Source organism: Macaca thibetana, chromosome 2 (genome assembly GCF_024542745.1).
Source record: "Macaca thibetana thibetana isolate TM-01 chromosome 2, ASM2454274v1, whole genome shotgun sequence".
Classification (NCBI taxonomy): Eukaryota; Metazoa; Chordata; class Mammalia; order Primates; family Cercopithecidae; genus Macaca; species Macaca thibetana.
In genome coordinates, this window is record NC_065579.1 from 161,771,063 (window position 1) to 161,894,823 (window position 123,761).

The 123,761-nt window shown below is 37.8% G+C and overlaps 3 protein-coding genes across 8 annotated transcripts; 2 read left to right on the forward strand and 1 right to left on the reverse strand.

Moving 5' to 3' along the window:
- Window positions 1-310: 310 nt before the first annotated feature.
- CCDC80 (coiled-coil domain containing 80) lies at window positions 311-36,675 on the forward strand. Of its 2 annotated transcripts, none has more exons than XM_050778837.1 (8): window positions 311-1,396; window positions 1,809-3,697; window positions 11,755-11,911; window positions 23,184-23,320; window positions 25,096-25,244; window positions 32,040-32,143; window positions 34,700-34,780; window positions 36,177-36,675. In XM_050778837.1, the coding sequence occupies exons 2-8, from the start codon at window positions 1,820-1,822 to the stop codon at window positions 36,521-36,523; spliced, it is 2,853 nt and encodes a 950-aa protein (XP_050634794.1). In that variant the 5' UTR covers window positions 311-1,396; window positions 1,809-1,819; the 3' UTR covers window positions 36,524-36,675. The 2 variants fall into 2 exon arrangements, with proteins under 2 accessions (XP_050634794.1, XP_050634793.1); XM_050778836.1 differs by having other exon boundaries at window positions 364-804.
- A 19,037-nt stretch (window positions 36,676-55,712) lies between these two features.
- On the reverse strand, window positions 55,713-78,163 carry SLC35A5 (solute carrier family 35 member A5). Of its 5 annotated transcripts, none has more exons than XM_050778845.1 (7): window positions 77,970-78,163; window positions 76,698-76,846; window positions 71,977-72,075; window positions 70,509-70,639; window positions 67,521-67,588; window positions 59,947-60,727; window positions 55,713-58,593 (listed from the first exon to the last, which is right to left on the reverse strand). In XM_050778845.1, the coding sequence occupies exons 2-7, from the start codon at window positions 76,825-76,827 to the stop codon at window positions 58,528-58,530; spliced, it is 1,275 nt and encodes a 424-aa protein (XP_050634802.1). In that variant the 5' UTR covers window positions 76,828-76,846; window positions 77,970-78,163; the 3' UTR covers window positions 55,713-58,527. The 5 variants fall into 5 exon arrangements, with proteins under 5 accessions (XP_050634802.1, XP_050634805.1, XP_050634804.1 ...); XM_050778848.1 differs by having other exon boundaries at window positions 60,567-60,727; window positions 77,970-78,162; XM_050778847.1 differs by having other exon boundaries at window positions 60,567-60,727; window positions 78,004-78,093.
- Window positions 78,164-78,491: 328 nt separating this feature from the next.
- Window positions 78,492-107,238, forward strand: ATG3 (autophagy related 3). Its single transcript, XM_050778849.1, has 12 exons — window positions 78,492-78,784; window positions 81,843-81,884; window positions 86,331-86,380; window positions 89,550-89,620; window positions 91,142-91,249; window positions 95,683-95,732; window positions 97,878-97,959; window positions 101,592-101,626; window positions 101,879-102,034; window positions 103,128-103,255; window positions 105,417-105,485; window positions 106,967-107,238. Exons 1-12 carry the CDS (start codon window positions 78,713-78,715, stop codon window positions 107,046-107,048), a joined length of 945 nt encoding a protein of 314 aa, XP_050634806.1. The 5' UTR covers window positions 78,492-78,712; the 3' UTR covers window positions 107,049-107,238.
- The last annotated feature ends 16,523 nt before the right edge of the window (window positions 107,239-123,761 follow it).

Below are 123,761 nucleotides of genomic sequence, written 5' to 3' on the forward strand. Positions count from 1 at the left end.
ACACACACACACACAAAATCAATGACTCGGGACCTCCAAGGAAGCCCTTAGTCTACCATCTGCAGCCAGGGCTTTGAAGCTAGAGATCATAATGCCCATTCCCTGATGTAATAGTCAACTGCAATCTCGACTCGCAGCCATTGCCTGCATTTCTAACCTTTTACCAGCTTCCTTCCATGCCGAGGAGAAACTAGGACCAAGAACACAGTAATATGATCCCCAATTAGCATAAAATAAAAACAACCTAGTCATGTTTTCCATGGGGTTTTCCAACCTCAAACTAAAAGCACAAAACAGGGAGAAAGATATAAAAATATACACATGGGACTATAAATACATATATACGGTCTGTGTCTGCACAGTCAAGCACCCTGACCCAAATGAGTATCTGTCTCTAAGAAAAGCATGTAGCCTGATGCAGAAATCTGAGAATTTTCTCCTTCCAAAGTGCAGTGTAAGAACAGACTGGAAGAGGAGGTACCCCGATGACTTGGTTTGGAAGGGGTTAAGTCACCAGTCATCCTATTCTAGAGTGATTTATGATGATGTGTGGAGTTTCAAAACTTTCCCCCACCCCAAAGAACAGCCCTCGCCCTCCTCACTGAGTCCACTCCGAACGTGCTGAAATGGGAAGGAGGCGGTGTTTTGCTGATCTGTTAAATTCTTAGTGAAGTTTCCTTGATTTCCAGTGGCTGCTGTTGTTTGAGTTTGGTTTGGAGCAAAACTGAGGTAGTCCTAACATTTCTGGGACTGAATCCAGGCAAGAGAAAGAAGAAAAAGAAGAAGAAAAAGAGGAGGAAAAAGGTAGGGAGAAATAAAGGGAGGAGAGAAGCATAGGGAAAGAAAAAAGTCCTTTTTCGACATCACATTCCTGTGTTTTCCCTCAGCCTGGAAAACATATTAATCCCAGTGCTTTTACGCCCGGAAACAAAGAGACTAAGCCAGACTGTGGGGGAAAGGGAGATAAGAAGGATCCTGGAACTTTAAAGAGGGAAAGAGTGAGATTCAGAAATCGCCGGGACTGGACTTTAAGGGACATCCTGTGTCGGCACAAGGGACTGGCACACACAGACACACAAGACCAAGGAGAAACTGCAGACAAATGGAGATACAAAGACTTATAAGGACAGCTCCTTTCACCTCATCCTACTTGTCCAGAAGGTAAAAAGACACAGCCAGAAAGAAAAGGAACCGGCTCAGCTCTCAGATCAGGACGGGCTGTGGATCTGTGGCGGTACTCTGAAAGCTGGAGCTACAGCACACCCCTTTTGTATTGCTCACCCTCGGAAAAGAGAGAGGGCTGGGACGAAAAGTAGTTCATCTAGGAAACTGTCCTGGGAACCAAACTTCTGATTTCTTTTGCAACCCTCTGCTTTCCATCTCTATGAGCCACCATGTAAGTGTGTAATCCTTTCTGTCTTTGGTGTGTTTATTTGTTTCTTTGTCGCTTATTTTGAAGGAATGAAATGTGAATGTTGTCATAAATTAATATGCCAGTTTGCATTTTCTTTGGAGCATCCAGAGCCTTAGTTGAAACAGTGCAAGCATGCTGACTGGGAAACTGAATTGGATTTCCTGCTTAATGTAACTGTCTGTGTTAAACACTAACAAATTATAGGGGCTTGAAAGTAACAGAATCTCATCCCATTTTCCATCTCCTGACCTCCCTCCTTCTTCTCTAACCACCCTTTTCCCCTCCCCTTGGCTGAAATGCAGAAAAAGAAAATGACCAGCTCTGTTTCCAGTTAAATAATTTTCTTCCTTTTTTCCCCCTCCCCTTTGTCTTATGACCTCGGTGCATCGCAAAGTGGATTACACAATGACATGGAGAATGGGACCCCGTTTCACTATGCTGTTGGCCATGTGGCTCGTGTGTGGATCAGAACCCCACCCCCACGCCACGATCAGAGACAGCCATGGAGGGCGGAAAGTGCCTTTGGTTTCTCCGGACAGCAGTAGGCCAGCTCGGTTTCTGAGGCACACTGGGAGGTCTCGTGGAATTGAGAGATCCACTCTGGAACAACCAAACCTTCAGCCTCTCCAGAGAAGGAGGAGTGTGCCCGTGTTGAGACTAGCTCGCGCAACGGAGCCGCCAGCCCGCGTGGACGTCAATGGGGCCCCCATGAGACCTGAGCAAAGACCAGCGGCCAGGAGCTCTCCGCGGGAGATGATCAGAGATGAGGGGTCCTCAGCTCGGTCAAGAATGTTGCGTTTCCCTTCGGGATCCAGCTCTCCCAACATCCTTGCCAGCTTTGCAGGGAAGAACAGAGTGTGGGTCATCTCAGCCCCTCATGCCTCGGAAGGCTACTACCGCCTCATGATGAGCCTGCTGAAGGACGATGTGTACTGTGAGCTGGCGGAGAGGCATATCCAACAGATTGTGCTCTTCCACCAGGCAGGCGAGGAAGGAGGCAAGGTGAGAAGGATCACCAGTGAGGGCCAGATCCTGGAGCAGCCCCTGGACCCCAGCCTCATCCCTAAGCTGATGAGCTTCCTGAAGCTGGAGAAGGGCAAGTTTGGCATGGTGCTGCTGAAGAAGACGCTGCAGGTGGAGGAGCGCTACCCATACCCCGTTAGGCTGGAAGCCATGTACGAGGTCATCGACCAAGGCCCCATCCGTAGGATCGAGAAGATCAGGCAGAAGGGCTTTGTCCAGAAATGTAAGGCAGCTGGTGTAGAGGGCCAGGTGGTGGAGGAGGGGAATGATGGTGGAGGTGGAGCAGGAAGGCCGAGCCTGGGCAGCGAGAAGAGGAAAGAGGATCCCAGGAGAGCACAAGTCCCACCAACCAGAGAGAGTCGGGTGAAGGTCCTGAGAAAACTGGCCGCCACTACACCAGCTTTGCCCCCACCTCCCTCAACCCCCAGGGCCACCACCCTTCCTCCTGCTCCAGCCACAACAGTTACTCGGTCCATGTCCCGGGCGGTAACAGTTGCTGCAAGACCTATGACCACCACTGCCTTTCCCACCACGCAGAGGCCCTGGACCCCCTCACCCTCCCACAGGCCTCCTACAACCACTGAGGTGACCACTGCCAGGAGACCCTCAGTTTCAGAGAATCTTTACCCTCCATCCCGGAAGGATCAGCACAGGGAGAGGCCACAGACAACCAGGAGACCCAGCAAGGCCACCGGCTTGGAGAGCTTCACAGATGCCCCTCCCACCACCATTTCAGAGCCCAGCACGAGGGCTGCTGGTCCAGGCCGTTTCCGGGACAACCGCATGGACAGGCGGGAACATGGCCATAGAGACCCAAATGTGGTGCCAGGTCCTCCCAAGCCAGCAAAGGAGAAACCTCCCAAAAAGAAGGCCCAGGACAAAATTCTTAGTAATGAGTATGAGGAGAAGTATGACCTCAGCCGGCCTACTGCCTCTCAGCTGGAGGAGGAGCTGCAGGTGGGGAATGTTCCCCTTAAAAAAGCAAAGGAGTCTAAAAAGCATGAAAAGCTTGAGAAACCCGAGAAGGAGAAGAAAAAAAAGATGAAGAATGAGAATGCAGACAAGTTACTTAAGAGTGAAAAGCAAATGAAGAAGTCTGAGAAAAAGAGCAAGCAAGAGAAAGAGAAGAGCAAGAAGAAAAAAGGAGGTAAAACAGAACAGGATGGCTATCAGAAACCCACCAACAAACACTTCACGCAGAGTCCCAAGAAGTCAGTGGCCGACCTGCTGGGGTCCTTTGAAGGCAAACGAAGGCTCCTTGTAAGTAGCCTTCTCCTTGGCGTTGTTCTATGGGCTGAGGCAGGGCATGTTAATGTCTGTCTTATTAGTTATATAAAAATCATATTGCTAGATGCCAGATTGTGGCTGAACCTGTACTGTGTCAAGAAGCTCAGAAGTCTGGCAAAAGAGGGCAGCAGGCCAATAGCTCCTTCTGGTTTAGTGCCCTACGAAGTTCTGCTCACACAACTCATGGCCCTGTAGCACAAAGTCAATGGCTGGGGGACCCTACACATGAGCCCAGGAGAACACCTGTAGTCAGCTTCTTCCAGACCTGTAGGGACCCTTCCCCCATTTCTACCACTCTCTTCCAAGGGATATTTCTGGACAGAGCTCCCTTTTACCAAGTCCCAAGGATGAAAAGAATGATGAAATTCCTAAAAGGAAGTGCATTGACTTCAGTCACATCTTATTAAAAGGGTTTCTGTCTGTCTGACTTAGGAACTAGAATCATGTCTATGGGACAATAGCAGAGGTCCCCTCTTTCCCTAATTAGGTCTATATCAACACTGGAGTGCTCAAAAAAAAGACAGCTTGGGTGGGGAGTGGGGATGACTGGGAGTAGGGAAGGGTCCTTGTTAGTGTGACCCTCATGGATCCTTTTAAAATGAGCTATCAGAAATCTTCTCCCCTTAAAGCCTACCTCTCCCATCGCTGTCCAACTACTAGGAAGAGCCAAAGGGTGGAATGTGAGGAACTGAGTTAATTGCTTCAATTTCCGCTACTCTAGAAATACACCTGAATTTGAAATCTAGATGTCAGTTTCTCCAGGGGCTCTGTAAAATGTGTATGCGTATGTGCATGTGCCTGTGCACCAGTGTGTGAAAAAGGAGACAAGCTGTCCCTACTTGCCCTTGGTCTGTGGTTCTGAGTGCCACTCGTGTTGAGTAAGTCACAGATGCATCTCAGCAACCCTCTCTTTTGGCCATCACTTGCCACCACCAAATGAGGGCTTTGGGCAGGAATGAGCCAAATAAAAGGGCAGATTTTATCAGTGATGTGCAAATGGCTCCTTCTCCTCTTCATGTCTTCTCTTTCCCTCTTACTGCCCCTCCAAAATTTCTACCCCTGGCTCTTAAGGCTAGCTTTTTACTCCAGGCTGTCAAGGAGGAAAAGGATATTGTTGCCATTAATTCTGGGTAAAAGATCAATAAATTGATGTTGGGTAGCGTGAGTCAGGAATGATTTTTTCAGATGCCTGGGTGAGAGAATCAACTCATGCCGTTGAGGGCAGCACCCATCCTCCTGAAGGCACAAGGTGACTGCACACCCTGCATTTCCCCACCAAAAGAAACAGGCTCTCTTTTCTCAAGGCATTTCTTAGAGAATCTTTTAGGTTTTCCAAGCTAGCCTAAATTTTGGTTAATGATCTGGGCAGAGGAACTCTGGTGCCCATTTATCATATGTTGTTTCAGAAAGTTTAAATGTACATTTGAAATATTACTCAGAGCAAAGTTCTTTGTGATGTTTATCACGAGTGGGACATAGCGCAAATTCTCTTAGCTGTTTACATGGATAGTAGGTCTGTGTATGAGAGCAAAACCTAGCTCTGGTTGATTCTAGGGATTTATTTGTATGCCTCTGTGTGTTTTGTTATATATTTTCTGTATATTGGTGCAATATCTAACCAGAGCCTTAACGTGTCTATATAAACTTAGGTTATCAGGTGATAGGCCGCTTGGATATTCTCAGTGTACATATATTTAAATGGGAATGTTCCCATTAGAACAAAAAAGAAATCAGATTTCAGAGTAAAACTCTACCTGACACTTGAATGTCTGTTAGGGAGCCCCTGGGGGCAAACTGCTCTCTTTGGGGCATGGGAAAGCGTTAGTGGTTTGCTCCAATGCTCTCCTCCTGAGTATCTACAACTTTATCCAACCCATTAAAATACATCACCCAACTCTGTTCATTTAGCCAACAGGGCAGGCAAAATGTTCCTCATGGTCAGGTTTAAAAAAAGAAAATCACGGGTAAAATGTCAGGATTGTAATTGTGCACCCGTCTGGCAAATATTTCCCATTGCCGCCAGCTTGTGAGTCAAAAGAAAGGGGTTTTCATAGTGTATTCCTGATATTAGTCATACTTTTCATTTCTCCCTCCTTCTCCCCACTCCTTTAGTAGGGGATCTGAAAGCCCAGCTGGGCCATTCCTGCTTTTAATGGTATCCCTGCTTATAAATTTCTAGCAAATGAAACTCAAATGACAGCTTCTGCTGATGTCATGTGAGGCAAAACAGAAACCAGCTGGAATTGCTCCTGGCAGTGTTGGTTCTTTGGGCTAGTGAGAGAACCAGGTTTGTTATTAGAAAGAAAATACTAACAGAAGGCTTTTCAGACTTTTGATCCTATGTGCGCCCAGCTGATGATCATATCAGAAATGTGTCTTCTGAAGAGCTAATGATGTCTAAAGTAAGAATGGATTAGAAAAGACCAAATGAAATAAAGATGATACCAAAGCAAAAGATGGAGAGAAAAGAAGTTTTCACCAGAGAGGAGACCAATGGGTGAAAAACATTGTTGGTGCGGTTTAGCCTTTTCCACTCACTTTTCCCATCAAACTTGGCTAATGTTACTCAGGAACCTCAGTGATTCAATTACTATTCATTAAGGCTTAGCACTCTCAAGCTATTTAAGTATGGCTGAGAACAGCTACCTCCAACTGGCCTTAACTTAACCCAGTAAACTCAAACTGAAAGCAGGTTGACATTCCATGAAATTTTGTGCAGGACTTTCAGCTCATCTTCTCAGCTTTTCAGTAACCTGGTACTTAACTACCATTTATTGTAAACCCTTAGTGCTTTGTCCTTATTTATACCATCATTCTTTAGATGTGGACATATCACATAACTGCTACTTAACAATTACAGAAACACAAACAGCAATGGTGTAGGTCCCAGGTGGATGGCTTCCTAGAGGCCTTCACAGGAGCTGCAGGTGGAGCCGGGTGTCCTATTTTTAGACTAGTGTTCACTCTTTCAAACCTCCTGCCTCTAAACCTGTTGATGAAGAAGGGCACATCCTGCAAGGTACTTTGCCAAGACTGTGTGGTTTAATTCTCGAAACAATCCCTCAGTGAATGATTTATTAACCCCTTTCTACACATGAGAAAACAGAACCCAAGATATATAGCTAATATGTGGTGAACTCAAAATTAGAACTCAGATCTGTTTGAGTTGAAAGCTCAAATTCAGGCCAATCTCCCTTTCTGATTTCTTTTGAATATGAACTTCCTGTGGGACATGCCATAAAGTGAAGGGGAAACTGAGGAATGATCTTGCCAGTTAATAAATATGAATTTAAAAAGTTAATACATATGAATACAAATAAATTTAAAACTTCATTTTCAACCTTGAGTCACCCAGATAAGTGGTAAAGGATTGCTAAGCACAAATGTGGAGTTTCTGCCTTTAATACACAGCTAGTCCTCTGCACTCAATTCTCTGGCTTTCCAGACAGTCAGTCAAAAACAATAGATTGGATTCCAGTTAACCTAATCCTTCAAACTGCTTGGTGTCAGTTTGAGGTTGAAGATAGTGAGAGTATAGGTAAGCTTATCACCAAAGCATTGCGCTATGGGGAGTATAGCTGACAAGCCATCATTCTGCGCTCTGAGATCTATTCACTTGTCAATGAACAAGGGACCTCAAATGCTGACTTGAATGAATTCAAGTTCAAGTTTAAGAATTCTTTGAGGCCGGGCGCGGTGGCTCAAGCCTGTAATCCCAGCACTTTGGGAGGCCGAGGCGGGCGGATCACGAGGTCAGGAGATCGAGACCATCCTGGCTAACACGGTGAAACCCCGTCTCTACTAAAAATACAAAAAGAAATTAGCCGGGCGAGGTGGCGGGCGCCTGTAGTCCCAGCTACTGTGGAGGCTGAGGCAGGAGAATAGCGTGAACCCGGGAGGCGGAGCTTGCAGTGAGCCGAGATCGCGCCACTGCACTCCAGCCTGGGTGACAGAGCAAGGATCCGTCTCAAAAAAAAAAAAAAAGAATTATTTGGTGACCGAATCTCCTGTAATTCAGGTGGGTTAGTATTTCCAACCTTACTTCAGACATCTGTGTATTGGGACAACAATCAACTTATTTGGTTTAATTTTGAGAAAGGATTTAAGGTTTCCTGCTGTACTAAGGCAGACTATTAGCTTGAAAGTTATTTTTCAGAATCCTGTAAAAACAAAACAAAACAAAACAAAAGACTCTAGTGTTTTGAGCCTAACACAGTATTTTGAATAATCTGAGACTTAAAATACCTTCCCTCTAGCTTTCTTCCATTGCTGTTTGCTCTCTTTACTTATGCAAACAGGCTTCCTTATCCTCTGAGGCTCATTGAGCCAAGACACCAGTTGGAACAGAAGCATGAAAAAGAAATACAACACAGTTTTAAATTCATGATACATGCCCTGATTTATTACCATCAAACTGGAAAGAGGCCAAGTGACAGAAAATAGTGTTTACTGAGGAGCTCTAAGCTGCTCTTTTTAGGAAGAGGGGACTGGAAATGGTTCCCATTTTAAACACTGTCTGAAATACTGCCAAACTAGAAAGTGAATGGGATGGAGATGTCAAAACATAGGGAAAGAGTCCCTGAAATGGGTTCAGATGGTCAGTCTTCCCTAAAAGTTGCAAACTTGAGGAGCAGACTAAACGTAAGAGTGTTTTTACCAACTGGTAAGGTTGTAGCCTGCATCTAGACACTCACAACAACCAGGGGACCCCTTTGTTCCTGAGTCCCTCTCCTCTCCTCTGACTGGGGTGATCTATACAACCTGAGGAGTACTGGCCAGCATTTATGCCCCCACCATCTGCAGGACGGTAATAGAGTCTGAGGAACTTACATTCTGCCTGGGGAGATGCGACCGTTATATAGTGAATTAAGGAAATACTTAAATTCCAAGTGGGCGGGGCAGACAATAAGAGCAGTAATTAAAAGGAAGAAGTGATAGAAAAGACTTTTCTGTGTGCTAGAAAAGACTTTAAGGAGGATAGTACATTGAAAGAAAGAATCAGATTTAGAGAAGGGAGGGGGCAGGTTTCTGAGGTAGGAGGAGTGACACGGGCAAAGACAGAGGAGGGATTGTGAGTGAATTATTCAGAGGCAACATACCTGTGTGTGCTTGGGGAACACATATTTATTTATTAAGAATAAATCAACCTGTAATAAGTTCATGTTATGTACTTATAAAGATATACAGATATATTTACTTTTGCTCAGATCTCACAACCTGATGAGGTTGGCAGGAAAATTGTTTCATTGTAACGACAATGCTGAGCTTCAGAAGATTAAGTGGATTTATTCAGGCTACAAGCTAGCCAGGGGCCGAACTAGGACCGAAATGACAACCCCCTGACTTTGACTGCAGTTATTCTTTCTCTGTGCCTCTCTGCCCAAGATTCCTTTCGTTTCCTAATTTAGACTGGGTCTGGCTCTAGGGGGTAAAGAGGTCAGGTAAGGGAGGTATAGGAGGACATTAGCAAAAGAGAGCCCGGGATCAGAACGTGGAGGGCCGGAAGTTAGGGAATGAGTCCTGCAAAACTAATGTCACCCCCCCGGTGGTTAAAGGCATTCTTGGGCAAAGGGTCTGCAGTGAAAGTAAATATCAGAGGCTCTTATTTATTTAAATGAGATTCCCACAGGGTATCCATGGCCTCTCATTACTACATATAGAGCCATGTGGGAGAATCTACCACATAAGGGAGGATAAGGTTCTGTGTGATTACATACTGTCTGATATTCTTAATATACACAAGGAGGAGAAGACTAGAGGAGGGTTGAGGACTCAAAATCCTGTCATACCATGGTCTGTCCACAGATTGTAAGGGTCTATGGCAAAGTATGGGATGAATGAAACGGAATCTATGTATGAATTTGAAGTTACAGAAACAGGTAATTTTCTGTCATCTAACATCTAAGCAGCTTTGCCCTAGAAACTCCTCTAAATATATTCTAAATATGTGCTTATCCTTAATTTAGAATAGAGAGTCCAAAACCATTAACAGTAAGTCCCTTTCTCTTACCTTTGTTTTTACTGTTTTGTGTTTTTACTTAAACATTCATTTTATTTATTTCAGAATAGTGTGTTTTTGAGCACAAAACAGAAAAAAAGACCTAAAATATACCAACTTAAAATAAAACTTCGGTATCTGAGCTCCCATTGAAATCTGAAGAAATATTTTCAGATGCCATAAAGCTAATTAAAAACAAACCAAGTAACTAAAAATACCATCACCACATCTTTTTGTAGCTGCCTTAAATCTTGTTTTAAAGCTAAGTGTGAATCAATGAATATATCTGGAGAAATTTTGTTTTTCCCCTTGAAAAATTGTTGTTCCTAAAACAAACATTTCCTACCCAGAATATCCATATGAGCAGGCATAGAAACACAGGAAAAATAAACTAAAGCATGTCTATTTAGAATTAATTGTGATTTGAAAAACAAAACAAAACAAAAACTTCATCCCAGAAAACCTTTGTTAATGTTCCATTCAAAGGCGATTGAACACGTTTAATTTCCTTGAGGGAGAGTATTTTGTCATGCGGAGAGAATTCTTAGAAGGGAAAGCCTGCAGGCAGCAATACAGACATCTCTGATAGAGAAAAATAAACAGCAGGATCAAGCTGAGACCAGATTTATTAACCATTTTTGATAAAATATTTGGAAGAGGTACACAGCCTGGTGACTTGCCCTCTGAAAAATGCCAATAGTCATAAACTTCAGAAATATTTTATAAGGTTAGGTGGATAAATAGAAAATTGGTTGATAAATTTGAATTTAGTCAAATGCAAGAAAATTGGCTGATACATTTGTATTTAGTCAAATGCAAAAGTTGTTTACAGAAAAATGATTTATAGAGGCTTGCTTCTGAGCTTAGTGATGACGCAACAAAGGGCAAATAGGCAGCGTTCATTGCAGACATCAGCCTGGTGATCTATTTGGGATCAAAGATCTCAACAAAGACCTGGTCATCATCACAATAAAATTTCACATCCTCTCACCTCCAAGGTGAGCAGCACTATGCCCACTAGCCTGTGGAGTGTGGAACACAGTTCTAGCTTCAGCTCAAGAAGACCTGGTAAAATTGGAGAAGGCTCAGGGAAGGGCAACTAAATTAATCAAGAGAGTGGAGAAGCTTTTGTATTAGGTTAGATAAAAATAGTGAGACATTCTCAGAGAAAAGATTCAAAAGGACCTCTTAAAAATAGGGTTATCCTCACTGTATCCAAAATAAATTACATTTTCTCAGATTCCTGGTGACTAAAGTATTTCTTTTGATTGCTTTGTCTTTCCTCTTTTTTCTTTTCCCCAGGAAACAAGGGTCACAGAATGAGGATGAAAGACAGAGGGGTAGGTGAAAAATACCAGGTCTGAACTAAAGAGAAGGCTAAACTTAGAGTAAAAGACATCCTGTTGGAAAACTGCAATATCAAAAGACAAACACCACCAACTCTGTGCAGGCTGAATGTGACAATGAATACATTCTATGTGACAAAGCGTAGGCCTGAAAGTCATCATAAAACCTTTCTGCAAGGTTTTCTAATAAAAGTTCTAAAGTTTCATAGTGCCCAGGACCTGGCTATGAAACTCTCTTAACCCTGTGAAATGTGAATAATAGTAGTAACCATTGAATTAACCAATATCTAATCAGCCAATAAGAATAATGAAGATCAAAATTAGGGAAGGAAAATAACATTTATTGAACAATTACTGCGTGCCAAGTATTCATGTAATGTTCACAGCAGTCTTGCAAAATAAGTATTCCTTTGCAGAGTTCACAAATGAGAAAACTGAGACACATGGAGAATAGTAATGGAGGTAAATAATGGAAGTGAGTAGAAAACTCTAAGCTGTCTTGGAGACAAGAAGAGGCCTTTTCAAATGGCCCTTTTGGGCCATAATTATGCTAACTGTTCAGCAGAATATCTGTAGCGTAGATGCAGTCACTACCAGCCCTCTCTTCCAAATCATCTCTTTGGGTTTTGCCCCAGTGTGAAACTATCACTATAAATTAGTATTTGTTTGTCTTCACCCACCTCCAGCTGATCACTGCTCCCAAGGCTGAGAACAATATGTATGTGCAACAACGTGATGAATATCTGGAAAGTTTCTGCAAGATGGCCACCAGGAAAATCTCTGTGATCACCATCTTCGGCCCTGTCAACAACAGCACCATGAAAATCGACCACTTTCAGCTAGGTTCTCTTAAACATTTTAATTATATTATTGTTTTTCTCATATCTAAGGTGGGACAAACTTTATGGGCAAGGCACATGGGGGATCCAAAAGAAAATGCGGATGTTCAGAGGGCTCTTTGGTTGTGATAACACAGGTCAGTTTGCCTGCTTATTTAAATAGCCATTCCAGGATGGTTCTGGTTTAAGTTTTCAGCACTGTAAAAAAGGAAAACATGCAAACACTCTGTTGTCTGAAAGTCAGTAAGGTGGAAGAAAATGGGAAAAGTAATACAGTGTGGGAGAGAATCAGAGAGACATTCAGACACTTTTTCTGGGTACTGAGTCTCCTTGCCTGTGCCAGCCCCATCTGATCTTCCTGCAGACTCTGCTGCAGGTGACTCATCACAGATGGGACTTGCCAGACGCTTGGAAGTACTTGACTCTGGCAAGCCTGAGGAAGGAATTAACCAGAACTGAGAGAAGCTGTTAAGATAAATGAAAAGTCACTGAAAATATGGACTGAACTGCACCCAAGTCGTTTGGGAGAGCAGAAGAATTTGGCTGAATTTAGAGTTTTCACAATTTTACATATTAATAGTACATGTGAGACTCATAAGGCGTACAGCCCAGTGTTGGGCAGCTGAGATCTAACTCATTGCAGTTCTCATGGGAATGTTGTAAGATTTACTGTGATTAGTTAAGCCGCATAGTCAGAAGCCCAAAATATGACCCACCCAGTTTATTTTATAATTATTGCATCTCTGGGGCTTTATTTTTTAAAAAGCTTTTTTTCTTATATGTATTTTCTACTGTTTTGTTGTTGTTCATGGTTTAACTACAAAAAAAAATCCCTTAGAGTAATCCTTTGTATTCCATTGTTTGCATATTCTGCATGGTTGCCATAAAATATATTTCATCTAAAAGCACCTGAAAGAATATAAAATATATTTTAGTAATATATAATATTTGTTAGTCAACATTTAACTTCAATACACATAACATTATCGCACAGATTTTTCTGACATGCAATTTTGGTGTAATTGAAGACATATCAGTTATACTATGTCACGATAATGTCAACTTGATTTGAATATGGTCTAGCTTTCTAAGTCATATTTTTTTTATTGTGGTAAGTACACTTAACGTGAAATCTTTCCTCTTAATACATTTTTAAGTGCACAATACAGTACAGATAACTATAGGTACAATATTGTATAGCAGATCTCTAGAGCTGATTCAGGGTTAAGTATCAGTTATGCATTCTTTACTTTAAATAGCCCACCTTCCTCTGAGACGGCTACAAAGGAAAAATAAATAGCATCCTTTCCAATGTTCCACCATAAATGATTGTGGATTGATGATTCATTTTTGGACATTTATCCTGCACCGTATGTATAATTTAGAGGGAGAACAAGCAAAAAAGGAATTCTCTTAACCAAAACAGCAACAATAATGATCATACGAACAAAAGACAAAAAATGAATTCTGGAGACAGACAGATTTAAATCCAGGGTCACAATTTCTTGGGCAAGCTACACCTAAGTCTTAGTTTAGAAGATAGTCATATCTATTTCACAGGATTAAATAAGATAATATACAGAAATGCTGGTCAGGTAACAGGCACTATTATGTGGTCATCCTGTGCATCACCATTTGATCTGGTAGTTATCTGGAGATCAATGAGCTGTCACACTTGTCACTAGAGCACCTATAATGGCAAAACACTTGTTATTGCTTTGTGCTGATTGCAGAATGTTGACACACGAACCCTCACAACAGCTCATCCAGATCAGGCTGCATTATTATTCTTGGTGATAAAACTGACGCCCAAGAGACTACTACTACAAAGCCACATGTTTATTGGCTAACTAGGATTCAACCATTTGTTTCCTGGATTTTTCAAATAATAGCATGAGGGCAGTGAGCTTAATTACACTCCAGATGTCCAGAAAGGAAGTAAGTATTCAATCCAGCCAGAGACTGGTGTTGGCTAGTGATGAAAGCCCTCACAAACCAGGTGTTCCCAATGTCAAATGTGTTACCTACCATCCCTTCCACAAAGTGTTCTCATTCCTCATTTCAGAGAAGTTTGGAAAAACCATTACATCTTCCACCTCAACTTCTATACGGTCCCATTATAAGCATCTGGTACTGCCTTGGCAAATTTTTAGCATAATCCTACTGTTTTCAAGACATCTGGATCGAATATGAACTGTAGAGGGGGCTGCGGGTTTTTTTTTTTTTTTTCTGCCTCATTGGAAATCAGGTATTATGATTTGGGCATTTTCCTCACTGAATGGCAGCCTGGACCTGATTTGGGCAGGGGGATCTTTTACTTTGCTTCTCATCTAATTCCTGGAAGGCCTCTCTCTCCCTGTGTCATGTCCCAGGTTACCCTTATGGGAAAGGCTGTAGCACTTTCAGCCAAGACTGGGAGTCAGCCATGGGAAAATAAGAATTGGCATGAGCCATGGACTCAGTGAACCAAAAAACTCCAGCCTTGACTGACTTTCAGCTGGAAATCCATCAGATGGCCTTACTTTTCCTTACAAATAAATCAAGCTCTGCCTACTATTCCAGACTTTTACTGGGCCTTGAAAGCAGGGGCACACATCCAACTACAGTGTAGGCCGTACTCACCAGCTGGTCCATCTTGCTAAAAGTATTTGGATATCACCGATGAACCTACAAAAGCCAAGAAACTTACCTTAAGATTTTAGGCTTTCATGTAAATAAAGTTATTTATGCTTGAGCGAATTCCAGTGCCTATCTGGTTTTGCCAGCACAGTGTATATTGCATGTAGGATTTACAATGGCCTAACACATAAAGGCATTCTTTCTTGTTAGTGGTATTTAAAATGTCAGTCTAGGATAGGAATGTTGGGTGTGTTTGTTAAGTGAATGGATTACAGACAAATTTTGTCAGATAGGAAAAACTTGCTGGCTAAAGGCACTTCATTGCAGAATGAAAAAAAAAGTAGGGGGGAACGCACAGCAAGTGTGCTTCTTTCTTAGCAATATTTAGAGATGAAAAATATTTTGACATTGGCATTTTATCACCAAATTTTAAGAGCTAGAATGCACAGGACATTTAATAGGGCAAGGGAAGTTTTTTGATAGCTTCCTTCAAAGAAGGGAGAGTTTGAGGGTAATCAAGAGAGGTGGCAAAGTTCATGGAGGTGGAATATGGCAACAAGGAGAGAGAAAATGTTGATTTCTTACTAAGGACTTCATAAGTGAATTTTTAAAATGAGAATGGTAGGCCGGGTGCGCTGGCTCATGCTTGTAATCCCAGTATTTTGGGAGGCCGACATGGGCGGATCACTTGAGGCCAGGAGTTTGGGACCAGCCTGGCCAATATGATGAAATCTCACCTCTACTAAAAATACAAAAATTAGCTGGACGTGGTGGCAGATGCCTGTAATTCTAGCTATCTGAGGGGTTGAGGCAGGAGAATTGATTGAACCTGGGAGGCAGAGGTTGCAATGAGCCAAGATTACACCAGTACACTCTAACCTGGGTGACAAAGTGAGACTCTGTCTCAAAATAAATAGATAAATAAATCAATAAATAAACAAAATGAGAATGATGGTATACAAATCAGTCTAAAATACCCCTTCTGTCTGATCCTGTTGAAGAGAATTGTTCTTTCTGGAGAAGCCTCACAGTCATCAGGATCCATAACAATTCAGAAATGCGCTTTGCCTCTGGGGCAGTCCTGAAAAATTGACCCTCTGCCCCCAACTTCTCCTTTCATCAGTGGTGACAGTGCCTGGCAACTGCCTTCTCTAGACCCTGCAACACTGAGCTGGGAGGAGAGGCTGGATGAGTGCTCAGACTTCCACACAGTGGCCGTGTGTTCCCCTCTGCTTTGATAAGTCTTTACTTATCAATCATTCTGTGCCCTAGAGACTAGAGAGCCTGTCACCTAACCTACTCAGTCTTCTTAGTCCACTGCCGTTGCTGCCTCCAACATCAAGCATATCAGTGTCAAGACCAATCCCTGACATTCCAAGGGGGAAAAGTGCCTGATATGTCAAATGTACAAAACAAGGGTTTGAAGAATGTAGTGGAGGGATTGGCTCTTCCAATTGTAGTCATCAGGTAAGGTATTGAAAATGTCAGAGAATTTTGAAAAGTAGGTTGATTTAATGGAGGGACCTTGAAAAATGAGTAGGTGTTGTTGTTGTTGTTGTTGTTGTTTTTTTGATAGGGTAATGACTTGATCAAGGTATTTTTGTTTTTGTTTAATTTTTCAAAGAAATGATACTTTTTAAAAATTTTTCAAAGTCAAAGCTATATAAAAAGGTGTATACAGACAAGTCTTGTATCCTTCCTGACCCCTTTACCCTGCTACTCCCTGCACCCACAGGTAATCATTTTTGTAATTCCTTATTTATTCATTTAGTGCTTTTTTAGACAAATACAAAGAATACCTATATATTTTTTCTTTTTATACAAAATATAGCATATTATATATACCGTTCCACACCTTGCTTTTTTCACTTAAAATATTTCTAGGAGGCCGGGCGCGGTGGCTCAAGCCTGTAATCCCAGCACTTTGGGAGGCCGAGACGGGTGGATCACGAGGTCAGGCGATTGAGACCATCCTGGCTAACACGGTGAAACCCCGTCTCTAATAAGAAATATAAAAAACTAGCCGGGTGAGGTGGCGGGCGCCTGTAGTCCCAGCTACTCGGGAGGCTGAGGCCGGAGAATGGCGTGAACCCGGAAGGCAGAGCTTGCAGTGAGCTGAGATCCGGCCACTGCACTCCAGCCTGGGCTACAGAGCAAGACTCCGTCTCAAAAAAAAAAAAAAAAAAAAAAAAAAAAAAAATTTCTAGGAAATCTTTCTTTATGAGTATATCGCAATCTTCCCCATTTCTTATCAAAAAATTGTGGGATTCTATCACAGTTTAAACATTTTGTCCATGGACACTTGAACTATTTTCAATATTTTGTTCTTATACATATATCACACATACATAGAGTGATATATGAACAAGGTTACAATTAAATTGTGAAATTGTGTGTACATCTTTCCAATAGAGTCTAAGAAGCAGGATTGTTGGACCAAATAGAAAATGTAGTTTGAGTGGGTACTTTCTGATTTCTCTCCATACAAGTTGAATCATGTTGCAATTCCAACAGTAATGTTTAAAAGTGTCTATTTCCCCAAACCTCTCCAATTAATGTGTGTGATCAAACTTTTGGGTACTTTTGACCAGTGTAATATGTGAAAAATGGTATCAGTATAGGGTAGTGTTGGTTTGCATTTCGCATTTTGTGAGTGTGATTGAACACCTTTTCATGTTTAGGGAGCATTTATATTTCCTTTTTAGTGTTCTTTGCCCATTTTTCTACTGAGTTGTCATCTTTTTCATCTCAATGCATAGGTAGGCTATATAAATTGGAAAAAATTCAGACTCCCACCTCCCCTTTCTACTCCAAGATAAGGACTCATTTGTTTAGGAATGAGGTCCAGGAATCTATAGTTTAAAATGTTGCTCAGGTGATTCTGATTTGCTATTAGGTTTGATCTAGAGCAGAAGGCTGGGTAGAGGATAGGAGAGGAAGACAGGGCTAGAAATGTAGTTTGGTACCTGAAATTAGATTTCTAATACCAAGACAAAGAATTCAAACTTTATGTGTAAACCATATGAAGTCACTAAATATTTCTGAATATATTTTTCAAATATATTCATAACTTTAAGATTGCATGGAGTCAATCTGTAGGACAGCAAATCACTTGGACAGGACACACTTTTTATTAATAAGACAAGTTGTTTTTTCTAGAGAACAAGTGATCGGGAATGGCCAGGGGAGTCCTACCTATCAATTCAATCAGGTCACTCATCTCACAGTGGGGTAGTAGATCGGAAAATGACCCACTCATAGAGTAAAAGAGGAGTAAGCAGATCAATTGCAAAGTAATTTAAACATGTCTATTTCCAATCAAAAGGAAGTAAGTTCCAAGCTGGAGGCCAAGGTTATCCTAACTGAAACAACCTGCCATGGACTGCTCAGCACTCCTGGCAATGTTCTTGAGAATAAAAGCAATTTAGCTTCTGCTGGCATCTACCTCCTGGCTTATCTATAACACAGCCAAGAGAGTTTTGGCCCCTGCTGACTTGTTGAAAAGAATAGTTATATTTTAAATGCCTTACAAATATGTTTTATGTAAAAGACCTAATGCATGCAAAACCAATTTTAGAAAATAAATATATATGAATGTGTTTTCTTAAATTACATTAGACTGTGTTGCGGGTTCACAAGGTCAAAGGAAAATGTGAAGGTTTTATGGCGGGTTTTCTACACAGTCCCAGAATCACTCACCTTATCTATACCTTATTACTGTCTTTTTCATATGATATCCTTCTTATGGGAGCATTCTTATGATTACCAAATCCTTACTGAATGCCAGTTGTATGCTAGGAACTGTGCTAGGCTGAAAGAATATAAAAGGTGACCAAAACTCAGTTCCTATTGTTGAATTATTCATATCTAGGGGGAAGACAGATATGTAAACAACTGATTGCAATGCAAGGTGATTAGCTTGAAGAATACCAAAATGTTAAGTGCACAAGTGAGGTAAAGACAGGTTTCGCAGACAATGAGTACTCATGTGGATAGCATTCCAGGAAGAGAGGACAGGTTTCTAGAGACTGAAAATAGAGGGCTGGAGCATGTGTGGAAGAAGAGTTAATAGATAAGTTAATAATGCCATAAATGATCTTGCATGCTATGACAAGGATTTAGATTTTCTCCTCTGGGACAGTAGCTCTTTGTCTTTAGAGTGCATAACAACTACCCAGGACAAATTTTAAATGCAGATTCCTGGGCTTCACCACCAGTGATTCTGAGTCAATTGATCTGGATCCAAGGATTGTAATTTTAACAAGTACTCCTGGTGATTGTGATGAAGGTGGACAGTGGATCACACTTTTAAAAACTGCTAGAAGAGATTGGGAACTTTGGAAGCAATGTGAGAGGCTAAAGTAGTCCAGGCATTAGTGGAATTACCTGAACTTAGGCAAGAGAGGGTTGGAGGAGGAGAATCCATGGATGTCACAAGGAAAGCAGGTACAGATGGAAGCTTTAAGCATAATGCCTAGCACACATTTGGTGTTTAATGTTATAACTGAAGCTGAATTTTCTGCAATGTCATTGCTGCCTATAATTAGTCATGGAAGGACAAATACATGAAGAAATTTAGTACCACCTGAATTTGACTGCTGATGTTTGGGGTTGGAATTTTTAAAGAATGGCACTCTAGGCAAATGTCCCACTTCTAGGGCCAGACCTTATCGGCACGTAACAGAGTTCACCTTCCCTGGGAATCCCTTACCTCAATAATCTTAGGTCCAAATCCCACAAAATGGGCTTGAATCTATGAAGCATTTCAGCTGGATCAGGTGCACGTAGACAGTTTAGACAATGTTTCCTAAAGATTTTTTTCTTCTGGCTGGGCATGGTAGCTCACACCTATAATCCCAGCACTTTGGAAGGCTGAGATGGGTGAATCACTTGAGGTCAAGAGTGCGAGACCAGCCTGGACAACATGGTGAAACCTCGTCTCTACTATAAATACAAAAAAAGGAAAAAATTAGGTAGGCATGGTGGCACATGCCTGTAATCCCAGCTATTCAGGAGACTGAGGTGGAAGGATCACTTGAACTGCAGATGCAGAGATTGCAGTGAGCCAAGATTGCACCATTGCACTCCAACCTGGGTGACAGAGCAAGACTCCATCTCAAAAATAATAATAATATTGTTTTTAAAAAAAGAATTTTTCCTTCTAAGCCCTGTAATCCGTACAATCATTAGTGAGCTTAAACAGAATTTGGATAAATTTAACAAGAACCTGCCAAGTCTATGTTGCTTTTCCAGACTAAACAGAACATCAACACTGAGCCCTGATTTAGATGGAATGCAGAGCTCAAGAAAGACCTGTGGCAGGAGCAGGAGCTGAGACAGGATGTAGCTTCACAGATACTGGCCTAGAGTGGACTCTGTCCTGCTATAGAGTTGCCACCACCCTAGTCTGATCCAGTGTTGATTAGGACTTTCATTGTTTTGCTTTGGCAGATTCTCTTACTGAGCACAAACAGGTAGATATTCCTGTAATCTGTGAGTGCAAAATATTTTATTTCTAATGTTTGGTTGAAATATTTCAGAAAACATTTTGGTTGAAAGAAAACAGGCTGTGAAATTGGTTTCTTGCCATATACTAGTAAAGCAAAGTTTGGTCCTGGGTCCTCTCTACCCTTGAGTGTGAGGCATTTTGGCATAGCAGAGAGAACACTGGGTGGGAGTGAGGTGATGTCACCTGAGTCCCAACCTCACTCTGTCATTAACCTGCAATGTGAACTTGAGCAAGTCACTCCTCATCTCAGGGTCTGTGACAGATTGGGTTTTCTGAGAAACAGATTCTGAGACTCTGAGTTTTGCCTGCAAGCAGTTAACACAGGAACAATACTTATGAGGGATGAGGGATACAAGACTGGACAGGGTGAATTTGAGCTGCAATAGAGTTGGCTCTTCCGAATTGTCCACTTTGAGACAAAGGGGATAGCTTTCATATCTATCCCCTCTTCTACTACATCAACCATTGAATATGAGCTGTCCCATGGTAGGGGTGTGACTTGGGGAAAGGTGGCTCCCTTCTAAGCAGATCAGTTGTCAGAGATCTAACTGCTTATATTGACAGCACCCTTAGTTCTGAAGGTAGCATCTGGACAGCACAGCACAGTGTCCACTACAGTGTCCTTAGTTTCAACCTTAATAATGTGATGGGGTGGAGCCAGATAATGTCTATACTCAGTTGTCTATTGCCATAATAAGGTGAAGTAACAAAGACCACAAACCTTAGTGGCACATACAGTAAACATCCATTTAGTGACAAGTTTCTAGGGTTCAGCTGATCTGGGCTGGGATTGATTAGGTTTGCTCATGCATCTACAGTCAGCAACAGGGTGGGTAAGAGGTTCTGCTGATCTTGGCTGGGCTTGTACACCTGTTGGGGGTCAATGGGCTGTCAGCTGACCTGGGGTAGCCTTGGTTAGGATGAGAACAGGGTAACTTGGCTTGACTGACCCTCCAGCAAGCTGGTGTGGGCATATTCTCATGGAAATGGTAGAAGCAAGAACAATCCCTAATGCATAAGCCCATTTCTAGCCTCTGTTTGTGTCATTGTGCTAATATCCCATTGACCAAAGCCAGTGATATGGATGAGCTCAGAATCAAGAGGCAGGACAGCTCAACCCATTTCCCATATGAAGAAGCTGCAGTTACTGGGCAAGGGTATAGCTATAGGGAGAGGGAAGAATTGGTGCTATATTAAAAATCTACTACAATCTCCATCTTCCTTCCATCTGAGCCATTCAGTGGTTTTGTGACTTTATCCATTAAGTGGATGCTAATGGTCTAATTCTGGTTCTAATTAGGAGCTTGAACTCTGTCCGAGTTATTGGTTCTAGCACTCAGCACAGAACCAACTCTGGACATTAGTGATAAATATTTCATTGAATGAACAAAAGCAAGAATGAATGTATGTTGGGAATTAAAAATTATAATTTCCAAGTACAAGATAAAATCTGGTTTGTAAAGTCTTAGAATCAGAACATTAGTTGTTAAGAACATTTTTTAAAAACCAGTTTTGGAATGGTTTTCTTTATGATTATTATTATTACTATTCACAAAGTAAAATATGTTCCTTGTTAAAATTTGAATAACGTAGGTATGCAGAATAAACAATAAAAGTTTTCACTTCATCTTTTCCTATGGACTTTTTCCTATGTGTATTTCCAATATTAATGTATCTTCTTTTGTTTTTATTTCCTTATAACCAAGAATAAAGTCATACTATGCATTTTGTTTTGCAACTTGTTTTTATACTCAACAAGATACATTTAAAAATATAAATCTAATAACTGTAAATTAATTTAAATTTTTCTAATAACAAAAATGTACATTTGAAAAATAGTTTATATGCATGAGACCTATCACCTTTTATGTTGCAGACAGTGCTTGGTTCTCATCTAGGCTCTCAGCTCCTTTTCCTTTGGACCACCTCCATGAAGCACTGTTATGACTTTGGGAAGGAATACAGATTGATTCTTTCCCCTCTCATTTTGATTTGCTTTGGAGAAATAAAGTTCCTTGTTTATACACTTTCAACAATCCTAATCAAATAAAAGTAACAGTTAAGTTATAATTATCCCCTTTTTATTAATGAAGAGTAATGTCTGTGGTACTCAAATTATAACATCTCATTTGCAAAATTGTGGTTGTTTTTACTGTGGTATAGTATTGCAGTACAGTACTGTTCACTGGGTAGTGCTGTTGGTAATAAGTGATAGGCTCTCATTGCTAATTTTCCTGTTATCACATATTTGCTGACGTTAATTTTTCACATTTGTTTTTAATATAGGGGATTATTTTGCAGATAAAATCTTAGGTAGGGTTGAGAGATACACTGTGACTTGTTTGAGAGGGAAGAAGTAAATAAAGTTCTTCTGTCCTTGAAAATGTTAAAATGCTTTCCCGACATACAAGTTGCCATGTAAAACCACTGGTATCTTGATTTTCATGCTTCCCATTAATCCAGTGACACCTTCTGGAACCATTCTGAATTATAAGGATTTATTTGAGGGGGTTGATAATTGAAAAAATATATAGTGATTTAAAATTTCCATAAATTGTCACATTTTGTTTGAAACGGTATTCACTTACAAAAGTTGCATTATGAATAGCTTGACTTCTTTTGGAGCCAAAATGAACCTGTGACTAGGTTTCAACAGAAACTCTATTTTTCTCTATAGATATGACATGCTTACTGGGTCCCAAAGTTAATTCTATACCAAAAAAGAGGAACAGACACAGATTTTAGACTCAGAATTACGTTTAATGGAAAGAGAACTTAACAAAAGTGTCTGGTTTGGTCCAGTTCCCCGGTGAGTTGGGGTGAAGACTGACTCCCTGGGTGAGTTGCAGTCTTCTCCTAGGTGTGACTCAACAGTCTCCACTCTCACTTTGTTCCTGTTTGCTACGAACAGGATGGACAGAGATAGAGCCTTGATCATCTATAGAAGAGTAGCTTTCAAAACTTTATTCATGTATTTGTTTCGATATTTATTAATTCACTCTGAAAACTTTTGTTCAAACACAATGTGAGTTGAATATATAAAACTAATGAAGGCTGCTGTGATTAGGCCCAGAGCCTTCACCCATTCACTTCCCAGTGATTTCTGTCTTGCCACACCCATATTCATTCACATTTGATTTCCCTTAAGATAATGAGAAGCCCATGCGAGTGGTGGATGATGAAGACTTGGTAGACCAGCATCTCATCAGCGAGCTGAGGAAAGAGTACGGAATGACCTATAATGACTTCTTCATGGTGCTAACAGATGTGGATCTGAGAGTCAAGGTACAATTGCTTATTTTGAATAATGTAGTGCTATTTTTTAGAATAGCAAATCTGAATTGTTTTGTTAATGAGTCCATTCAATTTATGAGTAAGCATAAATTATTTTATAAGTGGGAAGGTTTTGAAATGAGCCAAATTTTCCATGTTGTCGTATGAATTTGCATCCAGAAATGTGGTATCTGGCAAAGACTGAGTTGGAGTGACTTCCCACAGCGCAGCTAGTTGACTCAGACTAAATTCTTTTCTAACACCAATGTTTTACATTCATAAGAAACTGGTTAAAGAGCTATGATGTGCCAGGTCCTGGAGATAAAAGGTGAAGAGTGGTCTCTGCCTTCAAGAAACCCATATTTAACGTAGGCCTATCTCAGAGGGGTCTAAAAGTGTGCTTCCTGATCCAATGTGGACAAGAGTTTGGGGTTTTACACCTACTTTCTTTCTATGCTTACGGACAAAGGTTCTGAACCATGAAAAACTATGCCATGTAATAATAACAATAACAAAAATAGTCACTTTATCAAGTGCTTTCCTTATGCCTGGCACTTTCTTCAACCCTTTGCAATCCTTATCTTACACGTCTAAGATAAATGCTAGTATTATTTTTGTTTCACAGAGGAAAAAAAACAGAGGCCCAGAATGGTTAAGTAACTAGCCCAAGGTCACCATGCAGTTAATGTTGAACTTCATTCCCACAGAGGCTGGCTCCAGAACCCACTATCTTAACAATTCTGGCATACTGGCACTATATCACTGAAAATACATTTTACTAAAGTTTATCTTAATACCTTTTTAAAGCATTCCCTAAACAATTCTTAAAACAACTTATCAAAATATTCTTTTAAAGTTCCAGGCTTCTGAAACCATGTAAATGGGGAACATAAAAAATATTCATGAAAAAGTCATCCATGTACCACGCTTGTGTGAGAATCTTCAGGGGAAAAAAGGCTGTCTGTGCTATAGAATAGCTGACCCAACATGCAATATGTTTCTGGATCTGGAGAGATGTAGCTAATTCTGAACATGTGTTGTCCCATCTCTAATGAGAGAGATTGGGCCAGATAATCTCTAAGGTCCTTACCAGCTCTCACATTCTGTGATTTACTGAATTCCCACAGAGGGTGGAGCTTCGAGCCATGTCCAGACTGCTTTCCAGCTTACACTGATTATGCTCAGCCAGCCCCTAAATCCATCTAAGGTTGCTTTTGTAAGTCCAGGCAACTGTGATTCAGGAACCTGAATTTCATTGTCTTTAAGTTGGATCCCAACTTATTTCTGAGAATATGTAAAAAGCATGACTTAATATTAAGTGATGCTTACTCAGTAAAACAATCCCTGGGACCACAGAACAGGCCTTGGTGGAAAACTACTCTTATTGCTCAGGTTACACACTTGAACATGTCATTCCATTTAGTTTCCTGTGTTAGGTACAGTGTTTCTCACGTCTTCTCCAGTTGTTAGTCAATAGGAACCTTAGTGCCAAAGGTAGAGAGGTGAACATAGGACTTGTATGGTGAGGAAGGCATGGACCCTTTCCAACAAAAGGAGCGTAGTTAAGAATTCCTTGTAAAAGAGGCAGTTGTTTCATGGAATCTAACCCTCAAAACATCAGCAGAGGGTACTATTGCAGGAAAGCATTTATGAAGCAATATGTCCTCCAGGCTCTGATTTCAAAGATTTCCCCAGAGCTCCTCCAAATTCTCACAGGTTCTCTATCCTCTGAGTAGAGAAAAGAAATGCACTTGTACATTAAATGCATTCTATTCTTTCTTAAACAGCAATACTATGAGGTGCCAATAACAATGAAGTCTGTGTTTGATCTGATCGATACTTTCCAGTCCCGAATCAAAGATATGGAGAAGCAGAAGAAGGAGGGCATTGTTTGCAAAGAGGACAAAAAGCAGTCCCTGGAGAACTTCCTGTCCAGGTACATCACCTTTGGAGTCGTGAAAGAGGAAGGTGCAAATTTGTTCTGAGTGAGCTCATGAAAATGCCAAAGAAACACAGAGCCCACATGTGTTTACAGAGAGTAACCCCCACTGGAGAAAAACCTACCCATCTTTGACCACTGGGCTTTGTCTTGTCCTGTTGAAGTGTCTCTGGCTACAAGGCTGGCTGGGTTCAGCTCCAAGCATCAGTGTTGATTTGGTGGCTCTGGATAGTTCTTTTCTCCTTTTTTTTTTTTTTTTTTTTTTTTGCTCTTTCTTTTTGGTACAGAAAATAGAATCCTGACCTCCCAAGAAGGTTAATTTACTCAGTCAGTAAATCTGGAGATCTCTGCATCTAGCATTTCTGTTTTGCATATTTATTTATTAGGCCCCTTCTGGTTCCAAACAGGATTTGGCACACTGTGCTGGATTTTCCGCTTCCTTCCAACTCTGCAGGAAACAACAAAAGCCCCACTAAGACCTCAAAAGGAGAAATCCTCTTGACCCAGTTTCATGAATTTTTCGACAGTGTCATTTATTGAAGGCCATCTTGTGACAACCCCAGTGTCCATGGGGGAGCAGCATACCCAGAGAAGAGTGTAAAAACAACTCAATCTGTTACAGGACAAGGGTCCCAATCCAGGGTTCTTGGATCTCGTGCAAGAAAGAATTCAGGGCGAATCTACCGTGCAAAGTGAAAGCAAGTTTATTAAGAAAGTAAAGGAATAAAAGGATAGCTACTCCATAGACTGAGCAGCCCGGAGGGCTGCTGGCTGCCCATTTCTGTGGTTATTTTTCGATGATATGCTTAACACGGGATGGATTATACTTGCCTCTCCTTTTTAGACCATATAGGGTAACTTCCCGACATTGCTATGGCATTTGTAAACTGTCATGGTGCTGGGAGTATAGCAGTGAGGATGACCAGAAGTCACTCTCATCGCCATTTTGATCTTGGTGGATTTTGGCTGGCCCCTTTACTGGAAACTGTTTTATCATCAAGTTCTTTATGACCTGTATTTTGTGCTGACTTCCTGTCTCATCCTGTGACTTAGAATGCCTTAATCATCTGGGAATGCAGCCCAGTAGATTTTAGCCTCATTTTACCCAGCTCCTATTTAAGATGGAGTTGCTTTGGTTTAAACGCCTCTGACAAATCCACTTTTCTCCCTTCTCCTTCACTCCCCCGATGTAGGATGAAACTTCTACAGAGACTTTGGGGCCCTAGGAGGTGCAAAGTTGCAGAAAACTATACGCAACAAACTTACAGAGGTCCCAGTATAAACGCCACTCCAGCTATACTGTGTGGTTAAGGGGCTCCAGAAACCAAGCAAGCATGTAATACACATTTAGTGCTTGAGCCTCCAAGCCAAATCTTTACTCATGTCTCTAAAAGCACATTCTCCATATGTGAGACAGAGCTTTAAGAAGGATATGATTAGGAAGTGGATAATCTGAATTTTTACAGATTTGTGAAGCTTGGGTCTTCTAGGATGTAACATCATGATATATAAAGAGTACAGAACTTACCATTCATCCAAGTTTTGAGTCTGCAACTTACTAGCTATGTTGACCCTTTTCAATTAAACTGCCTGAAAAGTCTCTCACCCATAAAATTAAAAACAATAGCAAGCAGCTCTATCTCCATCCATCTCCATTTCACATAGCCATTATACCTGTGACCACTTTTTGTGTGCTAATCTCTGGGCCAAGCACTTCACCTTCATTGCCTAGTTTTACCCTTACAAGAATCCCATTATCTAAACACTGTGACTATTGTCATGTTGCAGGAGAGACAACTGAAGCCAATGGAGGTTAAGTAACTTTCATCACTGAGCTAGTGTCAGCTCTAGGAGTCAGTACCCTGGGACAATTTGACTCCCCAAATCTACCTTCTCATCTTATGCTCCTTTTGAAAATATGACGTGAATTATTATTAGTTCTGAACCTAAAGGCCTAGAATTTGAAGCAAAACGAAGAAACTCTTAAAACCACAGAATTTCAGCTCTGAAAGGAAACCAAGGCTCTTCCTTCATCCAAATTCTCAATGCAGTGCAAGTATCCAAAATGGAAATAGAAGGCATACACCTTCATAAGGATTTAAAATCAACTCAGCCTTAGGGTCAGCCTCCACTGAGAAAGAGCTCTGAGCTTCACTGGACAATGCATTCTCTTTGTCTGGTCTCAGGGGTACTAAAAACCAACTTCTGATCCAAGATCATCACTTTAGGTGACGATAATTGAAATAAATGTATTAAATGTATAATGCCTATGTGAAATGATGAAGTTGTTTAATTACTGGGTTTATAAGCAGGATCAAACATTATTCAAAGCCCTCTTAAAAGTGATGGCAAAAATTTGCTGGGTTATGAATTGGAAAATAACATTTAGAAGACTAATTCAGAAGTTTTTCTTTTCTTTTCTTTTCTTTTGCTCTTAAGGTGCTTTGTTTTTTTCTTTTTAAGGTAGAAATTCTTTAGAAGTTTATTTTTGATTTTAACAGTGTTAAATATATTTCAAGTTATAAATTCAAGACTTCAGTTCCAAAACTTCTGAATTAGGCTTCTAAATTTTATCTCCCAATTTGTAACCCAGCAAACTTTTGCCATCGCTTTTAAGAGGGCTTTGAATAATGTTTGATCTTGCTTATAAACCCAGTAATTAAACAACTTCATCATTTCACATAGGCATTATGCATTTAATACATTTCTTTCAATTATTTGAAATTAAACAAACAAAATCTTTCTGAGTACTTAAAGATCTGTAAGTTTAATAAGTTAATTTTACAAATACAGTGAATCTAACGTTCTCTCAGATATTCCAAAAACTGCATACACTGTAAGATTTCAAGTTAGCCACACGTCTAAACCAATTACTTAATTACACATTCTAATTTGGAGTTTCAAGTTGTCATTTTATTAGGCCAAATTCTCTTAAGCTTCACAATAATATAAATTACATATATATATACACATAATACATATATAACCAGAATTATATATACACAAACATATATATAATTATTACTATGTTACTATAATTTTGATTATTTGGAAACTTTTTCTTCTTAATTCTAAATCTTCCAGGGTTAGTGCTCTATCCCAGTAAATTCAGGTTGCCCACCCTATAAAGCAGACAGTTATCATCCAATTCATTGATGTTACTTAAAACCAGAGATTTGTCATGAGACTGGCAGTTATAGATATCCTCAGAGATTCTTCTTACCATCCCTACGTAGAGTGTCTTTTTATAACCACTGTCATGGGTTTCAACATTTTAAAGGGAAAGCTGACATCGTCTCAGTTTTCTTCATTCACAAAAGCTTGTAATACTCCTGTAGGTTGATTACTTAAATTTTGTATTTTTTTGATTCTTAAGAAATGTACAAATACTATAAAGTCTTTTGAACTAGATAGGGTCCTAAGATGTGTAAATGTATTTTCCACCTAATGTAAGAGTTTTATGGGCTCTTATCTTCATTACTACTATAGGAATATACATCTTTTATGGATATTCAGAGATATATATAATTACAATTTGGATGTCCCATAACGGTACCTGACTTGTGGTCACAACTCATAAAATCATTCTGCTAATAATCCTAATTTATTGGAAGGATTAAAGTGGAATAGTGTACTACTTAAAGGCACGAGCAAGACAAAATGAGTTTGATTCCAGGTTCCTCTATTTACTAGCTGTGTGACCCTGAGCTAATTACTTAACTATTCTGGGCTTCAGTTTTCTCATTTGCAAAATGAAAATTGTAAGTGTATTTTTGTTTAAGACTATTGTGAAGGGTACATTCAATACTAAAGGTAAAGATGGCCCAGGACCTAGTACAAAGCAGGTAGTCAATAAATGCTACTTATTAGTAGTCCTAGGGTCAGTTATTCTGGTCCTATAGAGAACTTTGCCATCAAGGAAGAGTTACCAGAAAGAGATTTAGTAAATACTCCAGAATTGAAACCTAGGCAAACAGAAATGAAAAAAAAAAATTACAGTCCTGCAATTAAACCAGTATCCAAATGGGAATTTTCCTTCAAATTTGCTGAGTGGTTGGTGGGTTTACACAGGCTAGTTTCAGCTGACCAGACTCTGAAGCCAGTCTAGTCTTCAATAGCATTCATTTGGTTCAGGGTATAATCACCTTTCCCTGAGACAGAAGCCCCAAAGAGTGGGCAAATGCATACTAATCTGGGCATGCCAGTTAAGAGAAGCAAACACATTAATAGCTTGTAAAGTTTTTATTTCCTGGGAAGCTAAAGTGACAGAAAAACAATTTGTCTAAAATAAGGGTCTGGGTCAGTTTCACAACTCTTGTTACATCTTTTGGAAGTTTCCTTCTGTGTCATGAGCTGGGACCTTGTATCTTAATGTGAAGGTCTGTGGGAAGCTGAATCATGACTTAGGGGAAATGACCTTCTCTTAGTTGTGTCTGGGACAGGGAGTCTGAGATCCCATCCCTCTCCAATCAGGACTGCATTCAGTGTGCACATAGGTAAACAAACTAAAATAGACCTCACCCAAAATAGCTCCTTCCAAGACACCCTACAGCTCTGTGTGAGGCCAGGAAGGCTGGTCTGGTTTGGATGCTGGCTAGGGGGCCAGTGCTGGTCTGGCATGCCTCCTAAGGAAGCAGGAGAAGTACCTGAGACTGTCATGTTTGTGATCCGACAGCAGTCACTGTTCCCTTCCTAAGAAACATTGGATAGTCTCAGAGGCTCCTCTCTTGTCCTTCGTGCCAAACACATTCAGCTCCCTGTCCTCAGTAGAGATCTTAGTTTTTCTTTCCCTTTAAAAAAAAAAAAAAAAAAAGGCAGAGGAAGTGAATGTAATGTCACAGCAAGCAATACTTGGCGAACCTTGCGACAGGCATCCATTCAGAGGTTGTATTTCATCAAACTATCATTTTCTCTTATTCACCCAAACCACTATTCCCTCAAGAGGCCATTTTCTTTGGGGTTGAAAACTCTCATGTTCACTCCTGATGCTAGAAGGAGCACAGGGATCAAAGCCATGAATAAAATTAACTGGCTGTCAGCTCTATGAGTGCACTAACACCCTGCAGTCACCTGCACTGAAGGCAAAAAGCAAAACTCCAGTGAAGATGGAAGTTGAGACAACTCTATACAGTTGCCCCTTAGATGCATACCCTCTCTCTTTTATACCCTCTTGCAGACCCTGATAGCAGCAGCCAAAATATCATGTCTGAGGGTAGCAGATCAGGGAAACCACTGGACCAGGAATCAGAGAAGTGTCTGTATTTTGGTAATGCTTCTTAGATTTACTAGTTGGGCAAGTTATTCACTTCTCTAAGCCTTGTTTTGTTATCTGCATAATGGGGAAAATAATCTGCAGCCTCAATGAGCTCTAAAGAAGAACCATATTGCATTGGTGAAAGTGAGCTATAAAATGATACACAAACCTAAGGACTGAATAGGTTATTTGATGGTGCTGTGATGGATAATGTCAATGTCTGTTAATGGATTAAGTTCTACATCTAGAAGCCTGCAGATTAAGACATAATCTTCTATATCCATGTCATCATGTGGATAACTTGCATTGATAAGTTTGAGAGCTGAATTCTTGTAACATTCCTGTGAACAACATACTGCTATTTTTTATTTTAAAAATAAGGAAGGCCGGGCACAGTGGCTCACGCCTGTAATCCCAGCACTTTGGAAGGCTGAGGCGGGCGGATCACGAAGTCAGGAGATCGAGACCATCCTGGCTAACACAGTGAAACTCCATTTTTACTAAATATACAAAAAAATTAGCCGGGTGTGGTGGCACGTGCCTGTAGTCCCAGCTACTCGGGAGGCTGAGGCAGGAGAATCACTTGAACCCAGGAGGTGGAGGTTGCAGTGAGCCGAGATCATGCCACCGTACTCCAGCCTTGGCGACAGAGTGAGACTCTGTCTCAGAAAAAAAAAAAAAAAAAAAAAAAAAAAAGGAAAGAAAAGAAAAAGAAATAAGGAAAAACTGAGACTTTGGTGAATTGAGTGATATGTTCAACGACACCCAAAAAGACAAAAGCCTTTTCTACTACTCTACTGTGTTGGAACTGTAAAAACAGAAACTAAGTTTACTATACATTCTAAAATCTTATGGTTCTAGGCTTAATATCATTCCACTTCATAGACGTACTTTGTAAGCATTGGCTCTTATTCATAATAGGGTACATTTTAGAAATTGCATTTGCCTCTGGAAGAACCACTGGCTACTGAGGAAGGTACATAGGGTTTTGTTTTTCCAGGAATCCTCTTTGAACCTTTAAACCACTATTCCATTTTCCTTTTTCCTGTCACTGTAATCTACTTAAAATTCAGTTACCTTTTTCTACTCTATCTCCTATCCATATATTCATTTCTTAACTCCCTCTAAACTCTAGCAGTAACTCTACTAAGACCAGTTCTCTTCGGTTACCTTCTGAGTTTCTCATTTCTGTTGCTACAGTCTAATATACAATTTTGGCCTGTCTTCATTGCATCTGAGAGTTTGTCTCTCCCCAAGTGACCTCATTAGGCATGGTGACCACAGACTCATGCTTAACACGTCATGCTAATGCCAAGGCAGAAAGACTGTGAAGTTACAACAGAAAAACTACAAGAGTGTGGCAATGCAGTTTAATGGCTTTGAGAAGCTATGGGACAGTTCTAAGCATGTGTTTTTTTCTTTTTTTTTTTTTTTTCTGGGCACAGAAAAAAATTGCTAGCCTAAGTCACTCTGGTTTCCTACACTGGTTTCTATTGTTTGAAGCAGTAAAGAATAATGGTGTCCTGCTTTTTTTCCAGGTTCCGGTGGAGGAGGAGGTTGCTGGTGATCTCTGCTCCTAACGATGAAGACTGGGCCTATTCACAGCAGCTCTCTGCCCTCAGTGGTCAGGCATGCAATTTTGGTGAGTGGGAAGCCACCTCATTACTGCTTTCCCATACCACTCTCCTCCCGGTCAATTCTAAAATGGAACATAGAACCTTAGATCATCAAAATGATTCCCAGTTCAGACTGTTCAGGTTTCCAGACACATACTCTATTATATTGAGTATAAAGTTGCTTTTACACTGGAGCTTTAGTCTACTGTGGATTTTTTTTTTCCCCTCAATATTCTCTCCTCTCTAGTTCTTCTTCATTCATGTGTTTGAAAATATCTTCTGATTTACTTTTAATGATCTGTATCATTTGTCTTCAGTTACTTTTTTTAATTGTCTCACTTAGGTATTATCATTCACTTAGGTAATACTTGAATATCTACTTACATACCATCATTGGATACTCCATAGATTAAATGTCTTTTTTTAAAATAGGAGTGGCTCTGGGAATTAATATATTAATTGAAGCAGACTATATTGCCCTTCTCTTAAAAATGATTTTTATCTTCAAAACTCAGAAGACTTAGTGAACAAATTTTATAAAAAAATGATTTTTATAACCGAGCACTAAGAAAGTAGCAAGATCTCTTAAGTAAAACCTTATTTGAAAGACAAGCAAGCCAAAGAAAAACATAGTTTACTGTTTTTTTGTAGTGAATCGCTCAGTATTTTGAAAACGAATATATGCTTTATTTACCAAACATTTTTATTCTAGTGTCCTGAAGGAGCTAATATCATTTTGGATAGGCAGTAAAATGAATAGTATATAGAACTTAGTAAGTTCAATGATAAATCAAGAGGATGACTACAATTTCAAGAGTAGAAGTCATGAGTGAAATCTCATATGAGATATGCCTTTGCAGAAGGAGAATTTTGAGAGATTCACTGGGCAGGGGCAGGGGCAGGGGCAGGGGGAAGTAGCTAAGGGCAACAAATTAAAAAATTCTCCGGTAGAATATAGATGAATCACCATTATTTTGATGCCTCTATTAGGAGGAAGAATCATCTACTAGTTACAGAACTGTGCTTGATTTTTTTTTAAAAGGGAGGAGTGTAAGTTTTGTAAAGCATTAACAGAGCCAAGGTCCTTGTTATGACCTAGTATGTGTAAATTATAAGTACATTTTAATTTTAAGATATGAAATAAAGGAAGGCCAAAACCAAGCTCATAATAGTAAGAACAATAGAAAATTCAGAAATTTTTATTTGTATTCCTATTATCAAGGTTAATAATTTAAGACTTTATATTAACATATAAATTTGATTGTGCCAGTATTCTTAAGCTCACTTTATTCATGGCCACCAATGTTGCCAGTTAAGATAGAAGTTCTTACAGCAGTTAAGAACCTTTACAAAAAAAATATAAAGCCACAGTTTGTTAATTTTCCAAAGATGCTTTTGTAGCAGCTATGTGGTGGTACTTTATTTTTAAATCTCTGCACACAGATCCTATGTCACATTGTGAAAGCAAACCCTTTTGTACTATACCCGAAACGTGAACAAATAATGTTCACATGTATTAATTAACGAATAATGAAATTGATGATCTTCCCTTTTGAAAACATGACTAACCAATATGTAGAACAGAATACTTCACTTCTCTGGGAAAAGAGTAAAGGTGAAAAAAAAATTTCTTGAATAGCATTGTGCCTAGATTTTAGCTTCACCTTAGAAGTGCTCTCCCATGGCAGTGTTCAATTTTCTCTCCTGGACAATAAACAGCACCAACAATCTTATTATTAGTTCCAAGTTATTACCCTGACCTGGTTGGGATTTTATTTAAAACTATGAAAGCTTGATATGATGGCTTGACAGCCCCTTTGTCCTCCTATTTTCTTTCTCCGGAATTCTCTTCATGTGCACTTCATCTTCAAAAGAATTCCAACAAGCTACCAAGGCATGACCTTCCCCCCTGTCCTGAAACTTTAGCAGAGGATATGAAGGCAAGCTGTGCTTGCTTAAATGTTTTGCCTTTGAATCCTCTAAATTAGTGGTTTAAAAAAAAATATATCCTTTAAGCTAACACTGTTTTGTGTGAGAAAGCAGAACAATTTCTTTAACCATCACAATTGATGGAGTCTATAGTCTTTTCTCTGAAAGTTAAGTTAGCCATAAAAGCTGTTATAAATTCAGAATACTAACTAGTTTAGATCAGCTCAGATATTTTAATGTTCCAATGACTTCATCTTTTCTTTCTCTTTCTTTCTTTCTTTCTTTCTTTCTCTTTTTTTCTCTTTTTCTTTCTTTCTTTCTTTCTTTCTTTCTTTCTTTCTTTCTTTCTTTCTTTCTTTCTTTCTCTCTCTCTCTCTCTCTCTCTCTCTTTCTTTCTTTCTTTCTTTCTTTCTTTCTTTCTTTCTTTTTTTGTCATTTAGTAGAATGAGAATCACAGTTGGTCTTCTTCGAGGTTTTGGAAGTATTTGCTTCCTTATGGTAAAAATTTTAAATGGATGATTCTTCTCAATCAGGTTATGCTCTATATTCTTTTTAAATTTAAGAGATTTTTAATTGTCAGATATCAAGGCTTTGTGGAAAATGATGACTTCTAATCCTTTCCTCTAATTCTATGGTTTTCTTTTTTCTCTCAGGTCTGCGCCACATAACCATTCTGAAGCTTTTAGGCGTTGGAGAGGAAGTTGGGGGAGTGTTAGAACTGTTCCCAATTAATGGTAATGTGTTGTTATTTTGAAGCAGTATGAACTAGTGTTAAGTTCAGTTAAATAACATTAAGCTATATGCTAGCAGTGGGTGTATCTCTAAGGTGAACAAAGTTCACTGATTCCTCCTCCCACTTCATGCACTTGTGCATGTGTGCATGTGTGTGCACGGGACATGTAGGGGAAGGGGTGTGGAGTACAGGGACTTATATTATTTCTAATATAAACCATTCAAAGTAACATTAAAACTATCCATTTTTCTTAACTAAAATAATGCTTTTGGGGGGTCCATATAGGCCCTTATGGTTTACAAAGCATTTTCTTCTATTTTACATCATTTAATTCTCACAATAGTTTTGTGAGGCACATAGGTCATATCTTGCTGATTCCCTTTCAACAGATAAGGACATACACTAAAAGGCTCAGAGAAGCTGAAAGATACACACACTAAAAGGCTCAGAGAAGCCAGGCACAGTGGCTCATGCCTGTAATCCCACACTTTGGGAGGCCCAGGAGGGCAGAACACTTGAGGTCAGGAGTTTGAAACCGGCCTGGCCAACATGGTAAAACTCGTCTCTACAAAAAATATAAAACTTAGCCAGGTATGGTGGCATGCACCTGTAATCCCAGCTACTTGGGAGACTGAGGTAGGACAATTGCTTGAACCTCGGAGGTGGAGGTTGCGGTGAGCCGAGAGCACACCACTGCACTCCAGTCTGGGTGACAGAGCAAGACTCCATCTCAAAAACAAAACAAAAAACAAAACAAAACAAAACAAGACTAAAGGTTTCAGAAAGCAAATTCAGTCCTTTCTTCCAAGACCAAGCTCTTTAAATAAAATAATGTGTGTAAAATACTTAGCAGAGTGTCGAAACAGCAGACATGAAAGTATCAGCTCCTTTTCTCCTTCCCCTTTATTCTTATCACTATTCACAATAGTTTAAATATTCATCTAGATCTTAACGGAATTGGTATTTTCACTTTTAACAATGAAATAAGCTTTTTATTATAAAGATATGTCAAAAGGAAAGCTGTAGTTACAGAGAAATAACTAAGCTAATTGGAAATAAACTTAGAAATGTAAACTATATAATCCTTGCTAGTGACAAATTTTAAAGAAATTAATCTTGCCAGGATTAAATTAAGGAATTGGTTTCATACTTTGTAACATTCCTACAAAAGACACATCGTGTGCCCGAAAGTTTGACCCTAATGATGTTGCAGAACAGCAGGGACATTTAATTTCTAGTAGAAAAAGCCCCAGCAAACTTCTTTAATTGGATTTTGAACTAAAGAGAAGAGGCTCATGGGTCCTCCCTATTCGCGCAGTGATTTCCTCACACTTCAATGTTTTCATGGGCTCTGACTGTTTAATGCACTAACAATAACTATTCCAATGTTATTCTAGGGAGCTCCGTTGTTGAGCGAGAAGATGTACCAGCCCATTTGGTGAAAGACATTCGTAACTATTTTCAAGTGAGCCCGGAGTACTTCTCCATGCTTCTAGTTGGAAAAGACGGAAATGTCAAATCCTGGTATCCTTCCCCAATGTGGTCCATGGTGATTGTGTACGATTTAATTGATTCGATGCAACTTCGGAGACAGGAAATGGCAATTCAGCAGTCACTGGGGATGCGCTGCCCAGAAGATGAGTATGCAGGCTACGGTTACCATAGTTACCACCAAGGATACCAGGATGGTTACCAGGATGACTATCGTCATCATGAGAGTTATCACCATGGATACCCTTACTGAACAGAAATATGTAACCTTAGACTCAGCCAGTTTCCTCTGCAGCTGCTAAAACCACATGTGGCCAGCTCCATTCTTCCACACTGCCTACTACATTCCCTGCCTTTTTCTTTCAGTGTTTTCTTAAGATTAAATAAATAGCAAACTTTCACCTATTCATGAGTTATTATTGAAACCTTAAATCATAAAGACATTTAAAAGAATTGTTTTTCTAACTGGAGGAGCTCTAGTGCTAAGTAATGGTACTGAAAATGGATATGATTTTCCTTTACTTATGTAAAGGACCTTATTTGGTATGAAAATTTTATAAAATATGTATTTATAGCTCTTTTTCTTATTTTTGTATTAATTGGTAAGTGAAAACTCTGTTAAAGATCACACCACAAATGTTTTCAGGAAACATCTGAAAAGATAAAACAAAGAACAAGTAACTTTCAATACTTACTGAAATTGACACTTTTTGAAATGTCAGTCTGAAAATAATTAAGATATCTCTGCTTTGTATGAGTTTCTTTTATGAAACTTGATACCACAGGAGTCCAGTGATATTGGTCACAAAAGCCAGAGAAAGTACCAAGCCCAGCTTTGTTATCATAGCCACTTTCTGCCCAGCTTCTGTTATTTTTAGTGTTTTTTCAGATATAAATCGGGGTCCAGGAAATCCTCACCAGAATCTGGCACTGCAGCCAGAGGTGACACTTCCAGAGTTCTAGTAGGCTGCTATGGAATTTCTGGCATGAAAATTCCTGACCCCTCACACTTTACCCCCTGTACAGCACAAGCATACCATGGAGATATTACAGGATCAGTTCCAGACCACCATAATAAAGTGGATATCGCGATAAAGTGAGTCACACAAAATTTTTGGTTTCTCAGTGCATATAAAATTTATGTTTACACTCTTTTGTAGTCTATCAAGTGTATAATAGCTTCATGTCTTAAAAATGTACATATTTTATTTAAAAAATATTTATTGCTAAAAATTGCTAATTATCATAATCTTTTTGCCTTGATGTTGATGGCTGCTGAATGATCAGGGTGGTGGTTACTGAAGGTTGTGGGCGACGGTGGCAATTTCCTAAAATAAGACAGCAATGAAGTTTGCCACTTTGATTGACTTTTTCTTCATGAAAGATTTCTCTGCAGCATGTGATGCGTATGATAGCATTTTACCCATAGTAAAACTTCTTTTGAAATTGGAGCCAATCCTCTCAAACCCTGTTGCTGCTTTATTAATGAAACTTATGTAATATTCTAAATCCTTTGCTCTCATTTCAATAATGTACCTAGCAACTTACACAAGAGTAGATTCTATCTCAAGAAATCACTTTCTTTGTTTATTCATAAGAAGAAGTCTTCATTTATTAAACTTTTGTACCGAGATTGCAGCAATTCAGTCACATCATCAGGCTCCACTTCTAATTCCAGTTCTCTTGCTATTTCCACTGTATCTGTATCAAAGCTTCCTCCAATGAAGACTTGAGGCCCTTAAAATAATCCATGAGGGATGGAATCAGCTTCCAAACTCATTAATCTTCATATTTTGACCTTCTCCCATGAATCACAATGTTCTTAATGGCATCTAGAATGGTGAATCCTTTCCAGAAGGTTTTTAATTTGCTCTGCCCAGATCCAATAGCGGACTCACAATCTGTGATAGCAATAGCCTTACGAAAAGTGCAAACCACTCCTTGATCCATGTGCTGCACAATAGATGTTGTGTTAGCAGGCATGAAAACATTCATCTCCTTGTATATCTCTGTCCAAGTTCTTGGGTGACTAGGTATATTGTCAATGAACAGCTACACACACACACACACACACACACACACACACACATTTTTTCGAGACGGAGTCTCACTCTGTCACCCAGGCTGGGGTGCAATGGTGCGATCTTGGCTCACTGCAACCTCCGCCTCTGGGGTTCAAGTGATTTGCCTGCCTCAGACCCCCGAGTAGCTGGATTTACAGGCACCTACCATTATGCCCAGCTAATTTTTGTATTTTTAGTAGAGATGCAATTTCACCATGTTAGTCAGGGTGGTCTCGAACTCCTGACCGCAGGTGATCCACCCACCTCGGCCTCCCAAAGTGCTGGAATTACAGGCATGAGCCACTGTGCCTGGCCCGAACAGCAATATTTTTAAAAGATTCTTTTTTTCTGAGCAGTAAGACTAAAAAAGTGGGCTTAAGATATCCAGTAAACCATGCTTTCCATAGACATGCTGTCATTCAGGCTTTGTTGTTCCATTTATAGAGCACAGGCAGAGTAGATTTAGCATAATTCTGAAAAGTCATAGGATTTGAGGAAATGGTAAATGAGCATTGATTTCAACTTAAAGTCACCAGCTGCATTAACCTCTAACAAGAGAGTAAGCCTGTCGGGTGAAGCTTTGAAGTGAGGCATTGACTGCTTCTCTGTAGATACGCATGTCTGAGATGGCATCTTCTTCCAATATAAGGCTGTTTCATTTCTTTTGAAAATCTATTGTTTAGTGTAGCCACCTTCATTAATTATCTTAGCTACATCTGCTGGATAACTTGCTGCAGCTTCTAAATCAACATTTGCTGCTTTACTTTGCACTTCTATGGCTGGACAAGGCTTCTTTTCTTAAAACTCACGAACCAGACTCTGCTACCTTCAAACTTTTTTTCTGAAGCTTCCTCACCTCCCTTAGCTTTCATAGAATTGAAGAGACTTAGGGCCTTGTTCTGAATTAGGTTTTGGCTTAAGGGAATGTTGTGGCTGGCTTGATCTTCTATTCAGGTGACTCAAAGTTTCTTCATAACAGCAATAAGGTTGTTTTACTTTCTTATCATTCATGTATTCACAAAGTAGCACTTTTAATTTCCTCCAAGAACTTTTCCTTTGCATTTACAACTTGGTTGTCTGGCATAAGAGGCTTAGCTTTCAGCCTGTCTCAGCTTTTGACACACCTTCCTCATTAAACTCATTCATTTCTAGCTTTTGATTTAAAGTGAAAGATTGCAACTTCCTTTCCCTTTAATACTTAGAGGCTATTTTAGGGTTATTAATTGATCCAATTTCAATATTGTGTCTCGGAGTAAGGAGGCCTGAGAAGAAGGAGAAAGATGGGAGAAAGGTTGGTTGTTGGAGCAATCAGAACATACACAACATTTATTAAGTTTATTGTATTATGTAAGTGTGGTTCGTGGTGCCCCCAGTAATTATAATACTAACATCAAAGATCATTGACTATGGATTTTAATAACAGAGATAATAATGAAACAGTGTGAAATATTGCAAGAATTACCAAAATGTGACACAGAGACATAAAGTGAGACATGCTATTGCAATGATGTCAACAGACTTCCTTGATGCAGGGTTGCCACAAACCTTCAATCTGTAAAAAATGCAGTATCTGAGAAGTATAATAAAATAAGATGTGACTGTACTTACTTGCTAATGGACCTATTACCATACTGACATCTTACCAAAAAAATTACAAGGAAGGAGATTATATCCAGGGATTCTCTTTGTTTTCAAGGCAAAGGTTACCAAGTTACAATGGACCAAAGTAGCTGGAATGCAAAGGAGTATAATCCTTGTCTTTGAAAAAAGAGCATTTGTTTCAATCATATGGCATATCAAAGTAATCTTTCTCCCTTCCTCCCTCCTTTCCTTGCTTCTTCTTCTTTTCTATTTTTTTTTTTTTTTTTTTTTTTTTTTTGGTCTCACTTTGTCACCCAGGCTGCAGTGCAGTAGTGCAATCTTGGCTCACTGCAAACTCTGCTTCCCTCAAACAATCCTCCCACCTCAGCCTCCCAAGTTAGCTGGGACCACAACCATGCTCCACCATGCCCAGCTATCCTCACTTCCTTACTACATTTCTTTTTTCAACAAGTATTTATCAAGTAATATTGTCAAGTAATATTTATGAGCTTCCGCATTTAGCATCATGATGGCACCATCCTCTAACAATAATGGGAAGGCTATTTTCCACTATTATTAATCATTCTCCAAATCATTTTGGTATTATTATTAATTCTAATAAGTATAGAGATTAATAAATGCATTCAAACCACATGTGAATATTTGCTATAGGCTTATCTGTGCCTACTGTATGTTCAGATTTGTCTTTATATCTGAACTGTGTTATAAATAAATGACAGTAAAAATGGAATTTATAGTTCAATGAACTTGACAAATCACTTATTCTGCCATTCATTTTCCATAAAGACCATTCATTCTTCCTTGTTTTACAGGCAACTGAGCTCCAGAAAGCTCAGGTGACTTTAGAACTCAGTTCTTAGTATGTGAATTATGCTCCCATCTCACCCCTCTTCCTTGGTGGAACACTTTCCTCCTCATTTTTTCTTGGACAGTCTGTACAAGCTGCTCGAGGTGTGCAGGAAAGTGTGCCACGTCGAAGTGTACTGCTTTTAAATTTTTGCCAGGATGAAGCAGAGCCCAAAGTTGCCAATAAAAATGGATTTCTTTATCTTTGTTTCTGAAATTGTGTGATGACAATTTCTAAGGGCCCAAATCATCTCAATTTCAGGGAATATAATAATGAGGGAGCCAGGAGCAGTGAGGGGCTCGCACCTGCTAATACCAGCACTTTGGGAGGCCAAGGTGAGAAAATCGCTTGAGCCCAGGACTTCGAGACCAGCCTGGGCAACATGGCGAAACCCTGTCTCTACAAAAAATACAAAAAATTAGCTGAGCACAGTGGGGTGTGTCTGTGGTCCCAGCTATTCAGGAGGCTGAAGTGAGAGAATCACTTGATCCTAGGAGTTCGAGGCTTCAGTGTGCCATGATGGCACCACAGCACTCCATCATCCTGGGTGACAAAGTGAGACCCTGTCCTCCCACCAAAAAAAAAAGGGAGTTTCATCTCTCAAGAAAATGAATTAGATAGGAATAATAGAAAATTTTACTCTCAGAATAATAGGGTTCCAGCTCCTGCAACCAAAAAAAGATAGTACTTTTTTACAACCTGAGATTACTTTTTCAAGCATTTCTCCAGTTTCACTGGCATTGAAGTAAGAGTTAGTAATGCATCTGAGCTTTTCTTCCTCTAACGAGCAGGCAGAGCAGTCACAGATCATCATTTGGAGGACTATAAAATAAGCCATAGCTTAGCAAAAGGACCAAAATACATTCAGAGGAGGATGCTATTGGTAAATGTCCTCAAAGCCTATAATCTGGAAAAATACAAGGGTATATCTCTGAAACTGTGAGGATTAGCAAACTAGCTAACCTGAATCTCTGTCTTCTGGTAAGTATAGACTAGGTAGTTTCAAATCTGAGTAGTTTCTCCATAAAAGCATTTCTTTCCAAACATTTCTTGCCAAACTCCCAAATAAATGAGAAAAATAAAATACAGTTTTATAATTTTTAAGAAAGATTATGGGATTATGGTATTTAGAAAGAAAAGCATTCTGTAGAGTTGGGGAAATCTGGAAGACTCTTGAGGACACAGCTTTGCTGAAGTTGCTCGTTGTCACAAGACTCTTCAAAAACTACTTTCCATCAGACATCTCCCAGGGCTCTGAGGTGAATATTAATTCAGCAGAAAGATCCTTTTCTGCTACACAGGCAGGAGGTCCAGACACAGGGGAGTGGGCACAACCCAGCTGGTCTCATTTTCTGTAATATAGTTAATAATGAAGCTCATACTTTCTCAACTTCTAGAAGCCTGGAGGATGAAAGCAGCCCAAGAGTAGGGTGAATGATGGCCTCAGTTGGCCCTTCTTAATGTATCTCAGTACTGAACATGTGGAGATTCTAGATAAATAGAAGGCCCTTGGAAAGAACCTCTGTCGTTTCTCTGCCACCACGCTCCCTGCTCTCCCTGCCAGATTGCTTTTCTTTCCTTTCTCTTCCTTGGCTGTCCTTCACTTCATGGTGTGGGGTGTGCAGATGGCAGGCTGTGGCTTGGTGAGTGCTCTTCACTTCAGGTCAAGGTGAGGCACAGTTAACACGCTAACTACTTTTCCTCAGTTCTTTCCCAGTTGTGCAAAGCTCCTGATGCCAGACTTCCTCTTAAATTTGCACATTATTAAAGTCCAGAGTTAAGATTTGGTGATGAGGGGCAAAGCGCCAGCTGTAACAGAAATCAATGGGTATCATGAAAAGGCCACTGGACTTGGGAAAACTGGGTGCTTGTCCTTGCCCTGCCATGTACTTACCTGTGTGACTGGAGGTGAGATGTTTTACCTATGGGCCTCAGTTTCTCATTACAAAATGACAGAGAGGACTAGATACCTAAGTTCTAAGTTTGTGACATTTGTGAATTTTTCTTTGCCCTTTTGAGAAGAGTGCTAAATTTAGAGGCTTCCTGTGGTTGAATTGATGTCCAATTCTCAGGGAACCCAGACTTCCCAGTTCAGAACCCAGTTCCAGATTTTTGTGGGAATGGGGAAAGGTATTAAATAACTCCATTGAATTCTTTCCTGCATAATGCATTGCTGTGGTTGAGACTCAATAAGGTCATCACCTCCAACACACAGAACCCCTCATCATCTCCTTACAGCCAGACTGGAACTTCCAAGGACACCAGGTTGGCAAGGATTCTGAGCATCCTAAATATCTAAAGAGTCCCTCTAATAAGGCACATATTTGTTCTTCAACACAGTTTCCTAACTTGAGACCACAAATGCGTAATCTCTCTAATATCCTAAAGCTTGGACAAACTGGGCAGCCCCTGAGCAGACCGCACAGAGCTTAAATGTCAGTGCTTTCCTTCCAGAAAGCAAAAGAATGATCCTACACCTCCCAATCCATGGGTTGATACATGTGCCAAGGGAGCCTGGTGAAGAAGTGGGTGATTTTAAATAGCTAAGACTGCCCATGGGCAAACGTTCTTTGGCTTTTCTCCTCTGCAATAAGCATGCCTTCCTCTCTCCTGGTCCTTTTCTCCTTTCCCAGGCCCCTCTATCAATAATAATTCTGGCTCTTAGATGACTACAACTGATTAGGTGTAACTGATAGGGTAAAGGTGACACCCTTCCCAAGGCTATCTATAATGCAAAAGGATATCCAAGAAAAAGAGAGGTAGGGAACACCTTGGGAAATCATTTCTGGAAGACAGCCAGTCTCTGCTGTAGACAAGCCTCATTTTCCTTCCCCCAAATGTTAAAGAGTAAATTCCTCCTGTAGCCTTATCTCTCTTTTCTATCTTTGGCTTGCTTCTTATCATGAACTATCTTTAGACTGCCAAATTAGAACAGGGTAGGCAGAGGCAGGAATATGCCCAAATTTGGGAAGAACTGGTTGGGAATAGTTGAAAGCCTTGATATGTGCAAAGAACCATTTGATCAACCCAGTTCTTAATACAGGATACTAAAGTTTAGACTCAAGTTATATGATAATTCAAACATTTATTGTATTTATACTATTTTATATGGACCTTTCCAGGAACCAGGAATACAAAACTGATATTTCTCTGTACAGAGGCTCAGACTAGTAGAGAACAGTTAGGTACACTGTTAATTATAAGCTAATATGTATCATCAATTATGGGTTTTTATGGGGCTATGGCAGGTGGAAGGGACCAGGGAGAGATGATGAGTGATGATGGTTATGTAGTCTTTTGGAGGATGGAATTATAACATTGCTCTTCCTTTCAAGCACCACATGATTTAGCAAGTACTTCATATTGGCTCCACCATTAACATGGTCAATGGCTTCTGGATACTCACAGTTCAGGCACAGTTTCTCCTGAAGATTTTTTACTTCTCCCATCTTTAAGAAGTTGTCTGGATGTCCATGAAAGATGCTGACATTTGTATTAATTCATTAAAAAAACACCACACCTTCCCAAAATAAACTACATAAAAAGTAATGAATTCATAGAAGAAAATTTCACCAAGATTGAAACTAGAGAATATCCTTAGACTTGCACTTTGAGCTTTGAGAAATGTGTGTCTATTCACCATTCCAACATGAAGAAACTCTGCAGTAGGAAAAAATAATTAACACACTTATAGTCTACTGCCCATGCAAGGATCAGCTCTGGCTGGGAGGCCAAAGATGGGTGACATCGTTATGCTCTGCCTTTATTTTTTCCTTCTGACCCACTTAGCTTCCTAATTGGAGGAAGGAGGTGTGGTAAAGCTATATGAAGACTATGGTTTAATTAGACCAGAAAACACTGTCATAATCTCTGGGGTCATCAGAATGTCCAGGTTTGTCTCTTGGCCAAGATAAGGGCAGTGGGATTTATGATGTGTTGTTTACAGTCCAAAACTACTCTGGTGATCACCAGGGTCAGTTTCTTTAATGATGGTTTCCAACTAGCCTAACACATTAGTAAGCCTGGCTGGTAACATGACCAGAGAGACATAAAGACCCTGTTGGGAATGACTTTGAGCTCTCAAAGTCAAGATTTCTTACACGAATCTATCAGCTGGAGAAAATGAAGGCAGTGTGGTATATGTGTGCAAATAAGGACATTGTGAAGCTTAAGTATGGAATGTCTCTTGGACCCCTGATGTCATCTGTATTCTCTTTTTCTTCATGTACTATATCCTTTGCCTGTAAATAAAAGGTTTATTTGATTATGCTGTGTGGAGTCTGGTTTTGCAGGGTGGCATATATATATTAACATATATACAAAATATTAAATCTAAAATGTTAAAATATTTTATATTGTATGTTAAGTGTATAAGACATAAATATAAAACATATAAAATATTATATAGTATTTATAAGTATAAAATATAAAAAATTCTAATTACCAATTTCACAACTTTAGAGAAAAGTTGTGTGCTGCTTTCAAGGAACTTCACTTAACCAGATTTCTCACCAAATTAGGGGGCTTAATCTAAAACAAGGGAAGAAACTAAAATTCAACTGATATTTCCTCCTCACAAACAGCAGACAGTAGTGATTGTGTCTGTGTGGAACTGGCTGTCAAAGCAGGAGTTTCAAGCAATGTAGAGGAAAAGCACACACCCACAAAATTCCCTCACTGCAATTTTCTATGGCCCCTGCTTTCCTTCTACATCCTTAAAGTAGCTTCCAGCCCCTTAGAATAAGTTAAAGATAGCATTCAAACATTGTCCAGGAAAAGAGGGATTAGGTAAGGAAGATTCTATCTATGCTATTTTTTTTGGCAAATACTAGGCCCAACTGGAATGTTAAACTCTTTAAAGATGAGTACACAGGAACCTTAAAGAAAGGGCCTATGTAAAAGGCATACAAACACTCAAAAACTGCTTACCTACAAAGAAAATACACAGTCACTTAAAATAGAGCAGGGAAACCTTTAACTTCTTGGTAATTCTACATGAAACAAAAAAGATTAATTTCTGATGGAAAAAAAGGGTGACTCAAATTATTTTCCAGACAAGTTGTCCTTTGTATTAAATGGCTACAGAAAGTAATAAAAAATGCAAAACCTCTTTGAATAATAAGACGAATAGAAAAAGTCTGGAGTTAGTAAATAATTATTAGATGCTGAAGATATATATACCAAACTTCAGGAAATTTATCAGTCAAAACTCTTTCAGAAAAGAAAAATCTATTTTAAGACTGCTTCCAGCTGATAGATGAATTAGCATTAAAAAGTTATGAATGAGGAAGTTATGTCATGAACAAATTAAGTTTAATTACTTGAGATAACTGGGATTAATAAACTAAAAGGCAAACTATTCATTGTTGAAAAAAAACTATATATAGTAAAACATTTTTTAAAAGGAACTTACAAATTAACAAATTATGACAGCATAAATTCCAAGTGGCACCACAATTTTACATCCCACTAAGAAAGTATGCTGCTAACTAAAAACAATGCCTTTTTATTACTTAGAATTTGTATTTTATATTTGTTTAAAGACTGCCTAAAGACTGATTTATCATGTATCACTCTCTAATAACATAAAAGGGAAACAATAAGCTAAATAAATAAAGCTATTCCTAAAACATTTTCCCATTTCAAGCCAGAATCTTTTGAATCACTATTTGATTCATTGCTGTAGATGTCTGAAGTTTTCCACACAGAATAGTTCTCTGCACCATTGAGAGAACTGAGGATGTGCCTAATTTCTTAAGGGAGTTTCTCTGCTGTCTCCAGGATTTTTTTCTAAGCTATTAATATCCATTCTGTATAATTTGAGGCTGTCATGTTCTTGTTCCTAACAGGAGGCATCAAAGGAAGATTTTCAGACAAGTAACACAGTTATTCTCTCCTCAAATGGTCCTTCAGTGGTGTGTCGACTGAAATGTCAAGAAGTTGTACTTATTCAGTCATGCCAAATACCTGCATGCACAGGCAAAGGCAGCCTCATCACTACCATCACAAGGCAGCAGCTATTTTAACATGCTATTGTTTAAAACATTCCAATTTCAGAGATAGTAATATGTTAAAACATGAGTCTTAGAATCGACGCCATAGAGGATAGTAGACCTGGACAAAATACGCACAGCTTATTAAAACAAACTGGGAGTTGGGAGGAAACATATCCTAAGTTCCTCATCTTTCAGTGAAGACAGTAAATTAATAATTTTATTTTTTGAAGTTGATAACATCATAAAGTTCTAAGTTGCTTTTAAAAGTGTAAAGGTAAACACTAGTAACAAAACAGGCTAGGAGTATAGGTATAATAAATTTCAAATATTATAAAAAACTTTCAGATCAGTTCAAAATAGCAAACCAATACTAACTTTCTCAAAAAAATTATTGAGTACCAAAGATAGGCCAAACTACACCTAATAATTCAATTAAAATATGCAAATAACAATTAATAGAACATTAATGATACCAATATTAACATTAGTATCAATATATTAACATTAGCAATATTAATTGCATATATTTACATTATTAAAAAATGCAAACAATACTATCCATAATAATATTGACCAATAAAATTTAATATTAAATAGCATTAGATGGGAAAAAGTGGTAACTTTTAATTATTAAGGACATATATAAATCAGTTAAGATATAACTGGCATGAAGCTTTTTGCACCAAAAAAAACACAATGGTGAATGACACAAAATAAAAATAGTCAGAAACAAAATACTAGGGGAAAATGACAATAACCTTGTAATAAATTTTGTACTAAGAAACAGCATATATTCTGTTTAAATGCTCATGAAACATTCACAAAATTTGTCATAAAGGAAACAGTCATAATTCTATAAAAGGTAGACTATAGATATCAACCCCTAACCAAAGACATAAAAACAAGAAATTAATCATTAACAAAAATTGAGGTTATTGTGTATAAAAGCTTCAAACACACTACCCTTGACTCAAAACAGAATAGTTGGAAAATAATGATAATGATACTACTATATTTCAAAGTCTCTGAAGATTGGCCTAAAGTATATATACTTCAAGCAATGATTCTACTAGTTATAAATATATTAACTAATAAGAAAAAAATGTCTTTCAACTACACATAAAAGATATTAGACCATAAACCCTAGGAAAAAAGAAGATAAACTTTAATAAAGCAAGAATTAATTAAAGAGAGGATTCTAGGAAGATGGCAGAGCAAGAAGCTCTGTCATCCAAACATTGGATATCTGTGCACTGATCACTGATTGCTGCTTCTGATCACACAAAAGCAGACAAAATGGTGGCAGCTAATGGTGTTACACTTCCCCTCATTGTTCTAAGCCACTTTTTGTTGGATTGAAGTGGCTTCTAGGGTATTTAAAAGACTGGGGCCCTTTTCCTTTTCCCCATCCACTTCAATTTTTCTCTTTCCTCCCTTTTGGGAACCTTTCTGGAGCTGAAAGGCACAAAAACTGAAATGAAAAATTCACTAGAGGAACTCAGAGACAGATTGGACCAGGTGGAATAAAGAATCAGGAACACACAACAATGAAAATAACTGAGTCTGAGAACAGAAAGACTAAAGAAAATTGAACAGAGATCAAGGGACCCATGGAACATCTTCAAGCAGACAAACACATTATAAGAGTTCAAAAGGAAAAGAGAAAGGGGCACGTAGAATATTTGAAAAAATAATGACTGAAAACTTTTCAAATCTGATAAAAGCCATGAGTATAAACATCCAAGAAACTCATCCAAGTATCAAGAACTCAAAGAGACCCCATACCAAGATACATTATATCTAAACTGTTGAAAGACAAAGACAAAGAGAGAATTTGGAGAACAGCAAGAAAAAAGCAACTCATTATAAACAGGGATTCCCAATAAGATTATTAGCAGATTTGTCATCAGAAACTTTGGAGACTAGAAGACAGTGGCCTAATATATTTAAAGTGCTATAGGGGAAAAGAAAAAGAAAAAAAAAAAAAAAACCTGCCAACCAAGAATTCTCCATCTGGCAAAACCATCCTTCAAAAGTGGGGGAGAAACAGGCATTCCCAGATGAACAAAAGCTGAGGGTGTTTGTTGCCACTAGATCTGCCCTGTAAGAAGTGCTAAAGGAAGTTCTATAAGTTGAAAAGGAAGGACAGTAGACAAGAGGAAATGAGAAATTTAAATGCTCACTACAATAAAATTAAACACAAAAGAAACATTAATGCAAAAAATGAGAGGAAAACAGCTTTAAGACATACATAAAACAAATAGCAAAATGATAAAAGTAAGTCCCTCTTTATCAGCAATTACTTTAAATGTAATAGGTTAAACTGGAGAGACCCAGGCAAAAGACATACATACGCAGAACGGATTTTTAAAAAAACCACAATCCAACTATCTGCTTTCTTCAAGAGATTTACTTTAGTTCTAAAGGCACAAATAGGTTAAAAGTGAAAGAATGAAAAAGAGTATTCTACGCAAATAATAACCAAAAGAGAGCAGTGGTGGCTATATTAATGTCAGACGACATAAAGTTTAAATCAAAAATGATTATGAGAGACAAAGAAGGACATTATATATTAATAAATGGTTCAATATAGCAAGAATATATAACTATAAACATTTACATATCTAATAACAGATCATCAAAGAATATACTGCAAAAATGGACAGAATTGAAAGGAGAAATAGAAATATCTACAACAATATTTGCAGAATTCAATATCCCACTCTCAATAATGGATAGAATAACTAGACAGAAGGTAAGTAAGGAAATAGAGGGCTTGAACAACACAATAAATTACCTAGATCTAACAGACGTGTACAGAACACGCTATATATCAACAACAGAATACAAATTCTTTAGAAGTGCACATGGGGCATTTTCCAGGATAGAACATACATAGGTCACAAATTATGTCTCAATAGATTTTAAAAGACAGATGTCATACAAAGTATCTTCTTTGACCATAACAGAATAATGTTATAAATCAGTAACAGAAGGAAAACTGAAAAATTCACAAATTTGAGGAAATTAGACAACACTCTTAAATAACCAATGGAGCAAAGAAGAAATTACAAAGGAATTTAAAAATATTTAGAAATGAATGATAATGGAAATACATACCAAACTTATGAGATACAATACAAGGAGTGCTAAGGAGAATATTTATAGCTACAGAAACATTAAAAAAAAAAAAACAAGATTTGAAATGAACAATCTAACTTTACAACTTAAGGAATTAGAAAAAGAACAAAATCACCCAATACTAGCAGAAGAAAGGAGTTGAGCAGAGATGAATGAAATAGAACATATGAAAATAATCCAGAAAAACAACAAAAGTTGTTTCTTTGAAAAGATCAACAAAATTGACAAACCTTTAGGTAGATGGACTAAGAAAAAAAGAGAGAAGCCTCCGATTACTAAAATATACAAATGAAAGTGGGACCATTATTACTGATTCTACAGAAATAAAAAACCACTCAACATAGAAAAGCTATGGACTGGAGGGTTTCATTGGTGAGTTTTACAAACATTTAAAGAACTAACACCAATCCTTCTCAAACGTTTTCAAAAACTTGAAGAGGAGAGAACACTCCCTAACTAATTCGAAGAGGCCAGAATTACCATGATACTAAAGCCAGACAAATAAATTACAAGAAAACAAAACTACAGACCAATATCTCTTATGAACAAAACTACAAGCCAATATCTCTTATGAACGTGTAAAAATACTCACCATCCACAGAGAGCAAGTGTAGATAAACTCAACACGTCTGAGACCTGGTTAATTAATAATACTGACTTCTGGGGAGTTGAAAAGAAGGGACTTCACAGTACAGAGGATCAAAGCTGCCAATGTTGGGAAAGGCAGATTGCTGGGGAAAGAAGTGAGATCTGGACCAAGGTAGCATCCTCTGGAAACTTGTGATGAAGGTAAGAATGAAGAAATTGCTATAAATTACAGGTCCTACTAGAACAAAACAGAATCTCTGAATCAGAAAACACACTATGCCTATGCTCCAAAACATTTACTTTTATTAGAGTAACCGCATGTGCACACGTGCACACACGCATGCAAAGACACACACACACACACACACACACACACACACACACTTCTCAACAAAATAGTAGCAAGCTGAATTCAGCAGCATATTAAAAAGATTATACACCATGACCAAATGGGGTTTATTCCTGGAATGATCAATGCAATACATAACAGTAACAGAATGAAAAAAAAACCATGTGATTATCTCAATTCATGCAGAAAAACATTTGATACTCTTTCATGATAAAAACCCTTAGAAAAGTAGACAAAAACTACAACATCCAATCCATATATATAACAATACATACAATCCATACATAAAAAACACACACCAAATATCATAAGCTGTGTTGAAAGACTGAAAGTTTTTCCTCTATAATCAGGAACAAGGCAAGGATCCTCACTTTTGCCACTTCTATGAAACATAGCACTGGAAGTCTAGCTAGAGCAATTAGGCAGAAAAAAAAATGCAAGGCATCCAAACTGAGTAGAAAGAAGTAAGATTATCTCTGCAGACGATATGATCTTATGTGTAGAAAACCCTAAAGATTCCACAAAACCACCACTAGAACTAATAAATGAATCCAGCAAAGTATCAGGATACAAAGTCAACACAAAAAATCTGTTGCATTTCTACATACTAACAATGAACAATCCAAACAGCAAATTAAGAAAACAATTCCATTTGCAACAGCCAGCAAAAAGAATAAATTACTTGGCTGAGTGCGGTTGCTCATGCCTGTAAACCCAGCACTTGGGGAAGCTAAGGTGGGTGGATCACTTCAGGTCAGGAGTTCAAAATCAGCCTGGCCAACATGGTGAAACCCCATCTCTACTAAAAATTAGCTGGGCATGGTGGTGCATGCCTGTAATCCTAGTTACTCGGGAGGCTGAGGCAGGAGAATCTCTTGAACCTGGGAGGTGAAGGTTGCAGTGAGCCAAGATCACGCCATTGCACTCCAGCCTGGGCAACAGAGTGAGACTCCGTCTCAAAACAAAAACAAAAACAAAAAGAACAGAATAAATTACTTGGAAATTAACTTAACCATTGAGGTAAAAGACCCGCACAACAAAGGCTACAAAACATTTCTGAAAATTAAAGACATAAATAAACAAAAAGATGTACATAAATTGGAAGACAATTTTATTAAGCTGTCAATACTAAAATGATCTACAGATTTAACGCAATCCATATCAAAATCTTAATACTTTTTTTTTTTTTTTGCAGAAATAGAAAAACCCATCGCAAAATTCATATAGAATATCAAGGGACCCTGCATAGCCAAAACAATCTTGAAAATGAAGAATAAAGCCAAGGACTTATACTTCTAGATTTCAAAATTGACTACAAAGCTATAGTAATCAAGAGTATAGTACTGTCATAAAGACAGACATACAGACCAATGGAATAGAACAAAGATTCCAGAAATAAACCCTCACATATGTAGTCAAATGATTATTGACAAGGATAACAAGACCAATTAATGGGGGAACAGACAGTCTTTTCAACAAACAGTGTTGAGAAAATTGGATGGCCACACGCCAAAGAATGAAGCTGGACCCTTACTTAACACCATATACAAAAATAAACTCACATCAACTCAAAATGTATCCAAGACCTAAGTATGAGAGCTAAAACTATAAAACTCAATAGAAAACACAGGGAAAAATTTTCACAACATTTGATTTGGCAATGACACCAAAGGCACAGGCAATAGAAGAAAAAATAGACAATTTGGACTTCATTAAAATTTTAAAATTTTGTACATCAAAACATATTATCAACAGAGTAAAAAGGCAAGACACAGAATTAGGAAAAATATTTGCAAATAATGTATCTGATAGGGGATTAACATCAAGATATATAGAGAACTCCTAAAACTCAACAATGGCAACAAAACAACCAACCAGACTCAAACGTGAGCAAAGGATTTAAATAGGCATTTCTCCAAAGAAGATATACAAATGACCAACAAGCACATAAAAAGATGCTCAACATTACTAATTATTAGCGCAAGGGAAATCAAGTCTACATCATCATACCCATTACAATGGCCACTAAAAAAACAAAAAGAAAAACAGAAAACAACAAGTGTTACTGAGTATATGAGGAACTTGGAACCCTTGTATACTGTTGGTGGGAATGGAAAATGGTAGAGTTTCTAAGGAAAACAGTATGCCAGATCCTCAAAAAATTAAAAATGTACCCTTTAATTTACAAAGAATTACCATATAATCCAGTAATTCCACATCCAGGGGTGGGTGTGTGTGTGTGTGTGTGTGTGTGTGTGTGTATCAGCTATACCCACCAGCATTCCCACCAACAGTATACAAGGGTTCCAAGTTCCCCACATACTAACACTTGTTGTTTTCTGTTGTGTGTGTGTGTTTTAGTGGCCATTGTAATGGGTATGATGTGATATCTCACTGTAGATTTGATTTGCCTTTCCCTAATAATTAGTGATGCTGATCATCTTTCCATGTGCTCGTTGGTCATTTGTATATCTTCTTTGGAGAACTGCCTATTCAAGTCCTTTTCCCACTTTTCATGTATATACACTCAAAAGAATTGAAAGCAAGGTCTCTAAGAGATTATTTGTATGCTTACGTTCATAGCATCATTATTCACAAAAACTAAATTGCTGTAAGCAACCCAGGTGTCCACTGATGGATGAATGGATAAAGAAATGTGGCATATACATAAAATGAAATATTATTCTGTCTTAAAAAGCAAAGAAATTCTGACATACTACAACACTGATGAACCTTGAGGACATCACGCTATGTAAAATAAGCCAGTCACAAAAGGACAAATACTGTATGATTCCACTTATAAATGAGGTATTTAGAATAGTCAAAATCATAAAGACAGGAAGTGGGATGTTGGCTGCCATAGACTGAGGGGAGGGAGGAATGGGGAGTTATTGCTTAATGGGTATAGTTTCAGTTTTGCAACATGAAAAGGGTTCTGGAGGTAGATAGTGGTGATGGTTGCACACTATAAATATACAAATGTGCTTAACAACTACTGAATTGTACACTTAAAATGGTTAAGACAGGAAATTTTATGCTGTGCATTTTACCACGATAAAAATGGAAAAAATAAATAGAAATAGCTTGTTAGAACCTATACTTTTACAAAACAAGAGAAAAAACTTTCAGACACAAAATTAAGAATGAGAAAAACAGAACAACATCAATGGAAAATTCAAAGGATTATGAGAATAAATAATAAATTCCTATGCAAATAAATTCAAAAATCTGTATGAATGGCTTTTTTAAGCAAAACAAATGATCAAGAGTGAACCAAGAAGAGGAAAAGGAAGAGAGAGAATGTTGTGAGAGGGAAAAATAAAGTATCTCAAAAAAGTGCCAAGCCTAGGCAATTTTACTAGTGAGTTCCTTCAGAACTTCAGGGAACACATAAAGCTGATGTTTTAAAAATCTTTCCAGGGCGCTAAGGCCAATGGGAGTTAGTAGCTTGACCCCCACCACATCCGTATGGGATTGTCAGGAACATGGGTTGATAAATCCCCAGCAGGATTAAATGCATGATTTGCAAAGTCAGCAAGTTTCAGTCATCTTGACAGCCACAGGGTGGTACTTGAAGCAACTAAAGCAGCAAGTGAGGGCAGAAGTTCTGCAGGACTGTTGGGGGGTCTGTTATGATTCTATTTGAGCAAAATATCACCTTCTCATTACATTCATATTTGAAATAGACACTTATTGGTTGTAAAGCTTTGTATTTTAATTTGTAAATGTTTTGGTTTTCCTCTAAAAAGTATAAGCAGTTTATACTTTATTATATTATGTTTGTATGTATTTAAATAACAGTAAAGTAGAAAAAAGTCCATGCTGACATTTATGACATTTTTTTTTTCCTTTAAAGGGAAGTTTAAGAAACTCTGCTCTAGGTTTCAGAGAAAAAAATATTACACTTTATTGAGCTTGGCTTTCTCTGCCTCTTCTCCCCACAGGAAAGGCAGACGTTCATGGGAAAAATCAGGAAATCAGGTAAAGGAAAAAGGAGCCAAGGAGGATATGGCCTATTTAATCAAGCCTATTGGGTCTACACAGAAAAGCAAAAAGATTCTCTGCAGATCTACCAAGTCTAGTCCAGCTTACAACTGACAAGGCTTCCACATGAGACTTCAGAGGCAAAAAACGCCTCAGAGTTATAGAGTAATTCTGTCAAGTTATCCCCCCTCTATGTGGATCTTGAAAACTTATGGCAGCAAGATGCAGCTGGACAAGGATTTGAGATATTGAGTCTAAGCCATCTTTCTCTCTATAACCAACAGCCATGTTGCTGCTTTCCCTCAGGATTAGGCACATTCCTGGACAGTTCAGTCCTAGGACCAATGACAGAGTTAGACCAGGTCATTCACCGCAGGCCACACTTGTGGCACAACCAAAGGCTATGCAGAAACTATCAAGGGAACAGATTCAGTGCATTATGTGTAGGTCATAACTGTGCAGAAGAGAATCTAAAAATAGAAAGGAACTTTAGAAATCAGTCCAACTTCTATACTAATGAAGGAATATCTTCTAAAATATCCTGATGACATAATCTCTTCCTAAAAACTTCACTGATAATTTATTACTATTCTCTACTACTCTTCAGGAAGGTTCCTTTAACTGTTGAAAAGTAACCTATTTTTGGGAAAGTCCTCATTATAATAATAATCACTACCGTATAAATCTTACTGTAGTTTGGTTCTCCAGAGCAGAAAAAAAGTCTGCTTCTTTTTTCACATGACAATTGCTCCTCTCCAGGCTACACTATACTGATTTCAGGAGCATGTAGGATATGGTTTCTAGACCTCGGACCTTCTTAAAACAGTGGTGCCCACAAGACCTCCAGTGGATACACATCAGAACTTCGCATCTTAAAAAAAATTACTTTTATTTCAGATTGAGGGGGTACATGTACAGGTTTGTTACATTGTGTATATATAGTATATTGCATAATGGTGAAGTTTGGGCTTCTAGTGGACTCATCACCCAAACAGCGAACATTGTACCCAACAGGTATTTTGTCAACCCTCATGCCCTTCCCATCTCATACGGTTAGGCTTTGTGTCCCCATCAAAATCTCATCTTGAATTGTAATCCCCATAATCCCCAGGTGTTGAGGAAGGAACCAGGTGGAGGTAATTGAATCATGGGGACAGTTTCCCCCATGCTGTTCTCATGATAGTAAGTTCTCATGAGATCTGATGGTTTTATAAGCATCTGGCATTTCCCCTGTTGGCACTCACTCTCTCCTGCTGCCTTGTGAAGAAGATGCCTGCTTCTGTTTCGCCTTCGGCCATGCTTATGAGTTTCCTGAGGCCTCCTCCCCAGCCATGCAGAACTGTGAGTTATTTAAATCTCTTTTCTCTATAAATTACCCAGTCTCGGGTATTTCTTTATAGCAGCGTGAGAATGGACTAATGCACCACCCTTCTCACTTTGGAGTCCTGTGTCCATATGTACCCACTGTTTAGCTCCTACTTACAAGTGAGAATATGTGGTATTTGATTTTCTTTTCTGAATTATTTCAGTTAGGATAATGGCTTCCAGCTGCATCCATGTTTTGTAAAGCACATGGTTTCACTATTTTTTATGGCTGCAAAGTATTCCATGGTGTATATGTACCACATTTTCTTATTCCAGGCACCACTGATGGACATTCAGGTTGAGTCCACGATTTTGTTACTGTGAATACTGCTGTGATAAACATACCAGTGGGATGTCTTTTTGATAAAACGATTTATTTTCCTTTGGGTAGATACCCAATACAGGGATTGCTGGGTCGAATAGAACTTAACATTTTTAGTTCCAGCACATGATCTTGTGCTCTCACTCTTTCTCTCCCTCTCTCAATAAGTGGCAAGTTAACATAAGTAAACTTAACTTTGTGCAAAAAATGCTTTCCAAAGAGGAAGGTGAGGAACAAAAATAATTGTAAATAAGAAAATCAATCTCCATGCACTACTGAAATCTGCTATTTATGTATTCTGCATGTGATACTTTTGTAAAAATAATTTTGTAATTTTTGTTTTATAAGATAAAAATGTTTTGTATGCCACATTTCCTAAAAAGGTCCTGCTGTACCTCATTTCCCTTACCTTTAAAATAAATTGCCGTAATAGATATAATCTTCCTATTTCACATAACTGATTAAAATGCCTTTGTTATTCTTAGAAGTTAAGATCTACTTAAAGAGAAAGTTTTAAAAGTTGTGTGGGTTTTTGTCTCACTCTATTTTTTAAGATTAAAAGTACTCCACATCACACCCTATATGACAGAGTGGCAACACAAGACATAGGTTTAACAACTAATTTAATACAGATTTCCACCAATTCTTGCCAGTCATATTATTGTGGATATCACAAATGAATTTATAACAGTATTACCTCATATTCATCTGCATGAAACTTAGGAGAAAGGAGAGAAGAAATGTATAAGTTTCTGAGAATGACACCATAAAGCTCATATTTACAGTATGGTAGTCTGTAAACATACAGGCCTGCCAGTTAAAGCCCACTCTTCTATCATTACCCACTTTTGTTTGCTCATTTTTAAAATAATCTATCACCTGACTTCTCTATCTACGAGAGTTAACTGGCTGCATGCAAAATACCATGAAAAATACCATGCACTTTTAAGTGTGAAGTAGCACTGTAAAGTGACTTATATATTACTGGTCTTTCTATTTTTAGAGTAATAATATTCATACATCAGTAAAAGTCAACATGTGTTTGCTAAGTGATCCTTTTATAAGGATCCCTTTAAAAGCTCCTAGGCATCAGCTTTACTGACAAGCTGGTATGATTCTGAAGCCAGCGTCTCAACTCTTGGAAAGATATGCAATAGTCACAGCTTGAATTAGTAACCAATAAAATAAAATGCCCTCTTATTCTCCAAAATGTAATAATTCAAGAGTAATGACGTCAAGATTTTTCTCCTCAAACTGAGGCGAAAAATGCCCCACCATGGCTTGTTTAAATGACTTAAAAAACAAGTGGTAACTATGGTGACTAGGGAACCAATGTTTAAAACATCAAAAGATTATTACGAAAATCAAATTTCCCATGAATTTCTAAAAATTAAAATTCTGAGATTTTGTGTCTGAGAAACCGCTTCTTCAGCAAAATATTTAGCACATACTACATCATCCCAAATCTATGGTATGGCCAGGTATTTAGGTCCTTCAACCAACATTTTTAGAAAGGGTCCCATTGCTCTTTACTCGCAAAATGACTATCTCTAGGGCCTCAAAATTCAAGAGACAACCTAGATAATCAAAACGTTAAAAAAGGGAAGACGTTGGCATGTAAACTAGAACTAAATAATTGTGAATATCTGGCAAATTGATCGCTATGTGTATATATGAGCTATAGCTAACATAATTATTACAAGTTTTTTGGAAACTTGAAGGCCAAGGAAAATAATCTGCAAATATAACTTGCTGATTTATCAAGTACTGAGATGTTACTGAATTCTTCATATTGTTACTCCTGTATCAGTTCTTTAGAATTTCATAGCCTTTGGGTACTCTAAGCCTTGGATGGAACCATTTAGGGAGTAGCTAGATATATGCAAAGAATATTAGGATTTAGAAACATTTCTGGTTTATCAAAGTGAAAAGATAAATATTACAAATACTGAAAATGTGAAAATAAGGTTCAAAAGAGCTGCCAACTATGTGGGTACCAGTTAGAAAGTATCTTCATCTGACTCATCACTCTTGGGTTTGGTAAGTCTTTCTAGTTCTTCTCCATCCTAAAAGGAAACATGAAATCAGTAATTAGAACAAAACTGGAAAGGTAGCATTTTTAAAGATTACTAAGGGGAAACCTTACTAACAAGTCATTGGTCGTACCTTATTAGGCTACAGATATAACCTGGTCAAATTAAATAAAAACGTCCTTGGAAAGTTAACTATATAAGTATGAGAGGATAAAAAAGTGAAGGGCACTCAGTACTCAAAATTTCAAAGCTAACATGAGCAAAGTGAGGAGCACCACCTGCTGGTCTTGCAGAAAAATGATTAAAGGTTAGAGAAATAGGCCTTCATAGGCCTTGTTATCTATATATATATTTTCTTTTACTTAAAAATTAGAGCAAATGGCATTATCAGTTGTTGGAAAAGAATACAGGACTTCTGGATATATACCCTGGCTAAGAGCAGGGTATCTGAAACTCAAGATCCTAATTTTTTCATCTTTAGAATCTGTTGAATCACGACAGAGGCATTACACCCAGGGAAGCTCTGCCATGAATGTTATTAAGCAATAGATTATTTTTCCCAAAGAGTGAAATGTTCATTGTATAAAATATTTCATATTTTGTGTTCAAGAAAATTGTAAATCTAAAGCTAGATGTCTACTTCACTTATTTAAACATATATTTAACTCCTTAATTGAATCTTCAAAGAGATCATCAATTTGCCAATAAAATGACTGACAGAGGCTTCCAAAACAATTGCAAGCAACTGGGAGATATTCGGAATAATTGCATAAGCATTTTTCTAGAAAATATTTTCCTCCTACTTGCCTTGCAAGGATCCTTTTGAAAACTACCTTGCTAGTGAAATAAACAAACCCTGCCCTTCTGGCATACTGGCTTATGAATAACTACAGGGAGGATTGAGGAGCCAGGTTTTCTATTCAACAAGACTTACTAATATGAAAGACCAACTTCTCTCACAAATGAGCTTATTTTCCTAACTATGGTGGAAAAGAAAGAGCAAGGGACTTGGAGTCAGACATAGGTATACCAGTTCTTTCATTTATTATCTGTAAACCATTTTGCCTGTTTCTTCACTTGTAAAACTATGGAGACAAGACAAGACAACCTGTGAGGTGCCTTCCAGGTGTATAATTCTATAGTACTCTATGAAATAACACATAAGGTCCTTGAGATTGACTTATACTTTTTCTCTACACCTGACAGCATTGATCATGAGCTCTTGCAAACATCAGGAGTCCAATGAATGTTTGTTGATTCAGTTTTAAAAGTCAGAGATCCAATACATTCTTTGATAAATCAGTACTGATTTTATTTTTTCCCTTGAATTAACTATGCTTTAAATTTGAGAAGAACAAGCAAAAAGGAGCACCCTCACAAACTTACCCCACTGGAACGCTCCCAAAGATTGCCACTTAGATCTCGGATCCTTTCTTGCCTAGGTGCGTATTCTGGACCTTGAGGCTTGCTGGCATTATAAATAAATATAGAGAGAAGGACAGATGGGGCTTCCAAGAGAAATTCCAGGGAGGGCCTGAAGTCAAAGATCAGGACAGACACTGTTGTGATAATGACAGTGGTAACCTGGGCCATCAAGACATGGAACATGTTATCCAGGAACTTCAGAATGAAAGCCACTGAAAGGCCCTGGAATGCAGTTACAAAAATAAGGGCTACTGAAAATGCATTGTGGCCATAAAAAAATCCACAGTTCTTAATCTGATCACGGTTACTCCTCTGAAGGCCCAGAGTCAGCCCATTAAACAGAATGCCAAAGAAATAGAGTTTGCTGTTCTGTATGAAGATGCTTTCAGAGAGCTGGTTCCCTTCCTTCAATATCTTTTCATTATAAATACTAGCCATTGAAGAAATAAAACACTGGACTATAATAAGAACATGGCCCATGCCAAGACGGATGTGACTGAAAACCCTGGCTGTGGCGTTCCATTTAGCTTCAGGAAAAGTCCATTCCTTTGTTGTACAATTGTCTTTTCTGGGACACTCACTTCTGAAAAGAAGGCAGGAATTGGATGGGCTGAAGAAGGCATCGTGATGAAATCCACGTCCTGCCAAGTTGTGCTGTAAAGTTTTAGTCCTGGCAGTCAAGGCCACAATAGACAAAAATAAAATCAGGAGGGAAGCCCACTGGATCCAGTTTAGACGCCTCCTGTTCAAAGATGAAAAACAAGATTTTACTACTGTTTTCCCCCCATATCAACAGTTTCTACTGAAAACTCAGACACTTGAGTATTTGGTTGAATAAACTGGTCCCAGTTTTTGTTAGCATTTCCTACTATTCAAGTTCAGAGAAAACCTGTTGGTGCCTGTCTCTCCAATTTAATGTTTTAATTCATTTTTATAACACCTATCCCTTAAGGTTGCTCAAGTCATTTCCCCTCTGTATAGGTCTTTTTAACCTACAACTTTAACATGGCCTTCTTTCTACCTCTAGAGCTGATCTTGGACCTCTGGCACAATAACTTTTATCACACTATAAAGTTACAGCAGAGATTCTCAACCTGGTTTCCCAGAACCAGAAAGAATGTAGATGAGCTTCAGAAATCTTGTGCGTAGATGAATTTCTCCCTATGCAGGAGATCCTGCAAAGTTTTGTCAAATCTTTAAAGGTGTCCATAACCCAAAAAAGATTTAAAGAAGAAGGTTAGCTCTAGATTCATGGCCTAATCATAGAGCATTAAACAGCAAACTGATGGTTGACAAGGCAAAGAAAAATGTTATTTTGGGCAGTATTTCAGTTTACATAGTCCTAACAATCTTTTATTTATTTTCCTTAGCAACAAACTTGTGATATATAAAGGATATGTACTATTGTTATTCCATTTTGCTGATTCATTCTATTCAACAGATGTTTAATAAGCAGTTACTACGTGCCAGGCAAGCTGGGGAGATAAAGATGATTTATCTCCATGTTCAAGGAATTTATGCTTTAATAGTGAGAAAACAATGAAACTAAATGATCTCAGTATGTGTGAAAAGTGATTAATGGGACAACTGGAGTATACTGAGGAACACTAGAATCTGTAAATAGTCAGGTATTGCTTCAAAGAGGAAATGACACTTGAGCTAAAAGATGAAAAACAAATTGAAGTTTATCATGTGAAAAAGGAGTTGGTGATATATCCAGGCAGAGGGAAGAGTCTATGCAAAGGCAACAAGAATGTACAATGTTGACAAAGAAAAGAGGAATATCTCATTCTCATTGGCGTTGTCAGGAGGCCTCTTGGGGGAACAAAATCTTGATGTTTGAAGATCAGTTAGTTAGGCAAAGAAGGGGAACACCAAGAAAAAAAGAGGAACATAAAAAATGCAGAAGTGTAAAGCAATAGGTGGGAACCAGAAGTTATGAGAATTTGTATAACATTGGAGCATTTATTGAGCACCTACCATGCACTTAGGCATTCCTGCTCTAAGGGAGGAAACAGTTAACCTAACAGATTTCCCTAAGGTCATGTACTTAAAGACTAAGGAAGGAATCGGATCCATGGTTTTATATGTCTTCCTTCTGCATCATCATACCTCCTAAGTATAATTATAAGTTTCCAGGATGCACATATAGGAAGTTGTATGCATATAAAGCTTCATGCTCTGAAACTGCTAAATGCACAGACTAGCCTAGATAGCAGCACACCTGTGCACACTATTATATGCTTTCTCATACGTAAGTAATTTTCAAATAGCCAGATCTAGAGCTTACTGATGGGGTTAGCGCAGTCTTATGTCATCAGGTGAGAAACTGTGAACTAATCACTTAAATTTCTGAAGGTGCAGCTGGTACACATTCAGTAGCAGAAAACAAATAGAATGACCACAGAGATAAAAAAAATGGGTGTCCATTTTACAAAAAAATTCTAAAATTAATTATTGCAAATCACATACAAGTGAGGCAATGATGTAATCTACAGTTCCTTTAAAAGTTTTCTAGCAGCTACACACTTGTCACTAATATTGATATTAAGAAAAAAGAAATCCTTAAGCTAAACAACACCTTCTGTAAACAATTACTCATTCAAGGTAATGCTCTAAGGAATGTAAAATTTATTAAGGATTAAGCTAAAAATTAAAAATGGTAGATTTTTAGGAAAGAAAATAAAGCTTAACAAATTACCCTGTAAAGTCAGCTGACAATCTGAAATGACAACTGAGTCTGCATGACTGAATTCGTTCTTCAGTTTAACTGATACAAAACAGTGGAAGCTCACTCCACTCATCTCTCCACTGCCTCTGTAAAACATAGTAATGAATGCTCAGAGCTGAATGCCTGTGGCTAGCAGGCTACTCTTTTTGAGGGCCTCTGCTCCCAAGTGAATTGTTTGCTCACAGAATCTCTGTTCCTAAACATGTTTTTGCCAGGTGACCTCACTGTTGTCCCTACATAAAGATTACACAAATGAGAAACTATGAGTAAAAGACAAGAAGCTGTGTTTATGGAAACTAAGTTGAACACTTTGGGAAGATTAAGGGAAAGTAAATCATTCAGAAGCTAAAAAGCTGTTTTCTAATAACATACAGGTGAGCTAAGGAACTTCAATCAGTAACATACTCAAAGGAGGCGCTTTAGCTCAGCATTAGAAGAATGATGAATACATGTATATTGACATACTCTAAGTTAAAATAAATTGTTTATTTTCTATATATACTTACGTATATGATTCACAACTATAAGTTTTCCTAGCAACTAAGCAATAGGTTCAAATTGTGTCAGATAAAAGCACTTCTATATTTGGTAAACTAATGCAGGGCATGAAGACAATTAAATGGAAAGACTCACAAAATTGTTTTCTCCAGAAACGTACAAAACACATTTCTTAGTAGCACAGAGAGAGTGACAAGGGGCAGATTTATAATGAGAAATCAAAGAGAAAATTTATCAAGTGAATGAATGATTCTGGAGAAATGCTTGTACTACCACTGAGTGGCACTTTTCTCTGTTCTTTGTACAGCAACTAAACTTTCCCTTTACTTCCTACACATCCACCATGTTTGCAAATGTATTTTTAAATAATTTTTTTCCATACCCTCTCTTTGAGGAAATCAGAGAAACTTATATACATTTTTTAGGTAAAAGTAAGTGCTGGTCTTGGTTATCTTTTGCCTCCAATCTCAATGTTTAGGTTGGTATCATTTCCCAAAGCTAAAGCAAACAAGATTATACAACTTTGCTTAGGTTACAAGCAAACCAGGGAAGCAGGCTACAAGGCATAATGCCTGCTACCAGTTTCTACCATGAACCAGTGGCTCATACTTCAAAGAACAAATCCATACATTCACATTAAGTTTGAATCCTTGGAAAATAACATGCTAATAATCTAATATTGTCTTTTATGAGAATGCCTTTAGGTATTTTATTCTTTTTAGAAAAGACAATAGGACATTTAGATAATATTTTTCTTTTTCCCACTTTCAAATTCCTCCAAGTAATCCTTGCAGTAGTTACCAGACTTACTTTTGCCTGCTTTTGTAGCTTTATATTCTTTTTAAGAATTTTTTAAATTATTTTTTTGTTTTTTTCTTTAAAAAAAAATTTTTTAATTATTTCATTTTATTTTGTAGCCTTGTATTCTTTACCTGTATGGGAAAGGTATTTGATAGGTCTGCTACAATCAAGTATGACAACAGATTTAATATTATAAATGAAAAGTGGCAAACAAAGAATATGTGATAGAACTATTAAGCTGCTACTCCTAGGTCAAAACTTAATCACAAAGGGCAAAAAGACCATCAAATGATTCACAAAGAGTAAATTAAATAGGGAAAACCAATGCAAACCACCAACTCCAAAAAGATCAAAATAGAACAAAGTTAAGTTGACTTCAAAATGTAATAAAAGCATATACATCAATGAGATATTTTTCAGCTTTAAAAAACAGAAGGAAATCCTGTCACATGCTACATGGATGAACCATGAAGACAATATGCTAAGCTAAGTGAAATAAGCCAGTCACAAAAAGAAAAATACTGTATGATTCTATTCATATGAGGAATCTAAAGTAGTCAAATTCATAGAAACAGAGAGTGAAATGGTAGTTATTAGGGGTTAGGGTGAAGCAGGGAAAGGAGAGTTGTTTAATGGACTTAGAGTTTCAAATTCGTAAGGTGAAAAAGTTCAACATCTACTTCACAACATCATGAATATACTTAACACTACTAAACTGTACGCTTAAAAATTGTTAAGATGGGCCAGATGTCGTGGCTCATGCCTGTAATCCCAACACTTCCGGAGGCTGAGGCAGGTGGATCACAAGGTCAGAAGATTGAGACCATCTTGGCCAACATGGTGAAACCCCGTCTCTACTATAATACAAAAAATTAGCTGTGCGTGGTAGCATGTGCCTGTAATACCAGCTACTTGGGAGACTGAGGCAGGGGAATCACTTGAACTCGGGAGGTGGAGGTTGCAGTGAGCTGATATCGCGCCACTGTGCTCCAGCCTGGCAACAGAGCAAGATTCTGTGCCCACCCCCCCAAAAAAATTAAGATGGCAAAAATTTTTTTTTCTTTTTATACCACAATTAGAAAAAAGAGTTAAAAAATGTAGTAAGGCCAGGTGCAGTGGCTCGCACCTGTAATCCCAGCACTTTGGGAGGCCAAGGTGGGTGGATCACCTGAGGTTAGGAGTTTGAGACCAGCCTGGCCAAAATGGTGAAACTCTGTCTCTACTAAAAATACAAAAATTAGCTGGCCGTGGTGGTGTGCGCCTGTAGTCGCAGCTGCTTGGGAGGCTGAGGCACAAGAATTGCTTGAACACGGGAAGAGGAGGTTGCAATGAGCCAAGATGGTGGCATTGCACTCCAGCCCGGGTGACAGAGTGAGACTCTGTCTCAAAAAATTAAAAAAAGTAATAAAACACTTAAAAGACATTCTCATAAAAGACAACATTAGATTATTAGCATGCTGCTTTCCAAGGATTCAAAACAGAGAGATGTCAACAACAAAGCAAATATATGTCTAAGAATCAATATTATTCCTCTGAAAATAAGAAAGTATGTAGAAACGTTTTTGAACTTTAACTCATACCAGAGTTAGTTATTATTAAAATTAGCAAAATGTAATCAATATTATAATTAGTATTAAAAGCAAATATTTAAAATTTAATTTAGATTTAAACTTAGAATGAACTTTCTTAAAACAAATAGTTAAATGCTTAAAAAGTTAACAAGGAATACTTACTATAGGATAGAACTAGAGCTATTGGCCAATTTCAAGTCAGGCAATACATACTTTTAGTCTTTAGTAAATTCAGTTTTAAACTGATGTAATTTTGATATAATATTTTTATATTATACAACTTCAGTATAATACCATCTGTACTCATTAAAAGTAAATGACAAACACTTTGAAAACACATGTTTTTGAGACCTGTACTCCCTTATTAAATAGCGATCCTTTTATCATCTTGGAATATGGAAATGGTCTTGGAACCATTCTATTTATCTTCACAGAAGTGCATCTCTCATCTATCACAGGAATCAATATACAAATATTATTGCTTGTATACATTTTCTCAAAAGTCAACTTTTTTTTTTTTTTTTTTTTTGAGACGGAGTCTCGCTCTGTCGCCCAGGCTGGAGTGCAGTGGCCGGATCTCAGCTCACTGCAAGCTCCGCCTCCCAGGTTTATGCCATTCTCCTGCCTCAGCCTCCAGATTAGCTGGGACTACAGGCGCCCGCCACCTCGCCCAGCTAGTTTTTTGTATTTTTTAGTAGAGATGGGGTTTCACCGTGCTAGCCAGGATGGTCTCGATCTCCTGACCTCGTGATCCGCCTGTCTCGGCCTCCCAAAGTGCTGGGATTACAGGCGTGAGCCACCGCGCCCGGCCAAAAGTCAACTTTTTATACTACAAAGTGAGATTCAAATTGATTTCAAAGACTTCAAAATGTTTTTGGAATATCATTTTTAACTTGCTAAAGAATTATTTTCACAATTCACAAATAAACTGAAAAACAGATATGTAGAACAAACTTCGATGAACGCTAACATTTAAACTGGGCTAAATGTAATGTTCATTTTTTCCTTATCTCTCACATTAGCTATCAAATTAAATGTTTCCTCAGGGTAAAAGAAAATTTATCAGGAATCTTATACAATTTATATAATAAATATATCACGGACTCAACAAATTAAATCTTTGTACCAAGCCAGTCACCCTTTCATATACTCAAATTATGAAAGAACATACTATCAGCACACTGAGAATCAATAAATCAAAAAGATAATGTAAAATTACAAAAAACGCAACAAATTTAATAAGAAATTAATTTTATTTAATCATTATCATTAAGTAAGAAATTAAACTAAAGTATGCAGATCCTGTATCATCTTCCTGCCTTAGGACACTCTGCCTTTTGCTTTGAAGAGAGCTCAATTTACTTAAAAATGTACTATTCAACGGTCTTCTTGGAGATAGTAAAAATTGGTGATAACATTTTTAAAAGTTTAAAAACCTATCCTTCTTAATGGTAATTTTGACTAGATTTTTCACACAAACCCTGTGCTAATTAGTGCATAAATCACGTCCTCATCTCAAATAGTTTAATAAAAAATTGGCCATTATCTATCATCTCCAAACTCCAAATTATAAATATATTAACAATCTTAGGAATCATTTGCTTCCCTATTAGTGCAGAAAGATTTTGCACAAAAAGCTCATTAATTCTTTGTTGAAAATCTGGCACTAAATATGAAAATGCTAATTATAACACAGTTAATTATCTTATTTTTAAGATGCTCAAGACATTTTCATTCATCTGATCACAGAGGATTTAGATGGACTAGCACTGGAGTTGCTTTCTACATGGCTTAAACATGCCCAATACACAAAGCCAATTAGGAACAAAATCCTGGCTTCGGGATTCTGAGGGCTCAGTGTTCTGGGTGTATCATTTGAAATTGGGCTGTGTTATTTTAAAGTATGATATATGTTTTCACAGCAAGTTACTTACTTCAGCACTATCCTGAATAGAAGAGCTGTTGTTATAATGCTAAAATTTGAGAAGATAACAGCCATGGCCTAGAAAGAAACAGAAGATAGAGTTACAACCCAAACAAAGTACTGACCTCAGAAATGTCCTAGCTTGGCAGTTCACCTGACAACAAAAGCTTTTTGGTCAAAAAACAGAGGGGTTATTAAGGTAGCAATTTCACCTGAGGATTAAATTCCAGTTTTGTCGCTTGTCAAATTTATGTAGATGTGATCAAATTATTGTCCAGGCATTGCCTGTGAAAATAATCTTTATATACAGATCTGAAATTACTTGTAAATTCCAAAGGTTTAGGTCTAGAAATGACAGTTACTATGCTTATGAAGCCTACTTTTCAAAGTTCTCAAAGTGCCTTATGGATTTTTAAAACTGTTTCTATGGTCACATAGAAGGCAGGTACTGTTTGGACCATTAATATAGTAAGAAAATTGAAGTATAGATTTTTTTAAGCATCTTTACCATTCTAAGAATTGTTATGTATCGATTTTCCTGGTTGAACTGCAGTAACTCAATACCAAACTCATACTTGACAGTCCTGGGCACTGATTCAAGTTGTTCTAAACACTTAGAAATGTATCAGCCAGATTTTAAAACCATTTGTTTTTACGAATTCAGTCCTATTTCACACATGAGAGTATTAATCTGAACATGTATACATTATGCTCGGAAAGCATGAAATTCCATCATTGCTGCCCATAATCAGATGTGACAACAGTAATAATTTTTTAACGCAAATCTTAGGATGTACTTCACCCTGCCTTCCTGCTTGCTATCACTTTAAGGTGATTAAACCCCAAAAGATATTAATAGTCATATATACCCACTAATTAAAATAAACATGGCTAATATGCAGCTAAATTAAACATAAGAGTAAACTCAATTAAAAATGACAACAACTCCAAGAATATAACATTGTTGTTTTTCTACTGAATTCTTATGGGAACCACCATTTTAAGGTTTTCTCAGTGTACTTCTCTGTAGAAAAATGCCTGTGAACCCATAGTTAGGAGATGAGTAAGAGGAGAAGAGGAAAGTGGCTGCGAAGTGTGGAAATAGTGGCCTTGATCAATCACAGTAAGGGCAACGCAAAAGTGCCTAACCATGCAGCCTGACTGGCTTGATGAATTCTGAAAATTCTGAAAACTCTTTCCATGCAAGAGGATAAAATAAATAAAACATCAGAGCTCTTTGCCCCAAACATTCCAGGCATCTCTATTTAATTCCTTCAATAGGCTCAGGCACAGCAATACACAGAGTATGCAAGTGTTTTATTCTGTAAGATATATGGTTGTACAAAATCAGGAAGGAAGAGCAAAGCAATAAGCTGGAAGAAAAATAAGGAAGTTGCCATTTTGCTTTGGTACTGGGGAACACAGAAAAGAGACACAAGTTTAGAGCAAATCTGTGATAAAATACAATAAAATGTATTTATTGAATTTGCATAATTATGTTGTTGGGGACGGCAATTCTCTAAGAATTTAGGAGAGAACAGATTTAGATGGACTGGACACTTACTAGCAGCATGCATTACAGAGTCGAAGAAAACTTCAGGTCATCAACTGGCCCAGTTCGCTGCCTTTGAACTAATATATTATTATTATTATTATTTGTTTTATAGAGGAGGCAATTGAAACTTTAAGCAGTTGGGCCTGCCTAGTTACACAGCTTCTAAATTGTGGAAAGTCAAACACCTGTTTTCTACTAAAATTCTTGATAGGGTTTGGCTGTGTCCCACCCAAATCTCACCTTGAATTGTAATCCCCACAGGTCAAGGGCCGGGCCAGGTGGAGATAATTGAATCATGGCAGCAGTTTCGCCCATACTGTTCTCGTGGTAGTGAATAAGTCTCATGAGTTCTGATGGTTTTATAAATGGGAGTTCCCCAGCACAAGCTCTCCTGCCTGCTGCCATGTAAGACATGACTTTGCTCCTCTTTTGTGTTCCGCTATGATTGTGAGGTCTCCCCTGCCTTCTGGAGTCTATTAAACCGTGAGTCTATTAAACCTCTTTCCTTTATAAATTACCCAGTCTTGGGTGTATGTATTTATTAGCAGTGTGAGAACAGGCTAATACATTTCTGTATTGAGCCCTCCTTTTCACCCCACTCTAAAACTGATTTGCTTATATTTAAGAAATTTCACAGAGAAGACTGGTAGCAATAGAAATCCTATTTATAATCAAATGCCTAAATTTACTTTTTAAAGAAATTTGAAACACATTTTGGCAATAAAGGCAATAGCAATCTTCATTTTATAAAATATTATGGGGAAATATCCATGTGACCTATTGTGACCCAAACTGAGTAATAGGTGAAAGCAGAAAACCAAACTCCAGTTTGGATTACTAATGGCTTTCTAAACTGACATAAAGGATGCCAAGAAAGATGAGAAGTATTTCCAGCATTATCAATTATAGATGGCATTTCTAGTTGGGAAGACATGATCCCTACCCTCGAAGAACTTGTTGGTTAAATGATAGGACTAACAGAAAAGAAAACCATACAAATAAAATTCATACAAACTACACTAAAACAGGTGTAAGAAAGGTACATTGAGTGTGTAACTTTCTGAGTTAATCAGGGAAGTTCTCTTTGATGAGGTCCTGGATGCTGAGATTAATATTAGAGGTTAGTGGCCACAGGACGTCTCAGAAAATAGGTATACTAATTAGGGTTACATAAAAAGAGGTGGCTTCGGATTCCTTGGCCTAGGGAGAAACTCCCCCATGGTAGTCAGCCCAGTTTAATACAGTAATCTTGACCATTTAAGAGAATCTGGAATGCGTATTGATAATTCAGTACTCTCATAATTCTGGGGAAATCTCAGGAAGGCCAGTGAGGGCAATGAGGAACTAACAATCCCAACAAAAATGATTAAAAAAAAAAAATTAATTCTGGGATTTATTTCTCCATATCTTTTCAATGATAGTTTCTTTGTTATATTTACTTACTGGTTGAAGATAGGACAGGACATAGAAGACAATCAAGTTATCCAGGAAATAAAGAAAGGCAGGAATGGACCACTTCATGAAATTGGAGAATTCCTTCCAGGAAGCATATTTCAAATTTGTACTTTGATGATCTTAGAAAGAAATACAGTGTAAATAAATGACCTTGATGAGAATGCCCACGTTTTTAGAGAAATTCCACTGCACTTGATTACTGATACAATTATTTAAAGGGAGCTTCATAAACGTGCCTCCATAAGAGAATATTAGCTAAAAGTAATCAAAGACAATAGGGAATTTCATTACTGTCTCTCTTCAACCCACCAGCTTCATCACTGACAACCAGCAACAACCTTAGGACTACTGGTTATCCTAATTCCCATTAATTTGAGATAACAGAAGTATTACTTAAGGCAACTCAGGATATATATGTGGTTTCACTTACTGCTGTAAGAGCATAAGGCCAAGAGGGAGATCAACAAGTGAGAATAAGTTAAAAAAAACAAAAACAAAAACAAAAAAGAACAAAAAAAAAAACCCAAGCCTTCATACTGGAATTTTTGCCCCCCAGGGCAAATCAGGAAAGGGGGATACTAAATCGAAATTGATACATATGGAACTAGAGAAAGTTAACTTTTAGTAATCCTAGTCAGTTATTATTCCATCTCTAGGTTTCTAAAAACTTAGGCACTGTAGCAGAGAACGTAAAACAAAAAGAAAACAAAGGTAGTTTAAGGCCCTGCAAATCATGAGTTTTATGAGATTAAGAAAAGTAGTCACTAACTAGAAACTGCAAAGTTTGAAACCCTGGGGTATGAAAAGAGATCTTGCTGGGCAAACACTTTAATGCTCTAAAGTTTATGTTTACCTCGTGTGAAGGTAGATAAAAGAGGCAGAGGGAGCGGAGGTGCAATAATTGGGGAACTAAGGTGAAGAATTAATATACATTAAAGAGCATATACATTCCATGAAGACTATATACTTTACATTTGAGAAATGAATTAGTATCCCTATGTGATAGCTCAGAAAACTGGAGCTCAGAGAAAATAATCTGCCCCAGAACAGTCTCTGATGCCACTGCACTATTCTACTTTCCCTGTAGGAAATGGGAACTATTTTGAAATATGATACATCTCAAGTTAGACAGCACATGATTTAGAAAATCTTTAATTTGAATAAAAACTAACTTACTGCAACAACTATCACAGAACAAGCAACAAGATAGAGTAATAGGAAGGGCATTAGGAAACGTAAGTTGGTGTCCCAGCTCCTCCCCTTCCTATGCAGCTCTGCATAACACTTTCTCTTTGAGCTTGTTTCTCTACCTCTAAAACAAACTTATGTTTGTATCTTAGCTTCCTCATATAAAATTTAATAGACTAAGCTAAATGATATAAAATGTTCCTTTCAGTTCTAACATTTTTTGGTCTTGTGATTTTTAACAAGTATATAGCACCATTTCAAGACTTACCTTTCTTTATAACACAGACTGACACAAGCACACAGAAAACTAGCTTCACCAGTTCTGAGCACACATTCACAGTAGTTGGAAGATAATCATACTTGTTTTCTGAAATGTAACAGAAATGTTTTTTAACTATACATTTTATTCTATATATGTTTATATACAGTATAACTTATAATTGTTTAAAAACTTAAAAGCTGGATTTACTACTGGCTATATTAAGTTTCTTCCAGTTAGCTTTGCTCCTTTGGATTTTTTAATCAATTCACCTAATGTATTGGCTATCCCTATCCCATTTGGCTTTTTATTATCCTTGAATTTGTTAAACATGCCTCTCATGTCTTCATCCAAGTTGCTAATAAATATGTTGAGGAGGCTAGGACTAAGGGCAAAGAATGCTCCGCGGCATGGCATTAGAGACTGCCTACTAAATTGACCATCAGTCAACACCGACTCATCAGTTATAAACTGACCTGCTGAATTATTACTCAGCTCATAATTTTTCTTGTGATTTGTTTGCCTTGCTACAATTGAGGTACATTCTGTCTATGACATTCCCCTAAGAGTCTTCCAATCTGTTTTATATCATCGTACACACGGAAAACATTAATATTTGTCTGGCACTCTGGGATAAATGGAAGAAGGAAACTATCTGAGGCAAGAGGCAACTGGCCTAGGGCTCTGCTACCTTTAGGGCCGAGAGGAAATACTTGGACACATCCAAACCCACTAATGAGTTGGAAAGCTAAGTCCTAAATTGCAAATCAATAGAATTAGGAAGTGAGGTTTGGTTGGTATGACTTCATCTCAACTTTTACCCATCTCTTCTAAATGCTTACAAACAACTTGCTTTACAATTTTGCCAAGGATAAACATAAACTTTATTGGGTACTATTTTCAGGAATGCATTTTCCCCACTTTTGAAAATATTTGCTTGCTTCTCTCAGTCACATTAAACCAAAATTGGCCAAGTGTAGGGGGAAAAAAACCAAGTGGACACTGTCTATCCAGAACACTTTCTTCCTCTCTTCTGTGGTTTCCCTTGACCTTCTCAAACTAATCAGAATCAATACTTCATTCATCTCTGTTCTTATAGCACTACCTCTAAACCTCTATGGCACTACTTGTCACATTGGAAGTGTGCGGAATGAAATGGAATGGAAGATCCTTACAAGAAATGGACCATGTTTGTCACCCTCATATACCTGGCACTTAGTAGGCACTTAATAAATGTTCACCTGAATTTAAATATCTGCCTGTTCAACTTACCCCATCATTCAAAGCACAGTCAAAACATCTCCTTTTTCTCAGTTAAATGCTAGACTTAACTCACACTGTTATCCTCCAATGATACTTCTCATGATCCATCATGATACACATAAGCCAACATGTGTACATAAGAAGGAGGGACTTTGGATTATAACTTTCAAACCCTTGTCACTGTTCTTTAGCTTGTTCTTGCTTTTCAGTGGTTTTCTTGCAGTTCTTTCATGGCCGATCCCAGACCATATGACAACATGGTATGTGACTTCCCTCCACATATCTCCTGCCCACACTAACATACCTTTCTACATGGCATTCATCCTCACTGGTTTCCCTTCAGCCCCAGAGGAAAGGGCCAAGGCCTGGCTATTCATCTAATCTCCCCTTTAAAACCTTCCCTTCAGGCCGGGTATGGTGGCTCATGCCTGTAATCCCAGCACTTTGGGAGGCCAAGGTGGGTGGCTCACTTGAGGTCAGGAGTTTTGAGACCAGCCTGGCCAACATGGTGAAACCACATCTCTACTAAAAATACAAAAAAAAAAATAGCTGAGCATGGCGGCACATGCCTGTAATCTCAGCTACTCGGGAGGCTGAGGCAAGAGAATGCTTGAACTCGGGAGGTGGAGGTTGCAGTGAGCCGAGATCGCGCCAGTGCACTCCAGACAGAGCGAGACTCCATCTCAAAACAAAACAAACAAATCTTCCCTTCTCCTCAGATACTTGGCTCCATTTCCTTTGGCTTCAGTGTATCCTTTTTTTTTTTTTTTTTTTTTTGAGATGGAGTCTTGCTCTGTTGCCCAGGCTGGAGTGCGATGGCCTGATCTCAGCTGACTTCAAGCTCCGCCTCCCAGCTTCACGCCATTCTCCTGCCTCAGCCTGGCTAATTTTTTGTATTTTTAGTAGAGACGGGGTTTCACTGTGCTAGCTAGGATGGTCTTGATCTCCTGACCTCATGATCCACACGCCTTGGCCTCCCAAAGTGCTGGGATTATAGGCGTGAGCCACCACGCCCAGCCTAGTGTATCTTTATCTTCCTCTCTACTAACTGGTTTACTGCCCTTGGCCTACGAACATGCTCAAAACTCTCCCATCTGAAAAACAAAATATAAAATACTACACCCTCTAGCTACCATACCTTCTCCACCTCTCCCTGAAACAGTATCAACATTCTTTATGTGCCCTTTACTCACTTTCCATTCAGGTCTCACCTCCAAGTAATCTGATTTCTGAAACTAACTCCTCTCTGAGATTATCAAACATCTTCTCATTCTTAATTCTAAAGGGTATCCTTTAATCTTTAGCTTATCATGATGTCGCAATTCTTTATCAGTCTTCAAACTCTTTCTTGCCTTTCTATGAGTCATGTGCATTTAGTTATCCCATCTTGCTAACGATTTCTCCTTAATGCTTTTGAGTGTCCTCATGCCACTTAAATGCTGGCATTCCTCGGAATTTGGCCTTCTTTATTTTCTCATTCCCTCTCTCTGTTCCTTAAGTTTTAAGTATCAATTTAACATTAATGTCCCCAAATCTATATTCTAGAACATTTAACTTATTGCCCACTATAAAAATCCAAATGAAAACCTACCTCTTATTAATATAATTGGCATTTCTTTCATGTGCATGATATGCCAGATACTGCAGAAAACTGCAGTAAGGACATAGCTCCTGACCTCTTCAACTACAATCTTTTCAAACTCTGCCCAACCTACTCTTCCTCCTAATAGTCTCCATCTCAGCTGAGAACATCAATCCACTCAGCATTCAAACCAGAAACCCTGGAGCTATACAATGTTATCTCTTTTAATTTTCATATTTAACACATTCTCCAAATCCTGTCTTTTCTATGTTCTGAATACTCCTTATCTATCTTACTACTTCCAAAACAATGTTAGTCTTCATCACCTATGGCTTTAATTTGCAATAACCCCTTAACTGGATATTGAGCTTCCTGTCTTTTCCACTGCCATCCAGTTACCACAATAGGCCCTCATTTTACCTTCCTATTTATAATCCTTCAAGTATCCTTTATCCCTCAGACTGGCCTAGAGACTAAGGTCCTAGCTCCTTACCATGGAATATGAAGTCCTTAATAATCTGAGACTTACCAACCTCTCTCCAGCCAACCACTCCTTCTCTCTCTTCTGAGTCCTTATATTTCTTTTTTTCTTTTTTTTTTTTTTTTTGAGACAGTTTTGCTCTGTTGCCCAGGCTGGAGTGCAGTGGCATGATCTCGGCTCACTGCAACCTCTGCCTCCCGGGTTCATTCTCCTGCTTGTCTCCCGAGTAGCTGGGATTATAGGCATATGCCAACACACCCAGCTAATTTTTTGTATTTCTAGTAGAGATGGGGTTTCACCATGTTGGCCAACCTGGTCTCAAATTCCTGACCTCAAGTGATCTGCCCGCCTAGGCCTCCCAAAGTGCTGGGATGACAGGCATGAGCCACTGCACCTGGCTGCTAGTCCTTAAACTTTTTGCTTGGTAATTTCAAACTACATATCCTGCTTTTTATGCCTCTGTTCCCTTTTACAGGCTGTTGCCTCTGTTTTGAATACTCTTGTTCACCTTGACTTCTAGTGGATCAACTGTCCCCTAATCAGAGAATTGTTCTCTGATCCATTTGAACTCCACATCGTCCCCTACCAAACAGAATATATAGCTTTATCCTCTAGATAATCTCTGCATCTTCAGGATATATCAATTATTGCAGTTATTATAATGGATTTTCATGATGTGTTTACATTTATGTCTCTCCTAATAAACTAAGTCTTGAGGACAAGGTCTATAACTTATGCACTTTGAACCTGCTGCTAATACTTAGACTAGTGCCTGGCAGATAAATGTTAACTGCAGTAGAGACTTAGGTACACATCTGACTCTCCAAGTAGACCATTAAAGGTCATGTCATGATTGTATGTATCCTCACCTCAATAACTAGTAAGAAGTACTCAATACAGTTTTGTGGAATTAAAGTGTTTGCTTAAATCCTTACATAAAAAAAATTTCTTAAACATACTTATCAGAGCTTATAATTTATACTGTTGACACAGTATCATTGCCCAATATAATGCTGACACTTTACCATTGATACAGTAATTACAATAGTAAGTACCTCACAAATGCCAAGTGACCAAACAAATATATCCTTCTACTTCAAAATAAGGTGCAATTACACATTTTGCTATAGGTCCAGAAACATCTGCTGATTGAAGCAATAGTCAAATGTTATGACTGGTTCTTCACTAAAGGGTTTGATTTTTGTATTTGACTCACATTTCATCCAGTATCAAACATTTTTTCTTGTTGAGGAATGCAAGGTTAAATAATCAATTTCAAATATGCTTTATCACTCACATGAAGCAAAAGGCATTATTATCTCCATGTTATATATAAGAAAACCAAAGATGAGAGAGATGTGATTAGATGGAAGTGCTCCATACATATACCCAGTCTTAACTTACCTTCATTGGCAGAATACTTCACCAGTAAGATGCGACTTGAGCTTAAAGCAATGAATACGGCACCTAGCAGGAACGTATACATTGTCGACAAGGAGCATATTATAGGATGACTACAGCACTGTTTTTCCATTCCACTGTTTTTTAATTGCCTTAAAGAGAAAAACACTTTCTTGAACAACCTTGTTGGCAGACCCTAAACGCAAATACCATCGATGGTGAGAACAGAAAAGGAATTTTAAAAAAATGTTTGGCTATGACTATATCAACACCAAGAAAGCTGAGGCGTACAGAAGAAACTATGAGAAAAGGAAAGTGAAAATCTGATAAGAGGAGTACTCTAGAGACAGAAAAGGTAGAACCAGATTAGACGTGCTGACAAAGATAGCAGACGAGCAAATGACACTTTGCAACAGCAGAAAAGAATTCTTCAAAGCAATTTTAGCTTTTATTTTTAAATTTTATTTATGTATTTTGAGACAGAGTCTCGCTCTGTCGCCAAGGCTAGATAGACTGCAACAGCACGGTCGTGGCTCACTGCAACCTCCACCTACAGGGACTCAAGGCGATTCTCCTGCGTCAGCCTCCAGAGTAGCTGGGACTACAGGCGCCCGCCACCACGCCCGGCTCATTTTTGTCTTTTTAGTAGAGACTGGGTTTCACTGTGTTGGCCAGGCTGGTCTCGAACTCCTGCCCTCGTGATCCGCCCGCCTCTGCCTCCCAAAGTGCTGGATTACAGGCGTGAGCCACCGCGCCCGGCCTAGCTTTTACTTTTATTAGTAAATAGTTTTGCTGTAAGACGAGACTTTCAGAATTGTATTTTCCTCCTTTTCCCTCTAAGGAAAAAGCTTATTAGGGCAGACTTCATTACAATAACGACCAAAATGGAAATATCTGAAACACTGCTGTAAAGTTTTACTGAACTAGTGTTTGAAATGGAGGAGATCGTAGGAATCAATGAGTCTAAGGCCCTCTTTTAATAGGTTGAGGACACTAAACCCCAGGTTGGGTAAGTAACTTGCCCAAAGCCTCCCAGCGTACCGTAGGAATAGCGCACAGAGCCTGCGGGGAGGCGGGGACAAATGCCAATACTGACAGCCCAAGTGGGCGCACGCGTACAGGAGACCAATAAGACGCCTCCCCAACAGGAGGCAGCCAGGTTTCCCTTCACAGTCAGGGAATACCCCTCTAGTCACACATGCGCAGTAGGGCTCTTGTCTGGCTCACCCTCCCCTCAGACGCACGCGCAATTCCTTGCCCGCGGGGCGCGGTTACCTCCCTCAGAAGAGCTTTCAGTGGAAGAACGCACATCCTAGAGTTGAGACAGTAACTGCCCGGCCCCGTAGTAGCAGCAGTAGCCTTTCGGGTCCATACGTGGAGAAGCTATAGTAGATATAGGCGAAAGAGCCTCTGCCTCTAAGCTGCCAATTGCGGAACAAAAACACAATTACGTCGGGACTGGGAAAAAGCGCACCCAACACCCATTGCGCAGCCGCGTTCAGTGTTAGGCTTCCGGAAGGAGGGGAGAAGCCGCTTATCCCGCCCCAACCCGGCCTTTCTCACGTCACGTGCCGGGAGAGTCAGTGTCACGTGAGGCCCAGGTGGCGGCGCAGCTACGGCAAGAGAGTGAGAAGGAAGGGGAAGCCGGAAGGGGCGCGAGTGAAGCAAAGCGAGGAAAGGCAGCTTCCGAGAGGGCGAGGGGTGCGCGTGCGGCCGCTTATCGCCTCAGGTCTCCTCTCGGCTTGGCTGCCCTCCCTCGCGGCTGGGTGACAGCTGGGCCCGGTCCGTCGCGGGCTGCCTGGGGCTCAAGGATCGAACACCCTGTCTTCGCGCGTGGTGCCTGCCGCCCCGCCCCCTCGTCCCGCCCGTCCCGTCGCGTCGCGTCCCGTCCCCTCGGGTGCTGCCAGCCGGGTGCTGATGTGAGTCGGTGGCAGCGAGGACATTTTCTGACTCCCCGGCCCCTGACCCGGCTGCACTTTCCATCCCGTCGCGGGGCCGGCCGCTACTCCGGCCCCAGGATGCAGAATGTGATTAATACGGTGAAGGGAAAGGCACTGGAAGTGGCTGAGTACCTGACCCCGGTCCTCAAGGTAAGCCAGGCCGGGCTTGCCAGGGGCTGTCTGGCACTTGCTCGACTCTTCAGGGACCGGTCGCCGCAGGAGTCCCCGCCGGTGTAGGAAGGTGTAGGAAGGCGGTAGGGCTCGGGACCCAGGGAAACGTGCAGCCCTCATCCGTAGTCTTAACTGGCTGTTCGTTAGGGCTTTCTGACTCCCAGGGGTAAACTTGGAGGGACGCTCTGTGCGTGTTCCTGCCTTCGCCCGTCATAACTGCGCGGTCGGGTACGTCGAGTTGGAAGGGTGTTTGGCGGCCGAGTAGATTGAAGATCGTTAAATCCAAAGACTGGAAGTCTTTTAGCCTTTTTAAACAAGGATTTTGCTTCTCTTTTTAAAAAATGAATTCAGTGTTTGACATATGTCACTTTTCCTTTAAGTTTCATAGAAAGTTCGCTGTAGTGGGTAAGTTGTGACTGGGATCTCAACTCGTTTAGATTTCAGAGGAACGAGGTGAAATTGGCAACATTATCTAATTCAGTAACCTTGAACCCATCTAACGAGCAAAACCTTTTTCCCAAGGTTTTCAGATAGCCGTAACTGATTGTTAGTGATAACAAGGCACGGTTTGATCTTCCTGGCTGTGTAATTTTTTAAAATATGTTGGCAGCAGTACAGCATTTTTAAAGTAAAAAATTGTGACACATTAGCTGTTACAGTAGTGACTGTTTTTTTTTTTTTTATTTTCAAAAGTAAATTTCTACAACTGCCTTCAAGCTTTGCTTTTGTAACTCTTTTGGAGTTAAGTGTTTTGTTGTAACTTCATTTTTGCTTTCTGAAAAGTGAGCAATAATAGTAAATTAATGAGAAGTTCTTGCTTAGTTTTTGTTTTTTTTTTCTAGTTGTTTTTAAGCTTTCAGTTAGAATGTACCAATCTCAATGTGGGGGTGAAATACCCTAATATGCTAAGAATAGTGGAGAGTTTTGCTTTTCTCCCTTTCCATGACAAAGGAAAATATTTGGTCTGTACTTTTTTAAATACGTTTTTGTAAAACTCCTTTTAAAAGAATAACTTATTGGCCAAGTAAGAAATAAACCAGCGATTATAAATGAGAATTTCAACCGTTGCTTTGCTTACATTTGTTTACCGTGAAAGTCATTTTAAGATTATTCAGTCAAACTAAGATTGGAAAATAATTTTCACATTTGAATCAAATGCTTTTACATATTATGGTAACTTTTCAGAATATCATATCTACCTAGGTATGCAGTATTTTAATAATACACCATTGTTACAACTTTTTAGTTTCAGGGAGAGAGGAGCAAGAGACTGCCTAAATTAAATATAAAGTTTATGATGTAGAATTAGTTTTCAGGAGTCATCTTACTTGCTCACCAAACTGAAAAGGAGTTGTTAGCATGTCAGTATGTATGATCTGTGTTTTTAGTAAAAAGGAGAGAATTAATGACTGTCTCCTTGATACTCCTGTGCAAACTGTTGGTTTACAGAGAGAATCCTTAGTTTCCTGCTAGATAAGGGAGGGCAAGGAGAAAAAACAGAGTCCTCAGGAAATAAGTAATAGTCTTTTCCTAGCAAGTAAAAATCAAGAAGAATCATGTTTTGTTTGGAGTATGTGCGTGCAGTAAACACTGAAGTTCTTACAGTCATCGCTAAGGTTCTGCTTAATTGGTAGAGGCCCCAGTCTCATCTACTCCATCCCCTGACTGCTCTTGGTTAAGCTAACCTGATCTCCTCTTTATTATTCCGTTAAGCACGCTCTTGGTTCGGGGTTTTGCATGTGCTCTTCCCTCTATCTGAAACGCGCTTCTCACTTACAGCCTTATGGCATGTTCCTTTCCTTGAGGTTTTCAAGTCATTATTCAGTGAAGTCTTTGTTCTCTTACATTTTATTTTAAATGGCCATCTCTCCCCAGCCACCCCACAGATTCCTCTCAGCTTCGTTTTTCTTTATGGCATGTTATTCATTACCATTTGGCTTTTCTTCCTCAACTGGAGTTGAAACTCCTTATGAGGGCAAGAATACATTTGTATTTGTTATTCACACCTACATATCGCCACTGCCTCAAATAGTGTCCGGTACATAGTAAACATTTGTTGAATGAATAATGTTTATAAATGAGTGTTTTCATTTTTGTAGACTCTACCAGAAGATCTTACGTATAACTTAAAGTTTAGAAAAATTTAGTCAATAGCATTCTTGCTTTAGAGGAGAGAATAGTGTGTCAATATCTTGGTGGAGATGAGAATTAGGGGAAGATTCTAAATGATTTCTAGATTTGGTTTCTAACATTATTCAGTGTAAATAAGACTGGCTGAATTGTAAGATGTCTAAACATCTTTAAGACATTTTTGCTGTGCTTTAAAATAAAGATATTTATTCATTTCACAGAATCTCTGTAAGGCTTTATTTTTATTTAAATCTTAGAATGTTTATACATAGATCTTGGCTGGGCGCGGTGGCTCACGCCTGTAATCCCAGCACTTTGGGAGGCCGAGGCGGGCGGATCACCTTAAGTCGGGAGTTCGAGACCAGCCTGACCAACATGGAGAAACCCCGTCTCTACTAAAACACAAAAATTAGCCAGGCGTGGTCGCGCATGCCTGTGATCCCAGCTACTCGGGATGCTGAGGCAGGAGACTCGCTTGAACCCGGGAGGTGGAGGTTACCATGAGCCAAGATAGCGCCATGGCACTCTAGCCTGGGCAACAGGAGCGAAACTCCATCTTAAAAAAAAAAAAAAAAAAAGGAATGTTTCTACATAGAGCTTTATTATAGCTCTGATCCGATAGTATTATAATTATTTTCATGTCTGTTTCCTACATTAGACTTGTATATTCCTGTGGTCATTACCAGTGAGTGAAACAAATAGATAGATATAGATAGATACCAGTGAGGGAGGTAGGTAGGTAGATAGATTAGATAGATAGATTATAGATTAGATAGATTGATTTTTTTTTTTTTTTTTTTTTGCATGTGCTCCATTGCCTGGAAGGGCACCAGGCAAATAATTGCCCCAAAAATATATTTAATTGATAGTGAAACATAATGTTTTTCTTTGCTTTTTTTTTTTTTAGGAATCAAAGTTTAAGGAAACAGGTGTAATTACCCCAGAAGAGGTGAGTGCTGAAGATAATACTGAAGCCCTTTTATTTTACAGTTATATTAAACTAGGTGGCTTTTCTGCTTCATAAGAAAATATCTTGAACTTTAATTTTGATTTGAGTAAAATTAGGTTTTATGACTGTTTGTGATTTATGGGAATTTCTACTTCCCATACAGGAAAAGATGTAACTTCCCTGTCAATTTGCCACTTCTTGTATTTCTCTGTAGTTCCTTTTTATTTAGAAATGAGGGTGAAAGAAGGGATCGAAACGAGTCCTATATCACTTATCCTTCATTTGTATTGGTGTTATATTGAGCTGTGCAGTAAGTTCTGTAGTGTTTGTGGTGTCTTGGTTCTGTCTACATCAAATGTGAGTTTTCATGCTTTTCACTGGAAAACTTTGCTCACTACTTAGATATTGTTTATCTTAAGAGTTCTTTTTTGTTTAGTTTATTTTGTTGTCCCTGGAGAAATAAATACTGGGCTAAAAACCTTTTCAGGCTCCAATTTTATGAATAGTTATGGTTTTATCAGATTTATGTTACTCTTAATAAAAGACTGTTTAAGCTTTTTATTTTATTTTATTTTATTTTTACTGTCAATGAAAACACCACTTATTGGCAATAGAACTTTATTCACTGTTTTGAAACAAACTTTTTAAACCTCATTGTATGATGAGGCTGCTGCTGTTAAGGTCCAGGGTGTCGAGCTAGAGAATTAACTGATCTTTCAGTTTTCAGTTGTAATGGAATCTGTCCAAATCCTTGTGAGTTTTAAGAATGGTTTGGCCAGGCGCAGTGGCTCACTTCTGTAATCCTAGCACTTTGGGAGGCCGAGGCAGGCGGGTCACGAGGTCAGGAGATCCAGACGATCCTGACTAACGCTGTGAAACCCTGTCTACTAAAAATACAAAAAAATGAACTGGGCGTGGTGGCGGGCACCTGTAGTCCCAGCTACTCGGGAGGCTGAGGCAGGAGAATGGCTTGAACCTGGGAGGCGGAGCTTGCAGTGAGCCGAGATCGCGCCACTGCAGTCCAGCCTGGGCGACAGAGCAAGCCTCCGTCTCAGAAAAAAAAAAAAAAAGAATGGTTTGCCTAACTGATCTTTTATCTCAAATTGTCTTTTATTTTAGGTGAAGACACATGGTAGTATGGAAAGAATCTAGGAGACCTGCCTTCTAGACCTATATCTGTAATTTCTCCTAGTGAGGAAATCAGTTATGCTATACCTGCCGAGGCTTCATGTTTCTTCATCTATAAAATAACGGTTGTGGGCTAGACCTTCTGTAAAGATCCTATTCTGCCTTAGGTTTTATACCTCAAATGCCAAATAAAACTAAGTTTTGATTTTAAGGATATCATTAACATTCTTGCCAAGCAGGTGTAATTTGACCGCGGCTCTTTATCTGAAATCAAGAGCGGAGATGAAAGTATGCTGTTCTTGCTCTCTTTGGTTTTATTTCCTCTGTGAAGATGACTAATTGTTGAATAGATAGTTGCAGTTAGAGATGCAAGTCCGTGGTCATTGGATAGAATTAAGCAGTTTCAAAACAGGAATTCATTCTAGAATAAATAACTGTTACACTTAATTACAACATCAATCAATTTATGAACTTTCCTCCCTCTAAAAAAATCCAAGGCCAAATTAGCCCAGCTGGGTGCCCAGCACATAATGCAGCGTTGGGATAGAGCACAGTTACAGGATTGAGCTAGAGTAGAATGAGTCTGGAGAAGGAAATGGGAAGGCATCATTTGCTTTGTGTAAATATTATATACTGAGTTGATTTGTTCATTTGTTTCCTTTTACTGTTTCTGGGTTTCTGCCAGACATCAGCTGTCTTTTTATTTTCATTCAGAGGTGTGACAGTATTGTGCTTAAAAAGAGGAGCAGCTAGTATCTGATACTGTATTGTCAAAAAAAAAAAAAAAGGAAACACTAATGTTGGATGTGTATGATTTGATTAAGTAGAATACTATTAATTGAGGTTAGCTTGAGGAGTGGAATTGCTCACCAAGATGTAAACATTGATTCTTGTTGGAGTTAGTCAGTATTATATACTGATAATAAAGATCACAAGAGAACATTTTTAGTCTCTAAGAGAAAGCTACTGCAAGCAATATTGATCATTTAGAAATTTGAATCTTATAGTATTTGAACACATGAAGCAAGTAATGGTGGCCATTGCTAATGAGGGCAGATGTACACGTGTTTATTATCAGTGCAAGTGTGGTTTTTTGTTGTTGTTGTTGTTGTTGTTTTTTCATTTTTCTTGCCTTCTAGTGTTCTTGTTTTTAAATAGAAGCTGCTATAGGGACTATGAGACAAAATATTTGTCTTGTTACCTCAAGGCAATACAATGAAAAAATTTTTAATTATTTATTTTGCTTTCATTTTGTTAAATTACTACTTTTAATGGTAATAAATTAGTTCCTGATAACCACAGAGCTAAATGTAGCATCTGGTTGCAATGACCTCAAAGTGCTCAAAACTTGGGGAAGAGACTATTGTTTTTATTTTGGTTTTTGTCTTTACTTAAGCTGTTTACTTAAGCTGTTTAAATAATAAGGTTATTTGAAGTAAAAGAACAGAAACAAAGTCAGGAATCCAGTTGCTGTATCTTGTTAATGTTTCATCTTAAAAGAGGTTACTCTTAGAATTATTTGATAGAATTGTATGCTCAAAATAGTATTTTATATAGACATACTTTCTCAGAAAAGTATTAGAGATTAAATATTTTGTAATATTTTGCTGTATAATAAACCCATGAACGATACAAGATTTTAAGCTAGAGCTTTTGCGAAATAGAAGTAATTTGGCAAGTATACACGTGTCACGCGCATCCGTGTGAAGAGACCACCAAACAGACTTTGTGTGAGCAACAAGGCTGTTTGTTTCATGTGGGTGCAGGTGGGCTGAGTCCGAAAAGAGAGCAAAGGGTGCTGGGATTATCAAGAGTTCTTATAGATTTTTGGGATAGGCTGTGGAGTTAGGAGCAATGTTTTTTGCTGGCTAGGGGTGGATCTCACAGAGTACTTTCTCAAGGGTGGGGAGAATTACAAAGAACCTTCTTAAGGGTGGGGAAGATTACAAAGAAGCTTCTTAAGGGTGGGGGAGATTACAAAGTACATTGATCAGTTAGGGTGGGGAAGAAACAAATCACAATGGTGGAATGTCATCAGTTAAGGCTATTTTCACTTCTTTTGTGGATCTTCAGTTGCTTCAGGCCATCTGGATGTACACATTCTTGTCACAGGGGATATGATGGCTTAGCTTGGGCTCTGAGGCCTGACAGTGCGCATTCTGCTTGAGTTGGAACACTGCAGTTATGCTTATGAGCAGGATTTCTGTTAGCCAGTAAGATCAGCTCATGTTCGAGTAAACTGATAATTCTCAAATGGTTAAAGTTTATCTCCCTGAATCTGGTTTTTATTTCTGAAGAAAAACAAAAACTTGTACAATATTTCAGCCCGCTTAGAAAGCCTAAGATTTGTTAGAGGATTCAATTTGTTAATTTTGTAGGTGTTTTCAGAGTGAGACCAAAAAGCTTCCAATTTTTTCCCATTGTTTTGGCACTGCATTTCTCTTTTAGGAGTGCAAAAACACTTTCAAAATTACTTAAATTTTTTTTTTTTTTTTTTTTTTTTTTTTTTTTGAGACGGAGTCTTGCTCTGTCACCCAGGCTGGAGTGCAGTGGCCGGATCTCAGCTCACTGCAAGCTCCGCCTCCCGGGTTTACGCCGTTCTCCTGCCTCAGCCTCCCGAGTAGCTGGGACTACAGGCGCCCGCCACCTCGCCCGGCTAGTTTTTTGTATTTTTTAGTAGAGACGGGGTTTCACCGTGTTAGCCGGGATCGTCTCTCGATATCCTGGCCTCGTGATCTGCCTGTCTCGGCCTCCCAAAGTGCTGGGATTACAGGCTTGAGCCACCGCGCCCGGCCCTCAAAATTACTTAAATTTTTAAAAATAATAAAAGAGGAAGAAGTGTGCCCTGTGATATAATAAAGTAGATTTACATCATAGACTTATATCTATTTAGTAATTTTTTTGGATTTTTATTGTATTTTCAATCTTTGAAAGAATGTGTCTACATTTTTGTATCCTTAAAATGGATTTTGACAATTTAAATCTGATAGCCTTACCTTTATCAATTTCATGATACTGCTTTTGGCATTACTTAATCCAATGATAAAAACTGAATTTTTAAAAAAGAGCACTTGACATTTTTTCTTCCAACATTAGTTTGAATTTTTTTATGGACGTTAGAAAATGTTGCAGTTTAGTCATAATCAAAAATAAATCTTGAGGCTAGTAGAGCAGCTTTGGTGCTGTTTATATTTTAATTGCTTACTGGATTTCAATGTTACCTAGGGCCATCAGTTTGGTATTTTGCCACCTTGCACATTAAGTGATGTTTGATTTTTCTTTTTTCTTTTTTTCATATTACTTCTAAATCCTGAATAGTTTGTGGCAGCTGGAGATCACTTAGTCCACCACTGTCCAACCTGGCAATGGTAAGTAATATTGAGTAAAAAATAGAAAATTAGTAAAAGGCATGGCTTCAGAATTATAGCAATTTGCAAAACAGGTTGATGGATGAAAATTAGAATGACCAGTTTAACTTACTCCCCGCAGATTTTTCTGTTAAACAGTGCCCCCAGTGATACTCAAAGTAAAATAGAGGAAGAACAAGTGGGTGTTGTACCCACGTTATTTTGCTATGTTAGCGCGATAGGTGGACTTATTTGAGAAAAATGCATTTACTTCTTTACTATTATTTCTTTTCTTTATAGTGTTTAGGTCTGACCTTCTGGTTTGTTGAATAATAGTTTAATAAAATTTGATCGGGTTTTTGGCGGGGCACAGTGGCTCATGCCTGAAATCCCAGCACTTTGGGAGGCTGAGGCGAGCAGATCACGAGGTCAGGAGATGGAGACCATCCTGGCTAGCATTGTGAAACCCCATCTCTACTAAAAATACAAAAAATTAGCCGGGTGTGGTGGCGGGTGCCTGTGGTCCCAGCTACTTGGGAGGCTGAGGCAGGAGAATGGCATGAACCCAGGAGGCAGAGCTTGCAGTGAGCCGAGATGGTGCCACTGCACTCCAGCCTGGGTGACAGAGTGAGGCTCAGTCTCAAAAAAAAAAAAATTTGAACAGGCTTTTTTTCTTTTTTTTTTTTTTTTTTTTTTTTTGAGACGGAGTCTTGCTCTGTCACCCAGGCTGGAGTGCAGTGGCCGGATCTCAGCTCATTGCAAGCTCCGCCTCCCGGGTTTTTACGCCATTCTCCTGCCTCAGCCTCCCGAGTAGCTGGGACTACAGGCACCCACCACCTCGCCCGGCTAGTTTTTTGTATTTTTTAGTAGAGACGGGGTTTCACCGTGTTAGCCAGGATGGTCTCGAACTCCTGACGTCGTGATCCGCCTGTCTTGGCCTCCCAAATGCTGGGATTACAGGCTTGAGCCACCGCGCCCGGCCAAACAGGCTTTTTTTCAAATTAACAAAATTTATTGAACATATTTGTGGCATTAATAAATGCAGAGATTTTACAGTTTTATTTTCTTTAAAATATAAGACATAAACATTTTCCATTAGGTTCAAAAGTATGCTCCATCTTTCCATCTTTAGGAAACTAGCTAAAGCTAAAAGAAAGGTTTATGGTACCAATTAAGGCCTTCACTGTAAGTCTGCTTTTAAGAGGCTTTAAGTTTTTGTTTTTTTAATAGCTTTTATTTTAATTACTAAAGTACTTTAAGCAATTTAGCAGTTTTCACAATCTATATTTTAAAATATTCTGAATAATCACAATGTTTTATTACTTTCAAGTACCCATGATAAAGATTCCCTGTTGGTAGCTGAAATATTGGCAGAACTTTTATTTAAACTAGAATTGCTTGGAATTATCACCTTGTTTGGATGTAGGTGCTTCAACTTGTTATATCTTTTTTTTTCTTAAAATTTTTTTTCAATTGTAGTTGAAAAGTATAGTTTTGACTGGAGATAGGAGTTCTATAATTAACAAGTTTCCAATTGATAATGTTTTTCTTAATATCTAAAGACCTTGAAATGCTCTTTCATCTGTGGCCTGTTATTCTCCTGCATTTTAGTACTTACCATGTAGCTGAAACAGTTGTCACTGCTTTTTTCAATTACTCTTTATTTTGTAGGGCATTATTTATGTAACAAAAGACTAAAGTTTCAAGTTTGTTTTCTGTTCCATATTTAAAATTAAATTCATGTCATAGAAGTTCTCTGATTTAATGAAGGTTTTTCTTTTTTCTATATTCCAGGTATTCTGTTAAAACTATATTTAGCTAGGTTCTGGTCTATAATTTATGTGTATTTCAAGTCAAATAGGAACATGATGTTTACAATAATATTCACTTTGTGAAAATAAGTGATTTAGGATTTTTTTCAATATGATAAGCATTGAGATTTCTTTGTTCTACCAGCTTAATTGTTTAAGTAGTGTAGATATTTGATTTATAGCATTGTTGTAGGGGCTTGTATATATGGACAGGATCTCTTTTTTAGCAGGTACTAGTAGTTTTATTCCGTTTTATGAATTACAATGATTTTACTGTAACTTAGAACTCAATTATACCCCACTTTAGTGTCCACACTTTTGGCTAAATTGCTGGGCCAAAGGAAAAATTCATTTTAAATCAGTGCTAGAGACAGGTTATACCTTCATGTGCACAAGTGCTATTATGACCTTATTTTAACTCTTACCTAAGAACTTCGGGTGTTGCCATGACATTGTTGAATTTGACACTTGGGACTAGTCAAAAGAAGCCTAGAAGACTGTCAAATAATTTTAGGGCTTTTCCTGACTTTACCTTGTGCCCAGATCAATGGTTTGAACTTTAGGCTGAAGCTTGAAAAGACAGCAGAACTCCAAATTTATGCTCATATGTTTGTGACAGACACCACATACCATTCCACCTCTCACCATTTTCAGATGACCCACAAATTCTTAAGAAGAGGTGCCAGAGCAGCTCAGAAATGTAGATAGTTGGCTCTGACCCACAGAGGGAGCAGTGTTTAAAAGTAGGAGACCTGAAGTCACTTGGCTTTGATCCTTGCTCTCCCACCTAGTTTTGTGATCATAGGCAACTTGATCTGTTTAATCTTTAGTTTACTTAACTATAAAATGGGATATTTATATTTTCTACTGTTTAGAGTTATGAAGACTAATTGAAAATAACATGTTGGAGACTTAAATTCTATACTTAATAAGCACTCAATGAAAGGGTTTTTTGTTTTCAAGAATTATTAATATTGTCATTTTATGAATCAAAGCATGTTTTGTCTCTTAGTTCTGATTTTAATACAGTGATAGGAACAGGGATTTTGCCAGCCACCTACATTGTTACATAATGTCTTGCAGCTTTTTTTTTTGCCTTGTTCTCAAGATGAGCAGCAGTACTTTAGGATTAAAAATGTGAGAGATTATACAATGGGCTACAACTTACTGAGGAGCAGCATATTTCACTTAGATTATTGTTGCGCTTTTTTCCATGCCCTGACATACTTACTTAATGGAATCCTTCCCAAATCAATTTTAAACCAATTTTCTGAGAAGTATGGATTATGTCATTTTGAGATTTATATGTGATACTTTCTGCTCTATATTTGCCTATTAAAATATATTTTGTATTTTGGTGCTTTTCACTGTTTTTAAAGGGCTACAGGGGAAGAATTGAAAGTGAAGGCATACCTACCAGCAGGCAAACAATTTCTGGTAACCAAAAATGGTAAGAATTATGTTGCATATATTAATAAATTTTGCACAGATGTATATTAAAATGAAGCTCTGGGTTTTTCTGTTGCTTGAAAATTTTTTCCTTGGTTTTATCTCCTCTTTCTGTTATTTCTTTCTGCCAAAAACATATAGTTGTCAAGATATAAAGGAAGAGGGCCCTAAGGAAAGTTAGACTTCTAAGTGGATTTTTTTGAAGTTGGCTTCATAATAATCTTTCTAGGTATTTGATTTTAATCTTCTTTAGACTGCAATTTTGTATGGAAAATGTAATTCATGCTACCTATGATAGCTAAAAGCACAGAGCTGAAGATGTTATTACCCGTTGTGTCATAGAAGGGCACAAAAATGTTTTGAAACAGGTAGTGTTTTTTTTTATTTTTGGTTTTTTTGAGACAGTCTCGCTGTGTTGCCCAGGCTAGAGTGCAGTGGAGCGATTTCGGCTCACGGGTTCAAGCGATTCTCCTGCCTCAGGCTCCCAAGTAGTTGGGATTACAGGCCTGCCACCACACCCTGCTAATTTTTGTATTTTTAGTAGAGACAGGGTTTCGCCATGTTGGTCAGGCTGGCCTTGAACTCCTGGCCTCAGGTGACTTGCCCGCCTTGGCCTCCCAAAGTGTTGGGATTACAGGCGTGAGCCACCGCGCCTGGTGGAAACAGGTAATGTTTTATTTATGAAGTTAAATTTAAAAACAACATCAAAAGGTTGTTAATAGTTCCTAACTAATCACAGAACAGTACATTGATTTCTGTTCCAATTTACTCATTATAGGAAAGGGAAAATAATGTGTACAAAACAGTTTTTTCTTTTCTACAGTATATTCCTTTTTACAAAGGCTGATAATTTATATCCTGATTGTTTAAAAAAAATCAGGAGATTAAAAAGCAATTTGTTGACCTTATACCATAATGCTTTTACCGTGTAATTACCCAATCTTAGGCTTGTGAATAATAATGCCTGTTAATTGACGCATTTACTGTATGAACAACTTACCAGTGTGGTATAAAGAAGTAAAAATCAGAAGGTTGGTGAATTTTAAACTGTTTTATCCTTTGTAAATAACTGGAACTTAAATATGAATTATAAAATTTATATTGAAAGTTACTTTAGCTTTGAAAACAAGAGGTCACCTTTACCACCACTGAATATGACAGCTGGTAGCTCCATGTTCTGAGAGTAAAGCCATTAAAATAAGGTATTATTCATTAGACTGACATTGAACTTCAGCCTGCTGTTCTTCACAGACCATCATGGTAAAGGAATGCATAGAACATTCCCAATAGAGACTTTCTGCTTGTCTTCTGACAAAGCTATTTAGGAAAAGGTAAATGTAGCCAAATAATTTTGTGTCTGTGGGCTGAATGTAACTCTTAATCACCTTTAAAAGTGAAACATAATATTCACTTAGTATTTTGGTGGTATAAACACCCTATTTTATGGACTAAGCTCTTCTTTCTAATGGGTTTATGGTTAGCAGATTATGTGCTAGTAACTGTGTTTACCATTTTTTTATAGTGCCGTGCTATAAGCGGTGCAAACAGATGGAATATTCAGATGAATTGGAAGCTATCATTGAAGAAGATGATGGTGATGGCGGATGGGTAGATACATATCACAACACAGGTAAGAGAAGAATAGAATGACATACATTTAGTTTAAACTCTTTCACAATCTTTTATAATAGCCTAGATTTAAAAAAGAGGATACATAAGGCATAGTTTTGTCCCAGTAGACTTACATGAAAAAAGCAGGAGGACAAATATTAAAAAAGAAGCCTTTAGAGTATGCCAAATTTATTTATTTTTGTTGTTGTTGTTGAGACAGAGTCTCGCTCTGTCGCCAAACTGGAGTGCAAGCAGTGTGATCTTTGCTCACTGCAACCTCCACCTACCGGGTTCAAGCGATTCTCCTGCCTCACCCTCCCGAGTAGCTGGGACTACCGGTGCGCACCCCCATGCCCAGATAATTTTTGCATTTTTAGTAGAGATGGGGTTTCACTTTGTTGGCCATGATGGTCTCCATTTCTTGACCTCGTACTCTGGCTGCCTCGGCCTCCCAGATTACAGGCATGAGCCACTGTGCCTGGCCAGAGTATGCCAAATTTCTATAATACCTGCTACTTCCATTGCAACTTGAAAATACTCAATATTATTTTCTTAGTTCCTAGATAGAGGGGGAAAAAAGTCCATCAGAGATGCTGAATATGCATACTACTTTGCTTTACTGTCTCTTGCTTACATGTCATTGTCATTCCACTGCTGGATTATGTGGTCCTCTATGACAGGAACTATACTGTATTCACATTTACCCAGAGAACTGACATCTATTAAGTATTTAATAATTGTTAAATAACAACTAAAAGAAATTTTTAGTGCTGTAAGCTCCATGAAAGTAAAGATTTGTTGTTGAATTCTCCATATCTATCACAGTGTATGATATAGAAGTTGTTCAGTAAATATTTGTTAAATGAGTTGAATGCAAGGTTTTTATAAGTGTTTCCATGATTTATTTGAAACCCTGAATATACTTTTTTATTCTAAGTCCTAAAACACTGTTTTGCCACTATATTTATATAACTATGTAAATGCATATTAAGTGCTGCTGAAGCTAACTACCATTTATTACTTGTTTTGATGAAGAAAATGTGCTCTAAGTTTAAATCCATGATACTAAAAACAAATTTTTCTCCCTTTGAGTCCTAGAGATTAGGAGGTATATCCTTAGTAGTAGTAATAAAACAGGGTTTCTCAAATTGGCACTGCTCTTTGGAATGGAAAATGTGCTCTAAGTTTAAGTCCTTGATACTAAATACAAGTTTTTCTCCCTTTGAGTCCTAGAGATTAGGAGCTATATCCTTAGTAGTAATAGAACAGGGTTTCTCAACCTTGGCATTGTTTTTTGGAATGGATAATTATTTCCTGTGCATTGTAGAATGCTTAGCAGTATCTCTGGCCTGTACCCACTAGATACCAGTAGCATCCCCCAGTTTTAACAACCAAAAATGCCTCCAGACATTGCTGAATGTTTCATGGGGGAAAAAATTGCTGCCTTCAGTTGAGACTCACTGCAGTAGACAGAGGGCTAAGTATCTGCCCAAGTAAAAGTTTCTTCTTAGGTCAATTTCTCCTCTACTCTTAATAAAGGATGTTGCCTCTTTCCTTACGGAGATATAGGCAAAGATTTAGGACTTGGGTTCCTTGATCTGAAATTTATTGGCTTATTAGTGAGTTGAGTGCTATATCAAAGCCTAAAGGAAATAACAGATTGAAAAACTTTTGAAAGTAATTTCAGAAATCATCCTTCTTTTCCCCCCACTGACTAGTGAAAGTCTATTAACTCTTCTGCTTTGGTTTTTCCATGCCTGGAAGATGTTGGCAAGACATCAGTAGGAAATTCTCTGTTGACTGACTGGAACCATTGATTGTGCGTTGTTTTTAATGTCAAGTTAGTGACTTACGAGGCCAGATACTGGTTCCTTATTCAACTCAGAGTCCCTTGCTTTATCCTTGCTTTTCCTGGGCTTTTTCTTGTATAAGCTTGTGTATTATTCGTGGTTCTCTAGAGAAACAGAACCCATAGGATGTGTACAGAGTAGGTTTTGCTTTCTGTGGTTTCAGTTACTTGTAGTCAACCATGGTCCAAAAATATTAAGTGCAAAATTCCAGAAATAAACAATTCATGGGTTTTAATTTTTGCCCTCACTGTTGGAGTAGCGTGATAAAATCCGTTCTGCCCAAGAGGTGAATCATCCCATTGTCTAGTGTATCCCTGCTGTGTATGCTACCCAGCCATTAGTCACTTAATAGCCAACTCTGTTATCAGGTCAACCGTCATGTACAGCGTAGGTAGGGTTTGGTACTATCTGTGGTTTCAGACACCCTCTGGGGGTCTTGGAATGTCCCCCACAGATAAGTGAGGACTATTGCATAGGTATAGGTATAGATATAGGTAGATAGGTTTGTTTGTTTGTTTGTTTGTTTGTTTGTTTTTAGAGGAATTGGCTCATGTGATTATGTGGGCTGGCAAGTCTGAATTCTGCAGGGCACACCGGCAGACTGGAGATTCAGGGAGTGTTGATATTGCAGCTTTAGTCCTAAGGCGTTCTGGAGGCTGAATATCTTCTTCTGGAGGACCTCAGTCTTTTTCTTAAAAGGCCTTCAACTGATTGGATGATATCCCCCTATCTTGTAGAGGGTAATCTGCTTTATCCAGTCTACTTATTTAAATGTTGATCACATCTCAAAAATACCTTAACAGCTACATCTAGAATGGTGTTTGACCAAACATCTGGGTGCCATAACCTAGCCAAGTTGACATAAAATTATCATAACCCTTGTGAGAATTACTCTCATTAGTCATTCGAGCTTTCTTTTTCTTTGTCAACTATATCCTACTTTTAGAAGTGTTTTAATGGCATACTACTACATTATTATATTTTGGCAAATTAAAGAGATTGATTTTCTTTAAAATCAATCTGAATTGACTTTAAAAACAGTCAATTCAGTATGTTAAAATTTGGGTTTCACTGTTATGAAATAATCATACCTATTATATAGTAATTTCTAGAAAAACTGAAGTAAAAGCTTTGTGCTAGACCTATGGATTTTGACCTATTTTATTTGTGAAAGTGAGCTATTTATTCTTTTGTTTAGGCATGTTGAACAGACATCTCAAATTTTAGAAGATTAGCAAAGGAGCTAAGCACATTCTGTACTCAGGGTTTTTCTTTAGTAAGTTTAGATGCTATTGTCTTACGGTACTTCTTGTTAAACTATTTTGTTAACATTGACAGGTACTTTGAAGTAGAAATGTTATCTAGCTGACAGGTGGTGCTGCCACCTGCTTAATGCTTTCTTTGAGACAAGTAGATTTTGAGGTATTTGCCCAGCAGAGTACAAGAGAATTGAACCAAAAGTTAGCTTGTATGGATTTTAATCCCAATTTCATCATTTAACTGGGTATAACACTCAAGCAGGTCATCTCTCCAGTGACTTCATTTCTTCATACGAATACATTATTACTGTAACTTCCTTATAGGATAGTCATTGTAAGGATTAAATAAGATGTGGAAACAGTAGAGAGCCCCATATAAATGTGATATGATATTACTACCTTTGGGTATCCTACATTTATGAAGCAAATAACAAACAGATTAAGTATCCCTAATCCAAAAATCCAAATGAAATGTTCCAAAATCCAAAACTTTTTGAGCACTGATATGATGCTCAAATAAAATGCGCGTTAGAGCATTCTGAAGTTTTGTGTTAGGGATACTTGACCAGTAAGTATTTATGCAAATATTCCAAAATCTAAAAAAACTGGAAATACTTCTGGTCCCAAGCATTTCAGATAAGGGATAATCAGCCTATATTAAGATAACTAATAGCTTTGAGAAAATTTTGATGCAAGTTTAATTAAAATGTACATACGAGTCCTGTAGTTTCTTAAACTCTTCTCTTTCCTTTTTTTTTTTTTTGCCCCCCTAAGATGGAGTTTCGCTCTTGTCTCCCAGGCTGGATTGCAGTGGTGCAATTTCGGCTCACTGCAACCTCCGCCTCCCGGGTCCAAGCACTTCTCCTGCCTCAGCCTCCAAGTAGCAGGGACTACAGGCACACGCCACCATGCCGAGCTAACTTTTGTATTTTTAGTAGAAACAAGGTTTCACCCTGTTGGCCAGGCTGGTCTCGAACTCCTGACCTCAGATGATCTACCCGCTTCGGCTTCCGAAAGCATTGGGATTACAGGCGTGATCCATCGCACCTGGTCAAACTGTTCTGTTTCTGAGAAAGTGTGATAGAGATTCTAACAAGGAAAGTAAGGAATAATAAGTGAAGAATGGCAGGATAATTCATGGTAAAATATTAATGAGGTTTTCAAAATTTGAGGAGGTGTCATTGTGACTATTCTTATTAGAGTTCATTTGTAAAGATACTATTATTTGCCTCCTTTTTTCAGAGAAATTGTGAGAATTTTCAGCATTTTTATAGTACTTTAATAAGTACATAGGGTGTTTGCAGTTTAATTTTAATTATTCTTTTCTGCTGAATTTTACATAGGTATTACAGGAATAACCGAAGCAGTTAAAGAGATCACATTGGAAAACAAGGTACTGCTTAATTATATTTTTAAATTTAATGACTAGTTATTTGCCTATCTATCTATCTCTCTCTACGCACACATATATAATCACCATATCTGTCTTATAAAAACCCTGGTTATTTATTATCAAGCTCTTTTAAATTCCAGCTTTCTTCCCCATTCATTTTTTTGTCTCAACACACCAAAACGCTACTGCTGCCTAATGCATCTCTTATTTTCCTTAATTTGCAGTATGGTTAAGTAAAACAGCTTTTAGATTGTAGCTTGTGCAAACTACTAATTTTCACTGACTGGAGTGACTTCTAGGCTAGTTTAAAAGAGATGACTTTTGTTTTAAAATGTATTTAGTACCAAATGTCATGTAAGTAGAGAATTTTGGGGTGGAATTAACTACTTGCTTACTAGTAGATGCTAAGGATATATTAACATTTAAATTTTATAGGTTAAATAGTGCCATAAGCAATTTAATCATTCTCTGTATTTTCTTCACCTACTGGTAATTTGGGGTTTATTTGTTTGAATATTTGAAAGCAAACTTTAGCTTGCATCATTCAAATTTGTAACATTTTGAATGAATAGAAGCTTAATCAGTTAAGTTTTATTGCATGACTTATGGGGTAAAACATAATTGGATAGAGTTTTTCTGCTTGGAAATTCTGAGTTATTTTAGGCTGTCGTAGGTATTAGATTAGCTTTTCATTTCTCAGATCAATTGCAGTTGTCTTCATGTTTTTATATACCTGTAGTTGTTTGAAATGATATGAAAATATAATATAAAATGCTCTCACCCTTGTCTTAGTTATTTTTTTATCCGTCATATCACTTAGAGGATAGACTGTTTAGGTGGAATAATTGTGTTGCTAGTCTTACGACACATTTGGTACAACAGTTACTAAAGATATTCTTTATGTGATTTTGTCATTTGGATCTTTCTGGATTTGTAACTGGGGCTTAACAGAAAGTGATAGAAATTAAGACAAGTTTTGTGGGGTTTTTTGGTACAGTTTTATGCTTTAAGATTTAGTTATTTGGCCTGAGAATTCTTCATTTTGAAATTCGACTTTTTGGAGTGTTTGAATGACTTAAGGAGAAATCACACAAATTGCTTTGCTGTTTCAGAAGATCTTTTTTACTCTGACCATTACTATGTATGCTTCAGACTTTGGGAATGATAAATGGCAGAGTAGTGTAGATAGTGATTTTCGTGGATGGGCTTATGGTAATACCTTTAATTTTTTTATAACTTAGAATACTTGCCATCCAAACGCAAGTATTAATCTTGGTTGTCAATTTCTATTGTATTCTACTTTATCAAGTATAAATATCACCAATATGATGAAAATTTTTCTTAATGATTAATTTGTTAGATAATAGCTCATATAATAATTACTGAGACACTGACAGTGGTTTTGTGGTTTCAATTTTGGGTGTAAGAATGATTTAAGTTTTAAACATATAGTGTTAAATAAAACCACCCCTAAGTAAAATGTAACCTAGGTAAAACTAAATGTTCAATTTATCCACTTATTATGTTGACTTCAGATTTTCAGAATATTAATTTTGTGAAAACAATAGCCAGGTGTTAAACCTGTTGGTCAGTATTGTTCTTTCACTCTAGAGCTAATATAGTTAAGAAATTAAACTGATATTTTGTGCGTTTTAATAATTGTAAAGTCTGACAACTTGCCTAATTCAGCTAGGATATTGTTAACAAATTAGAGTGTAATAGTGTTTGATTTATATTTTAGCTTATAATATATTTGATTTATAAATATATGCACTTTTTCCCCTTAAATTATAAGTGCACAAGTTAATATAATATTGACCTGATTTTCTAATACTAATGAATTGATTGACCAAAAATACTGTTTTATTGGAAGTGCAACTGGCGATTATTTTTAAATAGTTAGCTTAGATGACTCTTACTGCTCCCATAATAACCTTTGTTATTTTTCAGTCACAGCACTTAGCACATTACTTTTAATGATTGATGTATGAATTCGTTATCTCCATTGGAGTTTAAGTTTTTTGTGGAGAAGAACTGCCTTATCATTCTTATTTTCACAGTGGTTACCACTGTGCTAGCACATGGGTGTTCAGTGTTTAAATATTGAATATATTTAAGTGAATTTAAATGTAATTAATTTCAAAGGACAATATAAGACTTCAAGATTGCTCAGCACTATGTGAAGAGGAAGAAGAGGAAGATGAAGGAGAAGCTGCAGATATGGAAGGTATCCCTGTTCTAGATTTGCTTCAATTCCACTAGAATATTGATTTAGAATATTTGTAATTTATGCGGATTGAGAATTCTTCATTGAGTTGTAAGTTTAGCATATAGCAGCCTAGGGTATATTTTATATATGTTTAGTTTATGAAAATTTCATTGGTGTAAAACTTACCTTGATCTTGGACTCTTCTATTTTACTCCGAACATAGTCTTGGACAACAACATTTTTATTGGAATAACTATTAGACATAAATATTTAATACTGGGTACAGCTGCAAGATACTAATTCCTAACCAAATTATTTCAGAGCAGAACAAAGTTTGCTTATTATGCATTTTGTATTTTCTTTTCCCCCTTTGATAGCATCTTTCTACTAAAACCTGAAGATAGTGAGTTTCAATGGGGCCTTTTTTTTTTTTCTTTTTTTGAGACGGAGTCTCACTCTTCACCAGGCTGGAGTGCAGTGGCGCAGTCTCGGCTCACTGCAACCTCCGTCTCCTGGGTTCAAGTGATTCTCTTGCCTCAGCCTCCCGAGTAACTGAGACTACAGATGCACGCCACCACACTCAGCTAATTTTTGTATTTTTAGTATAGAGACGGGGTTTCACCATATTGGCCAGGATGGTCTTGATCTCTTTACCTTACGATCCGCTCACCTTGGCCTCCCAAAGTGCTGGGATTACAGGTGTGGGCCACTGTGCCTGGCTAATGGGGCCTTTTGAACTACACAGAATCCCCTCAGTTTCCCAAGATTCTGAGAAGTCCTCCTCCTAGAGTTGCCAGTTGAGAATCACTGCATTAGTGAATCATTGTTACAAGAGAGAGAAATCCACTAAAATCAGAGAAGTATGGGTCTGTTAGCACATGGTTATTCAAAGCTTTGTATTTCATGAGCATGATAATCTTTTTCAATACATTTGAAACCCCAGATATTTAAAAGTAGATGAAAAAATTGCTGTCACCAGGGTGACCTCTTTGTTTAATCCAGTTTATCTTTATTACACTTACTTTTTCTGCATTGATTCTGTTAACCGTATCTTCCTCTTTTTTTTCCTCCTTTGGTTTCTATAACACTGGGTTTTCTTCCTCTTTCCTGGACTCTTTCTTCTAGTAATCTATGATTCTTTTCTTTCCCTCAGCAATTAAATGTTACTGTTTCATGGGTTTCTTTCTTTCTTTTTTTTTTTTCCTTGCTTACTCTTTGTACTGCCAGATTTTTTCTTCTGTAATGGCATTCTGTAGTCTGGCATGAGAATTTCTGCAACAAGAAAGATAGCGTATAAATTACATCCAATACTTTGTGAGAGTTTAAATATGAATATATTTATATATGTAAATAGGGTGCATGTGTAAGAAGTCGGAAAAAGGAAAAGGATATGAAAAAAGGGCAGGCATTGAAGGCTGTAAGGCAGCTGAATCCCAAAAATACATAGACTTTAGAGTGAGATAGATTGTGTTTTGTAGCATGCAGAAGTAGAAGATGGTGCCAGGTAGAGTTGAAACACCATAATGGCAAGTGATGCTTGCTGGACCAAAAAAGTACCTTTCTGTTTGTTTTCAAAATTACTTTCAATTCCCCATGAAACCTAGCTATATCTGTTCCTAAATTTCAGTGAGATTCTTGTCCTTATTTTCATAGTAAACTGCTATTCCTTAAGGAAATCTGAATGAATTACTTGTAACCAGAATTGATCACAGCAGCCTCACATACCATCTGTATGCTAGGGACTTCCATATCGAATCCTCTAGCCTAGATATTCTCAACTTCAGATTTATTTCAGTTTCATTTCCACCTGGATGTCTCATAGTTGTCAGAAACTGAACTCATCACCTTCTTGCACAAATATTATTTCTGAATTTCATCTGTCTCTGAATGGTATAGTTGACCAAGTTGGGTTGGTGGGGTGGCATAGAACCCTTCGATTAAAGCACTGTTTTCAAAGTACAAGCTGTGGGATTGCCTTAAATATCTGATAGTCATTTAGTATGTTTATTATATTTCCCCTAGATAGAGTTAAAGAATTGCTATATATGTAATTTTGCTCAACAATAATGTTGATGGTATCTAATATAAACGTATTTTCATTTATTGAACAAATTATTTATTGGGCAGTACAGTATTTATCAGGTATTGTCCTTAGTTTTGGAGCTAAAGCAGTAGACATGATCTCATGGAGTTTATATTCTAATCAATGGAGACAAAAAATAGATAAGCAAAAGATATACTGTATTAGTTATAATTGTTAGGGAAAAAATAAAGGAGGAAAGGGCTAGAGAATCTTGGGGTGGGAATGAGTGTTGCAATTTTTAAATAAGTTGGTCAAGAAAAACCTAACTGAAGGTACACACCATTAAAATAAAGCCTGGAAGGAAGTGAATGAAACTAGGTATCTGAGGGAAGAGTGCAAAGGTCCTGAGGTGGGAATGTGTGTGGCTTATGTAAAATACTGTAAGGTATGCTTATGTCCAGATAGGAGAGAAGGGAGAGTAGTAAAGGGTGGATTCAGGTAACCAGGGACCAGGTTCTATAAGGTCTTGACATAACTCAGAGTGAGAGAAGCCATTGGAGGGTTTTTTCTTTTCAAGTAGAGGAGCGACATGATTTAACATTTCAACAGAACCACGGTGCAGTGGTAAGAATAGACTGAAGGGAGAAGGGGACAGCAGGGGGCGGTTTTGATAATCTAGGCAAGAAAAGATGGTGGCTTGGGCTAGGGTCATAACATTGGTAGTGGTGAGAAACAGTAGAATTCTGGAATATTTTGAGAGTTGAGCCAAAGAGATTTGCTGCTGGATTGGATGTCATATGTGACAAGCGGAGTAGTCAAGGGTGACTCCAAGGTTTTTGACCTGAGCTTCTAGAAAGATACCATTAACTGAGATGCGGAAAAATCAAGAGTGATTAGCTTTGGAGAGGGAGTCAGGAACTCAGTTTTAGACATGTGATATTTGCAGTGTTCATTAGTTATCTAGTGGAGAAGTGAAATAAACAAATATCCAAGTCTGCAGACAGGGAATAAATTTGAAAGTCATCAATATTTAAAGTCATTGAGTCTGGATGAAATCGTTACAGAAGTAAGTGTGGATAGAGGAGAGGCAAGGTCCAGAAACTGAGCCCTTGGTTACTGCAGTGTTTGATTTTATGGTTCTTTTAAAGTAGAGGTGATGAAGAGGAACCAGCCTAGAAGATAGTGAAGCAACAGTCAGTGATGTGGGAGGAAAGCCACATTTTAAAAGCCAAGGAAAGAAAATGTTCCAAGGAGAAGGGACTAAAAAATGCCACGTGTTCCTGATAGGTCAGTTAAGATGAAAACTGGGAATTTACCACTGGATTCAGCAAAGAGGAGGTCACCGATGACTTTAATGAACATGTTTATGCAGTTATAGAAGTAGCCTTGTATACACTGTGGAGCCACTGAGGACTCTACAGCATTATTATGTCAAGCCTTAAACATGCTGACTTTCTCTGGGCTTTTGCCTTTGGAAGTATCAAATTAGCTCACTTATATCTATTCAATATCTTTGTTAAAAACAACGGCAAAATCCCAGTTTTTGAATGCTACTATGAAGTAATACTTAAATTGGTTTAGGCAATTTTCTTGAACTTGATTAATCTTTTGTTGCTTTTTATAACAGAATATGAAGAGAGTGGATTGTTGGAAACAGATGAGGTTTGTAAATTGAGTTTTCTTTAGTTAATTTTTAATGAATGAACTTGGGGATTCGTGTTCTTATTAATATATTGATCTTTCAAAGAAATTCTAATTTGTTCATATTGATTATAGCATATACAATTTAGCTTTGAGTTCAAGTTCATTTACCCTTAAGAAAACAAAATATAGAATGGAAAAAATAGGTTTTCTAGAATGTCACATTCATACTTATTTAATGGTTGTAAATTTTTCTCTTTTATTATGTGCCAGGCTACCCTAGATACAAGCAAAATAGTAGAAGCTTGTAAAGCCAAAACTGATGCTGGCGGTGAAGATGCTATTTTGCAAACCAGAACTTACGACCTTTACATCACTTATGATAAATATTACCAGACTCCACGATTATGGTTGTTTGGCTATGATGAGGTAAAAATTAGAAGCATTATATTTTAATATCAGTATTTTAAATTGTTGGGTTTAATTTATTCTTCATTAGGTCCATGGGTATTTATTGTAGTGTTTTAAATGTTGGAAATCATTTGTTTTACAGTTTTATGATTAATGTTGAACTTGATTCTTTCTTATTTTGAATGAACTATAAATTATTCAGTGTAGCAACAATAATGCTAAGACATAAACAGAAATAGTCTGTTACATATTCCTTGACCTCTAAGCTTATGCCTTCAAAATGTGAGGGAAATTTAAATTTTGTTTGGGATTACATCAGTTGGGTATGTAGGCATTTAGAGAATGACCATTGTCACATGTGAAGAAAGTGGATTGTTGTATGTATGTATTTTTCCCCTTAAGACAGAAAACTCATCTGCTTAATTGAATTAAAGGATAATTGATATAAGATTAACTTGTTTAATCTGTCATTCTTATGGCTATATATGGGAAACAAGAAAATAAAATCAGTCTAAAAGATGAGTTACAAAGCTATAAAATGTTTTGACAGCCACAAACTTGTCTTTTTGTGAGATTTTTTTTCTGCATTAGGGGGTAGCTGTCACAGAGCTTGGCTATGACTCCTTCCTGTCCTTCCCTTGATATTAATAAATTGTAAAATTTCCCGGAAATCATTCTAAACAGTCTAGAATTCTAAATTGCAAGTGACGTGAGATGGAGAACTAAATATATTAGAAACCTTGAGATTTAGGCTGAAAGTTTCTAAATAGTAAATTTTTTTTTTTTTTTTTTTTGAGATGGAGTCTCACTCTGTCGCCCAGGGTGGAGTGCAGTGGCGCAATCTCAGCTTACTGCAAGCTCCACCTCTGAGGTTCACGCCATTCTCCTGCCTCAGCCTCACAAGTAGCTGGGACCACAGGTCCCCGCCACCACGCCCTGCTAATTTTTTGTATTTTTAGTAGAGACGGGGTTTCACCATGTTGACCAGGATGGTCTTGATCTCCTGACCTCGTGTTCTACCCGCCTCAGCCTCCCAAGTGCTGGGATTACAGGAGTGAGCCACTGCACCTGGCCCTAAATAGTAATTTCACAGCATTTTTTATGCTTTCAGCAACGGCAGCCTTTAACAGTTGAGCACATGTATGAAGACATCAGTCAAGATCATGTGAAGAAAACAGTGACCATTGAAAATCACCCTCATCTGCCACCACCTCCTATGTGTTCAGTTCACCCATGCAGGTATGTATATGTAGAGATAAATATATTTTTTGGTGTGATTGTATATTTCATGGATTTGTTACTTGAGAATCTTGAAACATAGAACCCTAACAGAAAAAAATTTTCTTAATAAACAAGTAAAATTCTCTCTTGTCCTCCTTAGAAATTTTCTTGTGCTTACATATATAAGAAAAAGGAAAAAAACAACTCACCAATTTAAGTTTAATACGTTAAGAATTTTTTTGTTCTCTGTGGTTGTTTGTAGAATAGATGGATCTTTGTGATTTTACTACACTTTTTAGCTCCCAGAACAGTTTGGAAGATTCTGTTTTTGACTCAGAAATAGTCATCATTTAGATATGGTTTGCTGTGTTGTGACTGCTTTTCTGTGAATGTAGACCATAGAGTTAACCTTGTGATTTTTTTAGGTGACCTATTTGCTTTCTTTTATTGATTAGTGAAGGGAGATATATGTATGTATGTTCTTCAGTTGAGAGTTCGTCAGCCTTAGCAAGTCAAGTGCGTTTATAAATTGGGATTTTCTTTGTGTCAGTGGCTTTTCACAGAACCAAATCTGTGAAGCTAAACCTATATACATGATTTGTTCAAAATTTTTCTTTAAAAAAAAAAGTTATTACATGCTAATTTCTTTAGGTTGGTTATTTCTAATAGATAACTTTCGCAGTTGATTGGAAAATACTAGTAAGTTTTTTTCGGTGAATATTGGTTACATACTAGTAACAGTATTTTTCAGTGAAACTCATTCTGTTGACCAATTAGATGAAACATTTCATTTTCTCTTCCCTCTAGTTAAAAACAACCTTTAATATTTTCTTCTGGTATTCTGCAACCTCTTTACTCTCAAACTTTAACCCCATGGGAGACCTTGATCATTTTTTCATTTTTTTAATGTCTGAAACTTTAATTGCTGGCTATGAAAAATAATTTAGGAGCCATTAGCTTTAGTTTTGAATTATGTAATCTAAAAAGTTTTCAGTTTTTAGAATTATTCTCTTGATTCCTCTTATGGTTTAAGGTCTTAGGATGGTGCTTATCAAACTGAAGCATATTTCTTTCTGAGGTGTAAAATTTACTCATTTGGGGGAAAAGTAATTTAACTGGTAATTATGTTAAACATTTTAATAAAATAGATGACTATATTGTGGAATGGGATGCAAATATTTCAAAAAATCTGAGTGCCTGTAAAATAAAACTTCAAGGATATTTTAGACCGTTCTATGGGCTGCCTCAGATTGTGCCTTCAAATCCTCTGGAATGATACATTCCCTCTCATATTCTAAGTTGACTGCCTCTATCGAAGGTTGTAGTCGTAAAAACTGAAGCAGCGTTATTTAAGCCAAGGTATGTTAAAAAGACTTTCTTTAAAAATTGTCTTTTTCTTAGTTTTTGTGCCTAGATACTTTGATACCACGATTTTCTTAGCACAGGAGAGATACCAATTGGCCATGATGTATAGATAGGATAGAAACTTCATATAAATAAATACCTTTCTTTTTATAAGCAAAAATAATTGTTTTTACATAGAATTGGATAAATTTTAGAATACCCATTAGGACAAAGAAACAAATACAAACCTCTTAACTCTGACCAATTAGCTTTTCTTAAACCCTCTCAGTTTTGGCTTGTTCTCAACTAAATCAACAGCCCAGATCACACGATTATAGATACCTCTTTGCTTTTTTGTCCAACTGACACCATGTGCCTTTTTTTTTTTTTTGTAATTTGCGTGATATGACTCTTTTTTGTTTCTTAGAGCAAACAGCTGTCATTCCACATTTTCTCCTGCATGATTTCCCCTTCCCTGGTTTTCTGCCTTCCTTATCTGTCCCAATTATCAGAACACTAACTAATGCCATTGTGCCTGCTGTGACTACCATAGCTTTTTAAGATTACACCCTCCACTGGTAAAACTATTTGCATGGCATAACAATCTATAATCTTGTGTTTTGGAAGTGGAGGGGAGATATTTTATAATTTAACTATTTTAATAAATACTTTATAGTTATTGGGGAATGGTGGGAGAGATAAGTTTGTAATGTAACTATTATATTAAAAATTAATTCACTGACAGTAATACGGTCGATTTCTTTACAAATGAAAATGTGTTTTTCCTCTTTTGGTCTAATCGGTCTACATTAATAATTTTTTTTTTGGCTTCTAGGCATGCTGAGGTGATGAAGAAAATCATTGAGACTGTTGCAGAAGGAGGGGGAGAACTTGGAGTTCATATGTATCCTTCCCTGTGTGTAGGATTAATGGCAAAATGGCTTTAGGATTTTTTTTTTTTTTTTTTGAGAAATTTAGTGTAACCTTAATGACATAGTACCTATAACTTGTTTTAACTTCTCATATCTGAAAATCCTAGTGGAAGTCTTTAATTTATTTAGAAAATGTTTTTTGTGGTAGTTACACCTTGCTTAGTTAATTAGAACATGTCCCCATGTGTAGCAGTAGCTCAGCCTTGTTACAGAGGTAACTACTAATTTAGAGTAATAACATGAGTATCTTTTTCTTAGGTATATTTCCAATTTAACTTGTTACCAAAAATGTACTTTCCCATCAGGTAAAAGTAAAATTATAGGTTGTGTCAATTGGAGGTGTCTCTGAAGCAAATAATTCAACTTAAACAAATAGGTAAATTAAAAAGTAATTAATGTACTACATGAAGTGCTTTAGATATTCTTAAAATATAGTATGTTCATTTTTCTCAAGACAGTAGCACCTTTCTTGTATCTTACTATAGTTTTCTTACTCAGTTTTCTTGGATTGACAAAAGTAATAAATTCAAGTTAATGCCCAAGCAAACTGTTGGATCCTAAAGTACCTGTACGCATAGCATAGATTCATCACACAGTCAAAATCAGTGATTAAGATGCCAGATAGCTTGAATTAGTTTCATGCTAGGTTAATAGTTGACATGGTGGTGGTTTCTGTTACTAAGTATTAGATTAGATATGGAGACTCAGACTGAGGGGCGTTGCTAATAAAGTGTGTCCCTAAGAAGAACTATGAGCTGATTTGATATTGAAACAAACCTAAAACTTCCAGTCCAAACCATATTTACTCCTAAAGTCCTATTATGCCTAACTGGCACATCTCTATGCTGGATACTAGGAAGCAACTGGGAAGACTGTCTATATATAATTCATAATAGTAATTGGTTTCCCCTAATGAAAAGTAAGCTCTTAACGTGTTTAAGTGCAATGAACATAAAAAAATTTCAGAATTTAATTAAAGACAGTCCAGTAAAGCAGTGTGACAAATACATACAGTAACCTAGAATCAGTCTACTATATAGGGTTTTCATTTAAGTTTTTTCTCTTTTGCTACAGTACTTTTATAGTCTATTCTGCCTTATTTTCTGACATAACTCTAGCAAACTTAAAGGGGTCTAGTAAATGAGTACATTTTGTACTCGATTAAACATGTATAGCTTTGTCCCTTTATTTTTATATCAAAGTAATTGTGCTTATATGAACGCCTACTCATTAAGAAGCTTCAAATTCAATATTAGAATGAGTGGTCAGGTAACTTTAAAGAGCCTCATGTTAAATAGACACAAATTTGCATAGTTGAATTCTTTAATAGACTTAATTTAAGGGTTTTTGATTTTTTTTGAGAAATTAATGGCTTAATAAAATGGATAATTACAACATGGGCTTAAAACATAGAACTGTTTACAAATCTTATTTTCCTTAACTAAACCTTTAGGTATCTTCTTATTTTCTTGAAATTTGTACAAGCTGTCATTCCAACAATAGAATATGACTACACAAGGCATTTCACAATGTAGTGAAGAGAGCATAAAATCTATCCTAATTACTGGTTCTGATTTTTAAAGAATTAACCCATAGATGTGACCATTGACCATATTCATCAATATATACAGTTTCTCTAATAAAGGGACTTATATGTTTATGCATTAAATAAAAATATGTTCCGCTACCAGCCTTATTTGTTTAATAAAAATCAGTGTAAAGAGACAGTTTTTCTTGCTTCTTATTAAAAGGTTATGATTTGATTTCCCCTAAATAACAATAAGTGAAGACATCTGTCTCATATAGAATGATGACAGATTATTTTTGGTTCACATTTATGAGGAAGGTATTAAATGTATAAGTCTCAAAACTAGGATTAGAAAACACTGTGTGCTAGACTGTCTTCTTTTCTTTGTTCCTTTTGTTTTACCTTTCCTGTCTGCTGATAGTTAATATTTATGATGCACTTACTGTTTGCCATGAACTCTTAAGTACTATTACTTACATGTTTCCCAATTGTTGTATTAAGTTCATAGCACCAAAATTATTTTTTATTAAGGATTCGGGAATATTTCTTCTATTGTGATTGCCTGGTAGAATACTAGAATTTAAAGGGATAATAAGTTTATTCTGTCATATCAGCTTATAGATCTAGGTATAGGAGTTTAGAAAGGCAAGTATTCTGCTCTAGGATACATACTGAAAGCCAAGGAGGAAAACCTAAGCCCTTTGTTCTCTTTATACCACTACATTCCTCATCTTTGTTCTTTCAGTAGTCTGCACAAAGTGGAATGGCTAATCTTGTCCATAGTTTTGTTTTATTTTCTCCTCATCATTTAAGAATATCCTCCTTGCTTTCTTTCTTTTCCTCCCTTTTCCAATCAATTATTGTATTACAAGAAAATCTCCATAATGAAGTTAATGACTTGGAGGTATTGCGGTGTTTGATATGGTATAATACGGAGATGATAAACATGGACGTCATCCTCATACTTCAAAATATTCTGCTTGCTCATGTAGACAGAAAACTGCTCTCCTTTCTTAAATTGATCTTTTAAACCGATTTTACTGGAATTTTTTTTTTAGTATCTTTCATTTACATGATCTCAAATATTAAATGTTATCACATTGTCAGCATTTTTCTCCCAGTTAAGTTTTATTTGTCAAAAGTATAGGCATCTTCAATCCCTCAATTCTTTTGTTGTTAAGTAGTCATATTTATCTCAGTCACCACTAGGTGGCACAAATACTTTTTTGGTCAAACCTTTTAAATTTCAGGATATTTTTTACAATTGAAATATTTGTATGGTTATCCAGTGTATAAATAAAAGCGCGTGTGTTAATGGTATAAATGTGTTCTTATGAGTTCAGATTTATAGCACTCATTGAAAACAGTGAGTTTTGATGAACAATAGATTTGTTCTGAAAAGCTTGAAATTCAGATTATGGATAATCTTACAAATTTTCACTTCGAGTTTATTTCTAATTTTAGTTTCATAGTATTTTAAAACATTAGATTTACATACATAGCAAATGGTATTAACTTTTTTAACTTTTAATTTTAAAATAATTTTATAAAGATTTATAGAACCGTTCCAAAGGTAGCACAAGAGTCCTGTGTACTCCACTCAGCTTCCTATATGTCAATATTTTACTAAGAAATTAACACTGATACTATCAACTACAGATTTTATTCACATTTCCTCAGTTGTTTGTTCATTGTTTCCTCATTATTAGCCTGAGGTTATGAATTTTGGGGAAGCATACCACAGAAGTTATGTGTCTTTCCCTTTACATTATGTATTTCTCATTGCATTTAGTACTACTAAGTCTATAGTACTTAATTAAGGTGATGTTTGCTAGGTTTCTCTACTCTATATAGTTTAATATTTATTCCTTTCCATTGTTAGAAGTGAATCACTAAGTCTATAGAAGTTTATAGCCACAAGGGAAAAGAATTAATCTTTGCTTTCTGGAGAAACCACCACAGTAGTAATCAGTAAATTTTGGGAGAGATATTTTGAGGTAATAAAAATATCCAGTTTTTAAGTTTCATCTAGTAATTTTAGCATTAATCAATGAATCTTGCCTGAAACAGTTATTACTGTAGTGTTCTACTGGTATGCCTATTTTGCTTATATCACCCCCACACACACACACGGGTTTTTTTTTTTGGTTTTTTTTTTTTTGTCTTTTTTTTTGGAGACAGAATCTTGCTGTCACCCAGGCTGGATTGCAGTGATGCGATCTCGACTCACTGCAACCTCCACCTCCCTGGTTCAAGTGATTCTCATGCCTCAGCCTCACAAGTAACTGGGATTATACAGCATGTGCAACCACGTCAGGCTAATTTTTGTATTTTTAGTAGAGACAGAGTTGCACTATTTTGGCTAGGCTGGTTTCGAACTCCTGGCCTCAAGTGATCTGTCTGCCTCAGCCTCCCAAAGTGTTGGGATTACAGGCATAAGCCAACATGCCTGCCTTTCACTCCACCTTGATTACTGTGGTAAACCTTGAAATAGCATAGTGTGAACCCTTCAACAATTGTTGTGGCTATTCTAGTTTCTTTGCCATTCCATATGAATTTTAGAATCAGCTTGCTGGGATTTTAAGTGCCTTCAATCTGTAGATCAAGTAAGGGAGAATTTACATCTTAACGACATTGAGTCTTCAAATTTATAAATAGAATATATCTCTAGGTTTTTAAAATTCCTTTCATCATGTACATATTTCGTTAGATTTATACCTAAGTACTTTGAGGTTTTTTGGTGCTATTATGTGGCTATAAACTTTCTAGGAAGTCCAGTATAATGTTGAGTAGGAGTGATAACAGGTGACATCTTTGCCTAGTTTTTGATCTTGGAGCAATTGAGTTTTTCACTATTAAGTAGAATGTTAGCTGTAGCTTTTTATGGATGCCTTCTGTTAAGGAAGCTCCCCTCAAATTCTAGTTTGCTGAGAGTTTTTGTCATGAATGTTGAAGTTTTCCAAATTATTTTTCTTTATCTCTTGGGATGATCAATATAGTTTTTAAAATTTAGTTTGTTAATTTGGTGAATTACATTAACTATTGAGACAGCCTTGCATTCCTTGAATGAACTCTGTAGTTTCATTTTTATGTGTTGCTGGATTTGGTTTTGTAAAATTTGGAGTGGGGGGGTGGCTTTTGCATTTGCATTCTTTAGGGATGTTGGACTGTTTTCTTCTAATGTCTTTGTCTGGTTTCAGTTTAGGAATAATGCCTCATAATATGAGTTGAGTAGTATGTGTTCTCTTATTTTCTTGAAGAGGTTGCATAGAAGCTAAATTTGCCAGTAAAACATTGGGGCCTGGATATTTTAAGTTTTAAAATGTAGCATTATTATTATTATTATTATTTTTGTTTTGTTTTTGTTTTTGAGACGGAGTCTCGCTCTGTCGCCCAGGCTGGAGTGCAGTGGCCAGATCTCAGCTCACTGTAAGCTCTGACTCCCGGGTTCACGCCATTCTCCTGCCTCAGCCTCCCGAGTAGCTGGGACTACAGGCACCCGCCACCTCGCCCGGCTAGTTTTTTGTATTTTTTAGTAGAGATGGGGTTTCACCGTATTAGCCAGGATGGTCTCGATCTCCTGACCTCGTGATCCGCCCGTCTCGGCCTCCCAAAGTGCTGGGATTACAGGCTTGAGCCACTCGCCCGGCCGGACAATTTCTTGTGTGAGTTTGATAGTTTGTGTTTTTTTAAGGAATTTTGTTCTATAGTAGATATAGAAGGGAAAGATCCTGGTAGAGTTTCTGTCCCTCGTGCATAGCTAACATTCCCCTCCCCTAGGTCTCCACCACAATGCATAGGTTCTTTTTATTTCTGTGAGTGCCAGGTGGAGTTCCTGGAAGAAGAGCCTGTAAGAGGATGTGGTCTCCTCTCCAGGGGTTTCAGCCTCAGGGCTTTCACCTTATTCTGCACTCGACTTTCACCAGTTTGTCAGCTATTTTAGATGAACTACCCCAAGTGGGCTTGTGTCATCTCTTTCTGTAGAGGAGATTTTGGACCAGTTGTTTTCTCTGAAACCTCAGGTCTCCTGAGAGTTTTCAGAAAGTCTTAAATTTGAAGTTAGTCCTGCCCCTTTTTTACTACAGGGTGAAATCAACACTTCCAACTTTCTACATCCTGAGGCGGAAGTCTCTATGTTGTTTAAAATGCCAATTCAGGATATACTCCTTAAGCTAAATTGTGGAAAAATGGTTCCAACCTCTGCCTATAAATGATTTTACTTGGAAGTGTAATGTGATTGTTCATGGTATACTAAGCATTTAGTATATAACATGTTTACTTTTTTTAGCAGTTTGAAAAATAGTTGGTATATGTTTAAAATGTAATTCTGTGGGAAAAAGAAAGAGATCAGACTGTTACTGTGTCTATGTAGAAAGAAGTAGACATAAGAAACTCCATTTTGTTCTGTACTAAGAAATTCTGCCTTGAGATGCTGTTAATCTATAACCCTAGCCCCAACCCTGGGCCCGCAGACATGTGCTATGTTGATTCAAGGTTTAATGGATTTAGGGCTATGCAGGATGTGCTTTGTTAAAAAGGTGTTTGAAGGCAATATGCTTGGTAAAAGTCATCGCCATTCTCTAACGTGGAGTACCCAGGGACACAATGCACTGTGGAAGGCCGCAGGGTCCTCTGCCTAGGAAAGCCAGGTATTGTCCAAGGTTTCTCCCCATGTAATAGCCTGAGATATGGCCTCATGGGAAGTGAAAGACCTGACCGTCCCCCAGCCCCACACCCGTAAAGGGTCTGTGCTGAGGAGGAGTAGTGAAAGAGGAAAGCCTCTTTGCAGTTGAGATAAGAGGAAGTCATCTGTCTCCTGTTTGTCCCTGGGAATGGAATGTCTCAGTGTAAAACCCGATCATACGTTCTATTTACTGAGATAGGAGAAAACCGCCTTATGGCTGGAGGTGAGACATACTGGCAGCAATACTGCTCTTTACTGCACTAAAATGTTTGTGTAAAGTCAGACATAAATCTGGCCTACGTGCACATCGAGGCACAGCACCTTTCCTTAAACTTACTTATGACACAGAGATCTTTGCTCACCTATTTTCCTGCTGACCCTCTCCTCACCATTACCCTGTAGTCCTGCCGCATCCCCCTCACTGAGATGATAGAGATAGTGATCAATAAATACTGAGGGAACTCAGAGACCAGTGCCAGCGTGGGTTCTCCATATGCTGAGTGCCAGTCCCCTGGGCCCACTGTTCTTTCTGTATACTTTGTGTCTGTGTCTTACTTCTTTTCGCAGTCTCTCATCCCACCTGATGAGAAACACTCACAGGTGTGTAGGGGCTGGCCCCTTTCATAATTCAAATAAATTAGTGATATAAGAACCCCCAAAGCACTCTGCAAAACTTACTCGTCTAAAGAATGCATAGTTCATTTTGTAGGATTTGAGCTTCTATTGCAAAAAAGGAGAGACAACCAAGCAACTTAAGCCCAACGTCTCCTAAAAAATATTAAGTAGAAAGAATAGCAGGCCTGTAGAAAAATATTAAGGAGAAAGAATAGCAGGCCTGTAGAAAAATATTAAGTAGAATAGCAGGCCTGTAGAATAGCAGGCCTAAGCGCATGAACTGCAGTAAGTTGTTTCATAGGTAAATCTTACTACTTGTTAGGCCACAGAATGGAGGATACTTTGTGTTTACAATTTATACTCTTCCTATTTCCAAAGATTTAAGGGAACATATTCTTGCAGTGACAAATCACTGGCAAATTGGTCGAGCTATATTGACTGCTTCTCATCTTACAGACCTTTCCAGAAGGCTGCTTAGTGTCTTTAGGACATGACAGCAGGTTCCTCCCAGAGCAAGTCATCTAAGAGAGTAAGGCAGAAGCTGCAATATCTCTTATGACCTAGTCTCAAAATTCACATGATGTGATTTCCTCAGTATCCTATTGGTAATAGAGGTCAGCCTATTCAGTTGAGAGGGAACTACACAAGTGTGTGAATGTCATGAGATGATGATTGTGAACCATCTTGGAGGCTCACTAGCATAGTCAGGAATCTCAATTAAAAAAAATTTTGAGGCATCAAGATAGCTGACTGAAGGTGCCCAGCACTCACCTCCAAAAAGAAAAGCCAAACAACAAGTAGATAGCCACATGTTGAATAGAGTGTCCAAGGGAGAACACTGGGGATTCAACAGGGAAGTGACAGGGACCCTAAGGCACAGAAACTCAAGATGGCAACAGAGAGGGGAAAGCAAAGCACCCAACTTGGATTGGCTTTTAGCTGAGAAGGATTCCGCATTCTAGGGAAAAGATAAATGGGAGATCCCCAGCAGTCCTCGTTCCCACAACAGATGCTTGCAATCTTACCTACATGAGAGCCCCTTATCCCTCACAGGTCCTGACCCTAGGATAGGGAGCTGCCTGGAGTTCTTGCCAACTATACTGTTTCAGAGAGAGAATTCACACTGGGTCCCACTGACCCCCTGGTACCCAAGCTGCTATAGCACAGTGCCATTTTGAGAGTGGCACTACCACTGTACTACATTGTGCTCAGGTGCCCAGTAGACCCTGCATCTCCACATTCCCTGGGACCCTGTTGACATCCACTCCGAGGGTTGTAGCATCACAACACAAGCTGGACCCCAGCAAAGTCTTGTTCTCGGCACTTGAGCCCAGTCAGCATCCTATACCCTGGGAAAAGGAAGTCCAAAACATCCGGAAGGCTGCTCCCAGAACATAGCCAATATGTGCATTCCCCAGAGCCTGAGACCCACTTGCCCATGTGTGCCACCCATAGTCCAAGGACTGTCTTGCCCAGGGCTTGCTGCCACTGGCACCTATGCATGGTGTCCAGGAACCAAGGACTAATTTGCCTGTAACCCACCATCACGAGCAACCTTGCCCGCTACAGTGGTAAGGCTGCTGCATGCCTGCACCCATTGCCCAGGAGCCCCAAGGACTGGTTGACCTGGTATCTGCAGTCACCATCACCAGTACCCAAGCATGCCCCCTCTGAGAGCTAAGAGCTGGCTTGCCCAGCATTCTTGTCTCCAGCAAAGTCTTGCCATAGCCTCCACAAACAATTGCAGCCTAAAGTGAGTAACTTGCAGACACCACTGATTATTACAGTTTAAGAAAATATGGAGACTACACTATTGTGCCCACCCAGAATGAAAACCAAAGCAACCTACCCAATTGACACTATAGATAAATGTAAGGAAAAACTCTGCTTATGGAAGCTGCTCCATAAAATTGGAAGAAGCAGTGGTTACAATAGATGCACAAATGTCAACACAGGGACACAAACATGAAAAAGTAAGGAAACAGGACACAATAAAGGGGCACAATAATTTTCCCCAGTAACAGATCCCAAAGAAAAGGAAAGCTAATGCCTAAAAAGAAATTCAAAATAAGGAAATTCAGTGAGGAGCAATAGAGCACAAATGGACAATACAAAGGAACCAGGAAAACAGTGTATGATCTAAGTGAGAAATTCAACATGGAATAAAAAAGAAAAAAGAGAAGTCCTGGAATTGAGGAATTCAATGAATGAAATAAAAAATGCAATTGAGAGCTTCAACAATAGACTAGATCAAGCAGAAGAAAGAATTTTGAACTTGAAGACGAGTGTTTTGAGTAACACATTTGTACATGCAGAAAAATATATATAAAAGAATGAAGAATGTCTACATGATACTATCAGGTGAACAAATATTAGCATTTTAGGGATTCGGAAGTGAAAAGAAATGGGGAAAAACATAGACAACCTATTTAATGAAATAATAGCTGAGAACTTCCCAAGTCTTGAGAGAGAAATAGACAAAACTCAACAACTGTGTATAGAAGGAGCACACCTCAACATAATGAAGGCTATATATGATAAGTCCACAGCTAACATACTGACTGGGGAAAAGCTGAAAGGCTTACTTCTAAGAACTGGTACAAGACCAAGATGCCCACATTCACCACTGTTTTTCAACATAGTACTGGAAGTCCTAGCCAGAGCATTTAAGCAAGAGAAAGAGATAAAAGGCCTCCAAGGTGGAAAAGAGGAAGTCAAATTGTTCCTCTTTGTAGATAACATGATATTCTATAATATATAGAAAAATGTAAAGACACCACGCAAAAGCTCTTAGAACTGACAAATGAGTTTAGTAAAGTTACAGGATACAAAACCAAATGCAAAAGTCAATAAGTCAATGGCATTTCTATACACCAATAATGAACTAGCTGAAAAAGAAATCAAGAAAGCAATCCTATTTACAATAGCTACAAAAACAACAACAACAACAAAGGATGAATTTAACCAAAGAGATGAGTGACTACTGCAATGAAAACTATAAAACACTGATGAAAGAAACTGAAGAGGCCAAAAAAAATTGAGACATCCCATGCTCATGGATTGGAAGAATTAATGTTAAAATGGCTATACTACCCAAAGCAATCTACAGATTTAATGCAATCCTTATCAAAATACTAATGTCATTCTTCATAGAAATAGAGAAAACAATTCTAAAATTCACATGGAACCACAAATAGCCAATGGAATCCTGAGCAAAAATAACAAAGTTAGAGGTCTCACACTACCTGACTTCAAAATATACAACAAAGCTACAGTAACCAAAACAGCATGGTACTGGCATGAAAACAAACACATAGAGAAATAGAACAGAGAACCTAAAAATCTACATATTCAAAACCAACTGATTTTTGACAAAGATGCCAAGAATGCTGGGGAAAGAGCCCCCTCTTCAATAAATGATGCTGGGGAAACTGTATATCCATATGCAGAATGATACTAAACCCTTATTTCTCACTGTATACCCAAACCAATCAAAGTAGATTAAAACAAAAACAAAAATAAACAAATGGAATAATACCAAACTAAGAAGCTTGTGCACAGGAAATGAAACAACTGAGTAAAGAGACAACCTGTAGAATTCAAGAAAATATTTACAAACTATTCATGTGACAAGGGACAAATATTCCCAATATACAAAGAACTCAATTCAACAGCAAAAAAAAAAAAATCTGATTTTTAAATGGACAAAGAATCTGAACAGTCATTTCTTAGAAGACACACAAATGACCAAGGATATGAAAAATGCTCCACATCACTAATCATCTGGGAAATGCAAATCAGAACTACAATGAGATATCTCATCTGAGTTAGAATTGGTTATTATCAAAAGACAAAAAATAAATGCTCGAGGATGCAGAGATCTGCTGTTAGTGGGAAGGCAAATTAGCCTTTATGGAAAACATTATGGAGGTTTCCCAAAAAAACTAAAAATAGAATTACCCTAACATCCAGCAATCTCACTAAGGTTATCTGGAGGAAAGGAAATCTATATATCAGAGAGATTCCTGCACCTTCATGTTTATTGAACCACTATTAACAATAGTCAAGATATGAAATGTCCATCAAAAGATGAATGGATAAGGTGGTCTATATACACATGATGGAATTCTATTTGGCCATAAAAAAGAATGAAATCTTCTAATTTGTGGCAACATGGATGAACCTGGAGGACATGTTAACTGAAATAAGATGGCACAGAAAGATAAATACCACCAAAAAAAGAGCTCATAGAGAGTATAATTGTGGTTTTTAAGAGTCTGGGAAGAGTAGTAGGGAGGGAAGAGTAGTGGGGAGGGGAGGATAGGGAGAAGTTCGTTAACAGATGAAATTATAGCTAAAGAGGAGGAATAAGTTCTAGAGTTCTGTAGCACTGTTAGGTAAATATTGTGTATTTTTTTAAAAGCTAGAAGAGAGGATTTTTATTTTGAATATTCACATCATAAATATTTGAGACAATGGATATACTTAATTACCCTGACTTAGTCATTACAAATTGTATACATGTATTGAAAAACTACTGTATATCCCATAAATATGTAGTTATCACATGGCAAAGAAAGAAAAACAATGAAATATTAATAGGCAATTTACAGAAACCCAAAAGTCCAACAAGTGTGTAAAGATCCTCAAACTTATCAGAGAGATACGTATTATTACAGTAAGATACCTCTTTATCTGGTGAAAAATTAGGTTGGATAGTTGTTAGCATTCAAAGAAATGTGAACATAGAGGAACGCTTGTGCACGGCTGATAGGGTATAGACCGGCACAACCATTTTAGGGAGTAACCTGGCAGTATCTAATCCAATTGAGTATACCTCACTCCTGAGTATATACCACAAAAGAATACATGCAGAGGACCTCAAGGAATGATATAGGAGGATGCTGTGTTGCTTGTGGTGGCAGGAGTTGGAAGTAATCTGGCCTCTTATTACTGATAGAGTTACAAGGGATTATGCAGCAATTAGAAAGAGATACACGTGAAACAACATGAATAGATCTTAAATATAGATCTGAATTTTTAAAAGTTATTTGTAGTTAACTCTACCATTTTTATTTGGTTACCTATATGGCAACATAAATATATTATCTAAACCAAAATTCTTGATTTTATATCTGCTGCCAAAAAAGTAACTACCACAACTGAACTAACAATAAAAACCCTTGCTCCTCTAATAATCTTTCTCATCTCAGTGAATGCCACTACTCTCCTCAAAATTTGTCCCGAGCCAAAAATTTTAAGAGCCATCTTTTGTTCCTCTTTCTCTATACCTCACTTGACTAACACATGTCCCAGCTTTCAGGCACAAGCTCTGTCCTCTCTGCATCCAAAATACATCCTGGTGCATAGGATTTTCTGTCCTGAAGTAGCACCTTATGTGATTCCAATGCAGTTGTTTCCTGAATCACACTTTGAGAAACTGAAAACATGCCTTCCTGCTCTGTTGAGGAGTAAGCTTTTCCTCTTTGGTAAATTTTGGGAAGATAATAATTTTTGACTTTTTAGAATAAAGATTGTTGTGATTCCATTGTTAATAATCAGTGAATCAAAAGATCCCAACTAGTAATATCATTTCAGTTTTATCACCAACACAGCTGACAGATTGAAAGTTTAATGAACAGCAAGTAATTAAGACCTAGGCTTTAGAACCAATATTTAATTCCCAGGTGCCTTACTTTTAGTTGTGTAACTTTGGTTTGTTTATTTACCTCTGAACCCCCAGGTTCCGCATCTACAAAATGAGGAGAGCATTATCTAGCCATAGAGTTGTTAGGAGGATTTGGATGTAAAGCACGTGGCACAGTGCTTGACCTTGACAGGGCTGCTGCTACAATGACAATGATGATAATGATGACTATTGCTGTAACTACTACAACCAGTAGACTTCTAGTTTTGAGACCACAAATACTAAGAGCATCCAGCAGAGGGCAATGGAACAGTGCAAGATTCAAGTTAGTATATGTGCCTACTGGAGATGTGTCAGATTTACCAAGCATTATTTCTACTTTTATATTTCTTGTTTTAATGGAAGAAAGAGGTGGATGTTATTGATAGACCTCCTTTATATTTGAGATTCTCACTTCTCCAATTATTGAAGAATGATGGTGCATCTATATCTACACAATCCTCACTTATAACTTGCAATCTCAATCTCCTAATGCATTAGTCTGTTTTCACGCAGCTGATATAGACATACCTGAGACTGGGTAATTTATAAAGAAAAAGAGGTTTAATGGACTCAGTTCCACGTGGGTGGGGAGGCCTATCATCACAGAAGGAGAAAAGGCATGTCTCACATGGCAGCAGACAAGAAAGAAATGAGAGCCGAGCAAAAGGGGAAACTCCTTATAAAATCATTAGAACTTGTGAGACTTAGTCACTATCATAAGGACAGTATGGAAGAAACTGTCCCCATGATTCAATTACCTCCTACCTGGTCCCTCCCACAACATGTGGGAATTATGGGAGCTACGATTCAAGATGAGATTTGGGTGGGGATATAAACCATTTCACCTAACATCTTTTAAATTTTTTAAATTAAAAAAAAAATTTTATAGAGACAGGGTCTTCTATGTTGCCCAGGCTGATCTAGAACTCCTGGGCTCAAATGATCCACTCACCTCGGCCTCCCAAAATGTTGGGATTACAGGTGTGGGCCACTGTGCCTGGCCCTCCTAACAGCTTTGTCCTTTACATCTAAGGCACCTTACCCCAGCATCCCCCTTTCTAAAATGAGAGGAGTGGAATAAATATTTGGTATTTAAGTCCTGTACCCAAGAGTCTTTGGTGCTGTTGAGCTGCATCAGGACTGTCAGAGATAAGTAGGAAGGCTCCACTTCTCTCCCCTCCACTGTCTACCAAAACAACTCAGCATTTATCTGTTTGATATATTGGAGTTTCTCATAAGATTTTATTTTGAAAAAAAAAAAAAAGTTAAAAAATAGATGCTCACAGGTGCCCCTTCTGGCTCTATCCAAAGAATCTAGTTTGCTGGGGCCTTTGTTGTTGTTTTAACAAATAATAGTATATGTTATCTAGCATTTTTTAACATTTGGCCATTTCATCAGTTGCAAAATCAGTTATTGTATCTTTCTTAATATGAAATGATGGAATATAATAAAACAAGTAAAAATATCAACATACATTAGCAAGAAAAAATTTTGTTCTTTGTTCCAGCTATGTCTATCTGTACATGCTGGGTAGGGTGATAAAATTAATTTCATATTGTGGATTGTGACCAAAAATTTGTAAGCCACTGCTATATATATTGATACAGTTTTTGCTTTTATCACTGTATTAATCTGCTAAGGCTGCAATAAGTACCACAGATTGAATAGAATGGCTTAAACAACAGAAATTTGTTTTCTCACAGTTCTTGGGGCTAGAGTATAAGAAGATGTTAGCAGGGTTGAATTCCTCTGAGGCGTCTCTTATTGGCTTTTAGGTGGTTGTTTTCATGTTCACGTGGTGTTCTTCCTCTATGCATATTGTTAAAGAAAAAAAATTATTTTATAATGCTTGTTGATGGGCATTTGGGTTGATTCCATGTCTTTGCTCTTTGTAAATAGTGCTGCAGTGAACACATATGTGCATGTATCTTTATAATTGAATGATTTACATTCCTTTGGGTATATACCCAGTAATGGAATTGCTGGGTCAAATGGTATTTCTGGTTCTATGTCTTTGAGAAATCACCACACTGTCTTCCATAATGGTTGTTCTAATTTACATTCCTTCCAACAGTGTAAAACAGTTCCTATTTCTCCACAGCCTCACCAGCATCTGTTGTTTTCTGACTTTTTAATAATGGCCATTCTGACTGGTATGAGATGGTATCTTATTGTGGTTTTGATTTGGTTTTCTCTAATGATCAGGGATGTTGAGCTTTTTTTTCATATTTTTTTCATATGTTTGTTGGCTGTACTTTTTTTGAGAAGTATCTGTTCATGTCCTTTGCCCACTTTTTAATGGGATTGTTTGTTTATTTTTCCTGTAAATTTGTTTAAGTTCCTTGTACACTCTGGATATTAGACCTTTGTCAGATGGATAGATTGAAAATACGGTACATATACACCATGGGATACTATACAGCCATAAAAAGGAACAAGATCATGTCCTTTGCAGGACCATGGATGGAGCTAGAAGCCATTATCCTCAGCAAACTAACACAGGAACAGAAAACCAAAGACCGCATGTTCTCACGTATAAGTGGGAGGTGAACAATGAGAACACATGGACACAGGGAGGGGAACAACACACACTGGGGCCTGTCGGTGAGGGGTTGAAGGAGGGAGAGCATCAAGAAAAGTAACTAATGCCTACTGGGCTTAATGCCTAGGTGATGGGTTAATAGGTGCAGCAAACCACCATGGCACATGTTTACCTATGTTTACCTGTGTAACAAACCTGCACATCCTGAAGGTTATGTATCCCAGAACATAAAATAAAATAAAAAACTAAAGTTCAGATCTTGAAATTGTAAAACACAGAACATAAAGCAAATATACTTAATACGTTACAAAAATGACAAATGCAAAAATAATAATAATGTTAAAGCACAGTGAAGAAGACTTTACTCAGGACCATTGCAATAGGTATAGGTAACACCACAATGAGATTTTGCAGTGTAGGAGAATGATTGGACTTGACTCCAAACACAGCATGGGCAAGTGGGAATTTATAGCCAAGCAGCAGGGTGGGGGTCAATGGATGGAAAATTACTAAAAGGAAACATCAGGAGTGAGGAGGATTTCAGCTAAACCAACTTCACAGGATTCTTGCTAAAGACAGAACAAGGTGATTTATTACCTGTGGGATAGTGGAGGATAAGGAACTTGATCAGATATCAAGGTTGATCAACTACTGAGGAAGAGGGGTTCTTGCTAAATGAGTTTTTGGATAAAGCTGGATTTTACAAGGAGGTGCACAGATGGGCCTAGGAGAAGGTTCAGGAGCCTGACTGAAGTTTGGTCAACCTAGAATCTGTGTCAATATCTGTACAAAATTCCTCTTCTTACAAGGACATAAATCATATTCAATTAGGGCCTAACCTACTGACTTCATTTTAACTTAGTTACCTCTTTAAAGACCCTATTTATAAACAGAGTCACATTCTTAGGTATTGGGTATTAGAACTTCAGCATGAAATTTGGTGTAACACACTTCAGTCTATAATGATCACATAAAAAATCTTGGAGATCAATCCATACAAACACATAAAGCCTGCTTCATTTTATTTCATTATTGGACTGTATTTCCTTCTCTTTCTGTCTTACTCCCCCCTACACAACCTCAAATAATAACTAGTGCTTTTGTAAAGGATTATGAATTCATTGTAAAAATTGCAAACAAGTACAAAGAAGAAAATAAAAAATCAGGTTCATTATTATCTCTTGGAGCTAATATTTTTGACATTTTGGTGAATATTCTTTCAATGATCCCTTTGTGTCTAAATACATATATAGATGTATATGTTCATGAATATATGTAAATGAGTATATGGATGTTTATGCATTTACCAAAACTGGGATTGTACAATTTATGTTTTTCTGTAATCCTTGTTCACGAAACAATATACGGGGACTGTCTTCTTCAAGAAATATATTAAGGCCGGGCGCCGTGGCTCAAGCCTGTAATCCCAGCACTTTGGGAGGCCAAGGTGGGTGGATCACGAGGTCAGGAGATCGAGACTATCCTGGCTAACATGGTGAAACCCCGTCTCTACTAAAAATACAAAAAACTAGCCGGGCGTGGTGGCGGGCGCCTGTAGTCTCAGCTACTTGGGAGGCTGAGGCGGGAGAATGGCGTGAACCCGGGAGGCGGAGCTTGCAGTGAGCTGAGATCATGCCACTGCACTCCAGCCTGGGAGACACAGCGAGACTCCGTCTCAAAAAAAAAAAAAAAAAAAAAAAATATATTAATAGATCTATATTATGATTAACAATGGTTACCATTGTTGTATGGATGTTCAATTAATCATCTAACTGGTCATTTAATTTGCTTATATTTTTTCTGTTTTAATCAAGACTTATGTGAATATGTAGGTGTATACATCTTTGCACACTTGTATGATAATTCCCATGGAGTAAATCCTTGAAAGTAAGAATACCAAGTTGGCAGCCACTTTACATTTTGATATATACAATAATTCTAAGCTATCTTCCAAATAGTTTATACTAATTTATACACTCACAACAAAAATTTAAAAAACACATGAGTTCTTATGTATCTACACTGTCACTAATAATATTAGACTATATTATTTAGCATTTTTAAAATAAAATTACTTTAGTTTTTATTTGCACTTACAAGTGAAAGCATCTTTTCTCCCAACATTTTATTTACAACATATAACAAAGTTTGAATTCATTTTACAGTGAACACTCATGCACACCATCTTGATTCTGCCATTAACATTTTACTATAGTAACAATATATCCTTTTATCTTATCCATCCATTTAATTCATCTTTTAAAATGCATTTTAAAGGAATTTACAGGAATCCATACACTTTACCCAAAATGCAGTTGACCATTGAACAACACAGGTTTGAAATGTTTGAAATGTCCAGGTCGACTTATACGTGGATTTTTTTTCAGTAAATATATTGGAATTTTTTTGGAGATTTGTGACTATTTGAAAACACTCAGATGAACCACTTAGCCTAGAGATAACAAAAAAATTAAGAAAAAGTTATGTCGTGAATGCATAACATATAAACAAAATATAAAAAGTTATTTATCAAAACTGACACACACAAACACGCACCATACATGGTGCCATTTGCAGTTGAGAAAAATATACACAAATGCAAAGGCAGTATTAAACTACACAAAATTAACTGTAGTATACACTTGACTCAGCTGAGTGACCAGAGGCCTTGTGGGTGTGTCTGGGTGAGGGTGGGGACAGGGGTTCAACCCCTGTACAGCAGCCCTACAGGGAAATGCCTGACAAAAATTAATTTTTAAAAAGGCTCATCCAGGAAACGCATATAAGGGCTGCTCACCTGGCGTTTTGAGCCCTCTCACAGGTCATAGACCTCTGGAGAGAGAAACTGAAACACTTAAGAGGGTGAAAATGACTCAGTGGTAACACACTATGGAGTCTTGCCTACAAGCAGCACACATCAATTCACCACACAAAAACCCTAGGCCACAGCTCAGTTCTCCTTTTAAGAAAAAAAAATAAGAAACTAATAATCTCAGAATGAGAAAACAAGGAGAATGATCTCCTTTCAAGCACTCCATAGGTTTTATGGCACCTCCACTTGCCAGAGTTTATGTGAAATGGAAGTAATATGGTATTTGTGCACATATACATTAATGAAAAAGAGTACTAAGGTCAACCTGCAAAATATAGAGTTCCTAAGTTCTCTTTTTCTCTATTTTCCTTTCTGCC

Excerpts from the sequence above, each read along its gene's own strand:
- ATG3 (XM_050778849.1), top strand. The coding sequence starts at position 78,713 with ATGCAGAATGTGATTAATACGGTGAAGGGAAAGGCACTGGAAGTGGCT. Across the intron at positions 81,885-86,330 it reads GTGTAATTACCCCAGAAGAG|TTTGTGGCAGCTGGAGATCA; the intron begins GTGAGTGCTGAA and ends AATCCTGAATAG. Across the intron at positions 102,035-103,127 it reads GGTTGTTTGGCTATGATGAG|CAACGGCAGCCTTTAACAGT; the intron begins GTAAAAATTAGA and ends TTATGCTTTCAG.
- SLC35A5 (XM_050778844.1), bottom strand. Across the intron at positions 67,589-70,508 it reads TCCTGTCCTATCTTCAACCA|GCCATGGCTGTTATCTTCTC; the intron begins GTAAGTAAATAT and ends GTTTCTTTCTAG. Across the intron at positions 60,728-67,520 it reads CTATTCAGGATAGTGCTGAA|GAGGCGTCTAAACTGGATCC; the intron begins GTAAGTAACTTG and ends ATCTTTGAACAG.
- CCDC80 (XM_050778837.1), top strand. The coding sequence starts at position 1,820 with ATGACATGGAGAATGGGACCCCGTTTCACTATGCTGTTGGCCATGTGG. Across the intron at positions 3,698-11,754 it reads AAGGCAAACGAAGGCTCCTT|CTGATCACTGCTCCCAAGGC; the intron begins GTAAGTAGCCTT and ends ACCCACCTCCAG. Across the intron at positions 11,912-23,183 it reads AATCGACCACTTTCAGCTAG|ATAATGAGAAGCCCATGCGA; the intron begins GTTCTCTTAAAC and ends ATTTCCCTTAAG.